The 139,307-nt window shown below is 28.2% G+C and overlaps 1 protein-coding gene across 17 annotated transcripts; it reads left to right on the plus strand.

The window, feature by feature from the left end:
- Positions 1 to 28,479: 28,479 nt before the first annotated feature.
- On the plus strand, positions 28,480 to 121,110 carry LOC129920270 (endothelial zinc finger protein induced by tumor necrosis factor alpha). 17 transcript variants are annotated; one of them, XM_056001579.1, is made up of 10 exons: positions 28,480 to 28,775; positions 80,768 to 80,808; positions 113,098 to 114,130; positions 114,225 to 114,900; positions 115,735 to 115,929; positions 117,266 to 117,535; positions 118,785 to 119,000; positions 119,110 to 119,348; positions 119,404 to 119,508; positions 120,598 to 121,110. In XM_056001579.1, the coding sequence occupies exons 3-10, from the start codon at positions 113,639 to 113,641 to the stop codon at positions 121,105 to 121,107; spliced, it is 2,703 nt and encodes a 900-aa protein (XP_055857554.1). In that variant the 5' UTR covers positions 28,480 to 28,775; positions 80,768 to 80,808; positions 113,098 to 113,638; the 3' UTR covers positions 121,108 to 121,110. The 17 variants fall into 17 exon arrangements, with proteins under 17 accessions (XP_055857554.1, XP_055857550.1, XP_055857552.1 ...); XM_056001575.1 differs by having other exon boundaries at positions 118,785 to 118,994; positions 119,068 to 119,348; XM_056001577.1 differs by having other exon boundaries at positions 118,785 to 118,994; positions 119,068 to 119,348; positions 119,404 to 119,505.
- Positions 121,111 to 139,307: the final 18,197 nt, after the last annotated feature.

Here is a 139,307-nt window from a genome sequence, read left to right on the forward strand (position 1 = left end):
CTAGACTATAAACAAATCTGTCGAAAACTAGAATTACCAGACTTAACGCACGATTTTTTTCGACAGAAACGACAAGGTTACTGGAGCAGTTAATTATTAATTAGCAGTTAATTATTTGATTTAAAAATAAAAACAAAAAAACAAAGTACGCATTACGCAACTTGATTTCTTTTTTTTTTAAATGCGTTTGAAAAAAAATTAAAAGAATTAGTTTTTGTAAATATTTTTTTTTTTGAAAAAAATTGGTACCTATTCTATTTTCTAGTAATTTTTTAGTCAACAATTTTTTTTTTAAGTTCCATTTATTCTTTTATTTTAAAAAGAATTTTACTTTGCATTTATAAATTCCTACATATATGGTTTTCAAAAGCTTTTGTATTTGTATACAGTATAACATAGGATTATTTTGCTTAATTTTTTTTGCATTCACCCAGGATAAGTATGTTTATATAATCTATTATGTTCATTGCTGCACTTTTCATATCCAAAACGCAGATTCTGAGCATCAAACGAAGAACAATTATTTTTGGTCTGTGTTTTGAAGTACACCTACACAAATTGTTTAAAAACGGTTGTTTTAAACGCTTAAATTTGATCAAAGATAGATTTTGTTACAAAAAAATATCATTTGAATTGTTTTATCGAAAACCTTAAAACTGTGCTATATGGCAGGTATTTGTTTTGAACGAATTATTAAAAGAAGAAAAAAAATTTAGAATTTTAAAATCCATGTATTAAGCTATTAAAAATATGCAGAGATGGTTCAGACCCACAGTTACACGGAAAACATGACGAAAAATTACTTTGTTGGGTCCTTTCATCATCGTTGATTTAAATATAAAAATATTTTTTTGGCACGAAACTAATAGTTACTTGCCCTATAAACCTAATGGATCAAAAGTAATGCAAGGTCAAAGTTGAACTCAAATGCGGTTGATTTTGAGTGTTTTTATTTTATTTTTTTATTGATTTTATTTTTGAAATAATTTTTTTTTAAAACTAAACCTAGCCATATTTTGAAGACTCTATAAATATACCTACATAAATTTAAAGACAGGTTACTAAGTTATTCATAAATCAAAATATTAATGGATCACTGTGGCGTATGCGTAACATTTTATTTTTATCTAAAAAAATTTAATATTTTTATTAAAATCTATCACTGTCTAAATAAAACTATTTTACAGCCTAAATGATCATTTAAACTAACAGTTTATTTCTTTGGAAACTACATTTAAAAAAATCAAATTTTTTTATTTTATTTTTCGCCATTGAGTAATAAATGACCAATCTGAACAGAAGAACCGACACTCTTTAATGCTGTATAAATAAGCAAAAAACATTTAAAAATCGTTAACAATATTTAATTTTGAGAATTTTTTAAGTGTTCCATAAAAATAGAAAATTAAATTTTCTACAAAAAATTACTTATGTAAGCAAAATTTTCACATTCGGCTTGTAGGTATTTCCAGTTAGGTATAGATAAAAACTGGAAATAGAGTCAAAAGTAATTGATTTTTAAGAAAATTATCTGGCTTTCTACGCCTGCATGCCATCAGACTAAATATACATAAATTAAAACTTCGAGTATTCGAAAGATTTTGAATTTTATTTGAATAAGTTTGTTTTGTTTAAAACATAAATTTTTGTCTAAAATGAAATTTGAACAAAAATTGAAGGCTACATTACATTAATATTAAACTTATCTAGATGATTATAATCAAAGTTTAACTTCACGATATGTATAAGTACAGGTATACCTACCTTTCATAGTCATTTTATATAAAACTAAAAACATCTTCCAATTTACCCTATAATATATTTTGGCACAAATCAACCAACAACAAAAAAAAAAAACAGCTTTGTACAACACTTTTTCGATTGTCTTTCCATTCTCTCTAGATATAGCTTATGCTCCATCGCTCTCCTTCTATCTTACCTCTATACAACTACAACAAACCGCCACCACTTTGAACCCACACCAATATAAACTCCTTATACCTACTCTATAGCCCCCCAAATACCACCACCCTATTTGTATACAGCACAAAAACCCAAGCTCCATCGCATCGCCATCGTATACACATTCACACCAACTCCACACATTACTTATACCCAAACACTCCACATCTATCTCAACAACCTACAGATATACCCAAAGCCCATGCATGGCCCGCGCATAGGTACACATAAGCAAGTGCAATCCATCCGTCTGGCTCTCAGTGACGATAGGTAGCTTTTTCGCGGCAGCCACAAAAAAAAATACTGAAAAAAATATATATAGAATCCCTCTTTTCATTTCGAATGTGAAAAAGGAAAAAAAAATAATTAAAAAAAAGGAAAAAAAAAAAAACAATATAATCTGTACACTCATACACCTACTGCCTAGCCTGGCCTGGTGAATAATAAAAATAATAAAAAAAAAAAACAACCATACACGCAACATAACCCAAACAAAAGATACGAAAAAAAAAACTAAGTAGAGTGAGATACGGGTGAAAACTGAAAACAGTAAAAAAAATTAATAAAAAAAAACTGCAGAGTCTACGATAACTTTCCTCTCAATGGACAACAGCGACACCGCGCGGGGGGTTGCAATTGCAAATAAATAAAAATAAAACCAAAAATAACGAGAAAAAAAAAACATACAAAAAAAATGTATGACAAGTTGTAAGAAAGAAAAAAAAAGTGCAAAATTTTTGTGTGTATTTCTGCGTGAATTTGTATCTCAACCCCTTGACCGACAGACAGTAAAGTAGGTAGGGGACAATACGACGACGACAGGGGCTGAAACTGAAAACGCTCCTCTGGAAAAAAATTCATTTCCTATTAATTGTTGTTCGCAATCGGACGCGAATATAAATTTTGTTTATTATTATTTTTTGTGATTTTCTTGAGCATTTTTTCATATTTTTTTACCTTTGAGGGTGTGGACAGGGTTCACCCCCCCTCCCCCTCGCACTCATCAGAAAAGGCACCCCCCCCAAAAAAAAAAGGGGTGTTTAATTGGGAATTATATTTTTCTTTTTTATTTTTGGGTTGGGATTTTTTATATTTTAAAAAAATCGCACAAAAAAATGCTCATTTGTTGATTGGAGAGAATGGGGTAGTAACCAATGGACAATCACTGCCATTGTGTATAAAAAGTTTTTTGGTACATATGCATATATAATATGGTCCAGCAAAATGAGCCTACCACCATTCGGTGTATGTGAAGGAAAAAGGGTGAGTATGGGGCCATGATATATGATTTGTATTTTTTCTATTTTTTTTTTCTACTTTCTTTTTTTCCAGGACAATTTTTATTCCTTATTATTATTTTTTTTTATTTTTATTTTGGTTGAAATTATTCACAGATAATAGGGTATGGTAAAGATTTTCCTACCCCAGAAAAAGTGTTGAAGTTGAAGAGTATAAAAGGGATTTTATAGGGTAGATTTTCAACTGAGAGAAAATTTATAATAGTCTCATCAAAATAATCAATACTACTGATTGCCTACTTCAGTATAGAAGGATCAAATTATTTTCAAATGCCACCATGTTAGTTTGTGTCAGTTTAAATGGCGCCCATCGTTTTAATGGGAAAATAGTAAAAATTCAGAATAGCTATATATCTAATACCTATACTTAATTTTATTGTATTATGTACCTGTAAATATTAATTTATTTTGAAACTTAAAATAAAAAAAAAATATATTTTCTTAATCAAATGCAAATTTATATGTCCAATAAGTTTTATTAAAATTAGATGCGAACTAGTTAATCCCACAACAACAACAACAACAACAAAATAGACAATTTTTCATTTTTTTACAAAATTTTCTGCGAAAATAATTTAAAGTCGATATAGTAGCTTTAATTGGGGTTAAAAACTATTTATAAATTGATACAATTTAAAGGGAGGAGGTTGTTGGGGGTGAGATTATGTTAATTATACCTTAGGAGTCTACAAACTAAAGTCCAACATGCTAACTAATTCACACCAAGTTTGTCAGTTTGATTTTTTCATAAGTTTGGGATTAAGAAGTTTTTTTTTTATTATACGAATAACTCCATTGATTTTAATTTTTAGTGTCTTAAAATCTTGGTTTTGGATTAGAAAATCACTTAATTTAGGCGAGAAAAAAACGATAACTGGAATTAGTCATTCGATTAAAAATAAGCAAAGAAATACAATTCTGGTCGCCTGAATTATTCCCATCGATGCCGTTGGAGGTAAAGGGACTTGGCTCAGTTTATCTGAACTAATTGCTTATTTATGATTTCTTGGTGCACTGCTTAAGGTGTGTTAAGTAACTTTGTAGGTCCATATTACAACAGTTTTTGTTATTCGTGTGATTGAAAAGTTCTTAAATCTTGCAACCTGTTTTTTTTTTTAAAAGATTTCAGTTTTTGTATTTCAGTCTATGTATTTTGTTAAAAACTTTTAGTTCCACACAACCCCAAATAAAAAATTACATATTTCAATTAATGAGATTGAACCAAAAAATATAATATCAATTTTAGTACAAAAAAATGATAAAAATGTCCAATTTTTCAAACAAAAAAACAATTTTGTTCTAATTTAAAAACAAAACTTTATTTGAAAAAAAAAGATTTATAAATTGTTTTTTTTTTTTTTCAAAGCTTATTTCAAATTTTCTTTAAAATATTTTTTTTTAAACAAATTTTCTTTTGGTGAAAAAAAATCCTACTTAATTCTACCAAATAAATCGTTTATAAAAATAATATGTAGTTAAAATAGAATATAGAATAATGTTAAGAAAATAATTAAAAATCTCGATCCACAAAAACCGGTAGGTATAACAAAATCAAAAAAAGTTACACAAAAGGTTAAGTTTAAGGAATAAATAATTAAATTGAGATTGAATCATAAATTTTTAAAATTGGTTAATTTTTTTAGCATAAAAAAACATACAACTTAAAAACGGAAAAAATAACCTTATAAATTTATCGACTTAGAAAATACCTCGTGAGCCCAGACTTTTTTTTTAACGAACTTGATTATTTTTTTGCATTATTTGAAAGCGTAATTCTCTAAGTTTGCGTTATTATAAGTTATTAGGGGTATATGTAAGCCGTTGCTATTTTCACGTACGTTATTTTTACTGATATATTTTTGGCGTATATCGCCTTTTTTATTCAATATCATTTACATTATCTAATTTTTATTGTTTTTTTTTTTTTTTTTTTTTACTAACATATTAAATTCCGTCAAAATGTCACTACCGTGGTATTTTTAAAATACTGTGCGAACTTTTTTAAATAGCTAATCACTAATTGATCGACTAACCACTGCACAGCTTAAATAGGACAACTCATCACAGAACAGTTCATCCCAGGGAATATTTCTTGAAGAGGAGCGATAAAAAAATAAAAACAAAAAGTGTTCTTGCAAAATGATGAAAGAGCATTTAACTAAAAAAAAGTTAGTTATGATGGGCTGTCCATTAGGGTGTGTGACTTTTGTATGGCATTTTGCAATGTAATAGTGGTTTTATTAGGGTCTAAGGTTTGATAATATGTAAAAAAAATCATAATATCGTTCGTCTTTGGCTCGCTCAAATCGGTTGAAGCTGTTAGGAAAAAAATGATTTTATATGAAAAAATGTTTTTTCCTTCGCATATTATTTTGCAGCTTCTTTACTAAGTGTTCAATTCCAACACATATAAGCTTAAAAGTTTTTACTTTTAAAGATATATATTTAATATATTTGTTTTTGTATTCAAACGGCGCAATTAAAAAAAAATATATTTCAAAAATCTCTAAAAATTCAAATTTCTTCGATTTCTTCCTATATTTTGAGCGAGCCAAAGATTTTAATTAAAATGAAAATTGTAAACGCAGGATTTATTTTTGATAAGTAATGTAACTTTTAAAAGCTATTACATTTGAAAATTCCATACTTTAGCATTTTGACCCACCCTACTGTCCATGGTGAGTTGTTCTATGTTAATACATATGTGCGTGCAGCTATTAGTCAGTATTCTATTTACCATAAGACATATTGGATAGGATAAAGCATAAAGGTAGTATAAAGTTTCAAAAGAAACACAAAATGAACGAACACAAACAAAGTTTTAGTTGCACTCGGAAAAAATCAAAATAATCCTACAAATCGATCAAGAAGAAATATTTCGATGCAGTGTCGGTACCATGACTTTGAAATTTTATATTGTTCATAGTTTTTGGTTACTTGAAAGTTAATTGTACTAGTGACACATTTTTTGTAGAGCACCAAAAATGTTTGTGCAATTTAATCTTAAAATTTTGCAGTGAACACAACCAAGGACAATTTTTATCAAAGTTGCTCTGGCCCTTCTTTAAGCTATCTGTTTGCAACTTTATTTTCGTGTGAGATAAAATTAGTTCATTTTCGATTCCAAATTATTTATCATTCTTTAGAGTTTATATATTTTCCAAACCGTAAAATTGCATTTTCAGTTTTTTTTTTGTGATTATTCGACTGAAAACTCTTCAAAACGAAAAGTAATGCCAGGAATATCGGTTGATGTTTGCTGCGCATTGGGGAATTAATTGAATTCCATACATTTTTCGGAATTACAGTGAAGCAGAAAGAAGGGTTATGATTTTGCCCTGTAGTAGGTACTTAGGAATGTTTGCTCATCTATTCTCTCATTACTTCTTAGCTTCTTATCATAATTTGACAAATGAAGTATTTTTGGAAGCATCTTGATACATTTTTGGTATATGAGATCACTCTATTGAATATATAACCCTCTGGAGGTCATATTTTTTTAACACGGGCTGCTCTCCATAACGTAAGTTCTGTACTTGTCTGCGCAATGGAGTTAAGCTCCTCATTCTCAACCTCATCATTTGCTGCTTGCGCTTGCTTACAATCTATATTGAATAATTATGTGGTTTCGTTGGTTTCTTCGTAAAGTCTAGTAGGTACATACAATTTTTGGGGGACTTCTCTTGGCCTATAGACTTTTCGTAAATTCTTAGTCTTCTCTAAAATGGGTCACAAAATTTTCTCAGTTTTGTCATTTGTAAAATTGTGATAGTAAATTTTCAAAAATGGCGCCCAACTCAAAATAAAACTTGTAATTTTGATCAAATTAAGTTGCTCATGTGCCTAATCTTGTTTTTGTTTCTATCATTATTATTTCCAAATATCCATATGATATCGTTTACCTTACAACACCTAACAACATTCCTATCCCTAAACATAAGAGGGAAACAAATCACCCTTTTATACGTTCCCACACCTCCAACATGCGTTTGTCATTAACAGAAATTACCCAACCTTTTACCCCATCACCAACCTTCAGCTACAGCTCCACTGTATGTTTTTGACTCCCCCATTGCATCCATCACACAGAAAAAAAGGCCGAACCCTTTGTCGAGAGAGGTAGTCATCGCATACGAGAGCGAGCTTGAATGCTGCACTGTACCATCGACATTAATGTTCTCAACTAAAAAAAAAAAGAAAGAATTAAAATTAAAAAAAAAAAAAACAAAATTAAAATTAAAATCCCCACATTAAAAAAAGTCTCTAAAAAAAATAACACACATAATAAAATTCGCTTGTTCTGACTGTGTTGCTCTGCTCATGTTGCCTGGATGATGATGATGATGATGATGCGGATGCACACTCATGACGACGCAACGCAAAAAATGCATTAAAAAAAAGGGAATTTCAGAATAAATAATAAAACAAAAATCAAAAAACCAAACCAAACCAAAAAAAAAAAACAAACTAGGTAGATGCAAATAAAAAAAAAAGTAACAAAAAACAGAAAAAATAAGTTGGAAAATGCATTTCCCTGTTTTTTCCCATCATCAGCACACATCACTTAATGGATAATTAGTATCGATGGAGCTTTTTCCAAACGCAGGTTTAAATCATTTTCATTCCATATAATCTAAGTTTTTTGTTATATCTATACTCTCTATACGAGAATTTCGTTGTTGTTTTTTGTTTTTTTCGTAACGTATACAAAAAAAAAAAAAACTCCACTGCGTTAGAGAGTGTCGTCTAAACACCTAACGTTTTTACTAGCGCCCGTGTCCGTAACCGACCAACGCACTTGTCCGGTTCATTACAAATACATTTTTGTTATAGTCTCCAATCTCCATACCTCTATATTTCTAAAGCTGCCACAAAACCAATGTGTTTAAGTGTGGCGCAAATATCTATAACATCATCATTCCTCCAAAAAATCCAAAATCCAGCACCTTGCCACCGCTCGCTCGCCTGCCGTCTGATCTCTACACACAAAATAACTATACTAACTCTCATTAATGCAAACTCGCTGAAAATCAAGCAAAAAAAATCAAAGTATCTTTTAGTTTAGAATCGCCCATCATGACTGTTGGATACCCCAGTTTTTTGTGTCTGTTGTCGTTGTTACCCAAAAAATAAAAAGAATAGAAAAACTGAACTATGGAACTCTACAAAATTTGCGGCACTATACTAGTTCGAGTTTTTGCCGCCCGGCTCGGCACTCCACCATCATAGATTCGTTTATTATTTTTTAAGTTTTCTTTTTTCATCTTATTTATATTTGTTTGTTGTTTTGCTTTTGGTGAGATACAAATATCTCTCATCTATTCACGTTTTCCGGTTCTATGTGAAATTTCATTCGTATTTGAAATTTTTTGGCGGGATTTTCCATTCTACACTTTCTAGAGTGCATAAAAAAAAAATATTCAAAAAAAAATAAAAAAAAGAACTAAAATATTTCTGCAATCAGCAAAAAAATAAAAGCTTAAAAGAAACAAAAAAAAATATAGTGATTATTTATTTTGTTCGTTTTAGATGGCGCAAAAATATATTCGCAAAAAATAAAACTAAAAAAAGATACAAAAAAGGTTTTTTTTTTTTTGACTATTTCGCTTCTTAGACGGAGACTCTACACTCTCTACACAAAGAAAAAGATTAATTGCTGCAAATACATTTGCGTTTATGGGATTGTTGGTGTTGTGTGAGAAATTCGCCGCCGCCGCCGCGCATACATGAATTTTTGCGATTCGAATTTGGACTTGAGATATTTTTTTTTTTTTAGTCTGTTGAATAATATAAATTTTTTTTGATTTTGGTGGGTGTATTTGTGAATTGTGCATTCCATATGACGATCATTTGTATCACATCAAGAAGAACATATCATCATCAACAAAATATTGGTGCGGTTGTCGGTTCGGTGTGTGGTGGAGCGAAAGGATTTTGTTTTTTTTTTTTTAAGTTTTTTTTGGCAATTGCTTGCAAAACTGCGCCGCATCAAATTTAATACATCGATGCAAAAGTGTATTCGGATAGAGGAGAGATGAGAGCGTTTGTGATGGTAGTAGTTGTAGTAGAGCATGTTTTGGCTGCGTCGTCGTTGACGTTGGTGGAGCTGTTGTAGCGTAGAGCCCCGGTCTTGATTATGGATGTGCATGGGTATGTTGGTATTGAATATACTTTTTTGTTTCGTTTTTGGTGAACTTTAAAAGAGAGTTAAGTTTTATTTTTTCGGGGATATATAGGTGAGAATTTTACTTGATTAGGCTTGGTTCTGGATACTATAAGGTTTCATACTCAGGATTATATTCCAGTAGTATGAAGATAAATTTGCATTACTCTACCTCAACGTTTATAAAATTTAAGCTCATTTTTTGATGATGTTTGAACTCAATGAAATATGAATTTTAATAGAATTTTTGTACAATGTTCAAAAATTTAATGAACTTTTTAAAAGGGGTTGGTTCTAGGTCATTAAAAAAATGTTTTGAACTTCAAACTTCTTCAATTTTTTTTTTTAATAGAGCAAAACTTGTTCAATGTTTTTAAGATGACTCAGTTATTCAAAAAAATATTACAAAAAGATGTAATATTCATCTACAATCTTGAATTCAAACTAAAACACATATTTGCACCTTTTCAAAATTTGTCATATTTTTTGCTTTTAGTTCAAATTAACATAATATACATACAATATACATCATGTTGTGAAATTAAAATAATGGGTCAGTTCTTTCATGTTATATCAAGAAGATATATTGAAATAATCATTTTTAGCAAAAAAAAACAAAACCGACTTCCATGGATCAAAACTGGGTTTTATGGTTTTTAAAAAAGTTCCTATGGCTAAAAGTGAACTAAATTGAAATGGGACCACACTGCAGCCACCAGCTTTCCAATACAAAAAGAATTATCAAAATTGGTTCACTCAGTCCAAAGTTATGCGGTAACAAACATAAAAAAAAAAAAATACAGTCGAATTGAATACCTCCTCCTTTTTGGAAGTCGGTAAAAAAAAAGGTTTGACATGTGATAAAATGCGTGAAGATCGTAGATTCGATCAGATAACATCAGATTAAAATTGAAACTAATAGTGATAATATTACTGATAACATTTATCTCAAAAAAGTCAAGTTTTGAAGAACTTAAAAAGCAAATGAAATTAATGATTCACTTGAAACTAGAAAATGTTGATAAAAAAATAAAACAAAAACACTGAATATTTTAGAAAAACAAAATAACAAAATAATGAAGTTTTTTTTAATTTATTTAATTCGAAAATTTTATGTGATGTAAGTTCAGAGCAATTGGTCGAAAATTGCTTAAGATGTAAGCATCTAGACTTTAACTCGAAGAAAATTGGTAAAATATAATAAAGATACATACATTTAATTTCTCGACCATTAAATCATTGCATTTTTTTGCACAATAACACCTTAATCTCTTTGTAAGAAATTTAATAAAAGCCTAGAATGTTTTTAAAATTTTTGAAGGATCTTTTAAAATGTGTTATTATTCAGGTACCTTCTTGGCTTCTTGATATAATTGATATAAAAAATTGTTTGTTCTCGGAGTGTTTCCTTTTTTTTTCTTAAATTTGTTTGGTTTCATTTATGAACTTTTGAGTGTGGAATTTCATAAATACATACTAGTTTTTTTTTTCCATAACAAAAGCAAAAGAATAAAATTTTTTTTTGTTCATTGTGGCGTATACGTATTTTTTTGCTTTCGTTATATGGTATGACGAGGAAAGATTCTATATTTTCACGTTTATTCATCAAACCATTAAACCCTTTGGATGTTCTACAGAAATGTTTTTGGTCGATGACGTGTAAAGACTTCCTTTTATTTACAATAAATTAGATACGTTTTAAACAGAATCAATATTTTTAGTATTTACTTTTTATTTCGAAATTTGGGGAGGAAAATATTGAATGCAAGTAAGGAATTTCTCCTGTATAGTTGCCAAAATTCAGAAAACAAACTATCTTATGGCAATATGGGAAAATAGCTTATGTGGATTAAGAAATTTAAAAAAAAAAATAATTTTCAATATTATTTTTTTTTAAAGATTTTTATTTTAATTGAACAGAAATATTTATTTCTACATTTATGCGTGGATCAAAGCTTAATATCTGTAATTTTGTTTTTTTGCCAAAATTTATAAACAACGGGTAGTTAGGTACCTAAATGAAAATAAGAGTTGATTAATTCAACATCAAATTTTGTTTCCAGTTTTTGTTTTTGATTAAGCTACTCTGTTATATTACCACATATTTATTTTTCATTTTCTTCTGAATTTCTTCTTTTTTTAAATATTTTCTATTTTTCTTAGCCCAGTAATTTTAGGCATTTTTTGCCTACTGGGCTCGATGATTCCATAGATCCTATTGACCCCCAAGCAACAGGTCAGGAGATATATGCGAAAAACTGATTTTCGTGACCTTTTGACCTCTATAACTTCTAACGCGGACACGATATCAATGTCATCACATCACGATATCACATCTTCATAACAACGCCGTAACGAAGGTCTACACCAAAATCGAGCCCAGTAGGAATTTTTTCGCAGATAAAACCTAAAATTACTGGACTGTCTACGCAAATGAGTAGTTTTTTTTTCGATATTCATATTAAAACTGTAAAAATGAAAAATCAGGACTGCCAACCTGCTTAAATCTCAGAACTAGTAAAATAATGAACTCTGCTATCAAAATTTACTGTTTGGTCTTGGTCTAATTTCTGTTCCGTTTTTGAATACCATTTTAGGTTGGATTTAAGTAACAATGGACTATTTTGTTTTGTCATTTTAAATCAAAAGAGAAAAGAAATTTTAAGATTATTCGGCTTTCCAAGATGAAAGCCATTGCATCTAATATGATCAGATTTTTTTTAAGCATTTCCGACAGATTATTCTTCTGATTTTTTTTTTACAAAACCGGACAAAATCAATATTATTACAATTTAAATAAGACATTAATGTTATAAAATGGTGGTTCCAAAATATTAAATAGTGCCTTAAATTTAAAATATGAAAATAAAAAAAAATAAGTAAAATTAAAAATTTAATTATTTAAGTAAAATTGAAAAATCTATAAGAATATTGATTTTTAATGTTATCTTTTATTATAAACTAATTGTTCTGAAAATGTTTCTTTTGAAATAAAATGAGTAGTTATGATCAAATTTTGTTTATATGTATATCAAACTTCAAAAATGAAAAAAATTGAAATAAAACTTTGGATCACTGGGGTGTATACGTATTATTTTCTGTTTACTTAAAATAAAAAAGTAATTGAAAAATTCTAGTATTTATTAATTTGCTATAACTTTCTTGAAGGTACCTACAGAGTGAAATATTTAAAGACTTAATTACGAATAAAGAAAACTTTCAAAGTATCAAGTCCCTTACTCAAAATTTCAATCTAAAGTTCAACTCTCATATAACCCTCTAAGATTCCAACTGTCCAAAAAGTAACTTAAACTTGCATATATATATCTCTCACTCATCTCTCACAACTAAATACGTATACAAACCAAAAAGTATAAGGTACTAAAAATCAATTTTTTTTTTTTTACTTGCCGCTTTAAGTTTCTTTTTGATTTTTCGCAAAACTCCATCCACTTCACCATCTCACACACCATCAAGCAAAAAAAAAATGCCATAAAGAGCTAATGACTCAGACAAAAAAAAAAACAAAAAAATACTCCCCATTCCCCAATAGAGCGAGACAATCCGAATCAAAAAAATGAGACACCACAAGACAAAAAAAAGCTTCTTGCCGCCAGAGAGCGTCGTGTTGCAGAGAGATACCAATGCAGCAGGAAGATATTCATACAAATTTCGTTTCAAAAATAAAGATGTGTATGTCGATGTCTCTCATTTTTTTTTTTTTTTCGTTACTCAACATATGGATATAATATGAACAAGAACACCCGCTCATTTTTTGTCTGATCGGAAGAGGGGGGCTAAAAAGAGCTGATGATGCGTGTAGTGGAGAAAAGCTTCTTTTCTTCAGAAAATTGTCTCTGTGTGGGTGAGTCTATAAGAGAGTATGCGGTGGAGTATCTGTGTTTGTATGCAAACACACAAATTGATAGTATTTGGCAGGCTTTATTTTTGTATCTCTGTGTATTTCTTCCAGAGAGAGCACTTAAGGTTGATTTTTGTCAAAATATAAAAATACCTACTTATATTAAAAAGGAACACAAAAAAAAGTATCTCTGTGCCTGTAGGATAACTCACCAATACCTCAAATAAAAGCACGCGCTCTCTCTCTCGCGCTTTTTATACTGCGGCGCGAATATTTTTCGCAAATCTTTTTCCTTTATGTGTGCAAAAAAACACACAGGAAAAAAAAGTATCTTTGACGGTGTTTTGGTGGAGGAGCGCGCGCTAAGTAGAAAGAAAAAAAAAAAAGAACTATTTCGGACCAAAAAACCGAAAAAACTTCACACAGTCAACAAAAGATACAAACAAAAAAAAAATTTAAAACATGGCTAACCGAATCCGCGTCGCACTGCCTCCTTCACCGTTAAGTTATAGCGCGTCGTGGTGCTTGGCTGTGTATTTTGTTCGCCTCTTTCTGTGTTTCTGTGTGTTATATTTTATATATTTTATTAATTTTCTGTTCTTTCTATTTGGGGGCACATTTTCAGTTTGTAGATTACATTTAATCCGTTCAGAAGGGCTGCCACGGTCTAACCACCGGTTTTTTTCTCACAATTTTTTGGGTTGGTCTCTATACTTTATACTCTACTGTTTCTCTACTACCTCTATTGTAGTATAGTTTTCTTCTGCTTCTTCGTCTTCTTCTGGGTTTTTTCTTATTATAATTCCTTTTTTTAAGTTTTTTGTATATCTTCAGATACATTTCTTTACTTTTTTTTTTTTTAGTTTTTTGTTATTTTTTTTTGTCGACTTGATATTGCAATGAGTAGATATTTCTTCTTGGGGTTTATTTTTTGTGTTGGCCAAAGCGCGGGCTATGCCACAATACTCACGTGAAATCCCCAAGGAGAAGAAGGAAGAAGATATCTTTCTTGTGTGTGGCAGAATTAAAACTTTTATTTTTCGTTTTTTCTTCATATTTTTGTGTTTGTTTTAGAAGAAGACTCCTTTGAGAGTATCTTAACGATTTTTGTGTGTCGGACTTGTGATCAAGTTTTTTTTTCGGATGCTTATAATTTTTTTTTTTTGTTTCTTCATTTTGGAGATTATATGTATTATTTTTCGGGTCTCTGTTGATGGTATTTGCAAGGTTTCCAATTCCAAGAAAAAATAAAAGAATTAAGAAAAAAAAAACCCGTCTATTTGTGAATATACTTCGTATCCGTATCTTTCCCCAAAAAAAAAGTATCTTTGAGAGTCCTTTATTTTTTTTTATATTTCTTCTGGTGTTGTGTATTTTCTTCGTCGTCGTTGTGATCGTGTAGTTGTTCTTTTGTCTGTTTGTTGGGTTTTATTTCTCATAATTGGAAAAAAGGAAAGTGTTGTGTTTTGTTGGATTTATTTTTTGAGAGAAGAGAAGTGCAAGATAAATTCTTTTTCACGGTCAAAATTAGAAATAAGACAAAAAATAAAAAAATTGGCGGCGCTCAAGGATATTCTCGATGGAGAAATGAATGCGTTGTCGGTCGGTTATACAAAAAAAAAAAATGAATTGAAGACGAAAATAAAAAAAATTAAGATAAACAAAAGGTGCAAGGGAATTTTTTTTGTCGAAAAAATGGGTTAAGTGTGTGTGTTTTTTGTTTTGTCTTTTTGTTTGATCAACTTGAAAAGTCCTTTCAAGTTCAAGGAATTTTTTTTTTTTTTTGATGATGAAACTCGGAAATTAAGTGAAAGTTTGAAAAAAAAAAACATAAAAAATACAAAATATTGACAAAGTTTTTAAAAAGTCGGATTCCCTCAATAAACACATTTTTTTCTAATCTTAAAAAAAATAATCTTCATGCTGATTTTAAACTTATTTTCTTTTAGGGAATTTTTAACTGAGTTGTTTTTTTTTTCGTGAATGTGAAAAAAAAACCTGAATATTTAACACAAAATTACCTTACCTTGAAAGTGATATTAATTTTTTTTTAATTTTATTTCAACACGATCATAAAGATCCTTCGACAGGATAATATTAAGATAAATAGTGATTTGTGATGTGTTCTTGAAATGCACCTCTAACCAGAGGTTTCTTTTAATTTCATCGATGATCATACGATTTTGGATTATTTTGATTTTAACCACATCAGGTATTTTCGTAAACTATAAAATTTTGAAAGGGACCAAACTGAATACATACCTTTACTATTTTTTAACTAGGTTCATAGAACATGCATATTAACCAGTTACCCAGTTAACAAGAAAGTTAAAATCGAATAGAATGTTATAAAAATGCCGACGGCAATTTGAATATTTTTTTTTAATATTTCGGTACTTATTCATATTTGTATGCGCCAAAAATAATTCTTCAAGATAACAATAAGAGTTTTTTTAGATGTTAGAAGAAGTAACTACAAAGGTCTTTGTAATAAATTTAAGAATTAAAAAATCGGAAGTTAACCGAATATTTTTTAAATTTAATTATTATTGAACCTTCTTAGCAGATTTTTTTTAGTAAAAATGTGCTAGAAATCAACAACAGAGTTTTTGACTATAAAACTACATAGGTACCTAATAAGGTATATTAATATTTTTTTGTATCATTAATGCAATAGGTATGCTCTTTGGCTTACAGAATTTTCTTCTTTTATGTAAATGATTAATTTATCGAAATAAAAAGAAATTAGTAGCACAACTCTTATAGGATTGATTTTTAACAAGAAAAAAATCTTGAGTTTTGAGGTCTTAAAGAAAAAAAAAAACTAAAATAAGGAACACCTTTTTCTTCAAAAAGGAAACTGCCTAATTACCTACCTAAATTATTATTTTTGAATAAGTAAAAAACGTACTTTAATTGAATTGGAAAGACGTTATATTTTCAATTAAAAACAATTTGTACATCCTTCTACAAGAAACTAAACTTTACAAGCACAATTTAATATTTTACTTTAATTTAATTTCTAATATTTTGTTTTTATTTAAAAATTGTAGGTAGGTAATGTTTTTTTTGAAAAAAAGCGAGTGTAAATTGTAATTGGTAAACTGTGGCAATAGGAAATAAATGTACGTATCTAAAACTTAGTTATAGGTATACCTATACTTAGTGACCACTGATCAGAAAATTTCATGATAAAAGTTGAACCAACATAAAATTAAAATAGACAAAGAGCGATTTTTTGAGAAAATTATAGGTAGCTTTATAAAATCTAACAATGTCTCAACTTTTATTTCGCGAATTTTCATTTGATAAGTGACATAAATCGGAAATATTGCAAAATTTCTTTCAGTTTTTTTCAATCATTTTTAAATAACAAATTACAAAAATGATATTTCGCATTGCTTATTTCGTTTGCATTGCGTTGTTCTATAAACAACTATAAACAAATGCATAGAGAGTAACATAGCAAAATAAAATCTTATTATTTGAACATGTCGTTTTTTAAACTTGGTCGTAATATAAAATGCATTTATTTTCAATTTTTTTGGCCGCATTTATTATGATTTTAAATTTTTAAAAGGAAATGTCAATATGTATTACGGTTTATGAAAAAAATTAAAAAGTATTTCATTTTCGAAGAACTTTTTTTAATAAAAGTTTTGAAAAAAAAATGTAACTTATTTTTTTTAAAGTTCAACATCTAAACATAAAAACATTTTTTCAAAAAGTCTTGATTAAATTTAGTGGATTTAAATTTAAGAGATAAGAATGAGCTTCTGGCTTTTCAAAAATGTATTTTAAAATATTGTAGGTGTTGCCGTTGTTTTCAAAATATTTTTTTTGTGTTTGAGGTCAGAATGTTAGAAAATTGCATTTATTGCTTAAACGATGGAAGATTGTTCCTTACTGCCTTTTATATATTTTCCTTAAATTACCTAGAGAATATTTTGCTATCATTTGTTTTATGAAATGTAAGCAAAAAAAAAATGGTTTTGTGAAAAAAAATTAATTTTAATTTTAAAAAAACAATACGGCAACACCGGCAATTTTTAATCTATAGACTTTAAAGTATTTTTAATTACCTACGTTTGAAAAAAAAAATCGTCAAAATCAGAGCTGCTCAGCCGGGTTCCCTAATAATTTGCTTTAGTTACTCTACTAATTGAAACAAATTTATGAAAAACGAGAAAGAGCAAATGGCAAAAAAATATCAAAATTAAAAATTGTAATATCATAATTGACTATTCTTTTGTGGGTAATTTACTCGTAGGTACATCAGAAAAATGAGATAAATTTAAAAAAACGTTTCAATTTCATTTGGAACTCGAATCTTGATGAATTTTGATCAAATTTAATACAAAATTTCGTAGGAAATAAGTCTGGAAACCAATTTCTTGATGAATAATATGAGGAGAGTTTTATAAGTTTTTTTTTCTATTTATTTCTAATATGTATTTTGATTGGACATATTGTTTATGTAGATGACTAGGAAATTACCTTAAATTTAAATATTTGAGATATTTCAAATAGGAAAAAGGAATTATGTAGGTACTTTATTCTTAATTAAAAATAAATCTTTATTTTTAACAAAAACGTACTGAAAGTTACTACACAGAGAAAAATATGACCCGCTAAAAACTAACAGATTGCCATATTGTTTTACCGTCCATACATTTCATAAGGAAATCTTATTAAAATCAACGATTAATAAGGTTTTTTTAAGGAGATTTCTTATTATTTTTATAGAGAAAATCTTATTAAAATTTGACTGAAAAGTTGATTTTTTTTGCAACTGTAGCACTAGAACAAAAATCGTGATCAATATTTTCATGGCAGGTTGGTTCAGGTGGTAAGGTGTGCGACTAATGATTTGAAGTCTCCAGTTCGATTCCCAGCCTGGTCATCGTTTTTTTTTATTTTTTTGTAGATTTTAAAACAATAAGGAAAACCCGATTGTTTTAATAAGGTTTCCTTCTTGGATGAAAACCATAGAGAAATCTTATTGTTTTTGTTCTATTTTATGTGGTCTATTTTTCTCTGTGTAAACAAATATGTTCCATAAAATTATTTTTTTTTAAATAATATAAAAAAAAATTTTTATTTTAAAAATATATATTTTTTTTTTGTTGTAGTACATATGTCTTATTTTTTTCTGAAAGAAAAATTGAATTATCTTAATTCCATTTTAAACATTTTCCAAAAGAATGAAAAACTGTTTTTTGTGGAGGGTTTGAGGGTTTTTTTTGTTATGAATAGATTAATTTTTATACTCAGAAAAATGTATATCAATTCTATTTTTTTTTTTTTTATTAAATAAATCAAATATGTATGGAAATTCACTTTTTTGATTTAGTACTTCGAAAACTCGATTGCTAGACACCTCTAGAATATACTCACCAAATATGAGCTCTTTATCTTAATGGGAAGGTCCTCCCCTTTTCAATTTTCCATTTTTACATCAAGCTTCTACCAAAAAAAAAAAATAATTTTTTTATCAATTGCCTTTTTAGCCAATTTTTTTACATATTCTTGTAGAAAATTGAACGCTCTACAAAATAGGTTAAATACACTTTTTTGAATTATCTAACCGTTTAGTAGATATTTGAGGTCCAAAAATCGAGAAAATCTTTTAAAATTCCTTTTTTATTCTTAATTTTGTAACAAATTGAAAAATTATAATAATCAAACGCGTATGACATTTTCTTGTAGGAAACAGATTGCTCCCCAAAAAAGGTGTTAGTAACTTTTTTTTTATTAATCTAACCATTTGAAAGATATTCGAGGTCAAAGTTAAACAAAAATATAAAAACTTTTTTTACTTTTCAAAATTTTCTAATTCACTGAAAAGTCATTATTATTAAATTAGTAAGATGGATTATAGTAGGGGCTTAAATGTTCTACAAAAAAGTCCTTGGCCTCAAATTGGTTGCTTTAACCGTTTAGAAGATATTCGCATCCAAGTCGCAATGCATAGGGACCATAAGAAAACTATTGAAATCAGTGGGCATTGGTTTGGATGCGAATATCTTCTAAACGGTTAAAGCAACCGATTTGAAAATTGTCAATTTTGATTTCATTGATCGATAGGGGATTATTTAAAAAGCTTAAATCCAGATTTGAAGTACTTGACCTTTCCTTTTGGCGGAGCTATGCAGTTTTGAATACTTTCACTTAAAATTTAGTACACATCTTTAAAACATTATTTCTGGTATCTTGTTAACATTTCAATAATGATAACTTTTAATAGCTTATATAAATTGTTTTTTGGTTATAAGTTATGATACAAATTTCTTAAAATATAAAAAATATTTGTAAGGTTTGTAACAAATTTCTAGTGAAAATATTCAAATCTGCTGCCGTTTTGAACAATGTTTATAATTTCAAAAACAATTTTGAATTAAATCCCTTTTGTTAAATATTTAAATGGCTGCAAATATGCAGACTTATTCGCTCTTTTCAGCTAAAAAAATGCATTTATGTCGACAGCTTTTATTATCATCTAGACAAAACGTTTATAGCATTATTTCCAAATTGATGGAAAAATTAGTACAATGTGGTAAATGTTGGATTTAATACTAAACATTTTTATAGTAAGAAATATTAGAAAAAAATATATTTTCGATTTTTAAAGGGAATTTTGTATACTTGCACATATTTTATTTATGAGAGTAAAATGAAATGAAATGTAATTGTAAGTTGAAAATAACAATATAGTCCAGTAATTTTAGGTTTTATCTGCGGAAAAATTCCTACTGGGCTGAATTTTGGTATACAGTTTAATGACGGCTTTGTTATGAAGATGTGAAAAATCGACATTGATATCGTGTCCGCGTTAAGAGTTATAGGGGTCAAAAGGTCACAAAAACTGGTTTTTCACGATTTTCAGCAAAACGGTAAGTCTTATCAAAAAATATTCAATGCAAGAATTGTAGACCAGATTATTATATATAAAAAGTGTCATGACACTTTTTTTCCTAAGACCCACCGTTTCTTAGGTATAACGATTCAAAAAGTTGAAGTTTAGTTGTAATCGTCATAATCCTATTCCTGAAAAAAAACTCCTAACTGAAAAGTTCCTGAAATTTCATTATTTTTTTAGCTTGAATTTCGTTCCTCAACTGTTAAGAATATGGGGAAACCAAAAAAAAATGGAAATTTTCGCCATTTTTCCGATTGGGGCCCTTCTCCCGAAACCATTTCCCTGGGAATTTTTGTTTAGAATATGTCTGAAAATATACAGGGTGTGCAATAGAGAATGGACAACCCTAAAACGGCTTATAGCTACACTTATGATTGTTCTAAAAACAGATAGAAAAAAGTTCTATCGCAACCCAGTTCATAAAATATGGACTTTTTTTCGTTCAGTGTATTTTAAATTTTATCATCTTATGTTTTCGTTCACTACAACCACGAATGAATGAATTTTATTTATTTCTTTTTTTTATAATTTTCTACAATAATTGGATGAGTACATAAACACTTTAAAAATTTCATAGCTATTGCACATTTTCGTAAAAAAAATTTTGAAATCTGTTTTTTGATGCAAAATGTAAAAAAAGTATTTTATGAAAAATTTTAAACACCTGTGGTATAAAATAAATCTATAGAAACCTAGGTGGCCATCTTTCTTAAAAATATTCTATTTATACCAGAATATTTTTAAAGAAAGTTGGCCACCTAGGTTTCTATAGATTTATTTTATACCACAGGTGTTTAAAATTTTTCATAAAATACTTTTTTTACATTTTGCATCAAAAAACAGATTTCAAAATTTTTTTTACGAAAATGTGCAATAGCTATGAAATTTTTAAAGTGTTTATGTACTCATCCAATTATTGTAGAAAATTATAAAAAAAAGAAATAAATAAAATTCATTCATTCGTGGTTGTAGTGAACGAAAACATAAGATGATAAAATTTAAAATACACTGAACGAAAAAAAGTCCATATTTTATGAACTGGGTTGCGATAGAACTTTTTTCTATCTGTTTTTAGAACAATCATAAGTGTAGCTATAAGCCGTTTTAGGGTTGTCCATTCTCTATTGCACACCCTGTATATTTTCAGACATATTCTAAACAAAAATTCCCAGGGAAATGGTTTCGGGAGAAGGGCCCCAATCGGAAAAATGGCGAAAATTTCCATTTTTTTTTGGTTTCCCCATATTCTTAACAGTTGAGGAACGAAATTCAAGCTAAAAAAATAATGAAATTTCAGGAACTTTTCAGTTAGGAGTTTTTTTTCAGGAATAGGATTATGACGATTACAACTAAACTTCAACTTTTTGAATCGTTATACCTAAGAAACGGTGGGTCTTAGGAAAAAAAGTGTCATGACACTTTTTATATATAATAATCTGGTCTACAATTCTTGCATTGAATATTTTTTGATAAGACTTACCGTTTTGCTGAAAATCGTGAAAAACCAGTTTTTGTGACCTTTTGACCCCTATAACTCTTAACGCGGACACGATATCAATGTCGATTTTTCACATCTTCATAACAAAGCCGTCATTAAGCTGTATACCAAAATTCAGCCCAGTAGGAATTTTTCCGCAGATTGGGCTTAAAAATGACTAAAATGACTGGGCTAATACTTTCCCTACAATTTCGTACATTAAAAGACATTCACCTAAAGTTCATCCCAAAAATACATTGATTTAATTCGATTTAAACCATACCCACTTAAGATAATTAAACCAAACAACACTTGTTAGCTTGCCCATTTGCTTTAACCAATATTTTGTGTTTTCTTTAAATCAAGTCCATTTTAATTATATCTCTAACAATCACAAAAAAATAATTCTGAAAATAAACTTAAATCTAAAATTTATAGAGTCAAAACCTTTGACCCACAAAAAAAAAAATATCTATCAAATTAAATGACTGATTTTATAATAATTTATCTCATAGATTTTTCTTAGAAAAAAAAGCACATGTGTATGTGCTTATTCCAAAAACCATGTATCAAGAGATATCTTTCCGAAAATAACTATTATTTTCTGCTAAAAAAAATACATGGTTTACAAATTGCCGTCGGCGTAATTTGAACAAAAAAAAAAAAAAAAAAAAAAAAAATCAAAAATAACAAAAACAACTTAAAATCCATCAAATAAATTATGCTCGCTTTGTGATCACGTGTATTCTGTTTGCCCAAATATACAAAAAAAAATATAATTTATTACAAATACAAAAAAAAAAAACCAAAAATACACAAAAATCACCGAAAGAATAAAAAAAAATTTGCAAATTTATATTTCGCGAATTTTAAAATGACATCATACACCGATGATTAGAATAAACGACAAGACCGACAAGACGTGTCAGTCTTTAAATAAGTATAAATTGTACACTCTAAATCATTTGATTTAGATCAGTCTTTTAATTTCGGAAAAACTAACCTTGATCTTCAAAATGTGTATAGATTCAAATTTTATCAATTTTTTTTTTGATTTTTCGTAAGAAATCCAAAATTATGTAAATATTTTTGTGTTTAAAAAAGTCATAAAAATGATATTTTTTAAATGATACTGAGTGTATAAATCTATCGATCTTTACTGTTGATAGTTTGTTCTCTATACTTTTTTGTGTATGTTTCTTCAAACAACTTTTTGTCTTGCCGGTGAAATACCTACTACAACAACAAAAAAATTTCAAACTATACAAAAAAAACACAGAGATACGAAAAACTTCATTTAGGTACAAACACGATGATTTAGCGATTGAGTTCGTACACGTAAATACTAAATTAGTTGTTATGTTCTCTTTTTTTTTTTGCTGTATATTCTGCGTTTACAATTAAACTACCAGATACACTTGTAGTAAAAGTGAGATACATATAAGAAGATAATAATGTGAGTAGGTGATCGTAAAAATGTTGCAAAAAAAAAAAAAAAAGAATTTAAATTTTTATTTTTATTGCTTTGCCCGCATTTTGAATGAAAAGTTTGTACACAAAAAAATACAATGAAAATGATTATTTCAACGTTAATTAGTAATTTGCTGATATAATTGCAGTTTTCAAACACAGCAGAATTGTAATTTTTACCATCATCAGTTGTAAATTGTTTTTGTATAGTAAAATACAGGGGTGGATTTGGTTCGATAGACTTTAAGGGACTTTGCAATAGAAGTTAAAAAATTAATTTAATAATATTTAAGGATCGAAAGTGTAATATTTTTTTTTTTAAATTGTAGAAAAAAAACTTATCAAATAGATTATTGAGATTTTGAAGATTTATCAAATGATTGAGCAGCAAAAAAATGACCATTTAACTATTATATTTTTGTATGCCTAAATACTGGCATAATCCACCACTGGATATGAAATTTTTTTTATCTAAGCACCTGGGAATTAATTCAATTGTTTTTATTTGTTGTTTTTGTTTTGTTTATTTAGCTTTGTCGCTTGATAAGTTTTGTATGTTTTTTTTTTTTTTTTGTTTAGATCGATGTTGATATACCAACATTTTTTTTAAAGTAAAACAATTTTTGTTTAATTTAAATCCGGATGTTAGAACTCAACTCAATTTGTCAAAGTCAGTGACTCATAGGAAAATATTTATTTATTTTCTTGCTCAAAATTGTTTTCTTTTTCGTTGCCAAAATTCAATAGCAAAATAAGATATTATTCTAGATTAACTTTTGTTTTTAATTCATTGTCTGATTTTGTCACAATCGATAAGTTTTTTATTTTAATATTTTTTTATAAGAAAAACATTTATTTTTTTAAATATTTTACTTTTGTTTTTATTAACAAATTTAAATAAAATTTGTGGGTCAGAATTTTTCAATCTAGAAAATACTACAAAATTTGATTACCAATAAAAACTTTACACTTTTTACATTCTAAATCCAAAATTTTGATGTAAAAAATACCTACCTATCATTAAACGTTTTAAAAAGTTTGATCCTGGTCCATTCAAAATTTCTTTTCAAAAAACAACTTTCTCTAGATGAGGAGTACCAAATAGGTGCAGACTCTTATTTATTTGATTACTTACTAACTTTGAGGATTTTTTTTTTGTTTTGTGAATTTTGACCCTGGCAGAATTTCGACCCCAACCTGTTTTCAGCTTCTTTAAAAAACAAAAAAAGTTTTAGTTGAACATACATATAACTTCACATAAATCAGAATGGTTTCGAATTTTTTTTTTATTCATTCAAAACTTTCACTTTTGACAGTAAAAATCCCTAAGGTCATTAACTAAATTGTTAATAAATTGTGTAAAAAAAAAATAAAATATCGTTGCTATAAATAGTCAAACTTGATTATTTATACGAATGTGTAAATACCAATCTATTAATATAAAAAAAAAAACTAAAGATAAGAGTCATCATAAATTCATTACAGCGATAACTTTTAATATACCTGATAACAAAAATGTAAATATTTGTGTACATTTTTGCAGTATTTTACAATAATTACATATATGAAGATGCGTCATTTTTAGTTTTATTTCAAGATTTTATAACGTTCTTATAGGAAGCTACGAAAAATCTAAATGAATCTAGATTCATGACTTAATTTATAAAAATTCTCTGGGTTAGGATTGAAGATCCGCACTTTACCTAATAATTTTTTTTAGAATAATTTGAAGAGGAGATAAAAACAAAGGTCGATACAAGAGGAATCGAACTGTCTTGAAACAATGTTCAGATGCAGTTAAAAAATAAGGGCATAAGGTTTGAGATAAGAATAGTGTATTCAATCAATTCAAACGAATTTTGTTATTTAAAAGAAATTATTTTACAGGCACATTTGTTTCTAACACAATCAGAATCTTTAGCTGTTTCTTAGACCAATGCAAAAAAAAAATATGATGAAGAAATAAAAAACAATTTGTATTTTCTTATTTTTGCCTTGAACATAGTCTGGATTTGCAAAAATTTATGAAAATGTAAGTTTTTATGATTAAAGTAAATTTTGCTAATGTTTAAAGTAAAAACATTAATTCTTCGGTTTCTTACAATTTTTTATTGAAAAAAATGGCACTGTTTACATTACAAACAAAAAATCATGTGTGTAATTCACACGTGGTTGAAGTGAAACCTAAAAAAATCATTTTTCTTGCAAAAAAAAAATAGAAAAAATCTACCTATTTTTATTCTATCACCTTCAAATCCATGTTTTTTATATGACAACCTAGATAAATTTTATATCATCTGAAAGCTTATTGTCTTAGCTCGAAATATATATATCGATCAAGTCTATGAGACATCTACAAAAAGAGCTAGAATTTTTTGAACTCGATCAATTTCCATCAAAAAAAGCGAAAAAAACACGTATTTTTATCTTCTCCACAATTAAATCCATTTTTTTCCCTAACAACCTATACAAATTTTTACACCATCTGAAAGCTTATTCTCTTAGCTCAAAATATATATATCGATCATGTCTATGAGACATCTACAAAAAGAGCTAGAATTTTTTAAACTCGATGAAATTTCATCCAAAAAGCAAAAAAAAACATTTATTTTTATGTTCTCATGCTATTAAATCAATTTTTTTGTTTGACAACCTCTGAAAAATTTTTTACCATGTGAAAGCTTATTATTTCACCTTGTATAATGATGTATAAATCTTATTTCAAATATGTCTACAAGACAAGTTAGAATTTTTTAAAGTCAACCATGTCGAATTTCCAGACTGAGATTACGGTACTTCCTACACTGGTAGCTGGTCATCGCCAACAGATCTCCACAGGTGTTTTGAGGTGTTTTTAAATTTTTTTCAATTTAAGATTGTGTAACTTGTAGAGCACGTAACGTTATGTGTGATATATCAAATAAAAGGTTATGTTTTCAGCATGCGTATTAAAGTTAAATCAAATTTGTATTTGCACTAGTTCAAAAGATATAACGTGTGTTGGAAAAGAACATCTTTTTACCGTTATCTCAGAATTTTGTATATGAAATTAATTGAAATTTCGCACAATTATAATTTATTTAATTACCTATCTACAGTACAAATTTCATTCTATCTATCTATTAAAACAAAAAAGTTATAACAAGTTGAAGTCGTGTCGCGTTTTCGTTTCATCTTGTTTCAAATCACTACGATACTAAAGAAGTTTTCACTTCAAAAGTTTGTGAAAAAATGTTTGAGTTTTGAAAATTTTAATAGATTTTTTTTTTAAATATAAACTTTAAGTTGGTGTAGAAAAACTTTGCTATTATAGTGGAAAATTATTGAAAATAACAAAAGAAACCAAATTTTTTTTAAAAAAGATTGGAGCCATCAAGAAGTTCCCTAAAAATAACTTCTAAACCATAGACGATTTAAAGTGGTCAAATATAGGGCACTATATAAACTATAGAAACCATTTAACATACCATTTAACGTACGAATTTGACCTTCCTCTTTCATAACTCACATACATTTTTGTTGCAGACAATATCGTATGGAAAGAAACTGAAAAAAAAAAATTGCATAAAAAAAAATTTTATTGCAACTGAAAAATATCTGCATTAACAAAAAAAAATATTTATTGCAATTAAAAAAATTTTGCATTTAAAAAACGTTATTGTTACTGAAAAATATTTGCATTGAAAATAAAAATTTTATTGCAAATGAAAATATTTTGCATTAAAAAATTTAGGTATTCCAAATATGTAAAAAATTCAATGCAGAAAATTTTGTATTTGCAATAAATATTTTTTTTAAGTTGTAATGGAAAAAAAAATGCATTAAAAAAAATTATTTTTTACAACTCTGCATTGAATGCACAATTGTATTTTTATTGAAAGGCCAGGATTCCTATTTCAAAATTTGAAATTTGCCAAAAATGTTAGGGTTTCTTTCTACTTTACATCGCTAAAAAATTTCCTAGTTCATCTTTTAAATATAAATTTTTTCTCGATACTCAAAAAAAATTAATAAATTAACTTTCCCTTCTTTTACCCTTTGACCTTTGATAAGTATTTATTAATATTACCTTTTTAGATCCTATCATATATTTATCCATTTCAACACTCGGTAATTTTAATCACCAGCAATGACAACAAAAAAAACTTTCCATTGAATCATAATTTAAACAAATCTCTAGCCAATTATTTTTACAGCTTTTCTCTGTCAAAATTCCCTTAGCGTCGCCCATTTTCCTTCCTTCCAAACAGACAAACAGATATATATAAAGACAGACACGAAAATAAACGAATATTCCAACTCATGGCTCATTAAAAACGCGACTTTGCAAATTGGTCCTTTGGGTTTAATTTTTTTCCCATTAAATTATCCTGGACTTCCTTTGTGTGTCTCTCGTTTTATTCATACATATATCAAGGTGGTAGAATATACATATTTTTTTTTTTATTCGCTGTTCCTAGATATTCTTTTTGTAGTATACTCTTCACAATGTTGTCTCTAATCCTGTGCCAAAGGGACTCATTAATATTGTATAAAAGGATTTACGGATGAATTCTCTTTTTTTATTATTATTTTTTTTTTTAAATGAATACCTTGCAAAAACCATCAATCAATTAACCCAACCTTTATTTTTTTCTTTTGCAATAAAAAAAAAAATATTAAAAAGATATAAAAAAAATCCTCTTTCTTAAAAATAAAAACGAAGTAAAACTAATTAAATATTTTTTTCTCCATTTTTCAGGTGCTTTTTGACTGTTTGGAACATTTTTAATAATTACGTTAATAGTTGTTAAAAAAAAATCGTTTTTTGTTATATTTACTGAAAAAAAAAATCTTTAATTTTGTGCAATTATTTCCTCTCATTAATACAACAAAAATAGTAAACCAAATTTTTTATTTTTATTATGAAACAAAAAAACAAAACGACAAAAAAAATAACGCGTTTAGTTTCCTTAATACAAAAATCAACAACAAAAATTCAAAATCTCTCTCCAAAATGTTAAGTTTCGTTTCGGTGTAATACATTTTACAACACACAAATCAATAAATAAAAATGCAATAAAAATAATACCAATAAAGTAATTTTTCAATAAAAAAAAAATATATATACCAAGTTTAAGTTTTATTTTATCAAATATCAACAACAACCAACAACAACAGAAAATATATATAAAATACAACAAAAAGAACAAAAAAATTACCATCAATTTGTTCTAAACTCCAAAATTATTAACAACAACAAAAAAAAAAAAGTGATTCCAAAAATTTATGAATATTTCGACAACAATTTAAAAAATGTGTATATGAATTTTTGAAAATAAAAAAAGAAAAAAAATATTTAAGAAAAAAATTTAGTGTGTTGTTTGAACAAGAAGCAAAAATAAAATCAAAAAATTAAATATTTCGGCTTGAGAAAAAAACAAAAACACAAACCATGAGGACTAAAGAATATTTAACTATTTCACGGATTAAAATGTAAAAAAAAAGAAATACAAATCTTATATGTAGAGTGCGTATATATATATATATATTGCAGATGCATTTTGTACTTGGAGCAGTCGTTTCGGAATAATTTTCTATCAACTGCTTAAACGGGGTTCGATTCGAAGTGGATTCGCAAGAAGGTGAGTTTTTGTTTACATTTATTTTTCATCATAATGGGGTCCCACAAGATTCAATACGCGGTCCACTAATGCTTTTAAATAACTTGTATGAAGTATAAAGGGTGTCCCACAGTCACCGCCCTAAGTAAAACCATGGATTCATGAGGTCATTTTAAGTCGAAAAACTTAAGAGGTAATTTTCTCGTTTTCTACCTGTTTTCGAATTATGGCGGTTTTTATGATTTTTGTTCTCTTTTCCTTTAACTGGCTTTATCTTTGTCGAACTACGTCTGATTCGAAAGATTTTTTTTGTAAACCAATCAAGAATTTATTTTATTAGTTAGTGATAAAACTTTTTTTCTCCAGACAACCGTTTCTCCGCAATTGTGCATCAAACCCAATTTTATTCGTTTTTTATGTTGTTTTTTTTTCACTTTCATATCATTTTATTCAAAAAAAAAAAATTGTTATTAATTTTTTCAATTATTATTAAAGCCCAGTTTATTTTCTTAAAAAAATTAGTTTTCTTTCCTAAAAAAGCATACCTACTGAAAGTAATTAAAAAAAAAATTAACAAACTGAGTGAATTAAAAAAAAAAAATTTAGTACAAAATTAATTTTGTATGCTCCCATTGGCTCAAACTTGTCGAAAAATACCTGTAACGTGGCCACTTTTGAGTCTTTCGTTCTTTACAGTTTTGGATTAATTAATAAAAAAAAAAAAATAAATAAAATGCACGACTGGGGTCGCACATACTTGCTCTAATTTTATAGCTTTTTTAGCGTTGAAAATTTGATATTTTTAAGGAATTTCATAAGTAGTGTAAAAAAATAACATCTGTTTTTATAATAAATTAAACACCGTTTTAAATGGTCTTTTACAAAAAACCAAATATATGTCATTTGATTTCTTGAATAAAAATTAATTTTTAGAAAAAAAAATTCGAAAATCGTTAGCGCTGTTTTTTTTAAATTTATATACCTTATATTAAAATTTTCTAAAATTTTTCAAAAAAAAAGTTGGTATGCCATTTTTAAGAAAATATTATTCAACACATAAAAACGAAATTTTGAAAAAATTCATCAAACCCATTTCCAAAAAATTGATTTTTGGAAAAATTTTTTTTTTAATTTAAAAAATTTCTATGTAATGATTGTTTTAAAGTTTCTGTATAAAAAATTTAATTAAAATTGTTAGAGCGGTTTTTGAAAAAAAAATTAACTTTTATATTTCCGGTTTATGACAGGTACCGTTAGTTTTGGTCCTAAAAAAAATGTCAATCTGTCCTCTAGGCTCTAGGGAATCAACCAAAACTGTTAACTAACAAGTTTGAAAAAAATCACTCAATTAGTTTAGGCTGAAGCTCTAGGTACTTACAGACGGACAGAACGACAGAAAGAATTGGCCGACCCACCCTGTGCATTTATTTTTTTTAAGTCTAAAGGTGGTAACTCAATAGTGAGGTATAAGGCCTAACATAAGTGACAAAAGGCCTTAAGAAAAAAGTAAACACAAGTAAAAGAAAACAATTTGAAAATTTAAACAATCGACTCTCCGTAGCCGTAGTTAATTGAAAAATGGTGAACGAAATCGAGTTAGATAGAAAATCAACTTAGAAATAGAAGAAATTGCAAAATCAGTGCAAACAAGCTTCTTATCCTTAGGATTAGACTTTTTGAATTGTATAATAAAGTTTTATTGGATGAAGATTTAAAAATTGGGGCTCGGATAAAAATTAGGATATTCTTTTTTTGATCCCTTAATTTTTTTCAGCAAAGTATAAAGCCTTTTAGATATACGATAATAGTTATAAAGTTTTTTTTTGCATTGAGAAATTCAGCGCCTAAAATATTTAAAAGATTGATTTAAACAAAAAAAGAATTGAAACTCTAAAAAAAAACCAGAAATGTGGTTTTCTAAAACTTTACTTATTATTAATTTTACGGTTTTATTCTTTTGAATAAAAAATGAGATGAACAGTTTTCTGGTAAGTCAGAAATTGGTTCTTTAAAGAGTATCGTTCTTATCGGTTCAAAAAATATGTTTTTACTTACGACCTTATTTAACACAGTACACACAGAAAATTTGATGGAAATCGTAAAAATAAATAAATCGTAAGAAATAAGTTTTTAATTTTGGTCTAAAAATTTGGCCTTAGGGAATCTAACAAAACTCACAACAACTATGTTGCAAGCAAAATTGCACAGAGAAAAATATGACCCGCTAAAAACTAACAGATTGCCATATTGTTTTACCGTCCATACATTTCATAAGAAAATCTTATTAAAATCAACGATTAATAAGGTTTTTTTAAGGAGATTTCTTATTATTTTTATAGAGAAAATCTTATTAAAATTTGACTGAAAAGTTGATTTTTTTTGCAAGTTAGCACTAGAACAAAAATCGCGATCAAAGTTTTCATGGCAGGTTGGTTCAGGTGGTAAGGTGTGCGACTAATGATTTGAAGTCTCCAGTTCGATTCCCAGCCTGGTCATCGTTTTTTTTATATTTTTGCAGATTTTAAAACAATAAGGAAAACCCGATTGTTTTAATAAGGTTTCCTTCTTGGATGAAAACCATAGAGAAATCTTATTGTTTTTGTTCTATTTTATGTGGTCTATTTTTCTCTGTGTGCGAAGTGCACTTTTTTCGCATTTTCTACCTAGCTTACTTATTTTTAATAATAATAAATAAAATTAACATTAATTTCGTACACAGTTTCAACGCTTTTCTGCGATGTCTACAAGGCCTAGAAATGTGAGGCCCCGCAGAGGTGGTTGTTTTGCCAAATTTAAAAGCCGCCTCTGATGATTATATGCATTCAGTGCTAACAAAAAGTTAATGTAAAGCCTCAAGACAAGTTTAAGTACATTCTAGGCTCAACAAAACCTCATAAAGCTGTCAAATCAAACTACTTCCAGTACTTTAAAATTTCTTAAGTTCAAATTAGAAGGGATTGTTTTGCTTTAATACATTTTCCCTTTCAATACCTATTTCATGTTGCATTTTTTTGACTTACTTTTTCCACAAAAAGCAACGAAATTCTAAAAATAAATCACAAAGATTTACGATTAACCCACAAAACTAAATTTCCAATGTAAAACGCATCCTTTTAATCAGAATTTATATCGTACAAAATTCAAAAATAGATATAAAAAAAAACATCTACCAAACCATAACTTTGTCTACTCTCTTCAACTAGAAAAACAAATAAAAAATTGTTTCCCTCGTTTACCTAGAGACACAAACTTTTCCTAGAAATAATGCTTTCACTTTCATACAAAACAATCATGTGTATGTGTTTTTTTTTTTTTTTTTTTTTTTTTGTATTCCTCTTCTCGTCATCATCTCCATACTATACACCTTCTGAAGGCCTTATTAGAAAGTCAAGATATATCATGCTCACTCTTTATATTTTTCTCATGAAATTTCATAGCTCAAAGACCTAAAAGTTATTTCGCAAAATCAAAGAAGACAACACGACCAACAACAAAAAAAATGATTAAAATGTTTCATTATATCACGCATACTCACTCAATACCACCCTTTATCACCTCCAACCCCTTTTTTTGATAAAAATTTCATACTGCATTTTTATATCTCTCTATATTCGTATTCATGTGCCTGTTTCGTGTCGTATCCACCAGATACATACCGATGGAGCTGAAAAGCTCTCTTTTTTTTTCCACCGCGCCGTGCATCATCCCTTGTGGAAATAAATAAATTTTTTTCATCACAGCCACACAGCATCCCCCACGCATTCAGCCTTTTTTTCGTACATATCATCAAGCCTACCTCAACCCATTCTGCCCATATCAAACTATGAGATGCGAGGGGGTCTGAAAGGTGGGTGTTAATAGAGGGTGCTTGCTTCATTTATTTTTCCACAGCCATGTTTCTCTGCATGTGTGTGAGTTCCTTATTTTTTGCATGCATACATGCATGTTTGATATATGTATGAAGCTGTGCTCTGCGTGATATAGCAAAACTTATTGCAGGGAAGCAACGTAGAATTTATATTCGTTTTGTTGTAGGTCGCGGAACGGAATAATTTTTTTGTCCTTGAGGGTGCAAAAAAATGTTTTAATACATATATTTGCAACCCCTTTTTTTTCGACACTGAGCTCTGACAGAATACAACAAAAAAAAAAAAGAAAGCTCAACACAGCTTCTGTGTACACAAAAGTATATTATGTAGAACGCGAATAACTGTATATTTGCCGAACGAACGGGAGAAGAATTAAAATCATTTTCGATTAATTTGATATTCGCATAGTACTGATGTTGATGATGATGATGATGCTGGCGCTATATAGTGTAGAGATAGTCAAAGTGGGTGGGGGTGGATAAAACCACCCCCTTTTCCGTGTGACAGCGCGAAATCCCTTGCACTGATCCTAGCTCTACGATATTATAAGGGTGGTATAGGTATAAGTATACTGGACAATGGAAATTAATGTTGTAAAAAGAGAAAAATGAGGAGAGATAGAAAAAATGCCGCTCGCGATAGATGGAGGCGCTTTTCCAAAATGAGATTTAAATTGGAAATTTCATTAATTGCAGGCGCCCGTAGCTCTATTCAAGAGGGGGTGTTTGAGGGTGTACTATTTTGCCAAATGAAGGAATTTTTTTTTTTCCTATCTACACATTTGTTAATGTGAGGGCAATGAGAGTTCGAAAAAAAAGACGTAGGTATATACTCCCGTCCAATTTCTATAGATATTATATCTTTTTTTTTCTGTATGATGCTCCTCTTTTGCTGTTGCCATGTGGAAGCGATAATTGCAAATATGTACCCGGGGATAAAAAGCAGCAAAATCCCACATATATTCCTACCTACCTACCTGCCAGCCTGCCTTCCTTTCATCCTGGCCTGGCTTGGATGGTGGATTCATCGGAAGAGTAGTTGGGTTGTGAAGAGTTGTGATATACACATATAAGAAAAAGGAGGCTTTTATATCATGTGTTGTATTTTTGTATATGTGTGAGTTTTTTATTTTTTGGGTGTGAGAGAGGACGACGTATTGAATTGCGGAAAATGCATTTTTTTTGGTAAATAAATTTTTTTGTTTGATATAAAAAAAATATATCAAATATATTATGTACTTTCAAATATTGTACATACTTTTGGGTGTGTCCAGTATTTTTTTAAATATAAATGCTATTTAATTTGCTTATTATATTTTTTCAATAAATAATTTTTTTAATTGAAAATTATTTATTATTGGGGCGCACATCAGCATATATGGATTTTGAAATATAATGTGATTTATTATGTGAAATTATTTACCATCACTGCAGCAAGAGGGGATGAGGTTTTTAAATTAATTTTAAATGCAAAGAGAGAGTTTTGGTATAAGATAAATTTGCATACTAATTAGTTTTGGAATGTAATAATAAAAAAGTACAGTCCTAGGATAAATACAAAAGTTTTATAGATTTATTTTCAACTAGATGGTGGATGATAAAATACCAAAATTCCGAAGTAAAACATTTTTTTTTGTTTTAGAATGAAAGTTTTTCAAAAATTTAGATAGAATCGAAAACTAATGGTAATGGATTTTGGAAATTCCTAATGTCTTTTGTTTTTTGTATCCATAACTGAACATTTTATTCAAAAATGTACAAATAATAAGGGCTTGAAATACTGAACTTTAAAACTCTGCATGCCCCTAATTTTGGTTGTTACTGAATTTAATTGCATGTGCTCTTTTTTACTTCGAAAAACAACTTTTCTTTAACATCATACATATTTTCAGCATTTTTACAAAAAAATAAAGAAGGAAAGAGTTTTTTCTACCTAAACTGATTTTTGCAAATACATTTTTTCCGTAGATGCAATATTTTTACAAATAGAACTATAGCTAATAAAATAGTTTCATTTAGATCTAAAATAAAAAAAAAAATTGAAAAGTTTTATTAAAAATTGTATTTTATCTTTTACTCTAACCGCAATTTAAATGAATCTAAGAAGATTGCAAGATTAATTTATTAAAAACTAAAAATGTAAACTATACGAGTGTAAAGCTGATTGCCCCGCTTAAAGTAAAGTTGAAAAATGTTTTGGCTAGTTAATATTACACGAGCTGTGTCATAATTTACTTTCGTTGTAAAAAAATGATAACAATAATTTATAACAATAATATTATCTATTTATAGTTAAAAGTACGTCTCCTTTGTTTTTGTAAGTTAAAAAAAAAATTGGAGGAGGGAGGACCGAAAAGCCCAAATTTAACTTTATTATATACATGCTAAAATGCCATTAATTCAATTCCTTAAATCAATCCTTTTGCAAATACAACACCAGCTTGCATCATCTCCCAGAAAATTCCTGATTTGTTTTGATACGCAAAACTGATTCATTATATTAAGTTGACTAAAACCATGACCTCACAGTCTTACGTGTACAATTTTTCACGCAAAATATTTTTTTTTCACGCGAAATTTCAAAACCTATTTCACCTGAATAGAATTAACATTTTTTCACTAAATTGGTTTGTTGTTTGCCAAGGGCTGTTGACTAACTCGCATTTCACCTGAAAAAAAGCTCAAAATAAGGGTAATTTTTGGCATATGCAACTTTTCGCTCGAAACTCATAATAAGGAAATGGTGAAATTAATTTTTTCTACGCGGAATTTTACTTACTTGAAACTCGCAATAGCATGACTATATTGTGATTTTGTATTAAGAAATTTTTCTAACGAAAAAAGTTTATTTCATTAGGTAATAAATTTAATAAAAAAATATGAAAAAAAGAAATATCTATGTACGTAGATACCTACACCGAAAGAAAAACCAATATCAATTTAACATTTTTTAAATATCAAATTAACATTTTTTAAATAACAGCCAAAAATGCTCTATAAAATGTGTTTTATGATATTTAAAATGTTAAAACAACATTTTTATTATCAGGATGATATTTAAATGTCACTTTTTGGAATTTTTTTTTTGATATTTTATTTATCATTTTTTCATATCAATTTCTCATTCCAAATTATTGAAAAAATATTAAATAAAAAATTCTTAATGTGTACTAATTTAAAGGCGCTTTGTGTTTTTTCGAAGTAAAATGTATGATTTACTGAGAAAATTTGATCGGCACTAAGATTTTACTTCACATAGTTTGGGAGAAAATAACAAAACAATTATATCACCTATATTAGAAAAAATAATATCACCATTATTTTGTAAAGAATATTCCCTTTCAGTAATGTTTTGAAAAAAGAAAGAAAATTCCTAAGATAATAAAAATAATAAAAAGGAAAAGGAAAGAAATAGGTTTCATTATATAAAAAACTAAAACGTAAAATTTAGTCAACATTGATATTTTAACTGTCAAAGTCAAATTTTCACTATCCACTTCAACTTAAAAAAATGTCAAAATGATATTTTAATTGTCAAAGTGAAATTTTCACTATCCCACCTGAAATTAAAAAATGTCAAAATGATATGATAAAATATCAAAATTGATATTTTAATTGTTGGACGACTTTTGTCACTGAAAAATGTTAATTTAATAGCTGTTATTATCAATTTTTTTTTCGGTGTAGCCTAGCTTTGATAGCAAACCTTAGAGGTCTAGAAAAAAAAATTGTATTCAAAAATTTTCATCCCTGAAAAGTAATGCACCTTATTCATGTTGATCTGACACAAATATCTGAAGTGTTGTTTTCCAATTTTTTAAAATCTGCACCTTATCTTCATACCAGGAAAATTAGGACTTGCGGACATGAGATTTTTTTAGATTTTTGACATAAGATATTGAATATCCAAACAAAGATAGAAACAAAAAAATTAGCCTATTAGCACTAATTCCAAGATTGTACCAGGATGTTTTTTAGTGCATATCCCAAAATTTCCATTTTTTTTTTTTAAATACCAATTTTTCATAGATATGAATGTTTTTTTCATTGCATTTTTTTGATTCCTAATAATAATGGATATGAAAACCTTCATGCAAAATTTGGTTTCTCTACCATAATTTTTAAGGGTTTTTCGGTAGTAAGTTTGCAACTGTTATAATAATATAGGTTGACAGATGAAAAACTGGTATAACTTTTTTCAGAGACGTCAGATTGTCTTGATTTTAGATTTTTTGGAATCAGCATTAAAAAATACCTTGAAATCATGTATCATATGTGTATATAATACCATAGCGTATTTTTGCTAATTTTGAAAATCTCCATTTCGCGATTTGACCTTGAAATCGCGACAAGCGGACACGAGATTTTTCTAGACTTTTGAGATATGTTTTAGAATGGCAAAAGGAAGATATTGAGCAAAAAAAATTTCTATTAACATTCATTCTGAGATTTACCCCTTTTTTATCCTTATTTGACTGTATTAATATTGAAATTGACAGACTTTATTAGTACAAAAGGTAACTTAAAAATATACAAAATTTAAAAAATGTACGATTCAAAAACATTTAAAAAGATAACTTGATAAAAACAATATGTTTTATAAACACTGTCCAAACATCACAAACTCGGTGTACCATGGATTTTTTAATACATATTTACAACCAAATTTCACTATGGTACAATTTTTGAAGCAGTAATTTTCCTTCCACTACACACTCTTTTACCCAAGAACGTTTAGTAGACCAAATGATTCTAAATTTCAATGACTAATGAAATGTTTATACTAAAATATTTACATATATGTATAGGTACTTTGTTTTTGCAATTAACATTCCTTTAAAAAAAAAAAACCATTCTTATCCTCGGGCAAAAGTAAATTTTTGTTCAATTTTTTCAGGATAAATAAATTTTTTGTAGGTATTGCTTTTTTAATCCTCATTCTAAATTGCTTGTTGCATTTTCTTAAAAAAATTAAACTTCTCTATAAAATCTGATTTCAAACTATATTCTCCATTCAATAAAACTGTCCCCATTGCAATTTCCATAGAACTTTTGAAAAAAAAAATATTTCACCCTTAAGGTTATTAAATTTCCATTAGTTTATCCTCTTATTGAACAAAAAAAAAAAATGTTAAGTACCAAAACATAAACATTGACTTGTCCATTACTGTTAAGAAGCAAAAAAAAAAAACTAATTCTTAAAAAAAAAAAAAATAAAGAACACCAAATATGTATTTAAAACATTAAGTTACAAAAAAAAAAAAAAACAAATATCAAAAATAAACCAAAATCCACTTACTCTCCACGCCATTCGGGTGAAAACGACCAAGTGAAATGGCAATTTTAAATAAATAATAATCACACTCTTGTGAGAATTGAGGTTAGAATAGGTTCAAGTAAGCTTAAGAAATCACCTTTCACATAAAGACCAACAAGCACATAACATATATAGACATCAGAAATGAAAGAGTTCACTGATCGAAAAATTAGAAAAAAAAAAATACAAGAAATAAAAACTTGTCGTTTGCAAGTCGTCAATCTTAAAACAAAACCCCAAACCCTCTAACCCCCATTTTTGAATATAAACAAAAACCCCCCCAACATAACGTCCTATTAGTTAAGTCTTCTCATAAAATATTTAAGCCTTCTGTACCTATAAGGTAGTAGATAAAAATGACACAAAAGTGTTTCTACTCGATAGACAGAGTAGTTTTTTTTTGTTATATTTTTTTTCGTTCTTCTAGAAAAAATATCTACCTTCTCTTGGTTTTCTGTCGTCATCATTGTATTGTTGTCATTTTGTCTACAAGTGAAATTGATTTGAAAATTGGATTCCAAAGTACCTGTACGAGGTACAACAGAATAAGAAAATGTATATGAAATTCCATTTCCTGTTGCACTGTGATGATGACAACCCTCAAGAAATAAGGGAATGGGGGTCCCAGAACAAAACAGCTTACTTGCATACCATTAAATTTTAATACTTACTTAATATTTAGTGCAAACAACAGTTATAACAATCGTCTTTAGCAAAAAGGTGCGAAATAGTGTGTATACCCGATGTGTTGGTAAAGAATACGACGACAACGCGACATAACTAACCTAAGGGTGTTGCTGGTCTGGTCTTCGCCGTAAGTCATTTCCGAGATCAAAGGGTGCGGCACCTTTTGCCAATAATATACAAAAGTTTAAGTCTTTTCCATTACAAAAAGCCTAAGAGTTAAATAGGCATAAAAGTTTGTTGCCTTAAACACCTTTTGAATGCGCCTATTAGAAGAGAAGAAGACGTGTTATTATTCTGGGTCTGAGGGGTTTTCAGGTCATTTGCTTTTTTTTAACACAGTTCCGCTAGAAGAAGAATACGATCTTCAAAGCGCGGCACACAAGAAGAAGAAAACAAACAAACAAACAAACAAAAAGAGAAGAAGAAAATCCTTTTCAATTATTCTTCTTCTTGTTCTTGTTCTTTTTCATCATTATTTCCTCCTCATCCTTTCCTCCTTTCTGAATCTAAATCATCAAGCAATCCCATTCAAGCCTACCTACAAAGCTGTTCTCAATTTTCAGAAAAAAAAAAACTTTTTCCTCGTATTGCTTTTGACTTGTATTTGGCAAGGCATGGCCTGTCATCAGCCTCGAGACTTTGTGCCACAGTGCTGTTTAATTTTGCATGAAAGTGAAAACTTTCAAAGGACTTTTTTTTTTCTACCATTTTCCTATTTTTCTTTTTTTTTTATATATATTTTTGTTGTTTGTTTTCTCTCTTTGACTCTTTCCTGTTTGTTTTGCTTGGTATAGTTGGTACTTTTGTCCTTTGTGAGAAAATGCAAGAACCAAAAACCGTAATATTCTCAATACTACCTCTTCTCCTACATACAGCCGACAATAAAGCTAGAGAACCGTTTCGAGAGTTTCCCAACTTTTACTGGTGCTTTTGTACTGCTTCGTCTATTCCCGCTTATCCTGTGTGGAAAAGTTGCTGAGAAAAAAAAAAGATACAAACCCACACAATGACATCTCTAAAATACAAAAAAATACAAAAAAAATGAGTTGGCAAAGCAAGAGTGTTGCAGAATAGAAAATGGTAGTGAAAGAAGGACTAAAATGAAAAATAAAAAAATCAGGATTTTTCTTTTTTTTTCTTTTTTTTGTAAATTATTTTCTCCTTATAAAATATTTCTTTGCCAAAATAAAAAAAGAAAAATAAAAAGTTTCTATTATTATGATTTTTTTTTGTATAGATACACTTTTATAAGATACGGTAAGTATCTTGAGTGCACTTGTGCACTCTGTTGGCGGGTACTTTAGTGTAAACAGATCCCTGTACGGACGGTGCGATGAAATTTAAGACATTCATGAAGAGAGGTCGAAGGCACGTTCCATATCATATCCATGTATGTGGCAGATGTACACCCAGATAATAGAGGTTAAGGAGTTTTATACACTGAGTTCAAGGAGAAGGACTTTATTGTGTTTTGGTCAGAAAGAAAAAGAAAGAAAAAAAAAATTAATAAAACAAAAAAATGATATCAATGTTGAGATTTTTTTATGAATGAAATTTAAGGAATGGATTTTCTTCAAACATGGATGTTTTGAGAGTGCCTTCATTTGAGTTGTTTTTCACTAGATGATGATTAACAGTATTTTTGTAATTAAGTTGTTTTCATAAATTTATTAAAGACGGCCTACCTACGTGAAAGGAAAGTGGGCGTAGTAATAGAAGAGGTAATTTTTAACAAAATTTGTCTATTCACTGAAATAAGCAAGCACTGAAAACATTCATCAAAATTACGGAAAATTTTCTTAAATCTCTAAAACAGTTATAAAATTGGAATAAAAGTTAACTTTTTTCAAAAAAAAAAACAACACTTTTTTAGATTAAAGTACAAAACTGCTGGTTGATAAATACACTAAAAAGAAATAAACTAAAAAAAATAGAAATATCTTTCTGTATTTCTATTCGCTGAAATCTGAAGTCAGTTTTTCCCGTACCTACATCCTTAAAATTTCAAGTGAATTGCATACAATTTTAAAAATCGCTTTAAAATTGTATTTTTTTTTTTTGTGAGTAATTTACTTGTACCGGCAAAACTGACGTCAGATTCGGATTTAGTGCGTCGAAAACTTAAAAATTATGCGGGTCCGCAATTAAATTGTTGTGTAAATTGTTTCTTAAGAGTTTTAACACGGAAACTAAGTCCGAGTGAAAAGAAATGCCCGACACGGAGTAGCTCTTACGACCAAAGCTGTTTAGAATGTCAAAGCAAACAAATTTGTAAATGTATTCCCAAGAAGTTAAAAAAGTATTTTAAAAAATTATACATAGCAACTTTTAATCGTTTTGAACTCAAAAAAATAATATCATCTGATTGCCGAAAATCGAAACATAGGTATTCTATATAATTTATAAGTTTCTTTTTGTTTTATCAAATCAAATTTTAATACCTTTTTTAAACCAATTACATATAAGTCAATATACACCGAAAAAAAATTTGATAATAACAGCTATCAAATTAACATTTTTCAGTGACAAAAGTCGTCCAACAATTAAAATATCAATTTTGATATTTTATAATATCATTTTGACATTTTTTAATTTCAGGTGGGATAGTGAAAATTTCACTTTGACAATTAAAATATCAATGATGAGTAGATTTTACGTTTTAGTTTATTATAATGAAACCTATTTCTTTCTTTTTCTTTTTTATTATTTTTATTATTTTAAGAAATTTCTTTCTTTTTTCAAAACATTGCTAAAAGGGAATATTCTTTACAAAATAGTGGTGATATTAGGTATATTTTCTATTATAGGTGATATAATTGTTTTGTTATTTTCTCCCAAACTATGTGAAGTAAAATCTTAGTGCCGATCGAATTTTCTCAGTAAATCATACATTTTACTTCGAAAAAACACAAAGCGCCTTTAAATTAGTACACATTAAGAATTTTTTATTTAATATTTTCCAATAATTTGCAATGAGAAATTGATATGAAAAAATGATAATAAAATATCAAAAAAAAATTTCCAAAATGTGACATTTAAATATCATCCAGATAATAAAAATGTTGTTTTAACATTTTTAATATCATAAAACACATTTTATAGAGCATTTTTGGCTGATATTTAAAAAATGTTAATTTGATATTTAAAAAATGTTAAATTGATATTGGTTTTTTTTCGGTGTATAAAACCATGTACCTATACAAATTTGTGCGGTTTTTTTTTTTTTTTTGAATAACTTATTTTTTATAAATAATTATTTGAACAAAAAAATAAAATGCACGACTGGGTCGCACGTACTTGCTCTTGTAGTTCACAGTATCTTTATCTTAAATATCTATTGGAAATTTAAGATTTTGTAAAAAAAAAATAAAAAAAAAAAAATAAAAAGTTTAAAAATTAAATTATAAATTTTTTTTTTTCAAAAATGTTTTTAAAAAAATATTTTTTTTTTTACATTTTATACTTAATGATTTCTGTAAATTTAAAATAAAACAACTAATGCTTTGATGAAATATATGAACTTAAAAAATATGTCAATTTTTGAAAAAAGGCAACGCCATATTTCCGTTCTCCGCATTTTTTGAGAAAAACTAAAAACGCAGTTTTGTTAGAATCAATAAGAGTATTCCGCACACCAAATTTGATCGAAATCATTAGAGCCATTTTCGAGAAATTTGCAATACCTCGAAAACGTTATATGGGAGATATGCGTTAAAATGGAGATATTAAAAAAATAAAAAAAAACGTGTCTAGGGAATTACATTAAAAATCATCTGTACCAAGTTTCAAGCAAATCCATCCATCCGTTTAGGCCCTAGCTCGATGTACAGATGGGCGCACAGACGCACACACGCACAGACCGACGGACGGCATGACGAAAACCACTTTTTTGATCTTCTCCATCATCGTAATGTTGGTTTTGATTAAAACCTCGATTTTTTTTCCACACGAAACCAATACTTGCCCTATAGAGCAAGTAAAAATGAAATAATGTTTGTATCCCTTTTTGTAGCAATTATTGACCAACATCTAAAACCAAAATTTCAATAAAGTTCAATGTCTCATTTTACAAAATTTGATTTGAAAAGAAAAATATTTTTTTTATTTATATTTATATTTAAATTTAGGCAGTAAAAACATTTTTACGGAAGAAATCTTAAAAATTAAATCATTAATTTTGAAAATAGTCAGAAATTAAGAAAAAAAAACATTTTGGTACTAAAAGATAAAACTGTTCTAAAAAGTATCATTTTAATCTTATTTCAAAATCATAGCATCAGTTTTTGAGAAAATGATTTTTTTTTTCTAAAATTTTTATATGACAGTGACCGTCATTTTAGGGTTATTTAATTCTAAAAGTCCCTCAAAAATGGAGCATTCCGCTAAGGCTGGAGCTCCTTTCTTAACAAAAGGATATAATATATGCATTCAAAAATGAAAATAGAAGTGTTAGAAATACTAAAATAAGAACTCTATTTTCATCGTTTTGGATTATTTTACAGCAAAGTGCGAATATTTTTTTTTAATTTTGTGTTATTTTTTTCATTTAACTTGGTGTGTAGTAACATTCTTATCAAAATTTTATCATGTTTTGGATACCAATTTAGTTAAATTTCTAATTTTCAAACTGTGTTGTAAAATATAATTATCCTCTGTATAAAGTATGTTCAAACGAATAAATCTTTTTTGTTAATTATATAAATTTTTTGTTTGAAAACCTTGCCTATATTTTATAAAAATTCGTTTCTAGACAAATGTGGCTTATCATGTTATCTACTCCCTTCATTTACTTCATAAAAGCTATGTAAAAAATACTGGTTAAAAGTTTTGAAGGAATTAACTGTAGGTTGGAAAGGAAGTAGTAGGTATTTGTTTTATATTAAAAAAATTCATAACGCTTCGTTAGAATTTTAAATTAGTTGCATTGTTTGCTTATTATTAATTTTATAATCATCTACTTATAATAACTCTAGATTAATTATATCCTTTTCCATAATTTTTCAACCACAAAATATTAATTAAAATCTTTTACAAATATTTGGTATAAAAAAAAAAAATATTTTATATAAAAATAATAATAAATATTCAATTGATATTAATATAATGGATTTAATTTATTCATTTGTGGGTAAAGACTAACTCAATTAAAAATAATTGGTTTTATCGTCATTTGAAGCATGTATTTCCTACATTCATAAAAAAAAGGATTAAAACCACAAAAAAAAAAAACTCCATCTTTCTAGTGTCTGTCAATTATTATCAAATAGGCATTTTATATTTTTTAATTACCCAGACACATTTTAAAAGAATATAATTCATACGCAACCAACCAAGAGCTAATTTCGAAAATCATATATAATCCAACTCCTTCCAACTAGCCTACACACCTACTCTATTATAGACTTAAAAACTCATATAAAATAATAATAATAAAACAAAATGCCATTAAATTTAAATATTAAAATTACAATTTCCAATTATTTTTAATGACACTCGAAAAATATATCCACACACTATTATTGGCACTTCAACAAATAAAAAAAAAATTGATAAAAAAAAAACATGGAAAAAAAGGATGCAATTTCCGGTTATGTCGTCGTTCAGTTGTTGTTGTAGAATTCCATTATCATTCTACTCAATTGCAGTGCGGGAAATTAAAAATTCACATAATAAAGGCAGGAAAAGCATCAATATATTCTCCCCTTTCCTTTCCTCAACCATCACAATGTTCATCCTTTGTTGCATTTAATTTTATTCCAAAAAAAAATCCTTTTTCCTTTGTTAAATAAAAAAAAATAATACAAAAATCAAAATAACTAAATATTTTTTTTTGTTTGTATATTTTTCATCACAAACATACATTATATCCCAAAGAGAGAGTAGATAGGTACAAAAAAGTGTAGGTACATGAAAAATGCAGTTCAGGACAAAAAAAGGATTTTATATCCTTTTTGGAGTGTGGCCCCCCTCGCAACAAAAAAAAAAATGTCATTGTATATGTGCGGGAGGCCATGCGAAATTTATAGAAAATATATTTTTTCACCACAAAAGAGAAAAGTAGGTTCAAAGCGAGTTTGCGCATTACTACAAAATACATAGTATCCTTGCAGCTACTATATAGTATTTATTTATTTATTCCTTCACATGCTATTATTGTGCATTTTTTTTCGTATAACAAAAAACTTCTTTTGTATGAATTTGCTACCGCCGCCGCCACTACTACCGCCACTGAATGCCTCCAAAAAAATGTATATATATCTGAACGAATAATAAATACACATATCGAACTTTTTAGCGGTGGCGGCACAGGCCGGTAAATACTCTCAAATACTCCTCGCCTCCGCCACCAACTCGCTGCTCTACACACAAACGAATTGAAAAACCAAAATAAAAACCAACGAAAAACGAGACGAGAACAAACGAATGAACGAACGCATCTCCATCGAATTAAAAACAAAAGAATAATGAAAATGCATCCAACCAAAAAGGACGATGAAGCTACTCCTGTTTGTTGTACTGTAGAATTGTACAGGGTGCACACAAGTCCTGGCAATGGCAATGGCTCGAGATACAAACACAAAAGATACGGATGATATGATATGGAGTTTTACTCTTGATGTTCTTTCGATTGTTTTAAAGCTTCAAAGGAAAAACTCTAGCCATAGACACAGAGGGCAGCATAGGCAGCAACAGCAAAACAGAGAGAAAACAGTAGGACATTGTTGGCGGGCTTCATAGAATACAAAATAAAAATTTTAAAAAAAGAAGAGAAAATAATAGAAATGCATTCAGGAAATTGAATTGAGTTCCGAAATTCATTTAATTATCCTTTTTATTTTGTTTATCTTTTTTTTTTTTTTGTATGTCGTTTTGGGGTGCTTCTTGTTTGAGTGGAATATATAATTGAAAAATAGGTAACCAACAATAAAATACAAAAAAAAAAAGAAATTGAAACAAAATTGTATACAAAGCAAATATGTGAAAAGCTGCATTTTTGCAACAATGGATTGATGTTTCTTTTGTTTTTTTCTTTTAGGAGAGCGATTTTTTTTTTTTGGTAAAAGGAGCCAATCAAAAGATTTATATTTTTCCGGCGGCACCGGCGACTATGGCTGTGATGGGCCGGATATGGAAATATATTTAAGTTTAAATTGTTGGTCTTTTTTTTTCATATATGTATAGTATATGTATGTGTACCTATTTTAAGTAACAATAGCCAGAAACCTTAACTCTTAAGCCTTTAGTCTGTACATATATAAGTTAAATCAAATAAAATATTTTTTCAAAGTGCTTTTTCGGTTCAAAGAACTGCGCTAACGCATGACTGATGGTACTTATTTATCATGAACTTAAGGCTATTTGACCAAAAAAAGGAGTAAACGATCATATTCCTGAACTATTTTTTTTTTTTTTTTTTCAATACAAAAGAGGTTTTTATTGGAATGTCATATTCAATTTGCAAAATATTTTCAAGACGTGCATTTTCAAGAACTGCACGGTAGAATGGACTCATTTTTGTACAAGTTCATAGGCCTTCAAATTTTTATCATTTAGGGAGTACAATATGCTTTGAAAGTTAAGATGAACAAAATATTTGTTATAGAAAAGGCCTTTCAACTTCTCATTTCAACTATCATGCGTCTTCAATTAACTTATTAACAATGACACTTTTTCTATATAATATTTTACCATAGCAGAACAACATTGTACATAATTTTATATTCTAAAAATTCGTTAAAAAAAAAATGTTACGTATACACCATAGTGACCAACATTTCGTTCGATTTGTTTCATATCTGGCTAGGGTGAAAGATCAGTTTAATAATTAAAACGCTTTTATACCATATAACAAAATCATGGTTGAAATTCTGAACTGTGTCCTGAATGAAAAGAAATAAAAAAATAACTTTGTTAGGTAAGATTTTTAACCCCAATTAAAAAAATTTACTTATTTTAGGAAAAAAATCATTAAAACTAAAAAGCTCGTCCGCTGGTCCATCAGCTGCATAAAATTGGCCTTGCAAAAACTACCTCCTAATACCTACTTTAAATAATGCGTTCAAAATCCTAAAGAATTAAAGTATTAGTGTAGAACACTTTAACTGACATGTATCACTTTCCTGAGACAAATCCTCGAAAACAACCAAGAATTTTAAAGCAGAAAAAAAAAACAATAAGAAATTGGTTTGCTGAACTAATAATTTTTAAATTTGCTCTTAAGAAGAAAAAAAAATAATTTTTTTTTCTCAAATTGTTTTTTCGTTGATCATTAAAAAAAATTTAATTTCCGTTGTTACGCATGACGTAAAATTCTTTTATTAAAAACTTTGAAAAAAAACTTTTTAATTTTAATTTTTAAAAAAATTTCCTAAAATATCTTTCGATATTTATTTGCAACACAAATTTTTTCTTTTGCAATATTTTTTTTTTTTTTATTGAAACACATTATCTTTAATTTGTTATGGAAGGTAAATGCATATAAAAAAATTATTTCTTACAACTTTTGTTATAGTTTTGCAGAATATTTAATATTTTATATATGATTATCTTATCAAAAATTCAATTTTTTAAATTTATGTTTTACATATTTTACTCTTCTGAACTAAATAACTGTTAATTATTTTCCCAATAATTTTTGAAAAATTATTTGTATAAGATTTTTTGCATAAGATTTTTCTCTGTTTCAAAATGTTGACTTTAAAGACCTTTTTTTTAAACAGTTTACCTATTAAATTAACTTGATTTTAAACTTTTAAATAAATTAACTCATGTCTTTCTAAATTTATGCATCTTTTGGTATTGTTGGTGTTGCCGTTTTGTTCAAATTTTTTTTTGGTTTCAACATTTTATTTTCGTAAAAAAAAAACAATCAAAAAAGTGAACAAAACTTTTTCTCAAAAATTAATGAGTGAGCAGAAAATCAATTTATCCATTAAAGTTTTGTTCATAACTTTTTCTAATCAAAATAATGTTAAATTTCTTGAAAATTTGACTTAAAAAGAGTCTACTTTTTTGATAAATCAAAGAAGTTTGTTATAAATAACGTAAACAAATAAACGTCCTCCCGGAAACGCATATTTTATGATGAACACTTATATTTTTGTATTAATATTATGATTTACAATCAAAGCAACGGCAACAGAATTTCGAAAGAATCTAGCAGTTTTTCTTGTGTTTTTAGTCAAAATGAATTAATTAAAATACAATTTTACCTAGAACAATGAAATGTTAATAATAATCTTCTTCGTCATTAAAAATTGAATGCAAATTTTTAACTTCTGAATATATTGATCCCTACTAATATTGTTCTAAGAACGATGTTTATATAAAAATTTGTTCAGCTTTTCGTGTGAATTTAACCAGTAGTCATTCAATTTGATTTATATAAATTAAAATTCTTTTTCAAATGAGTATTTTTTTTATTTTTTCAAAAAAAAAATAATTTCCGTTCCCATCATAATTGCATTCCTTCTCCCCCAAAAAATAACACATACTCCAATCTGCATTCACCCCCTCCTCCCCTCCTTTTAATAAAATATCAAACCTTTCAATTTGTTTTTTGTTATTGAAAATAAAATTTAAAAATCCCCCCAAAAAAAAAAAACAATCCCAGCTACTTAATATACAACATCCCCCCCTATAGGCAAAAATGGTCAAATATTTATATCAAAAATCACCGAATCGAACAATCGCAGCTGCGCTCTCACATTAAATCATATACAAAAAAAAATATTATTATCCCATCTCCCAAAAAAATCTGAATAAAAAAAAATTTTTTTAAATTAATTCCTACCCAATTCTACCCATAACTCCTCTACACTTTAGCCTACCTACTGTATACTTGACTCATTCTCCATCCAACATTTTTGTATGCTACTACTGTTCATTTGTTTATTTATTATTTTATTGTGAATTTTTTAAATGAACATGCCATCGAACACATAACTCATATAGATTTCTTTTTGCTAGTTGATAAATTAATAGATACACACTAGAGTACCATATATATAAATCCATTTTTTTTGTATATATATAAATAAAAACTGCTTCAACTTTTGCCGCCACCCGCCCATTTAAAAAAAAAATGAAAAAAAAAAAAAAACCAAAATATTTATGTGTATGAGTTCAAAAAACTTTTTTTTTTCAAAAATAAAACCAAAAAAATTATATCCATGGACCAACGCAGTGCAAAATATAACCAAAAACCATTACACTGCACATCTCTATAAAAAAAGCAGGCACAAGGCAATAACACCCACTCCCCCCTTCTCTCGGTACAATATTCGAAAATAAAATAAAATTCGAATTTTTATATCGCATCTCACAAATATAAAAAAATTGTGTGTATCTACGAACTTACATATGCAATTTCATATGTATCTAGATACATTTTTTATTTAAAGTGCAGAAAAAAAAGGGGTTGTGTGTGGGAAATAATGCACCTAGGCGATATATATATTTTTTATGCACCTTCCATCCTCCCTCTGAGTCTATATTTATTGGTTTTGGAGGGATGAACAACGACCAAATGACAAGAGAGCAAGAGCGAGAGAAAGAAAGAACAAAATTTAAAATGAAAAGTTCGGCAGAAATATCGATCGAATATTGTGTGCTTGCACTCATCCCCTTTTTTCATTATCATCATCGGTTAATGCTGCTGGACCCGCATTTTATACCCCCTACCCCCTTTCACTTATATAGTAGAAAAGGTCCTGAAGAGTTTTATAATGCATGATGCATTAAAAAATAACGCTTCATCGCCACCGCCCGGTGTTATATTATGTATCTTTACCCGGTCCTTTCTGTATCTATAGGTGATTTTAATGCGTTCGAATGGATGTATCTTTTCGATTCACCATCGTATATATGGCTTTCAAGCTTACCCAGGACATATAAATGTATGTGTAACCTTCGATGATGTCCTGGCCACCATATCAGTGTCCTGTCCCTGTCCTCGTCGTCGTCGGTCGTCCTGGATCCAGATCCTCTGTGATTGAAGCAGATGTCTGATTTTAAATCGACAATGGGTTGATTTTTTTTTTACCCTCTTCTGCATTATGGATTGGATTCCGTTCATTCGGACGGACGCCATTGACATGCGGCAATTATATGGGCGGATTGGTGGACACCTCTTTTTGGCTCATCCCTCAGCTAAAAAAGAGCTGATTAACAATTTTGTCATGATGATGGACGCACTTATAGATATTTCAACAAACGTCGCCGGACAGATGCAAATGTGCGTAATATAAGAAAAGGGGGTGAAAAATGGGGGGAGGGGGAGTAAAGTGCATTTAATATTCTGCTGTTTCTGCTGCATTAATAATAATTGAGGAAAAGGGTTTCAATTTTTTTTTTTTATATATATTATTTTGTTGCATCATCGAAATTGTATAGATTAACTTTTTTTTTTGTCCCTTTAGGGATCTGTATCTCTGTGTACAAAGAGTATTTTTGGTAATTATGTATCCAGGTGGAAATTATTGTAAAAATAAAAAAAAAAAACATTCCTCCCATCAGCTTCTGTATATTTTTTTAATTTTTAATTACATTCCTCCTGCATGTTTGTCGTATCCTTTTGGGTTGTGTGTTGTTTTAGCGAGAAAATCCTTCAACCTTATGCATTAATCTACTCAGGCATAAAAACCAAAAAGTATCTCTCACAAAAATCACAGTGATTGGGTTAAAAAGGGTGCATTTATAAAAAAAAAATAAAAATTGAATATTTGCATTTTTTTTTTGCTCAATTTTAATTGCAGACTGTAGACTTTTTGGTTGAATAGACATTAAGGTGCAGAAAAATATGCACTAAAAACAGTTGAAATGATATTGACTGCAGCAGCTAATCGATGCGTGCTGTCTATGTAAATTTTTATTTTTATGGTCAAATGCGCATATAATTAAAAAAAAAATTATTTTAAGGCCTAAAGGAAGGGAAAAATAAAATTAAGCTCATTTGAATGTTTTTGCTTGCTGTTTGTAATAAAATGGTTGGATGGATTTGTATCTGTCTATCTAATAGATGCAAAAAAACAAACGAGTTTTTTTAAGAGAAGCTATGCTTCAAATTGATTTAGATAAATGAATGCGTATCTGTTGAGATGATGGAAAAATTATGTACAATTTCTTGTGGAATAATTAGTTTTTTGCAAAGAGATTTGTGGTTTTAGATTTGTATCATGCAAATTAATGTATACGAAAAGTAAAGTGGTAAAGGTGCATCATGAAGAGTTTTTAATTACTTTTTCTGTTTGTAATTTTTAGGCTTGACGAGTTCTTAACTTGTCTGGTTTACTACAGATTCTTTAAACTTGTTTTTATATACCTTTAATACTTGAATTCTTATGTTCAACTAAATTATGACTTTATTTCTTGTCTTAACCTATCTTTTTTGTCATGAAATAGGATAACATTGGTTATATACTTAGATTCATTTCATTTGAGTTATTTCTTTTTGAGTATTTCCAGTTTAAATTTTAAAATTAAAATAAAAAAAAAAATATCAAAAATTCGTGGTCTTCCCTCTTATAAAAGTGCCACTTTGACTTTATCAAAGCATTTAAGTTAATAAATTTGAAATGCATTTTTGTCTTTTCTCCAATAGGATTTCAAGATTTCACTTGTGCTCTTACTTCAATTCACAATTTTAACCCTCTGTAGGCACACCTCTTTTTTGTGACGTGGTGGTAGGCACACGGGTGCGAATTTGGTTTATACTTTTTCATGTCACTAGAACTTTTTTCGGTCACAATATTTTATAGAGAATCAAGTATGAAATTGATGAAGAATATTCCGAGGAATTCGAATATTGTATTCACAATTCCGAAAAAAAATATTTTCACCCTTATAAAGAGAATTTTTTTGTAACCACTTTTTTTGAAAAATCTTAATTTTTTTATTTTTGTCCTGCCAGATTCGCACCCGTGTGCCGACAGAGGGTTAATATATAGCGATTGTCAAAAAAAAAAACTAGCTTAAATACCTTTTTTTTTCAAAAAATATTTGTATTAATAGCTCGTATGCAATAAAAATGAGCTCACTTTCCAGTACATTTTCTTGAGAACTATATTATTTTCTTGAAATAAATCTCTAAAAAATGTACTAAAAAGTGAGATAGAGCTCAAGCCCATATGAGCCAATGTTTGATCAAAAACACATTTGTTTGGAACGATTTACTTTGTATTTATAGTTTTAGCAGATTATAAAGACGATAGTTTTGAATTAATTTTTTCACGATAGCAACCTGAAATATATCAATTTAAGAAAAGTACAATTTTCTCAAAATTTGGTACAATTTTGTTAAGAAAATTCAAATGATAATAATTTTTGTGCATCTTTTGATTAAAAAAAAAAATTATCAGCCTGACTCAAAACATTGCCAGTCGACGAGACGTGGACATTGTGTTTTTTCTATAAATAAAAATCGTTATAAACCCGTTTGGCAATTCTCAATACAATACGCCAAAATGTGTATTGTTTAATACAAATTCATTATTTGGAAACGGTTCACCGATTTTGAATTTTTTTTTTCTAAAAAATCATCTTAATAAAAGAAATTAAATTGCATACTTTTTAAAATTGCATACTTTTGCATGAGCTCTCATGTTCATTAAAGATGTCGTTTTTTTTTCAAACAAATTTTATAAATTTTTTATGTCATAAATTATTTGGATGTAAGAAGTTTGAAAAAAAATAAGCAACTTTAACCCAGTTATGCATTTTATTTAAAAGATTCTTGGATGAAAAATATAAAAAGAATTTATGGAAAATGGTTGGGTTTGAACTTAGTTCTTTACTCAACTCTTACAAAAGTTATCTTGTTTATTAATATCGCACTCATCGAAAATAAAATTATAATTTTCAGTTCAAAGGTTTAGCAACATTTTTTTTTTAGGGAGTATCTAATGAATCATAAGCTTTGAAAAAATCTTTTAAAAAAAAGGATTATTTGTTGTAAGAAAAACCATTTAGTTTAACATCTCGAGTAGGATTATGTATTTTTATTAACATCATCTGAGGTTTTTACAAAAAAATACGGTTTTTTGCAAAAAAAAAAACAAAATCAAGGGGCACGGTAGTGCCCAGCCAAGTTCTCTAGCAACTTTGGCACTACACCCTTATTTACAGGAAACAACTCAGGCCATTTTCGACCCCCCTCTAACTTCCACACCAAAGATGCTAGAAATTTCAAACTCACTACATTTGAGCTCGTAAAAACCAAACTCCTCACAAAATTTCAGCCTCCTACGATGAGTAGTTTCTGAGATATAGGGCTTCAAAAATCGCAAAAACCGTAACTGACTCACTGACTCACTGACAGATCATCAAAATTATGGAGAACTTCCCGATATCGTAGAAACTTGAAATTTTACACGGTGATAGGACCTGTAGTGTTTACAAAGGAAAAAATCGAAAATTTGAGATTTTCAATTCAGGGGGCGTGGCATCCGCCCATTTCCGCTGAATTTTCATAAATTATTATAGAGCACTTCTGATTGTCGTAGAATCTTGAAATTTGGTAGAATGGTAGAACTGGTAGTTCATACAAAGGAAAAAATTTAAAACTTGAGAATTTCAGCCAGGGGGCGTGGCAACCGCCCATTTCCGCTGAGTTTTCATAAATTATTATAGAGCACTTCTGATTGTCGTAGAATCTTGAAATTTGGTAGAATGGTAGAGCTGGTAGTTTATACAAAGGAAAAAATTTTAAATTTGAGAATTTCAGCCAGGGGGCGTGGCAACCGGCATTCCCGCTGAATTTTCATCAAATATTATAGAGCACTTCTGACTGTCGTAGAATCTTGAAATTTGGTAGAACGGTGGAGCTGGTAGTTTACACAAAGGAAAAATTTAAAGTTTGAGAATTTCAGGCAGGAGGCGTGGCAACCACCCATTTTCACTGAATTTTCATCAAATATAGAGATTTTATATTCTACAGGCATACCTTGCAAAAAGTAGTGAAATCACAACAAAAACATTACTGTTAAAAAAAGAGCCAAGTTCTCCTATGTTGAAATTATGCTGGCACAAAAAGTACTGAGATGTAAAAGTGTACCAAGTTCTAAAGTTTGGGTTCAAATTCGTATCAATAAAATTTTGATTGTTTACTTGGCAATTTTTGAAATAACTTTAAAAATCGATAATTAAGAAAAATTGTCAAGAGAACAATCAAAATTTTATTGATACGAATTTGAACCCAAACTTTAGAACTTGGTACACTTTTACATCTCAGTACTTTTTGTGCCAGCATAATTTCAACATAGGAGAACTTGGCTCTTTTTTTGACAGTAATGTTTTTGTTGTGATATGTTTTAAAGTATAGGTATAAAAATAATAATTTGGTTTTTTTCGTCGATATAAAACCTATATTATTATTTTGGATTTCTGGCTTGAAACAGAAAACAGAAGAGGCCAAAATTTTAATGCAAATTACAGAGTGACATAGTTTTCTCTTCCTTTGAATATTTTAAAACCTGACACAAGAATTGATTTTTTTTTTATATAAGGCTCAACCCCTTTGACAAATAATGACATTTAAGTTCCAAGCAAATTCGAATTTTCTTTTAATATTTTCAATATTCTGCAAGTTTTGTAATATAAAAATAATGAATGATACAACATTTGAACTCAAATTTCGACTCAAATCCAAATTGATTCAAAATGAAAAAAAATTCCCAAAGACTAAAGTATTATTTCTTCTAAAATCGAAATGTTTCATAATATAAACTATATCACATCAAAAAATAACAAAATTAGTAAGTAGGTACCAACTTACCTATCCTCATAACCACATCCTTATCAAACTGTAACTGATGAATGTAAAGTCCATAAATCACAAGTTCCCACAACTATTACCTTACAATGTAGCAAATTTTCTAAGTGGCGATAAAAATTCTAGATTAAATTAAAAAAAAAAAAAATAAACCTCAAATCATAAATAAACTGCCAGACCGAGACAGAAAAATACTTTATAAATAAATGTCTTGCACACAAAATAATGCATCTGTTTTTACCTCCATATAGATACTGCACCACCTCAACAATATCCCCAACGTCATTTTTTTTTTAAAGCGTGCCAAAAATAATTCAATTTCATGTTACAAAAATTCATCAAAAACTTTTAACCACATAATATAACAAGAAAAAAAATACTTACCCGCCATACCTAATAATTATTATAATTTAGCGATAACAATACCAAGAAAAAATAATTCAAAAATAGATGAATTCTGACAGACAGATACATCTTAAACTCTGAGCTGAGCGATAACTTTTGTTGTGTCGGTATGTTTATATGTAAAAAACAAAAAAAGTATGAAAAACAAAAACTTAGATTGTCTGTAAAGAGTAAACTTTCTAGTCTTTTTGTGTTCTTTGGTTTTGTAAAATTGTGTATTTGTATGCAGATTTCTTGTTGTTGTTTACCCGCGCTACGTTAAAAAACAAAACTGATAACAAAAACTTCTTTTGTCCTTATTTTTCAAACAAAAAAACAAAAATCAATAAAAACTTTGTTGAATTTTTGTATTTGAAAAAAAAAAACAAAAAAAAAAGCTTAACCGGCAAAAGCATAGCATCGTTCATTTACCCTAAAAAGTCGATCACCCATCAACGTTTACGTCAAAAAGTGCGATAAAGACCATATAGCCACTTAAATTCATAAAAATAAAGAAAAAAATATTTAATTGCAACAACAAACCATATATTATTTATAATTCTTATGACTTATTTCTTATATGAGTATTGTATCTATCTGTGTTTACGAGAGTAGTTAGAGAGATACTTATTTCTCATTTTTTTTTTATTAAATTTGCTTAGATACATTTTGTATGTACACAAAGTATCTGGTAATTTTCGTCGTGAAGTAGGTGGAAAAAGCTTTTTATTTTTTTCTTTTTGCATGCATCTACATACTATACACTAAAACAAGATGATGATGATGAGGAGAGTGCCTGTGTTCTCAATTTGAATGACGTCATTAGCAGATGTTTTTACTCTTGAATATTGTCTTCAAGTGCTCTCATAGAGTTTTTTGTATTTTTTTTTTTCATAAAATGTATCTAACAGATGTAGATAGGTTTTTTTTGTTATTTTTTTCATCATAAATTAAATAGTTAAAGGGGAAGGTAAGAGTTTTCAAATTAAAGTAGGAGATGAACGAACCATTAGATATACACACTCTCTTTATCTTTATATAACAAAAAATGGATGCCACTGAATATACTCGTAAAAATGGCAAATTGAAATGGGTTTACACGAGTTTACATAATTAAATCTTTGAAAACGACGAGAGCATAAAGTTAAAGAGTTTACTAGTCAAAAACAAAAATAAAAAAGAAGTATGTTGTAGGTACTAAGCTGTACCGAAAAAAAGTACTAAAACATAACATTTAAGAAGACAAGTAGCATCTGTTTGTCATTTTTTTTTATCATCTGACACTGGACACTTTCCTAAAAAAAAGTAAAAACTAAAAAAATAAAAAGGTTAATATGCTTCGTAAATGAAAGGGAAATTTGGCAGAAGTTTTGACCTATCTCAAGAGATTGAACATTGAATAGTTCAGAGAAATACTTTGAAGTTGAAATTTTACACTTAGAAAAACCAGAAATCAATTATTATGTACACTGGTTTACAAGGGTTTTGTTGCCGAAACAAAATACTTTTCTGAAGGTTTTCGGTGTGATGAACTCGAATCCGAAGTCAAAAATAACAAATCAGCTCCCGTTTTTGAGATATTACCGTTAGAAAATGCAAAAACAAAAACGTTTTTTTGAGTTCTTCGGATATTATTCTTTTGTATAAGGAAAATTGTTTGATCATATATAGTAACGGTTTCTATAAGAACTGTTTTCCATCTTTCGATACCTGTTTAAATCTTTTCAATATCTTTTGTATTGCCCGAGATATCTTAAATTGAAGTAAGTGGGTTTGGCTTCATATATCATAAAGAAGATAATTACGTTATAAAACTTATAAAAATACCAAACAACTGAGGATATCTCGGGCAGAAAAAAAGATATCGGAAAGATTTAAACAGATTTAAAAAGGTGGTAAGTAGTTGTTATAAAAACCGTTACTAAATATGCACAAACAATTTACCTTATATAAAAGAATAAGGCCCGAAGTACTGCATTTTCTAACGGTAATATTTCAAAAACGGGAGCTGACTAATTTTTTTGTTGACTTCAGATTCCAATTCAGCACACCGAAAACCTTCAGAAAAGTATATTTTTGTTTCGGCAACAAAAAAAGTTTAATTTTGTTAACCAGTGTTATCTATAAAAATAATATTTCATTTAAAATATTGGCCACTTTTTTCAAAAAAAAAAAATGGAAATTTCTTTAAAAAGTTTGAATGAAGTGGAAGATATCCCATTTTATCAATATTAACTACTATTTTCAAAATTTGAATTCAAATCATCGCACAGTAGTGTTTTTTTTTTTTATTAATTCCCAAGTCAAAAATTTTTTCCGAGCTAAATTCTTTAGAAAATTGATAAACGACTTCCATCTTTCCATGTGATGAATTTAATTGATTTTTTTTTGCAAAATGGTGGCTTTGAAATGTTGACCAGAATAACCAATAATATTTTTTTCTCTAATAATTTTCAGAGTTATTTTTTCTTCTAAATTGAAGTAAAAAAAGTTGGGTTGGGTACGATTGACCGCATTTTAAAATCTCGTTTTTAAAATCTCGCATTATGAAATCTCTTATATCGAAATCTCGCAATTACAAAATCTCGCTTAACGAAAATTCGCAACATTAAAATCTCGCAAACTAAAATCTCACAATTTATAATCTCGCATTAAAATAAAATATTTATTAATTCGCGCGCGCGAAATTTTGGTTTGCGGGATTTTGAAAATGCGAGATTTTCTTATGTAAGATTTTAAAAATGCGAAATTTTGTTTTGCGTGAAATTTAAAAAAATGCGAGATTTCGTTATAAGAGATTTTAGTTTGCGATCAATCGTACCGCTCCAAAAAAAGTTTCGTTATGCTTATACGCTTATACCTATGTACCTTATCAGTGACAAAAATAGAAAATGTAAGAAGTATGTCCAAACTGAACCAAAATATTCAAAAACAAATTCGAACTCAAAGTTAGAAAAAATCTGTGATTTATTAAAGTATACCTGTTCAAGATATTGAAATATTACAAAAACTGCTCGATTTTTATAGAAACCTAATTCGCTTCGTTTATGGAAAAAAAAAATTTAAACAGATTCGAAAAAAAAAAATAAAAAAAAACTTGAATCTTGAAAATGTCTTCGCAATTTTGAGATCTTTCCAATCATTTGACCTAAAGCCTAAAGATTTAAAATTTTGTTTTTACTTGAATTAAAAATTCAAATTCATAAAAAGATATACGAACCTCGAAGAAATTCAAATCAAATTTTTGGCTTTGAGGTTGATTTTCTTCGAAAAATGCGTTATAAAAAAATACAATATAAATTTTTATGAAAGAAACATTAAAAAACAAAATGGTTTGTTACAAGTTACCCAAAAAACTTATACATTTTATGGAAATTGGGAAAAACGGATCAAAGAAAAATCTTTAAAAATGAGTTTTTATACCTTAGATACAAAAGGCTAAAAACCAAAAATATTTTTGATGTTTAAGATAATTTGCACTTACAAATACTGTACCAATGCTTTTTTTTTTTAATTGTATTACGAAAAAAACGTTAAAAACTAATTTATTAACAAAAAAATTATTTTTTCAGTTTACTTTTTTTTTTGTTTTTTTTTTTCTATTTTATTTTGTTAAAGAACTGAAATATTTTCATGTTGAACAGTCAAGTTTTTAGAAATAAATCAAATGGTATTTTCTAAATTAAATAAATTATTAAAATGATGTCAAAGTAAAAAAGATAGCACAAAAACTATTAAAATTGAATAAAATTCCGTTTGATACACAATTCCAGGAAAAGTTTTAGATGAACAGAAAAAAAATTATTAGTGGAAGTTAACAAAATTAGACCAAATAAAAAATAAACATGACCGAAAAACATAAAAACTCAAGAACGTGGAGAAATCGAGGAACCTCATAACTTCCACTTAAAATTAACTGAGGAACCTTAGTGCATACGACTGGAAATTTTCACTCTTAATAACTGAACATTTTCATATGTTAAGATTTTTTTTACAAAATTTTGTTGAACAAATTCAGAGAATGTATTAATAGTTCTAATATCTTGTACCAGCAAAATTAATTGTTTTCCGAAAACAACAAGTCATTTTTGTTGTGAGGAATCTGGTCAGAACATCCTTACTTTATAGCGTAATCTTTTATCGGAAATTTCATGTCTAATACTCCAAGTCAGAAACTGTGTGCGCCATTTTTTTAACATCAGCTTAAAATTGCAAGGCATCTCTCAAATCATATCTTTCATCTTTTCTAAAAGTGTTTATCAATCGCAACAACTTTTGTATTTAATGTTTTGAATACGAAGCTTACGTTCCTTATCGTCATTGCATTTAAATTCTTTTTGTTTAAGAAATTGACATCTCAAAAAAATTAAATCCCCAAAACCAGTTTACAATTTATTATTCCATACCTTTTCGTAATATCTGCCAAAAATTCTCTGAAACAACCAAATTTTACCGCCACGACAACACTTCTCTTAAACTTTGCCTCACAACTCTACATTCTAACACAAATGCACACTATCCCCTTTTTTCTGAAATTTGTATCTAACAAAAAAAAACTGCATCAAATACAAAACTTTGCATTAGTGTGCAACCTAAGCTCTCTCAGTTTTTTTTTTTTTTTCATTAGCTTGTATTGGTTTTGTACTCCCCCACTCTCTATTTTCATACACAGTATACAAATACAATTTTTACTCTCTCTGAAAGCTTTGAAGGGGTCAATTCAAAATTCAAATACAAATGCACACAGTTTTTAAAAGTATTTTAGAGATATCGACTTGTTAAGTTTTATTTTTTTTTTTTAGCTACCCCCCACCCCACTGTCTCATAAATATTGCGCTCTGCTTGATAGTCGTTTTTGGTTTTTCATTTTTTCGATGTTCGACGTGGGAAAAGCTTTGCAATTTAGTTTAGTTAGTGTTTGTTGCTGGGCTTTTTGCGTGTATACTTTCACTCGCCGTCAGTTTCCTGACATTTTTGTTATTTTTTTTTTATCGTTTTTTCTGTGTTATTTTTGCAAAAACAAACCCGGCATTTCGGAAAAGAAAATAAAAAAAACTTAAAAAAACACACAAAAAAGCAAAAATAAATAAAAATGGAAAAGAAAAATAGAAATAAAAAAAAAAACCTGTGAGAGAGAAGAATTGTTTTGTTTACGGATGTGTAAACATTGAACAAACCCCAAGCACATACAGAGTAGAAGTGATGTGTAGGGAGTAAAAAAAAAAAAATTAATAAAAAAAAAAAAAGTAAAAGAAAACAAAATTCGTGGACAAGAAAAACAATATTGTTTTCTTTTTTTAGAAAATAAGCAAAAATAACAAAAATACGAGGGTTTTGCAAAAATAATGAATAAAAATGCCGGCAATGTCGTCGTCATCGTCGTCGTTGATTTCGACTCATCGTCGTTGTCTTCAACGACTTTTGCGCTTTGTAAACATATGCGAGAGCCCATCTCTCTACAATTGTAACTTTGTTTTGACTGTGTGAGTTTTTTCTTTATTTTTTTGTATAACATCTTTGTATCTGAAGCTGAATTGAACCAAATTCGTCATCCACCCACCATTTTGTTTTTTTCTTGAATTTATGTGAATGTAGTAGGATTTTTTTTTTGTTCCTTCTTTGTTTCTTTGGAGTAAGGTATTTTAAGGAATTAAAAAAAAATCTTTATTTTGATTTGAATTTAAGGAATTAAAAATTAAAATAAAAAAAAGAAATATTTGAAAATTCTTGTTTTCAGCTGAGAAAACGTGATTGGGGGTGTTTTTTTTTTTTTTTTTTGGTTGGCGCCTTCTGTTGTACGTTTTTAAGAAAATAAGAAAAAAGACTGACCAAACAACATTGCCATGTGCTTCTAGATTTTTTGGAGCTTTTTTTTCTATTTTCTGTTTTTTTTTTTTTTAATTAACTTTGTTGTTGAATATGAAGAAGAAGAAAAAGAAGAAGCAAGAAAAATGAAATAAAAACAACAACAACAACAATGCACAGGAGATAAAAGTGCATTTGAAAGCAAATTGCATGTGTTGTGTTAGGTAGGTATATGTCTTTGTCGTATACTTTTTTTTTTTTTTGTATATTTGGTGGAGAGGTCAAGATCAGGTGAAGGTGTAGTTGTGTTTTGAGAGTGAGATTTTTTTTTTCTCCTTAATTGTAGCTTGCAACAGCAGTTAGGGAATTTATACAATTTTATTTGACATAAGTGATATTTGACATAAGGTGTACCTAGTGGAAGGAGGGTGGGTAGGTTTACTTAAGTTCTTACGTGGGTAGTTTAGGTACACACCTTCATTTATACTTGCATAGGTGTTTGAAGAATTTTTTTTTTGTTTTCGATAATTGATGTATGATAAGCTTATTCAGGATGTAAGATATTATAAAGTTTTTTCGTAGATATCGGGATAGAGACATTTTATAGATTTCTTATTATTTATGATTTAAAATTCTTTTATTTTATATACCTACCTTCTTATATGACTTTTTTTTAATGCAAAATAAAATAAATAATGAATATAAAAATTTGTCTTCTCTTAGAGATTGTTTGAGAACATTTCCTTCTTTCCAGTAAATCTAATTTGAACTTTATTTTCATTTTGTTAAACCAGAATTTGTTTGTAATTTTGGTTTAAATGCAAATTAAATTTATAGTTTATCAATGCAGGTCAATATTGATTCATTGTATCTATGAAAACAAAAATTACTATTACATAACAGGAAATTAAAGTTACATAACTTTGATTAGAAATTGAAATTTAATTGGAAAATAATGAATAGATTAAAAAGTATTCCTACCAAAATAAATGCACTTCAGAATTAAAAGGTGAATTTACTTTGCAAAAAGATTAATTTAGTTTGTTGTGATTGATTGTAGTGAATTTGAAAAAAGTCATTATAATAGCAGGTATGTGTTTAGGGAAGATGCACTTTTCGAAATTTTGTAAAAAAAAGATTTTATAAATATTTAAACCTTGGGCCTTCTTTGTTCAAAACAAAAACTTTTCTTTAGACATTATGTGTCTTGGTACCTATTTAAACTAAATATTTAGGTGCCTGTATATTTTTATTTAAAAAAATTATGTATTCAAGTAGGTATAATCCATGAAATAATTTTCGAACCACTCTAATTTTGGTGCTAAATGTAAACCATTGACTGACCCCGAGACAAATGCAATATACTAGCTTGACAAATTTGTTATAAAGCCAGAAAATACATAACTTGCCAAATTAAAAACTGAAAAATGCTCAAATTGGACTCACAACCCCTTATCATTTCATTTGGTATTTGTGCCTTTTCACAACATTTAATTATATTATACATTTAAGTTAATTTTTTTATTAAAAAATTATTTTTTTTAAATTCTATCAGTTTGTTTATTTTTATTAATTACTTTCAGTAGTCATTTTTATGAAAAAAAAGTTATTTTTTTAAAGAAAATAAACTGGGCTTTAATAACCAGTGAACAAAATTAATACTATATTATAAATGCGTTGATTTTTTTTTTTTCACCATTCACATAATCACTGGCTCTATATGGGAAAAAAATAAAAAATTCCAAACTCAATGGTATATGATAGGTGTAGGTGAAGCGGTTTGCACTAAGAAAGGTTTTTACTCAAATCGCACATTTAATAGGGTAAAACGGGGCAAAATGGCAAAATGAAAAAATTATCTAAAATCTAAATGCGATGTCGTAGAGAGTTGATTTTTTTTGCAATAGATAGATAATCATTTTTTATGTTAATGGACTTTTGGTAAAAAATTTTTAAAAATCTAAATCGGTAAGAAATCGTTAGGTTTTGAAAAGCTTATCAATTTGGGGCAAGTTGAGAAAGAGGTGATTACGAGAGAGGGGAATTTTTCTTGGAAATTCTGAATACACCAATGGATAGGTGGTGGAAAAATAGTCGAGACGTGTGTTGGGATTTTTTTTTAAAGTGAGTAGTTTTTGAGATAGAGAGTTTTGAAAAACACCTATTTTTTGCGTGTTAAAATTGGGTGGGTTTTTATTTTTAGAAATATTTCCGAGTGCTCAAAAAATCTGAAACTTATAGGGTGTATAGGTGGAGTATGTATGAGTGTATGTGCAAAAAATTGGAACCGTTGAATGAAATTTTCCATCTAAATCGGAACGAAGAAGTTTTTTTGGACCAAGTTTTTTGGTCATTTTTTCCCGTTTTTAACCGTTTTTTATTTGTATCTTTTTTTGTTTAACTCATAAATATATGAAATTTACAGGGTTGATAGATTGTTGTTAGGACTATATGTGTACAAAATTTCAATCAATTTCGTAAACACAATTTTGAGATAACGGTAAATTAAAGTGTGAGAATTCAACAGGTTATAACTATTGATCTAGAGCAGATAGAAATTTTATTAAACTTTTATGAGCATCCTGATACAATTACCTTTCATTTGGTATATCACACATAACGGTAGACTAACTACAAGCTACACAATGTTAAATCAAGAAACTTGCGAAAACACTCAAAACACCAGTGGAGATCTGTTGATCATGAACAGTCACCAGTGTAGGAAGTACCGTAATCTCAGTCTGGAAATTCCACATGGTTGACTTTAAAAAATTCTAACTTTTCTTGTAGGCAACTTGGAAATAAGATTGAACCGTCATGTGAAAGGTGAAACAATAAGCTTTAACGTGATATAAAAATTTTTATACGTTGCCATTGAAAAAAATTGATTTAATAGCATGAGAAGAAAAAAATAAATGTTTTTTTTGCTTTTTTTGATGAAAATACATTGAGTTCAAAAAATTCTAGCTCTTTTTGTAGATGTCACATAGACCGGATATATATATAGATTTTAAGCTAAGACAATAAGCTTTTAGATGGTATAAAATTTTTTATAGGTTGTCATAAAAAAAAATTGAATAAATGACGTGTGAAGATTAATTTATAGGTTTTTTTTGCTTTTTTTGATGAAAATGATTGTTTTCAATAAATTATTTTTATACTTTTTGATCATTCTTAAAATTTTAATATGGCTTTATTCTTTAGGAAATTTTATAAGCTTTTTAATGGTATAATTTTTTTCTAAGCTTTTCATATTAAAAAATCGATATATTGATAAAAGAAAAGAAAAAAAGTGTTTTTTTTGGCTTTTTTTGTAAAATTTGATTGACTTTAAAAAATTATTACTTTTTTTCTACAAAACTTACAGATATAAATTAAGTCTCAATTTCTAGCTTAAGTAACAAGCTATAACATGGTGCTATTATTTTATTAATTTTTGAACAAAAAAGTTGTAAAAAAAAATTAAATAATAATATTTTTTTGTTTTTTTTTTTTTTTAATAAGAAAATTTAAAATATTACAATCTACCTACACATGATTTGTCACAGTTTTTTTGATACTTGCTTGATTTATCTGATTGAGGTATCAATGGAAAGGTAATATCACATATAAAATTAAAAAAATAAAATTTTTGAAATTCTTAAAAAAAATAAAGCAATAAACCGCTTTGATTACTCTTCTTATGCGTTAATTATAAATCTAATTTATTATTTTTTTACACACACGTATGCTTAATTTGACATATCAAACATTATTGTACGTCAATTATAAGCGTCTTGAAAAATAATTGAAATGTGCTTATACACAATTCTAAGCAAAATTCAAGGCATTTGGTTGGAAAAATTTCATATTCTAAAAACTCTGATGTTGATTTCAGAAATCCTCTTATTACTTCGGTATTTGTTTTTAAATCACAATAAATGGGGTCTCTAATAAATAATGATATTTAAAGCTCACATACATACATTTTGATCAAATAATAATACTGAAAATTACCATAATTTTTGAATGTTTTATTCGTAAAATACAATGTTTTCCAGTGTTTTATACTAATATTTTCTCTCTCTTTTTTTGACCACCTACATATACATTAGGGTGCTTCTTATATGGTCGAAAAAATCTTTTTTTTCGATTTTTTAATGGGCCACCCTTGCATAATTTTCTACTATATAAGCATAGTATATGGTATTTTTTCCGATTTTAATATTAAAATTTAGGGGTCGCTACCATTCACTAAAGATTTAAGTAAAAAAAAAAAAATCAATTTCAACAAAAATTTTTTTTTGTTACAATAAAAAGTACGCTTAAAACCCGATTTTTCAATCTTCTAATAAACAGTCAGTTAACTGTCTGTCGAATAAAGATATAAGGCTCATAAACGATCAGATAAAATCATTGAATTTTTCAATTAAGAAAGATCACTCAGTTAGTTATTCTACAGATTAACACAAAAAAAAAAATGTCAAATTCAAAAATATTCAAAATTAAACTTCATTTTTATTCCGCTGTATTTTTATCAAAATTTCTTTCAAAACAGTTAAAGATTTATAAAGTACTTAATTCTGATTACAAATTTTAAAATTTTCTGAGAAAAAAAAAACAAAATTTGGTGTATTTTTTAAAACTTTGAATTTTGGTAGCGACCCCTAGAACGTGTTTAAACTGGACCAAATTTTACCCAATTTATATTTAAGGCAGGAAGAACAAAATGAAAGGGTGTCCCATTAAAATTTCGAAAATTGATTTTTAAGAAGCACATTATTATTTGTATTATCATTAAAAATAGTACTCAAAATATTCATTAATATATTATAATAAAAATTATTGCTTTACAATGTTTACGAGTTTAAAAATAATTTTTGAAATATCACAAAATCAGAAATTAGGTAAATCTATGGAAAAGCACATCATTCCTCACAGTTTCTTTAATAATTTCTGGATTTTTAATAGAACGGCAATATGATATATAAAATTAAAAAAAAAAAATATAAACCTTGAATATTCTTAAAAAAAACTCAAGCGAGAAAGTCTTAAATTCCAAAAACAGACTAAATATTGCACTTAACTGTTATGATTATATTTTTTCCGCAAACTTGATAAATTTAATTAATTTTTTAAAACAATAAGCACTTTAGTTGACATATCAAACATTATTCTACGTCAAATAAAAGCTTCATGAAAAATAATTGAATTATATAGTGGAGTAACTAAAGCTCAAAAATTGGCAATATTAGGGAACCCGGCCGAACAGCTTAGATTTTGATGATATTTTTTTCAAACGTCGGTAATTAGAAATACTTTAAAGTCTATAGATTAAAAATTGCCGGTGTTGCCGTTTTGATTTTTTAAATTTAATTGAAGATTTTTGTGAACAAAAACAAATTTTTTTCAAAAATTTTTCTTAAATTTCATAAATTAACTGATGCCAAAAGATTGTCTAGGAAATTCAAGGAAAAAAAATATATGGGAGTGAGGGACATAGTTCAAGCAATAGATGCAATTTTCTTATTAATTGACTTCAAATACAAAAAAAAATATTTGAACACAACGGCAACACCTACAATATTCAAATATACATTTTTTAAAAGCTAGAAGCTTAGTAATATATGTAAAATTAAAATTAAGTTAATTGAATGAACGGCTTTTGAAAGAATGGTAATTGAACTCAGATTTTTGAAACAAAAAAATTATTGAAAAAATTTTAACATGTCGTTTTTTAAACTTGGTCGTAATATAAAATGCATTTATTTTCAAATTTTTTTGGACGCATTTATTATGATTTTAAATTATAAAAGGAAATGTCAATATGTATTACGGTTTATGAAAAAAATTAAAAAGTATTTTATTGTAGAAGAACTTTTTTTAATAAAAGTTTTGAAAAAAATGTAACTTATTTTTTTTTTTTAAAGTTCAACATCTAAACATAAAATTATTTTTTATTCATTTAATAACCCTTACTGTTGAAAGTTAAATAGTAAAAATTTAAAGTTCCTATTTACCACAGTCTCTGAGAAAATTAATTATTTCAATGCAAAAATTCAGTTTTAATAAAAAAAAAACCATTGAAATTGAAGTAATTTTTCATTTTTTTTCAAAAGTGTGATATATTTTACCTTTTTTGCTTCGAAATTCAATCGTCAAAATCAGAGCTGTTCGGCCGGGTTCCCTAATAATTTGCTTTAGTTACTCTACTAATACTTATGCGTAATTCTAAGAAAAATCTAAGGTATTAGGTTTAAAACATTTTCGTAATATAAATTGCATTTATTTTTCAAATTTGTTGGCCACATTTATAAAGATTAAAAAAGGAAATATCAATATGTATTACAGTTTATGAAAAAAATTAAAAAGTATTTCATTTTCGAATTCAATTGAAGTTAAAAAAAAATTAACTTATTTTTTTTTTAAGTTCAACATTTAAATATGTATAAAGCTATTTTTACTTCATTCAATAGCACTTATTGTTGAAAGTTAAATAGCAAAAGTTTAAAATTCTTATTTGCCAAAGTCTTTGAAAAAATCAATTATTTCAATGCAAAAAATCAGTTTTTATCAAAAAATCCAATGAAATTGAAGTAATTTTTAATTTTTTTTTGTTTTCAAATCTGTAATAAAAATTACCTTTTCCTCTCCATAATTCATCTGATTATAATAATGGCCAAACACTTTTTCAAAATAAATTTGAATTTTACTACGAAAAAGTTTGAAAAAAAAACCATTTAAAAATTAGTAGTAACTTTTTTTCCAATTGAGGACCAATCTTTCAAAAACTCTTGATTATAGTGAATTTAAATTTTTACAGATGGAAATGAAATTCTGGCTTTTTAAAAACGTGTATGCAAATATTGTAGGTGCTGCCGTTGTGTTCAAAATATTTTGTTTGCGTTTGAAGTCAGTTTGTGAGAAAGTTGAAGATTGTCTTTTACTACCACATACTTTTTTTTCCTTAAATTACCTAGAGAATCTTTTGGTATCATTTATTTTTTGAAATTTAAGCAAAAAAAAATGTTTTTGTTAAAAAAAATTAATTTAAAAAAAAAAAAACAGTACGGCAACATCGGCAATTTATAAACTGTAGACTTAAAAGTATTTTTGATTGCCGACGTTTTAAAAAAAATCAAATCTGTTCGGCCGGGTTCCCTATTAATTTGCTTTAGTTACTCCACTTATAAAAATTATTGCAATGTCTACGAGCTTCAAATTAATTTTTCAAATATCATAAAATTTAAAATTTCATAGGTAAATCTATGAAAAAGTTGAAATATTGTAAACCACCTGCACATTATTGCTCACAGTTTCCTTAATAATTGCTGGATTTTTATATCAATAGAAATGCAATATGATGTACCTATAAAATTAAAAAAATAGATAAAAACCTTGAAAATTTTGAAAAACTAAAGCAAGAAAGTATTAAATTCCAAAAACCGACTAAATATTACACTTTTAACTGTTATGATTGCATTTTTTCCGCAAACTTGATAAATCAAATGTGCGTCAATTACAAGCTTCATGAAAAATAATTGTATCATACTTATGCGTAATTCAAAGCAATGGATGAATCTTAAAAAACAATTAACTATAAATTAGGAAATTAATTTTTGATCATTATAAATCCGATTAATGAAAGCTTATTAGGGGAAGTGAGGCAAGGCCGCCTGCCCTTTCAGTGTTTGACTGTGTTAAAACCAATAAAAAACTTCTTTTAATTAAAGTAAAGGGGCATATTAAAAGTCGTTTTAAGACCCCGGTTTATCTTAGACTACGGTTTACCCAATGTTATTTAAATAGGATAAACTGCAGTCTTTCTTAGTAATAACTAAGACAGCGTCAATGAATATGGCCCATAGTCTTTATTCTATAAGTTTTTTTTTTTTTTTAGAAACTCTCAAAATTAATAAAAAAAACACTGAAAAGAAGATAATACGTTTTGAAAAACATCAAACAAAAAACTTTCTTGCTTCCACATGAGTGTAAGACTGCCCTATCAAATTTTGTTGGTAACAAAATTGTTTCTTTTGTTGGCAATCTATTTGTAATAATAATAACACACGTAGAATAATATTTTCATTAGTTCTTCCACGAGTCATTTATATTTTTGGCAACTTTAACGGATACCTTATTTTTTCACTTTTTTTAGCTACCAAAGCTTTCAATTTCGCCCAATGCACCAGTCATAGGTATCCTATCTGATTTTAATATTTTTTTTAATGTTGTCTTTACGACTATACATCTTTCACAGAAAATACTTTTGAATATTTACTATCTATTATAGAAAAGGAAATGCTAAAAATACTACTGACATACATACCAGAAGGCACTTATTTTATGTTACAAGTGTTGCCAATATTACTTTTTTTCATGCAACAAAGTGCAACGCACTTAACACTAGATGAATTTTTAACAAAAAAGAATATGTATTAGAAATTGCAATTTTATATGAAAATATGAATATTTTCAAGCGTATTTAGCAAATATTTTCTTTCCTTTTATTAAATAATTTAATTTTTTTTTTGTAAAAAACGCAATTTTTTTTTAATAAATCTTTTAAAAATTATATTGCTTTTTTAATGCTTTTGAGAACTTATGATAATTTTGTTATTTTAATTATAGAAAGCATGAGAAATAATTAAAACAGGAGATGTACCTATAATACAATTTTGTATATTTAAAACTTAATACTTGATTACCATAACACATAATATTATTTAAGTTATAATAAACTTTCCATATAACCAAACTCAAACCCTCTTTACTGTTAACTTCATTAAAACTTTAACCCCACCCTTATACCAATAGCGTGCCCAAGAAGTAGTATTTTAAATTATTAAATGTATTCATGTGTACAACAACAACAAAAAGAGGCAACAAGCATCAAACAACAAACAAGGACCAACAAACAACCAAACACCCCAATAACCAACCAAACAACTTAATAACAAAACAACAAACACCTAACAATAAACACCCAACAATAAACATCAAACAATAAATAACAATTAACAATCGACAAATAAAAAACAAGAGACAATCAAACAATTAAATCATTATACAACCAAACAACATAACACTAACAACAAACAATCAAACAATCAAACAAACAATCAAACAAACAATCAAACAAATAATCAAACAAACAATCAAACAAACAATCAAACAAACAATCAAACAAACAATCAAACAAACAATCAAACAAACAATCAAACAAACATTCAAACAAACAATCAAACAAACAAACAAACAATCAAACAAACAATCAAATAAGCAATCAAACCAACAATCAAACCAACAACAAACAACCAAAGAAACAATCAAACAAACATACAAACAATCTAACCAACATTCAACTATATACATAAAACACTATGATACATAAAACACTATTTGATTGCACTCATAACCTCATAGCAGCGAAGCGCTATGCAACGGGCAGGTCGGCTAGTACTATATTATAAATGCGTTGATTTTTTTTTTTTTACCATTCACATAATCACTGGCTCTATATGGGAAAAAAATAAAAAACTCCAAACTCAATGGTATATGATAGGTGTAGGTGAAGCGGTTTGCACTAAGAAAGGTTTTTACTCAAATCGCACATTTAATAGGGTAAAACGGGGCAAAATGGCAAAATGAAAAAATTATCTAAAATCTAAATGCGTTGTCGTAGAGAGTTGATTTTTTTTGCAATAGATAGATAATCATTTTTTATGTTAATGGACTTTTGGTAAAAAATTTTTAAAAATCTAAATCGGTAAGAAATCGTTAGGTTTTGAAAAGCTTATCAAATTGGGGCAAGTTGAGAAAGGGGTGATTACGAGAGAGGGGAATTTTTCTGGGAAAATCTGAGTACACCAATGGATAGGTGGTGGAAAAATATTCGAGACGTGTGTTGGGATTTTTTTTTAAAGTGAGTAGTTTTTGAGATAGAGAGTTTTGAAAAACACCTATTTTTTGCGTCTTAAAATTGGGTGGGTTTTTATTTTTAGAAATATTTCCGAGTGCTCAAAAAATCTGAAACTTATAGGGTGTATAGGTGGAGTATGTATGAGTGTATGTGCAAAAAATTGGAACTCTAAAATGAAATTTTCCATCAAAATCGAGATGAAGAAGTTTTTTGGAGCCAAGTTTTTTGGTCATTTTTTCCCGTTTTTAACCGTTTTTTATTTTTATCTTTTTTTGTTTAACGCATAAATATATGAAATTTACAGGGTTGATAGATTGTTGTTAGGACTATATGTGTACAAAATTTCAATCAATTTCGTAAACACAATTTTGAGATAACGGTAAATTAAAGTGTGAGAATTCAACAGGTTATAACTATTGATCTAGAGCAGATAGAAATTTTATTAAACTTTTATGAGCATCCTGATACAATTACCTTTCATTTGGTATATCACACATAACGGTAGACTAACTACAAGCTACACAATGTTAAATCAAGAAACTTGCGAAAACACTCAAAACACCAGTGGAGATCTGTTGATCATGAACAGTCACCAGTGTAGGAAGTACCGTAATCTCAGTCTGGAAATTCCACATGGTTGACTTTAAAAAATTCTAACTTTTCTTGTAGGCAACTTGGAAATAAGATTGAACCGTCATGTGAAAGGTGAAACAATAAGCTTTAACGTGATATAAAAATTTTTATAGGTTGCCATTGAAAAAAATTGATTTAATAGAATGAGAAGAAAAAAATAAATGTTTTTTTTGCTTTTTTTGATGAAAATACATTGAGTTCAAAAAATTCTAGCTCTTTTTGTAGATGTCTCATAGACCTGATATATATATATATTTTAAGCTAAGACAATAAGCTTTTAGATGGTATAAAATTTTTTATAGGTTGCCATTAAAAAAAATTGAATAAATGACGTGTGAAGATAAATTTATAGGTTTTTTTTGCTTTTTTTGATGAAAATGATTGTTTTCAATAAATTATTTTTATACTTTTTTCGCATTCTTAAAATTTTAATATGGTTTCATTCTTTGGGAAATTTTATAAGCTTTTTAATGGTATAATTTTTTTCTAAGCTTTTCATATTAAAAAATCGATATATTGATAAAAGAATAAAAAAAAAGTGTTTTTTTTTTGCTTTTTTTGTAAAATTTGATTGACTTTAAAAAATTATAACTTTTTTTCTACAAAACTTACAGATATAAATTAAGTCTCAATTTCTAGCTTAAGTAACAAGCTATAACATGGTGCTATTATTTTATTAATTTTTGAACAAAAAAGTTGTAAAAAAAAATTAAATAATAATATTTTTTTGTTTTTTTTTTTTTTAATAAGAAAATTTAAAATATTACAATCTACCTACACATGATTTGTCACAGTTTTTTTGATACTTGCTTGATTTATCTGATTGAGGTATCAATGGAAAGGTAATATCACATATAAAATTAAAAAAATAAAATTTTTGAAATTCTTAAAAAAAATAAAGCAATAAACCGCTTTGATTACTCTTCTTATGCGTTAATTATAAATCTAATTTATTATTTTTTTACACACACGTATGCTTAATTTGACATATCAAACATTATTGTACGTCAATTATAAGCGTCTTGAAAAATAATTGAAATGTGCTTATACACAATTCTAAGCAAAATTCAAGGCAGTTGGTTGGAAAAATTTCATATTCTAAAAACTCTGATGTTGATTTCAGAAATCCTCTTATTACTTCGGTATTTGTTTTTAAATCACAATAAATGGGGTCTCTAATAAATAATGATATTTAAAGCTCACATACATACATTTTGATCAAATAATAATACTGAAAATTACCATAATTTTTGAATGTTTTATTCGTAAAATACAATGTTTTCCAGTGTTTTATACTAATATTTTCTCTCTCTTTTTTTGACCACCTACATATACATACATTAGGGTGCTTCTTATATGGTCGAAAAAATCTTTTTTTTCGATTTTTTAATGGGCCACCCCTGCATAATTTTCTACTATATAAGCATAGTATATGGTATTTTTTCCGATTTTAATATTAAAATTTAGGGGTCGCTACCATTCACAAAAGATTTAAGTAAAAAAAAAAAATCAATTTCAACAAAAATTTTTTTTTGTTACAATAAAAAGTACGCTTAAAACCCGATTTTTCAATCTTCTAATAAACAGTCAGTTAACTGTCTGTCGAATAAAGATATAAGGCTCATAAACGATCAGATAAAATCATTGAATTTTTCAATTAAGAAAGATCACTCAGTTAGTTATTCTACAGATTAACACAAAAAAAAAAATGTCAAATTCAAAAATATTAAAAATTAAACTTCATTTTTATTCCGCTGTATTTTTATCAAAATTTCTTTCAAAACAGTTAAAGATTTAATATAAAGTACTTAATTCTGATTACAAATTTTAAAATTTTCTGAAAAAAAAAACAAAATTTGGTGTATTTTTTAAAACTTTGAATTGTGGTAGCGACCCCTAGAACGTGTTTAAACTGGACCAAATTTTACCCAATTTATATTTAAGGCAGGAAGAACAAAATGAAAGGGTGTCATATTAAAATTTCGAAAATTGATTTTTAAGAAGCACATTATTTGTATTATCATTAAAAATAGTACTCAAAATATTCATTAATATATTATAATAAAAATTATTGCTTTACAATGTTTACGAGTTTAAAAATAATTTTTGAAATATCACAAAATCAGAAATTAAGTAAATCTATTGAAAAGCACATCATTCCTCACAGTTTCTTTAATAATTTCTGGATTTTTAATAGAACGGCAATATGATATATAAAATTAAAAAAAAAAATATAAACCTTGAATATTCTTAAAAAAACTCAAGCGAGAAAGTCTTAAATTCCAAAAACAGACTAAATATTGCACTTAACTGTTATGATTATATTTTTTCCGCAAACTTGATAAATTTAATTAATTTTTTAAAACAATAAGCACTTTAGTTGACATATCAAACATTATTCTACGTCAAATAAAAGCTTCATGAAAAATAATTGAATTATATAGTGGAGTAACTAAAGCTCAAAAATTGGCAATATTAGGGAACCCGGCCGAACAGCTTAGATTTTGATGATATTTTTTTCAAACGTCGGTAATTAGAAATACTTTAAAGTCTATAGATTAAAAATTGCCGGTGTTGCCGTTTTGATTTTTTAAATTAAATTGAAGATTTTTGTGAACAAAAACAAATTTTTTTCAAAAATTTTTCTTAAATTTCATAAATTAACTGATGCCAAAAGATTGTCTAGGAAATTCAAGGAAAAAAAATATATGGGAGTGAGGGACATAGTTCAAGCAATAGATGCAATTTTCTTATTAATTGACTTCAAATACAAAAAAAAATATTTGAACACAACGGCAACACCTACAATATTCAAATATACATTTTTTAAAAGCTAGAAGCTTAGTAATATATGTAAAATTAAAATTAAGTTAATTGAATGAACGGCTTTTGAAAGAATGGTAATTGAACTCAGATTTTTGAAACAAAAAAATTATTGAAAAAATTTTAACATGTCGTTTTTTAAACTTGGTCGTAATATAAAATGCATTTATTTTCAAATTTTTTTGGACGCATTTATTATGATTTTAAATTATAAAAGGAAATGTCAATATGTATTACGGTTTATGAAAAAAATTAAAAAGTATTTTATTGTAGAAGAACTTTTTTTAATAAAAGTTTTGAAAAAAATGTAACTTATTTTTTTTTTTTAAAGTTCAACATCTAAACATAAAATTATTTTTTATTCATTTAATAACCCTTACTGTTGAAAGTTAAATAGCAAAAATTTAAAGTTCCTATTTACCACAGTCTCTGAGAAAATTAATTATTTCAATGCAAAAATTCAGTTTTAATAAAAAAAAAACCATTGAAATTGAAGTAATTTTTCATTTTTTTTTCAAAAGTGTGATATATTTTACCTTTTTTGCTTCGAAATTCAATCGTCAAAATCAGAGCTGTTCGGCCGGGTTCCCTAATAATTTGCTTTAGTTACTCTACTAATACTTATGCGTAATTCTAAGAAAAATCTAAGGTATTAGGTTTAAAACATTTTCGTAATATAAATTGCATTTATTTTTCAAATTTGTTGGCCACATTTATAAAGATTAAAAAAGGAAATATCAATATGTATTACAGTTTATGAAAAAAATTAAAAAGTATTTCATTTTCGAATTCAATTGAAGTTAAAAAAAAATTAACTTATTTTTTTTTTAAGTTCAACATTTAAATATGTATAAAGCTATTTTTACTTCATTCAATAGCACTTATTGTTGAAAGTTAAATAGCAAAAGTTTAAAATTCTTATTTGCCAAAGTCTTTGAAAAAATCAATTATTTCAATGCAAAAAATCAGTTTTTATCAAAAAATCCAATGAAATTGAAGTAATTTTTAATTTTTTTTTGTTTTCAAATCTGTAATAAAAATTACCTTTTCCTCTCCATAATTCATCTGATTATAATAATGGCCAAACACTTTTTCAAAATAAATTTGAATTTTACTACGAAAAAGTTTGAAAAAAAAACCATTTAAAAATTAGTAGTAACTTTTTTTCCAATTGAGGACCAATCTTTCAAAAACTCTTGATTATAGTGAATTTAAATTTTTACAAATGGAAATGAAATTCTGGCTTTTTAAAAACGTGTATGCAAATATTGTAGGTGCTGCCGTTGTGTTCAAAATATTTTGTTTGCGTTTGAAGTCAGTTTGTGAGAAAGTTGAAGATTGTCTTTTACTACCACATACTTTTTTTTTCCTTAAATTACCTAGAGAATCTTTTGGTATCATTTATTTTTTGAAATTTAAGCAAAAAAAAATGTTTATGTTAAAAAAAATTAATTTAAAAAAAAAAAACAGTACGGCAACATCGGCAATTTATAAACTGTAGACTTAAAAGTATTTTTGATTGCCGACGTTTTAAAAAAAATCAAATCTGTTCGGCCGGGTTCCCTATTAATTTGCTTTAGTTACTCCACTTATAAAAATTATTGCAATGTCTACGAGCTTCAAATTAATTTTTCAAATATCATAAAATTTAAAATTTCATAGGTAAATCTATGAAAAAGTTGAAATATTGTAAACCACCTGCACATTATTGCTCACAGTTTCCTTAATAATTGCTGGATTTTTATATCAATAGAAATGCAATATGATGTACCTATAAAATTAAAAAAATAGATAAAAACCTTGAAAATTTTGAAAAACTAAAGCAAGAAAGTATTAAATTCCAAAAACCGACTAAATATTACACTTTTAACTGTTATGATTGCATTTTTTTCCGCAAACTTGATAAATCAAATGTGCGTCAATTACAAGCTTCATGAAAAATAATTGTATTATACTTATGCGTAATTCAAAGCAATGGATGAATCTTAAAAAACAATTAACTATAAATTAGGAAATTAATTTTTGATCATTATAAATCCGATTAATGAAAGCTTATTAGGGGAAGTGAGGCAAGGCCGCCTGCCCTTTCAGTGTTTGACTGTGTTAAAACCAATAAAAAACTTCTTTTAATTAAAGTAAAGGGGCATATTAAAAGTCGTTTTAAGACCCCGGTTTATCTTAGACTACGGTTTACCCAATGTTATTTAAATAGGATAAACTGCAGTCTTTCTTAGTAATAACTAAGACAGCGTCAATGAATATGGCCCATAGTCTTTATTCTATAAGTTTTTTTTTTTTTAGAAACTCTCAAAATTAATAAAAAAACACTGAAAAGAAGATAATACGTTTTGAAAAACATCAAACAAAAAACTTTCTTGCTTCCACATGAGTGTAAGACTGCCCTATCAAATTTTGTTGGTAACAAAATTGTTTCTTTTGTTGGCAATCTATTTGTAATAATAATAACACACGTAGAATAATATTTTCATTAGTTCTTCCACGAGTCATTTATATTTTTGGCAACTTTAACGGATACCTTATTTTTTCACTTTTTTTAGCTGCCAAAGCTTTCAATTTCGCCCAATGCACCAGTCATAGGTATCCTATCTGATTTTAATATTTTTTTTAATGTTGTCTTTACGACTATACATCTTTCACAGAAAATACTTTGGAATATTTACTATCTATTATAGAAAAGGAAATGCTAAAAATACTACTGACATACATACCAGAAGGCACTTATTTTATGTTACAAGTGTTGCCAATATTACTTTTTTTCATGCAACAAAGTGCAACGCACTTAACACTAGATGAATTTTTAGCAAAAAAGAATATGTATTAGAAATTGCAATTTTATATGAAAATATGAATATTTTCAAGCGTATTTAGCAAATATTTTCTTTCCTTTTATTAAATAATTTAATTTTTTTTTTGTAAAAAACGCAATTTTTTTTTAATAAATCTTTTAAAAATTATATTGCTTTTTTAATGCTTTTGAGAACTTATGATAATTTTGTTATTTTAATTATAGAAAGCATGAGAAATAATTAAAACAGGAGATGTACCTATAATACAATTTTGTATATTTAAAACTTAATACTTGATTACCATAACACATAATATTGTTTAAGTTATAATAAACTTTCCATATAACCAAACTCAAACCCTCTTTACTGTTAACTTCATTAAAACTTTAACCCCACCCTTATACCAATAGCGTGCCCAAGAAGTAGTATTTTAAATGATTAAATGTATTCATGTGTACAACAACAACAAAAAGAGGAAACAAGCATCAAACAACAAACAAGGACCAACAAACAACCAAACACCCCAATAACCAACCAAACAACTTAATAACAAAACAACAAACATCTAACAATAAACACCCAACAATAAACATCAAACAATAAATAACAATTAACAATCGACAGATAAAAAACAAGAGACAGTCAAACAATTAAATCATTATACAACCAAACAACATAACACTAACAACAAACAATCAAACAATCAAACAAACAATCAAACAAACAATCAAACAAATAATCAAACAAACAATCAAACAAACAATCAAACAAACAATCAAACAAACAATCAAACAAACAATCAAACAAACAATCAAACAAACATTCAAACAAACAATCAAACAAACAAACAAACAATCAAACAAACAATCAAATAAGCAATCAAACCAACAATCAAACCAACAACAAACAACCAAAGAAACAATCAAACAAACATACAAACAATCTAACCAACATTCAACTATATACATAAAACACTATAATACATAAAACACTATTTGATTGCACTCATAACCATAGCAGCGAAGCGCTATGCAACGGGCAGGTCGGCTAGTACTCATATACGTGTTTTTTTTGAATAAAATTATATGAAAGTGAAAAAAAAAACAACTTAAAAAACGAAGAAAATTGGGTTTGATGCAAAATTGCGGAGAAACGGTTGTACGCAGAAAATAAAGTTCTGAAACAAACTTAAACTGAAACAAATTCTTGATTGGTTGTAAAAAAAATCTTTCAAATCAGACGTATTTTTTAAAAGATAAAGCCAGTTAAAGAAAAGAAGAGCAAAAATCATTAAAACCGTCATAACTCGAAAACGGGACGAAAACGAGAAAATTACCTCATACATTTTTCGACTTAAAATGACCTCAGGAATCCATGGTTTTTATTTGGGGCGGTGACTGTGGGACACCCTGTATAGAATTAGTTTCAAATTTAAATATAAAACAGGTCACTATGGCGTATGCGTACTTTTTTTTTTTAGAAAATCTTAAATACCTAATACAAATACAAAAAATGTATGAGACCGTAAATTTCAACTAAGAAAAATTATTTGTAAAAATGCGTTTACTTTCATTAATGAGGAGTGATGGATAAAAAAAACTTTTTTTCATCTCTCAGAATGATGCTTTTACATCATTAATGTAATTTTTCATACGATTTTCGATAGTTTTCAGAATCCAATTTGTGGGATGAGTTTGAGTGGAGAAAATTAAAGTCTAATAAATTTTTTCCTTAGATTGGAAAGTCAAAAAAAAAACCAAAACTTTTAAACTTTCAGAACTGAGGAAATCCTAACGTGTAATTACAAAAATGTTTGGATTTTGTTAATGTTTTCACATTTTTTAAATGCAAAAATAATAAAGTTACTTAAAAAGTTTCATGATCTAGAAAATTGTTAGCTCAAATACCTACACAAAATTTAAAAAAAAAAATTATAAAAATAAATCTTATTTTTTTATTTTGTTGACTATATTTTACAGCTAAATGCAAATTATCATCAAATTTATCAACCTCTTTTTGTACCGTTATTAACGAAACCATTTTCTTAATTTTTGACTTTGTCGTAAACTCCATAACGTATTTTAACGAAAAATTTTAGGCAGAAGCGTTTTTGACAGTTTAAATTAAAAAAAAAAAACTTCCAAGAAAACGATTTTTAAACTTTATGTAGCAATTCAAAATTTTCTTTTTCCGTTTGATGCGTAGGTCTTGTAGGTTTTGTGAAAAATCATTCACGTATTTTTATCTCTTAACTTCTCATACCTAATTCTTCTTTTTTTAATTATTAATTATTTTTTTAATTATTAATTAATTAATTAATTTATTGATTTTTGAGTATTTTTTTTCTTATTATGAGAAATCAATTTTTTTTATTTTTGGAAAATAAGAATGCTTCTTTTCAAAAAGAAAAACTAAAAACAAAATTAAAGCTGTAGTTATTTTTGAAAATCTCAAAAATATAAAAGACAAAAAAAAAACCTTACAAAATTAATTATTATTAAAAAATATAACTTTTTTTTAGTTTTTTGTTTAAAAATTGAAATATGTTCCTATTCTTAATTTTGAAATAAAATCTTGCAATTTTAATTTGAAATATTACTCAAATGCATTTCAAAGTAAAAAAAAAAGTATAAAATGATCGCTGTAAAGTTATTTAAATCCTATTTGATAAAAAATTCTCGTAAGAGGAAAAAGTTGTAAGAAAAACTAGAGTTATTTCAAGAAAACCACACCGAAAAACATTAAAACCGTTTTTAAGAGAGAACAAACCGAAAATTAACTTTTGATTTAGAATTTCTTGAGGGATACCCTGTACTGTATACATCATTTATTTTTGTTTCTTTCTCTAATATTTTGAAGTCTTGAAGTTAAAGCCGTTCTTATTTCTCATATTTAAAAAAAAATGGGTTGAATCACGAGCAAATTTAATAAAAAGTTAATATCAGATAATTTTTCTACAAATTACAATATGAGTTTGATGTTGCATACCTTCTCTCAATACTTGTCTTTCACTTCCATTTGTAAATTCAATATTCATTCTCTTCTCATGAATGAAAATGAAGTCAAAGAAAAAAACTTTAAGAAACACACCAGAAGAAAAAAACTATCGATCTGTAAGACACACTTGGTTTCGCATGATTGATGATTTATTTTGCCTTACCTCCAATCCATCATTTTATTTTTTAAGGGCGTGAAATTTCCAACCCATCTAAGAAGAAAATCGTTAAAAAATGTATTATTTCCTCTGGCAATACAAGAAAGATTCCCATTTTTCCTTCATAATCTTTTTCGTAATTAAAAAAAAAAAAATTAAAATCAAAAAATAAATATTTATTCTCCTTTTTAAATACTCGTTTATTTTGCTGAAATGACGCATTCAAAAATCATATACAATGGCCTTCAGATCGAATAAATAAATTTTCAGCAAACACTTGACCTTCCTCAAAAACAAAACAAAAGAATAAAAATCAACAGTCAAAAGTCTCGTTCTCGTCTGAGGAGAACAACAAAAAAAAATTAAAATAAAAAAAAAAATTAAATATGCTAGACACATTCTCTCATGCGGACACTCCTACATAATCGCCAGCGACTATACAAAGTCGATGATGGTTTTTGTGTGAGCTCGAAAATTCTCCAAAAAAAAATAATAAAATAACCAAACAAAAATGCAAGTTAGCAAGAAATCAAATTACGTTATCGTCTGAAAATTTCTTCCTTCTTCACATTTCAATTCAAAAAATTCTTGTACAACTGATTTTTATATTCAGAAAGGGTTTTCTGTGTTATTTCTGATTTTCGGAAACGGAAGTAAAACTTAGCGAATAAATTTAATTGTTCTTGCATATTTCATAATTTTTGACCAATATCCTCTGTCAAAAGAAACATTAAATCATTAAATCCTTTTATAATGCATTTTTTTTTTCTTTAAATTAAAATATAAATCAAGATAAAATATATTTAAATTAAAATTTGTGTACCTCATTTATTTAATTTAAAATTTTATTTATTTCTTATTTCAGATAGAAGATCAAACTTTTTAGGCGGAAATTTTTTGTTTTCGGTAAGTTTAATGACTTTTTAATACTTTTAGTTTTTCGTTTTTCAAATTTATACCTCATTGCAAATCTTTGAAATGAAACTTCATTTATAATGCGAAATGAAATAAAAGAACACAAATTTTATTTATAGCCAAATGTAAATTTAGAAATTGAAAGTGAGCCAAGAATTGCATTGAAAACATTTGTCTGGTGCATAAGCGAACAAAATTGCAGTCTTTTATTTGTATTTTTTGTTTTTTTTCTTTTTTGCCAGTTTGAAGTTATTTTTAAAATGTATGCACTTTTTTTTTGTTTTTAAATTTGTTATGTTGCATGAATAATTGTGTAACTTTGGATTTCAAATCTACTACACGAATGGGTTAAGGGAATAGGTTTTTGCATTTTTGTATTTTTTTTGTTGAGGCAAGTGAAATTTGAGTTTGTAATAAGATACCAGGGTGGCGTTTAAAAATCGTGTTAATTTATTTTTGACATGTTTTAGGAATGTTGTTAACAAAACGACAAAAAACCTAAGGTTTTAAAAATACAATTTTAAGCAAATTTTAACACAAAACATAACATTTATAAAAAAAAAAAATATATAAATTGCTGAGGTCAGTTATCAAGTGTTTGAATGAACTTTGGTATGATAATTTGTATTTGAAATGTAAGCAAAATTGATTAAATAAATTGAATATTAAATTAGTCAATAAAATGCATAGTTGCATTGAAAAAATACAGCAAATTAATGTTAACTTCAGGTAAAATAGAATCTCAAGAGTTGTTTTTTAATCTATAAAAATTGGTGTTATGTAAGGGACTAGTTCTAAAGTGGCACAAGACGTAATTCGACAATTTTCAGGAAAGCCTTTTAAAATTTTAAGAAAAAAATGGTATTTGACAGCTCCACTTCTTTATAACGCTGTCGTAATGGAAAAATAACAGTAACAATAAAGTTCGTACTTTAAGAAAAATATTACACATACACCACAGTGACCGACTTATTTTAAAATTTTATCTCTGGCAATATAATAAATCGAGCTGACTTTTTCAAATTTATTTTTTATTGTTTATTGACACACTAAATTTAAGATAAAGCAGGACTGTTTCTTATAATAAAATCAACTTTTATGCTTTTGTAAACAAAACTTATGAATTTTATTTTTTATAAGGAACTTCAAAAAAGTAAAAGTAAGAAATTTCAAAAGTAGCGTGACCTTTTTTCCATTTAATTTGAGGCTAATGTTTTTTTTTATTTGAAAAAAAAAAAAATTAAGAAAAAGCTAAAAAAAAAAATTCAAAGAATTCAAAAAATTCTTTCCTTGAGTCTCAAAAACTAAGATACTTATAAACATGCTTTTTTTATTTTTAACTTAAAATCAATGAAAAGATTGAAGTGTGTAAAAAAAATTGTAGGTACCATTTATTTAACAAATTTGAATAAAAAAAACTTGAAGAAAAAAAAATATTTTTTTTCTAAATGATGACTTAAAAATTAAATTTCTATTAAACTATTTGCTCAATTAACTTTAATTAAACATCAAATTTATGGAGTACAATTTAGGTTTCCAAAAATATGTAGGACATTATAATGTGCTTTTGTTTTTTGTTTAAATTTTTTTTTTCCATTCTAAGTCAAATGTGTAGGTATATAATATATAATGCCTGTAACTCAAAAAAGGGATCAGGTACAATTTTGAAATTTACAAATTTGGAATTCTGAAATAATTTCGAATAAATCTGCATAATTGCTTTTGGGATCCATTTTTGTAAAACCTGCCACGTCTTCAATATTACCTTGAAAAGTAATTTAAAAAAATTTAAAATCAGTTTTTTTTTTCATTTTTATAAGTACTTAAACACAATTTTTAATGATTTTAATGATTTTGAATAAAAAAAGAATTTTTTGAAAAAAAAATCTGCATAATTGCTTTTGGGATCCATTTTTGTAAAACCTGCCACGTCTTCAAGATTACCTTGAAAAGTAATTTAAAAAAATTCAAAATCAGTTTTTTTTTCATTTTTATAAGTACTTAAACACTATTTTTAATGATTTTAATGACTTTGATTTTGAATAAAAAGAATTTTTTGAAAAAAAAAAATGAAAATCGTTAGAGTTGTTATTTATTTAAAAAAAATTTAACATTTTTCAAAAAAAAAAACAGTGTGCTATTTTTAACCCTCTGTCGGCACACGGGTGCGAATTTGGCAGGACAAAAATAAAAAAATTACGATTTTTCAAAAAAGTGGTCAAAAAAAAGTCTCTTTATAAGGGTGAAAATATTTTTTTTCGGAATTCTGAATACAATATTCGAATTCCTCGGAATATTCTACATCAATTTCATACTTGATTCTCTATAAAATATTGGGACCGAAAAAAGTTCTAGCGACATGAAAAAGTATAAACCAAATTCGCACCCGTGTGCCTATCACGTCACAAAAAAGAGGTGTGCCTACAGAGGGTTAAGATAACATTAATCACTTAAAAACTAAATTTTGAAAAAAATAATTAACGCGTATCCAAAAAAAATAATTTTTCAAAACCAGTTTTTGAAATGTTTTTTAAAAATCCATAATTTTTGCCTTAAAATTCTTGTAAAAATTTTTCGTTGAAATGGGTTAAGTCGTTTGATAAAATTCTATGGCATTCAAAAATATTTTTTTAAATTAAAAACTGGGTCTCACTTCACATAAAAATTAAAATATACTCGTAATAATTTTTGTAGAGTTTCCGACTACTTGCTAGTATTAAAGACATAATTACCAAACAAAAAAGATACTATAAATATTATAATGCAGCAATTTGCTCACTTATACTCCCTTTGAGAAGTTTCTTATTTGAGACCAATTTTAACCTCTCACCTTATGAGCTAAAAAACTCTCTCGACTAAAAGTCCTATGAGTGATTTTTAAAACTCAAAGCCATCCCAATCGAATTAGTAAAACTTTTACAAAACTCTCTAAAAAAAAAATTAATTCCAAAAAAACTTGCCTAGAAAATTAAAAATGTAAATATTCTAAGAAAAGATTTTATTTATAAAATTAATTCCCTCAAGACTCAATGTGCATCGTTTTCTCCCTACAGCATCACTTAAAAGTCAAAAAGAAAGAATACTCTTAACCTTCCATAAATAGCACCTGATTGCTAAGTGAAATTCTAAGAACATAACCTAACCAACTCATAGCCCCATTGGCTTTGAAGCTAAATGTTTTATAGTTTAGATAAAGATTTGCATGGAATTTAGCCTGAGGCTGTCGGTCGGTCGATCGTCGTCATCATTATATAGCTAAACCATGCACTAGAACTATCAAATTGAATCATCTTAAGTGTGAGTAAATAGTGAAAGAGTAGGGTGCAAAGAGGTGTACACACACACACATACACATTAACTGTTCCATTTTTATCTGCACTTTTAATGGCAAATTGTTGAAGTTATAGGAGGTAGGTTAGGTATAATAAGAACTCTGACAAAACTCCTACCTCATAAATGCCAAATGCACTAGAAGCAGTTAGCAGCTATATGTAGCGAGTGAAGTAGTTATGGTATAGGTATTTTTTTTGAGATACTTTCTGTTTGGTGAAAATTTTCAACCTTAAAGTGGAGTTTATTTTTTTTTTTTTTTTTTTCATTTTTTATGTTTCGTATTGAAGAACAACTGGCCAAACATGTTTAACAACATTTTTGGCGGCAGAGAGATGCTGATTGTATCTTTTTGTATAAAAAACACAACCACACAGAGTTTGGTACGAGTCGAGTATAGTTGGGTGCTAAAGTATATCTCGAGGTGGTACAATTTCTTTTCATTGAATGAGTCTATTGTTGGAGTACTACTTTGCTAAAGACTTTGCAGACATGAGTGAGGGACGAAGTTCTTTAGTTTTCTTTTTGTATAACGTCGGAAATAACAGAGTGGAGGTAAAATAACAACAGAAAGTTGATGGTTGAAAGAGGATTGCCTTAGCCAATGTGGCGTGGGCGTAGTCGACAACGAAGACGACGACGACAACGATGCATCAGTTCAATAGGGTCAGTTTGTTTAGGTTGCATTTTTATCTTTTTTTTTTCATTTCATGGTCCTGTGAAAAATTGATGAGATAAAGTGAAGCAAAGAAAAATTTACCAAAGGAAATCTTGAATAATAAAATCAAATACATCTTTGAGATAAAACATCATTCATGTGAAGGAAGATGATAACGATCCTTTTCATTTGTACAAAACCAAAAAATATAATATCTCATTAAGTAATTTTATTTTCCACCAACGACTTAACGGATTTTAATGAATTTACTTTTAAAAGTTACCTATTTGGTGATTTCCTAGTAAATTTAATTTCCAAAGTTCAAAATTAAAATATTCGCTTCATGTTTTTGGTTACTTACGAATACATTTTCAAAAACTTTAGTCCTAAAAAATAGTAGGTATGTGTTGAAATTTTTTTTTTGATTTTGACGAAATTGATGACAATGTATTCGAAATGATTTCGGCTGAGATTATATTCCAAAATTAACCAAATATTTGAAAATTCGGCTATTTTTTGACAATGTTGAGTTTGACACTTCTGTCTAACAACTTAAAATGTTCATTGTGTCATATTTATAAGCATTTGTGGCAAAAATCAGAACTACTAGAATTGATTTTTTAGCGGAAATCATAAGTCAAACAAAGAATTGTATACAATATTATAATTCTAAGTAATCGTCTCTTCGTTTTAATATAGCCAAAAACACAAACAAATGCTCTTTTTTGGTAATCATTTCGAATAGAAACATTTTACTGGAAAAATTTCAGATTCCTGTTCAGCATTCCAAAATCATTAAGTTAGACATTAAATTCTATATTGAAAAAATTCTAAAAAATTTCAAAACCAAGCTATTAATGGTTTTCTAAAACTAAAAAATAAGGTAGACCTTTGACAAAGTAGTGGTTATAGGTAGGGGAATTTTTTTTTTTTTTTGACAATTTGAAAAACGTCATTCGAAAGATAATAAAAAAAAAGTAAGGGGTCTAATACGGATTTTTTTTTAAGTCTCTGCGTTTTGAAATATGAATTTTTTGTATTTATATTGTAGATAGATAATAGACAGGACTATATCTGTGCAAAATTTCAATCAATTTTGCCGGCACAATTTTGAGATAACGGTAAAATAAAGTTTTATTATTCAACAGGTTCTATCTTTTGATCTAAAGCAAATACAAATTTTATTTAACTTTATCCTGATAATGTTACCTATCATTTGGTATATCACACATAACTGTACATTCACTACAAGCTACACAATGTTACATAAATTAAAAAACTTGCAAAATACCTCAAACCACCTGTGGAGATCTGTTGATCATGAACAGCCCCCAGTGTGGGAAGTACCGTAATCTCAGTTTGGAATTTCGACATGGTTGGCTTTAAAAAATTCTAACTTTTTTTTCTAAGCATCGCAGAAATAAGATTGAAACGTCATATGAAAGGGGAAATTATAAGCTTTTACATGATATAATTTTTTTTTATAGGTTGTCTAAAAAAAAAATTGATTCAATAGCGTGAGAACATAAAATTATATGTTTTTTTTTGCTTTTTTGATGAAAATTGATCGAGTTAAAAAAATTCTAGCTCTTTTTGTAGATGCCTAATAGACATGATCGATATATGTATATATTTTGAGCTGAAGCTATAAGCTTTCAGGTGGTATAAAATTTATTAAAGATTGTTATATCAATAAAATGAATTTTTGGGTGATGGATTTTTTCATTTTTTTTTATAAGAAATGATTGTTTTTAATAAATTATTTTAATACTTTTTGCGCATTAGAAGAAATATTTGGCTTTTTTAATGGTATAATTTTTTTTGTAAGCTTTTAAAATAAAAAAAATTAATATACCTAATGAGAAAAGAAAAAAGGTACTTTTTGTTTAGCTTTTTCTTGTAAATTATGATTGTTTGAAATAAATAAACGCTTCAATTGACTCATTTTAAAAGCACACAACCTGTTTTCTTACGACGTTATCACGTAAAATCATCGTCCGTAAACCGGCTTTACAGACAACCTCTTTTTTAAAATAGTCTACAAATTTTATAAAATCTTCTGGATAAATCATTTATCATTGATTCAGGAGATTTATACAGAAGCATTGAAGTAAAAGTAATATTCAAATTTTTGGAATATCAAAAAAAAAAAAATCAAATTTACCTATACATAAGTACCTATTTATTTTTTGAAAAATCAATTTTTGGAAAACAATTCGATGATTTTTTCGAAATTTCGTTTTTAATTGTTGATTGATATTTTCCTAAAAAATGGCAAACAAGTTTTTTGTTGGAAAAATTAAAAAAAAAATCATTTTTTTTTTAAACAGTTTTCAATTTTTTATACAAGAGAAAAAAAAAAACAAATAGTATGCAATTTTTGTTTTTTGGTCAATATCATAATATCATAACGGATTTTTTTTTTAAATTATATAAAAAATTCTTTTTTTAAATTTTTTTTTAAGAAATTTTACTTAAAAAAACTGTTCCATAATTTTTTTGATAAGAAGCTTTAACATTATAATTATACCTGTTTTAACCATTAAAACTGCTTTTCCCATAAGTCTTACATTTTATTTTTGTAATATGAATCTACTTTCAATTGATCTTACCTACCGTTTAACAGTTTCATAGTATATATTTTCCGCACTTGTTCAGGCCTGATCCGTTTCAAAAAAAGAGATTTTTGAAAAAAATTCTTTTTCATTAAAAAATGTGTGTTTCCAATTTGTTTTTATTTTTTATTTTACTGTTTAAAAAATTTCGTTAAAATCGGTTGAATCACCTACGAGTGCCTATCTCATTTAAAAATGAAGAAAACTGTTCAATGACAGAAGTAAACCATTAAAGTCGATTGAAAAATGTTCTCCATACCCTTTTGTGAATTGGCTTATAAATGTTTTCATATTTTACATAGAAGAAGAGTTCTCCACAACATTTTTTTTTTTTTTAAATAGTTTTCAAATTTTGATTAGTTTTTTTTTTTTTAAAGGTTTTATTCAAGTTATTTAAAATTAACAAGAAAGTTATTTTATAAAAATTGAATGTAATAAATTTAGATTGCACCATTTTGAATGCACTTCAGTAATAAAGTTTACCTTTACACTCAAAAGATATTTTAATAACTTTCCATACAAGTCAGTCTTACGTAATATAAACCTCTAATTTGCTCTTGTCTATTTTTCAAATATCAAAACCAATATTAAATAAAATTTATTACCATTACCTACTTTAATTTTAACTAAATTATTTATTATTATTAAGTGAGCAATAAATTTTGATTTCCAAGAATCATCTACATAAAAAAAATAACAAAAAAAAAAAAAAAATAAGTGATGAAAAATAAAAAATATGCATAATTATATTATTTGACCTCAGAATTAATTTATACACTCCAGAGAGAGCAGAGCAGCCAGACCAGACGAACGATGTTGCACGTACATTTCCAATAAACACTTCATCAACTAAAACTGATTCACTTCACACAATCTATTCTTTCGCCAGTCTGTTGATTTTATTTTTGTTTTTTTTTTTTTATTTAATTTTTTTTGATTACCCACGCCTCGCTTCGCCTCAACGAAACTTAATTAACAATTATTTAAAAATGCACGCATTAAATAAATTGCTAATTGAAAGTGCCATTAAAGCAGCAAAACGCATCGAGCGAGATCTTCTCGTCGTCGTCGACAATATATTTTTTGTTTTGTATTGGTAGCCTTTTGTTGTTGTTGCTATATAGTTTAGTGCGTTGCACTTTGTTGCAAAGAATATTGCAATTCTGCATCAGTGTGTAATGTTGTGGAAATATAATATAAATCGCTTTGCGATAGCGATTAAACTGCCTTGAACCCTTTTTTTTTATTTTTAATATTCTGACTCGACTCTGTGCGGCATATAGGCATGGCCAGATCTTATGGCATTTATAAGCGCGTATATGTTCACAACTGACGTAGACAGACACCATAGTAAGCTATTAAAATGTTGCAAAAACAAAAAGTTAAAATAAAGTTGTTAATTTGTGAAAAACGATTTACGGTCTCGCTGTTAGGTCTGACGAAATAGAGGGAAAGGTAGGGGAGGAGGGAGGGAAATGGTTGTGAACATGTACGCACAGTGGGGCAGGTACACTCGAAGAAACTGATAATTAACCTTTTATTATCATATACAGTGGAAATTTGTTAGACAAAATTGATACAAAATTTGAGGTAGAAATTCATGGAGACGGGTAAAATTCCAAAATTTTTAATCCAGAAAACCCAGAATCCCGAAAATCCAGAATCCTAAAAATTCAAAATCCCAACAATCCAAAATCCAGAAAGTCCAAAATCCCGAAAGTAAAACGGATAAAGTTAAACACTCTTGAAAAGTGTGAAACATTTTGGTTGGGGTCGAAATCCCGAAAACCCAAAATCCAGAAACTCCAAAATTCCTAAAATAAAACGAAAAAGTTAAACACTCTTTAAAATTGTCAGTTCGCTGAAACTTAACCAAAATCCAGAAAATCCATAATCCCGAAAACCCAGAATCCAGAAAATCAAAAAAAAAAACCCCAAAATCCAGACCCCGAATCCCGAAAACACAGAATCCCGAAATCCTGTAAACTGTTTTTTAATTTGTGTTTTATTTTATATTTCAATAAAAGTTTCAGTGCAAAGACAATTTTCAAGAGTTTATTTTTTAACTTTTTTTGTTTTATTTTCGGGATTTTTGTTTTTCGGGATTTTCGGGACTCTGGGTTTTCGATATTTTGGATTTTTGGGATTCTGTATTTTCGGGTATCTGGGTTTTCTGAATTCAAAATTTCGGGATTCTGTCCGTCTCCCGAAACATTTCGGGATTTTGGGTTTTCGGGTTTTTGGATATTCGGGGTTTTGAGTTTTCGGAATTCTGGATTTTCGGTATTCTAGATTTTTGGATTTCGAATTTTCGGGATTTTGAGTTTTCGGGATTCCGGTTTTCGGGATTTTGACCACAACAACTTGTCCAAAACTTCATTATCAACTTTGACAGATGTTAAACTTATTTTAGCTTTGTTGCTGGAAGTCATAATTTTTCCAAATTTACCATATTTTAATGACGTCTATTCCACTGTATGACAGACCTGTTAAGTGTCAGTAGGCCTTGCAAAATGTCATTAGCTGTCTGCGTTGCATAGTTCAAGCTTCAAAACCTATCTCTGGCTAACAGCATATCTTGACTAGAAATCATTGTTTTGTGTGTGGATGGTGATTGTCATTTTGGCTTTGTTGTTGCACACTGCACAGTTGCACCACTGCATCGTGATAAAAATACTCCATAGTTATTTACTACTCAACTTGTCGCAGATAGCGTGTGCTATCTTTCACAAAATGCGCTAACAACTGTGCGTAGAATAGTTAAAAGCCCAACAACAAAAATAATAGCAAAAACCGAACACAATAGAGTTTGTGTGGTATTTGTGATTCGTCATTCGAGTGCAACTGGTAATTTATTGTATTTTTTTTTTTTTTTGCTTCTTTGACTAAATTGCAATACCATGCGGGTATTTGAATTATGAGGGTGGTTGATGTGGCAGGGCAAGTTGTTGTATAGTGTTCAACGAACGAGGCAAAATGTACGCGAGATAAACAATTTTCTATAAAAATGAGGGAGGTACCTATAGACGTAGACGGTTGTATGGTTGGTTCAAAAGTTTGCCATAGTAAAGTGAGATCAATAAACGATCACATGAATGACCATCAATAAAGTTGTTAACGATCTGTTTGGATCTTGTTAGTAATTTTATTTTTATTTTTGTTACATGCAACATGGCTGAAAAGTTGAACGTAGGTACAATACATAGCTACCAAATGAGTGTATTTTTTAACGACTTTGGGTATGTATGTAGTTAGCAGAAGTTGATTGTGTTTATTAACTTTGAAATGGAGTTGAATTTAGTTTATGGTTAGGGCAACTTTCTCACCTTTAAGATGTTTGAAAAAAAATCTTTGGAAAAGTTTATGAAAACAAATTATATTTGGAAGGTTATTAAAGCTTTACAAGATAAGCAAGCAAGCATTCAAGTGGCTAAATGCTATGTAGAGGCAGACCTTACGTCAAATTCGATAGTTCCGATTTTTGGCAAAGTTAAAGTGAATTTCCTTATAGTGAAAATTAATTAAAAATATCGAATTCTTGTACCCAACTTAGATTTTTCTGGATTTACTTAGGGTATTCTGTACCCAAATTTTTTTTTTGTGATATGTTTTAATGTCAGTCATACCCGTTTAAGATTATTATTCAAGCTGAAACATCGCCTTTATTAGTGGTAGATTGAACATTTTGCACATGTATGGTAGTTGTACAGAGTTAAATTCAACATTTAACAATTTTTTCGAGGAAATTTCATAGAATGTAGAGGAAGGTGGCCTAAAATGGCCCCCTAAGGGAAATGTCCCATATCTCGAAAAAAAAGTAACATTCAAACTTAAATGCTTTATACTTTTGAAAGTTTAATATATTGCTCCCACATTTTTGTGCTTTGCGAGTTAAAAAAAATTCCAAAAAGTATTTAAATTTTTTAATTTTCAAGACGTCTACAAATTTCACTGATCAAATTTACCCGGGTAAAATGGCACACTGTCCAAATATACGTGATTTTAAATGCAAAATCGAGTCAAAGGGCTCCTTTTCCATTTTCTTGGAACAAGTGGTGCTTAATCCCTCCCAAAATTTCTGTGAGTCATTCAAAACCCTGTTCCTGTTGGTTTCTCATCTCCTTACTGTAGTTTTTGGAACTTCGAATAATTTGGATGCTTTTTTCCAGATTTTGGACGGAATCAAGGACTTTCATCAGTACCATTTTCACTATAAAAAAATGAAAATGTGAAAGTAAGTATGCCATTTTACCCGAGTACTAAGTAGGCCATTTTGCCCATTTTGGGTTTTTTTAATTTAAGTTTTATACCGAAAAATCTAAAATCGTTCTAAGCCAACTTATTACATTAAATTATTAAGAAATACTTCATACATACGTATTTTAACTTCTTTTTCCAAAATACAATGTTTTTTATACTTTTTTTTGCAAAAACAATTTCATAAAATTATAACGAGTGTACTTTTTGAGGTGGTTAGAGACAGTTTGACCTGTCGAATTTTAAATAATGGCTTGAAGTTGCTAAAACTTCGTTAATGTCGGTTTTGCCAGATTAACATAAGAATCGCGTTCATAAAACTTTGTAATTATGTTCGATTCTACGATTTCTTGAAAGGGGGCCATTTTACCTTGGGGTGCCATTTTAGGCCACTTTCCCCTATCGAATTCTTGTACCCATATTCGGATTTTTCTGGATTTACTATGAAAACTCTGTACCCAAATTGTTTTTTGTGATATATTTTAATGATACTCATTGAACACGTTTGAAATTTTCATTTTGGGTTCAAGTTTAAACAAAATTACACAAAAAAACTCCGTTAAAAACAACCTGAAAACCTCAAAAAGAAAAAAAAAATGAAGAAATTAACTAACTATAAGCCTTATATTCTTTATTGTCTGCGATCCATGATCTCAAACAAAAAAAAAATTGTTAATAATCATATATCATTTATCAGACTTAATGATCCTATAGCATTGACACATTTATTTTTGTAAATAAACACAACCACACAACAGCTCTCACTAATTGAACTTCTCATTTGTCCAAAAGAAAAAAAAATCAAAAACAAAACGAAACAAATGAAAAGAAAAAGAAACTTGTCCCATCAGGCTTTGAAAAACCCTATCTCTCTCGACTCATTTCTCATAATTACCACACAAACACAAGCATTATTATTGTCAAAGAATTGAGTCTAAAAATAGTACACAAAACAATAAATTTTGAATGACACATGATGTCAATATATTCCTGGAAGATTATATACAGCTTCAAGCAGCACAAGTAAACTCTGTTTTATGCCCTGTTTACAGTTTCAATATATACCATCAGCACCCTCTATGGAGTTGAAATTATAAAAAAAAAAATAAACTACAAACAAAAAGAGAACAGACTCATTCTTACACAAAGAAAAAACAACAAAGAAAAAGCAAAAAGGAACAAAAGCAAAAATGTTCGTTTGGCCAAAACCTTGAGGGTAACCAAAATTGTATTTCAACTCCTTGCAATTTTACGCCCTCTTGGCCGCTCTGCTGGTCGGTCAATCAGCCATCAGCAATAGTGAATGGCGGGCGATTTCTGTGCGGTTTCTCTGCCCTCGCGTTCATCCGCACAAAAATCCCCCCGTAGTAATATTTCTGAGTTAAGAGATCGCAGACAGACGGAACCGATAATGATTCGCCACATATGCAAGACAAGACAAAAATACTTATGCGTTAGGAAGGCATATACTACAGTTCACTTGATTAGACCCACTTTCAATTTTTGTTTGTTTTTGATTGAGTTTTTCTTTATAAGAATTATGGTAGTGATGGGAACAACTGTCGATATGATTTGAATTATCGATAGTAAGTAATTGAATGATTTGAACTATCGAATAGTTCATTCATTTATTCATTCGAATAAAAAGAAAAACTATCGAATAAAACTATCGAATACAAACTATCGAATAAAAACTATCGAATAAAAACTATAGAATAAAAAGACTATTCGAATGAAAAAACTATCGAATAAAAAGACTATTCGAATGAAAAAACTATCGAATAAAAAAAAAACTATTCGAATGGAAAAACTATCGAATGAAAAAACTATTCGAATGAAAACAGTAACAAATTTAATGAATGAATGAATGATTTAAAACTATCGAATAAATTAATATTTTACATCTATCGATAGTTCCCATCATTAAATTATGGGGATAAATTAGAGAAGGGTTTATGCATTTTGGATTTTTAAAGCTGTACACAGAGTTTTTAAAGTCAGACATACTAACCCCTCGACCTCGACTGTATAGATTGTGTTGTTGTTTGAGTATTGAGTATCTGTGTTTATCCGAACAGATTCCCAAACGCGATTAAATAAACTAAAACACAAAGCCCAACAAGAACGATGACGATAACGTCGGATGGAAGACGCGAAAAAAAATATTTCAAACAAAGACGCACAAAGCCTCTTAGAGGTGAAGCTATACATAGTTTGTTGTAGCTCTAGATCTATATACTCATAAACCTGGAGCGCAACAGGCATGAAAAACAAGCCATATTCAAAGCTGAAAAAAGACCACGAGGACCAGTACAGAACAACCATCAGCACATTCAGCACTATGCGAGCAGCATCATTGATTCAAGATTTTAGCATTCAACATTTTTTGTATTTGCCCCGAAGAGCAATTTGCTTACTTTGTGTTGTTCAAGAAGTTGTTACTCTGGAGCGCTCTCATTCCTCTCTTCTTTTGTGGAAAGGGGTTATAAAGGGGGAAACAGAGTGGGATGAATTTTTGTTTTTTCCTTGATTTTGTACTTGCTGTGGGTCACTTGACGTCAGATGAAGTCTTGTTATTATTATTTTTTTTTTTTGTATAAGTCAAAGTTATGTGCTGGTTGACCTCCATTCTGATTATTATTCATTTTCAATGGCTATTGTTGTTGTTTATTTATTTTTTTTTTTTTGAAAAAAATCTCTTTATAAGAATAGGTTTGGTCATGAAAAAGGGTTGGCTCAACGCTATATTATACACTCTATATAGGGAGTGCTTAAGCACGACTTTAAATAACCATGCGAGAGGAGTGTGCAAAAAATTTTAAACAAGTCATGCGTGGCACACATGGGTGCGTTCATCAAGTTTTATGAGCTTAAGAGTATTTTTCTGGTTAATGTTTGTTTTGAAATCTTCTGATTTTTATCTTGGTGATATTTTAAAAATATAATCAAAAGGGTAACGTTGTAAGGGTCAGGAGTTATCTTTTAAGTGACTGGATAAGTTAAAAGTTATGTAGAATTCAAGCTTGGATTTTTATTAAAACACTAATTAATATCTCAACCGGGTACCAATTAACGTATTTTAATTTGGTTGTGCCAAAATTGTGCTAGGGACAAAATTCTTTTTTCAAAATTCTGTTTTTCTAAATTCTGCTTTAAAAAAGTCTGATTTTCATAATTCCGCGCTTTTTGATGACCCTCTCATTTTTTGTTTGATAAATCAATAAATAAAAGAAATATTAAGAAAAGGTTTTTAATGTTTAATATTTTGGAAAAATAATTAATTTTATATCATCTGAAAGCTTATTATTTCAGCTCAAAATATTTATATCGTCCATGTCTATACAACATCTACAAAAAGAGCTTATTTTTTTCAAACCAAATTACTTAAAAAAAAAATCAATCTTTTTTCTCTTTTAACACCATTAAATATATTTTTTTTAAATGACAACCTATTGTAAATTTTATATCATCTGAAAGGTTATTTCACCTTTTATATGACGAATGAATCATAATTCTACCATGCCTAGAAAAAAATAAGAATTTTTTAAAGCCAACTATGTCGAAATTTCAAGCTGAGATTACGGTACTTCCTACAAAGGTGTTTTGAGGTATTTTTCAAGATTTTCAATTTAAGATTTTGTAACTTGTAAAGCTCGTACAGTTAATTGTGATATATGAAATGAAAGGTTATGTATTAAAGTTAAATCAAATGTATATGTGCACTAGATCAAAAGATATAACGTGTGTAGAAAAAGAACATCTTTTTACCTTTATCTCAGAATTTTGAATATGAAATTAATTGAAATTTTGTACATTTATAGTTTGCTTACCTACCTATCTACAGTACAAATTTCATTCATCTATCTTTTAAAACAAAAAAGTTATAACAAGTTGAATGTTCGTGTCACGTTTTTGTTTCATCTTGTTTCAAATCACTACGAAAAAACAGTAAGGAAAGTATAAAAGATGAAGGAAATAAAAAAAAAAAAACAAAACTAGCAGAATTTTTTTTTCCAAAACATGCTAGCAAAATTTTGAAAAGCTGAATTTTGAAGTAAAGATTTTGACCCGCTCTCATTTTCATTAATTATATTCTCACATTTTATCATTTAAGAAAAGGTAATAGTATTTCCCTTTTGTAATAAGAAGAGTTTTTAGTTTAAAAGCTTTATACCCGAGCGCTATTTATTTTAGTTTTTTATTTAATAGAAAATTATTGAAATTTATTTTGTGTTGAAAATGTTCTCTATATATTTTTCTGAGTAATTTTATAATAAAACAAATTTGAAATATGTATTTTCATTCATTCAATTTTTGCATAACGCATAAAAAAAAATCTTCACCCGGGCGCCACTTAACCTTTTTTCTCTATTTAGATTTTAATACATCAAACATTTTGTGGTTTGAGCAAATTAAAAAGAAAAAAGAATAAAGTGTAATTTGTATTGGACTTGCATTTAAGTTGAAAGTTTTTAATTTTAAAGGTTTCTACCCGGGCGCCATTTGAGTGTTTATTTTTATTCTTTGGTGAATTCTCTATTAAAAGTTTCCTACAGAGTATTTTCATTTGAAATGAAGCTTTTTCAAAAGCATATCTCAGTTACAATAGCCTAAATAAAACCCTTATGAATGTACCATCCGGGTGCCACTTAACGTTTCATCATTATTCTCACATATTATAAACTGTTCCTACAAGTAGTAAATGTGATAGAATTTTCCTCGTTATAAGAAAAAGAATTTTTTAGATTTTGTATTCATATTTTGAAGAGTTTTAAATTTAAGAGGTTTGCACCCGGGCGCCATTTATTTTATTCAGACGCTTTTCAAATTCTTTGTATATTTAGATTCAGTCAAATCGAACCATTATCAAGAGCATAACAAATATTTAAAGTCTAAATAAAACCCCAATAAAATCTTTACCCGGGCGCCACTTAACTTTTTTTTTTCTATTTTGTTTCTAAATCATGAAAAACTGTGTGAAATGGAACTGTACCTATTAAGAATGATAGTGTAATTTTTATAAGATTTTTTTAAGGTTCTTAGAAAACTAAAGTTTCCAAGCTCTTTATCCGGGCGCCATTTTACGACCTTATTTTTATTCAAGTATTTTTAAAGTGGATGTTCCATAAATAAGTTTCTGCAATGTATTTCCATTTGAAATGAAGCTTTATCACGAGCATAACTCGAATACAAAGGCTTAATAGAATCCTAGTGAATGTCCTACCCGGGCGCCACTTATCTTTTTTTTTTCATATAAATCATCAGTTATTTTCTTTTTCGTCGAGAAATCAATGCTATCAAAAAAGTGAACATGGTTCTAGCTTGGAGGTACAGATTTAAGCTCCAGGTTCTTTTAAATAACATTTGCGAAAAAAACTTTGACAAGCTGAGAATTTTAGTAAGCAGAATGAGTTTTTCATTTAGTTGTATTAAAAATTGTTAAAAATTCGTCACCCATCAAATTTGAAAACCGTTGTCAACTCTTTCAAGTACAACCAACCACTCCCTATAGATCATTGACATTATTAAATCACATGACAAACCCTGATCGATGTCAATCACTTCACCATAGATGTCAAAAATTTGCATTTAAAAGTGGCTTGCATAAGCCTTTAGCAAGTTTTGTTCGCTCCAATCTCAAAGAAAATCAAGTAGCCTACTCGAAAAATCCCGCATCTCAACAAGGCACATACATCAAAGGTGGGTACCAGTACTCTGAACATTCCACGATATTGGACTTTCTCTGCTTGTTTTTGCTTGGTCATTTAGGTATATTTTTTTTTTATTTATTGCAGTGCAATAAATGACAATTGACAGCAGCAAGTGCATTGAGCTTATAGGCTATTTTTTTGTACCTACAACGCGCGTAAAAAAAAATAAATAATGATCGAATGCGACGGGACCGGATTTGTGTGGATGCTTCTTAATAAGTGGCACGCACCAGACCTGAACACAAAAATAAAACTACATTCATACAAAAATAAAATGAAACTTGACTCATTTTTTAGTGGTTTTAAAGTGAAGGACTGACTGCTGTCAGACACGACCACGATTACAGGCACGGGCTTGAATTTAAATTCAGGTGAATAAACGCCCATCATTGTGCAATGCGATGCGATGATGAAGATCCATCCATCCATCCACAGTCCACACCAGTTTATATTGTGTTTCATTTAATTTCAATTGAATTTAGCAAGTTCAGTAGTGCGGCGCTAATCAATCCTCATCACAAACTCCCAACTTAAATTCAGATTCAACGCAGCACACCAACAAAGCTTTTGTTATCAAAAAATATAATGCGGATAATGTTTCTTTGTTGTTTTTTGATGAATTTGATGTTGCGTTTCTCTCTCTGAGTCAACAACAATATAATATTGTTCCCTGTTTTTGGAAAATGAGCTCCCTCCCATCACTTTGAATTGAGCTGCGTTTTAAATGCGATGGAAAGGACTTATTTGATGGGATTCAATTACAATATTGTCAATTGTATTTGCGTTACCATTTACATTGGTAACCAGGAGAACGGTGGATTAAATGAATGATTCGTGTCACGTTCTTTAAATTAAATGAAACAAAAAAAAAAAAGAACAAGACACTACTTATATACAAATGACTTGACAGTGCATAACCATTGTTATCCAAATGAGGCAGAATGTGCGTCAATTAGGTAAGGTTGAGTTGCTAAAAACAAAAATAAACTAACAGCTATTGTTTAAATTCCGGTTAAGTGATGCATTTTTTGTCTTCTTTTGGATTCTTTTGTTCCAGAACGAGGTGTTATTTTTTATATTTTCAGGGCATTTTTGTTTATATGAGTACATTTTTGAATACATGGTGCAGTTGTTTCTTTGATAATGAGAACATAATATGTGCCATTTAAGTATATTCAAGCTTTTTCTTAAAGAATCGTTAATGCCCGGGCGCCATTTTAGCATTTTATTATTCTTTAATTATTTTTTTTTACAAATATTCTGTTGGAACGTTTCTCCACTTCATTTCATTCAAAATTACGGTTTATTTAGAAGATTATTCAATGCATTGAATGTCCCACCCGGTCGCCACTTTATGTATTTTTATTTTATTGAATTGCTCTTTAAATAGACATTCTGTGAAAACTTTTACCCAGTATGTTTGCATGCAAAATTAAACTTAACCAAAATCGAAATCAATGCATACTGGAAAAATAAATCACCAGAAGGTTTTCAGTTGGGCGCCACTTAACTTAATTTTTCTTATAAGTGTCATGAACTGTGCCGTTCAAGTAAATCGTAGTATTTTCATCGAAATTAAAAAAAAACAAAGATTTATCAACTGCATAGTCCATACTTGAAGTCTAAATGCATCACAAATATATGTTTCACCCGGGCGCCACTAACTTTTTTAATTATTTGTTTTCCAAAATAGAATATTTTTGATCCATTTGACTTTATGGAAGAGTATTATCGTTCCAATAAAAATAAAATGCACGACTGGGTCGCACGAACTTGCTCTTAGAGTTAAAGTTGCTTAAATTTTTAAGACTTTTTATATAGAAATTTGAAAAAAAAAATAAAATTCGTTTAAAAAAAAAATTAAATAAAATCTGAAATTAAATTGCCCTCCAAAACAAGTATGAAGTTTTGATTTTTATGTTAACATGCATTTTTAGAAAAAAAATTTTCAAAATCGTTAGAGCCGTTTTTTTTTTAAACTAATTTTTTATAAATAATTTTTTGGAAAAAAAGTTTTAAAATAAAATTGGTATGCCATTTTGTAGAAGTCACTAATCAACATCTAAAAACTAAATTTCAAAAAAATTCACTGTCCCGTTTTCCAAAATTTGATTTTTCAAAAAAAAATTTTCAAAATTTTATTTTTGGTTTGTATTTAAATTATATAAATGCATCTTCACAAAAAGTTTCGTTGAAATCGAACAAGCACTTTCGAAGATAATCGGATTTGAAAAAAACGGTTCTATGGCAGGTACCGTTAATAATGGTTTTCAAAAAAAAAATTTTCATTGAAAGCTTAGCTTAAAACTAACTATTGAATTTTTTAAACAAAATCGTTGGAGCCGTTTTTGAGATATTTCAATTTTACTAAAATCGGTATATGACAAGTACCGTTATTTTTGGTCCAAAAAAATTAATTCCAAAAACCCCTCTGGAGAGTCGCCAAATAACGCTACATACCAAGTTTGACATTAATCGGTCCATCCGTTTAGGCTGTAGCTCCTTATACAGACAGACAGACAGACAGACAGACTGACAGACAGACAGACAGACAGACAGACAGACAGACAGACAGACAGACGGACTTCCGGGACCCACTTTTTTGGCATTGTCTACCATCGTAATGTCATGGAAAAATGTTATCTCAACTTTTTTTTTTGTACGAATGCATAACTTGATATATAGTACCTATATCGCAAGTAAAAATATAAAGAAAACTTTTCAGATTTTCTTAAAGGTTTTGGGAAATTAAAGCTTTTAAACCGGGCGTCATTTTACACAGTTTATTATTTTTTATTCAACTAAATTTTTGGTAATTTTCTGTTTCGAAGTTTCTTCATTGGATTTTCATTCAAATTTAACCTTAATAAAATCATTACTAGTCTAAGTAAAATACCAATATGGGTTCCAACTGGGCGCCACTTAACGTTTCAGCAATATATTTTCCTAATACATAATAAATTATGCCGTTTTAGTAAATAGAATTGTATTTCCTTTGAAATAAAAAAAAAATGTGTACATTTTTAAGAGTTTTTAAAGGTTTTAAAGAGCCTTCAGTTTCATAGATCTCTACCCGGGCGCCATTATGTCAATTTATTATTTATTTGATCAGTGATTCGTAAATCCATTTTAGGTATTTGCATTTGGAATAAATTAATAGCATAATCTATACATTAAGATCAAACAGAAAACCAAAAAAAAAGTCACACTCGGGCGCCACTTTTTTTTTATCATAAATTAATAAATTGCTAAAATATTACACATTGTCACTTTTCAGTAGATCTTATAAGCAATAATAATGATTAAGTATTTTTTTTTAAATTTTGTTAAAGGTTTTGACTATTTTTCAGCTGTACCCGGGCGCCATTTTAGCATTTTATTATTTATTTTTAATAGTTTTTTTTTGTATTTTTTTTTTGTGAAACTTTATTCCGGTTGATTTGCATTGAAAATCAAGACTAATCAACAGTATAATCCATTAAGGCTAGATAGAGACCTACCGATAAATGCCTCACCCGGGCGCCACTTAAGGTTTTTTTTTTCTAAAATGCCATAATTTTATGAAATTTCTTGTCACAGAGCTGAAAACAACTACCAAAAAGATTGTTTATTTTGATTTATAATCTTGAAGGTCAAATCAAGCCTTCAAACACCATAACCGACTATCGATATTCGCCATAAAGTGCAAAATCAGTATTCAAAGTCACGTCTTTTGAAAAAATAGCAAAAAAAAAAAAAAAAAATGCAGAAAATTCCTGATGACATTCCACTTGTGTTACCATCAGTATGTGTGTCCAGATATGCCGATGATGTCCACAATCAATTTGCAATTGATGCTCTGAACTAGGCAAGCCAATAAGAAGATAATTACTTACTCTATTGGATTGGTCAGTGTATAGTTTCTGCAATTCATTCTGCTGGCTATTCTGACCATCATCGTGTAATCATCATCATCGAAGATCGAACATCATCAGTCCGCAGCTAGATGATGCTGCGCGTCAGTACACTTCATCCAAGTGTCAATTTTTCCCTTCTTTTCACTCCCAATTGCATTATTTATTTATTCATTATCCCCTCATTTTGATTTCCATGTTGTTCGGTCTTTGTGTGTACTGACTGACTGCGAGTTGCGCTACCTCTTTGTAAGGTATGAAAAAGTCTTTTGTATGCCTTACGTCTCGTCTTATAACTCTGTCTGTCCTCTCTGTTTCTGTCCTGTCTCCTGTCTTTTTTGAGAGTAGTTCGACTTGAAGTCCGTTTGTCCGTCTTCGGCACGTTGTCATCATCGAGGCGCACACGTATCCAACGTGTGTTCTTCCAGGCAGCAAAAAAGCTGTCATGTTAACGCCATAAAAACGTTTTGAGGTTTTTCTTTTGCCGGCCCCGGCATTATTTGTTTTTTTTTTTTTCTTTTCTTCTTTTATTTTTTTCGCTTTGCAATGAGTATCTTTTAGATATGTTCACCTCGCGGTGTGTATATTTGCAAATGCTTATTGCACAGTTTGTTGGTTAAATGTCTGGGACGGATAGTGGATAGGATGATGTTGGATGATTTGCAGGTAAATTGCCTACTTGGAGTTGGAAGGCCGCGACACTCGTTGGCCTTTTTGAATGATTTGGGAGCAGACACAAAGTCAGAGAAACACTGCTATTGACCACGAGTGTATTTGCTTTTCATGTCTTTTCAGTTGTTTTTTTTTTTTTTGAATTCACAATTTTGCAAGGCTTGCGGGACGGGAATGCTCAGAGGGATAAAATTTATTTGATTGTTTATCACCTTGAAATGAGGTGGAATCGTTTTGTTGGGAGTGGCATAATGGCAATATGTGTGATCGTAGTAATTTGCTTGCTTGCTGTAGGGGAGAACGAAATTCTTCTATTTTAAACCAATTTGTATGCAATCAAAAGCCAGGAGCCTTTTTTTTATAGAGGATTCATATTTCATACTCATTCAATTGTATAGAAGAATCTCAGAAAAACGCATAATCGAGGAAAGTTATTTTGAAATAAAATCCAAGACTTAGGGGAGTTTTATTAGAACCAGAAACAAGCAATCTGAGGAATTCATTGCTTTTTTAGGGAATTTTAAGGCTAACTTTTGAATATTACAATGATTGTCATTTCCGTGCTTCATGCAAATTCTGATCGTCCACTGGAATTAGTTATTCCATCTATACCATGTCCGTGAAATGGTAACGGAGTTACGAATAACAGAGTTACGCGCGACAGAGTTACGGCCGTCAAAGTTACGCGAAACCGAAGTTACGAAAAACTAGAGTTACGAATTCTAAAGTTATGTTTATGGCAACAATTGCTAGGAACGATATAGAATTATGGAAACATAAATAAAAGAATATTAGTTGGACAAATAAGAAGTTAATTTCAATTATGTCCCCCAAACTTACATAAGTATACTTATGTTTTTTTTTTTCTATTTCAACGTTTTTGCGATCTTCTCACAAAAACAAACCATATATGTACATCTATACCTATCCAATCAAAATTTTACAAGATTAAATAACACCCTCATTTAGTTCTGACCAATGAGAAAAACGTTAATCTCTTGTTTGTATTTCCATAATTCCATATCGTTCCTCGCAACTGTTGCCAACCCAAAAATCACATGTCATAGCTTTACATAACTTTAGAATTCGTAACTCTAGTTTTTCGTAACTTCGGTTTCGCGTAACTTTGACTCTCGTAACTCTGTCGCCCGTAACTCTGGTATTCGTAACTTCGTCGGTTTCCCCCATGTCCGTATCTTACCTATATATACCTACTTTTCCATTATTTCTCGAGTTGACGGGATAAAGGTGGATTAAAAAAAAAAAAACCATTAATTGTTAATAAATTTTTATTAGGTACTGGACCATGAAATACCTTTCAAAACCCAATAACTTCATTCTATTGAAAAACCTTTCGAAAGCAGGTTGTAAATACTATAAAAGTAAAATTTCCATATCCATGATCTTAGACTTTTACTATACTCACTTTATCACTACCATGGAAAGTAAGCTCCTTTCGTGACCATAGCTTTTTTGAACCTTTAGGAGCATTTTTGTAAAATTTTACACTCGTTTTGCGAGATTAATTTTAGAATAATCCTTAAAATATTTTTAGGGAAAACAAAATCATGTTATGAAATAGAAAAATTACAGTTTTCAGAGATCCCACACTCAAAAATGGTTTAGTTTGCCTTCAAATTACATTCTTAGAAGTTTAATTCATTCGCCTCAACTCATGGTGGTGACTGCCATTTTTCATTTTACGTAAATGCGAAAAGAACTTAGCTTAAAGTTAGTCCTTCTTCATTGTCACTTGAGTATCCACAACTTAATCTACATTAAACAAATCAAATAAACCTACGTTCCACAAATCAATGATTCACAATCAACATTAAGAAAATTACTTTAACTTGATTTTAATATTAACAATCTGTGGAACGCGTTCAATTTTGATCAAACATAACATTCCACAGCTTAGTTTTCATTTCACAACCTTATGTCCCACAAGAAAAAAAAGAGTCCACAAATACAATATAAAGTTCCACAATCTAGATTCCATAATAATTCGACAACTCGCAGTCTAGAACCCTTACCTTCACAATTTATTTTATTTCACAAACAAGCGTTCTATAAAATATTTTACGTTTCACATCATATAAAATTCAATAACTTGTTCCACAACAAAACGATTCATCTTTACTCGAACTTAAAAATAAAATAAATACATTTTTTGTTAAAGAATTTAAAAGATTTTCTTTTGTCTTTTTGGTTAATTTGGTTAATTGGAACGCATATTGTCTTTTGAACATTTCCTTGATTCCTATTGAAATATCGAAAAGAAAATTTACTTTTAAAAACCCTAATGCTTGGACCATTAGACCACAGTTTGTTTCCTTGACCTTTCCAAATAAAACAAAAAAACCTTGTAACATACAAATTCTTTCAGAACAAAGTGAAATTTTCTTAACAATTTTCCTGCCATAAACCCTTTAAATTAAAAAAAAAAATAATATCAAATAAATTTTCGCCCTTAAACAACAATTTGTATCTTTGACATAATTTAATGTCTCTCAAGTTAGCAGAGCAAGGTCAGCAGAACATATGTTTTGTTATTGGATCTTTTAGTGCTTATTAAGTGCTAATTAAGTGCCCCAAAATTAAATTAAGTGCTCCACTACTTTTGGAGAAAATTAATGTTCTGCTAACTTGATTTAAAGTTAGCAGAGCAATTACCCGAAAATGCCCTAAACTGCTCGTAGAAAAATCGGGTTTGGTATAATATTTAGGTGCTAATTAAGTGCTCTACGAATCCCAAAAAAAATTTCCAAAAAAAATTTTTTTTCCAAAAATAATTTTTTTTCTGTTATTTTCGAAAAAAATTTTTTTTTTTTCAAACTCTCTCAAATAATTAAGTGCTTAACTAATATAAGTTAAGTACCCCATTTTCCGAAGAATTTTCCGAGATTTTTCATTAAAAAAAAATATTTTAATTTTTCATACAAATTCGTGTTCTGCTAACTTGAATTTTGATTTTCTCAAAAAATAAATTTTTTTTTGACAAAATTCAAATGGAGTAATTAAGTGCTCGACTAATTTGAATTAAGTACCCCATTTTCGGAAGAATTTTCCGAGATTTTTCATTAAAAAAAAAATATTTGCATTTTCCATACAAATTCGTGTTCTGCTAACTTGAATTTTGATTTTCTCAAAAAATAAATTTTTTTTTGACAAAATTCAAATGGAGTAATTAAGTGCTCGACTAATTTGAATTAAGTACCCCATTTTCGGAAGAATTTTCCGAGATTTTTCATTAAAAAAAAATATTTGCATTTTCCATACAAATTCGTGTTCTGCTAACTTGAATTTTGATTTTCTCAAAAAATAAATTTTTTTTTGACAAAATTCAAATGGAGTAATTAAGTGCTCGACTAATTTGAATTAAGTACCCCATTTTCCGAAGAATTTTCCGAGATTTTTCATTAAAAAAAAAATTGTCATTTTCCATACAAATTCGTGTTCTGCTAACTTGAATTTTGATTTTCTCAAAAAATAAATTTTTTTTTGACAAAATTCAAATGGAGTAATTAAGTGCTCGACTAATTTGAATTAAGTACCCCATTTTCGGAAGAATTTTCCGAGATTTTTCATTAAAAAAAAATATTTGCATTTTCTATACAAATTCGTGTTCTGCTAACTTGAATTTTGATTTTCTCAAAAAATAAATTTTTTTTTGACAAAATTCAAATGGAGTAATTAAGTGCTCGACTAATTTGAATTAAGTACCCCATTTTCCGAAGAATTTTCCGAGATTTTCCATTAAAAAAAAAATATTTTAATTTTTCATACAAATTCGTGTTCTGCTAACTTGAATTTTGATTTTCTCAAAAAATTCCACTTTTTTCGACAAAATTCGAATTAAATAATTAAGTGCTCCACTAATTTGAATTAAGTGCTCCATTTTCCGAAGAATTTTCCGAGATTAAAAAAAAAAAAAAATTGTCATTTTCCATACAAATTCGTGTTCTGCTAACTTAAATTTTGATTTTCTCTAAAAATAAATTTTTTTTTGACAAAATTCAAATGGAGTAATTAAGTGCTCGACTAATTTGAATTAAGTACCCCATTTTCCGAAGAATTTTCCGAGATTTTCCATAAAAAAAAAAATATTTTAATTTTCCATACAAATTCATGTTCTGCTAACTTGAATTTTGATTTTTTCAAAAAATTCCACTTTTTTCGACAAAATTCGAATTGAATAATTAAGTGCTCCACTAATTTGAAGTAAGTGCTCCATTTTCCGAAGAATTTTCCGAGATTAAAAAAAAAAAAAATTGTCATTTTCCATACAAATTCGTGTTCTGCTAACTTAAATTTTGATTTTCTCAAAAAATAAATTTTTTTTTGACAAAATTCAAATGGAGTAATTAAGTGCTCGACTAGTGGAATTTTTTGAAAAAATCAAAATTCAAGTTAGCAGAACATGAATTTGTATGGAAAATGAAAATATTTTTTTTTAATGGAAAATCTCGGAAAATTCTTCGGAAAATGGGGTACTTAATTCAAATTAGTCGAGCACTTGATTACTCCATTTGAATTTTGTCAAAAAAAAATTTATTTTTTGAGAAAATCAAAATTTAAGTTAGCAGAACACGAATTTGTATGGAAAATGACAATTTTTTTTTTTTTTAATCTCGGAAAATTCTTCGGAAAATGGAGCACTTAATTCAAATTAGTGGAGCACTTAATTATTTAATTCGAATTTTGTCGAAAAAAGTGGAATTTTTTGAGAAAATCAAAATTCAAGTTAGCAGAACACGAATTTGTATGAAAAATTAAAATATTTTTTTTTTAATGGAAAATCTCGGAAAATTCTTCGGAAAATGGGGTACTTAATTCAAATTAGTCGAGCACTTAATTACTCCATTTGAATTTTGTCAAAAAAAAATTTATTTTTAGAGAAAATCAAAATTTAAGTTAGCAGAACACGAATTTGTATGGAAAATGACAATTTTTTTTTTTTTTTAATCTCGGAAAATTCTTCGGAAAATGGAGCACTTACTTCAAATTAGTGGAGCACTTAATTATTTAATTCGAATTTTGTCGAAAAAAGTGGAATTTTTTGAGAAAATCAAAATTCAAGTTAGCAGAACACGAATTTGTATGAAAAATTAAAATATTTTTTTTTTAATGGAAAATCTCGGAAAATTCTTCGGAAAATGGGGTACTTAATTCAAATTAGTCGAGCACTTAATTACTCCATTTGAATTTTGTCAAAAAAAAATTTATTTTTTGAGAAAATCAAAATTCAAGTTAGCAGAACACGAATTTGTATGGAAAATGCAAATATTTTTTTTTAATGAAAAATCTCGGAAAATTCTTCCGAAAATGGGGTACTTAATTCAAATTAGTCGAGCACTTAATTACTCCATTTGAATTTTGTCAAAAAAAAATTTATTTTTTGAGAAAATCAAAATTCAAGTTAGCAGAACACGAATTTGTATGGAAAATGCAAATATTTTTTTTTAATGAAAAATCTCGGAAAATTCTTCCGAAAATGGGGTACTTAATTCAAATTAGTCGAGCACTTAATTACTCCATTTGAATTTTGTCAAAAAAAAATTTATTTTTTGAGAAAATCAAAATTCAAGTTAGCAGAACACGAATTTGTATGAAAAATTAAAATATTTTTTTTTAATGAAAAATCTCGGAAAATTCTTCGGAAAATGGGGTACTTAACTTATATTAGTTAAGCACTTAATTATTTGAGAGAGTTTGAAAAAAAAAAAAAAAAATTTTTTTTCGAAAATAACAGAAAAAAAATTATTTTTGGAAAAAAAATTTTTTTTTGGAAATTTTTTTTGGGATTCGTAGAGCACTTAATTAGCACCTAAATATTATACCAAACCCGATTTTTCTACGAGCAGTTTAGGGCATTTTCGGGTAATTGCTCTGCTAACTTTAAATCAAGTTAGCAGAACATTAATTTTCTCCAAAAGTAGTGGAGCACTTAATTTAATTTTGGGGCACTTAATTAGCACTTAATAAGCACTAAAAGATCCAATAACAAAACATATGTTCTGCTGACCTTGCTCTGCTAACTTGAGAGACATCATAATTTAAATGTTTTAACCAACCTCAAAACTGACTCATTCGAAACATAGTTGCATAAAAATGAAGAAAAAAAAAAAAAACCACCCATCCGTTTGTGGTGTTTTGGCATACATACACGATTGCTTGCGGTTACAGAGCTCTTCAGACTTATTTACGCTGACTTTACAACAATATATCTATACGATACGCCAAAAAGGAAAACCTGGTCAACATGCAAATTAGTTAGTTTGGTTTTGTATATAGTAGATGTATATTTTTGCGGTCAGAAATTCCCTGAGTCATCATATATTACTTGTGCGCGTATCTGAAGACATAATTTGTAAACGCATCGTCGTCGTTGACGTTGTCATTGTTTAACAGTGGGACAAATTGCATGAAAAAATTGAAAATATTTTAGAAAACCTTTTAAAAAATCCATCAAATTTGATTGACGGCTTAACTTCCTCAAATCAATGATTAACCTTGGTTAAATCGATGGTTTTTCGTTTAATTTCAAACTAATACTTTTATTTTGCTCCATTAAGTAAACGAATTGGGTCGGTAAGATTTTATGAATATAAATCAAATCTAAATATAAAATCTAAAACCGATATAAATTAACCATAGTTTAATCTGTTAATTATCTGGTTCATTTTAAGTAAGTTTTCTCGTATAAAATGAATAAATTAATTAATGACAAATTGCAAAATTGATGAATCAATGAGTTAAAGTTTTATAATTTCTCATAAAAAATACTCTGGTTTAATTGAGAACATACTCTTGTTAAACATTGGTTAATTTAAACAATTTAGTGCCGGTTAGTTAACAGTCGATTATCGAGTGTCAACAAACCGGCACTTACTCAGATAAAACCAATGCTTCTTTCAGGCTGAATATCCTATAGGTCACCTAAAAAACAACCGCATTACGTTGTTTAGAGCAAGATTTAACTTCGGTTAATTTTATTCTTGGGTGAAATCAACCGATTTAAAGTTACTTTAGGTAAATCAACTGTGGTTACGTCGATTCTTGAGCAGAATCTACTGATTTTGGTTAAACGTTAGTTGAGAAACAAGGTTTAATCTATGAATTAGTTTCTTTGGTTACCATGAATTACTCCGGTTAGTTTTCAACTTTTTCTTGGGTTAACAAAATCTCCCATTAAATTGAAGAATTTTAAAATTAATGAGTTTAAATTCTATGATTTCTCATAAAAAATACTCTGGTTAAATTGATAACATACTCCGGTTAAACCTCGGTTAGTTCAACGAATTTGCTCAGATAAAACCAATGGTGAATCAGGTTGAATCTCCCTTATCGAATGGAATAACATTGTTTAAAGCAAGATTTAACTTCGGTTAAGTTTATTCTTGCGTAAAATCAACCGATTTATGGTATCTTTAGGTTAATAAACTTTGCATATACCGATCCTTAAGCGGAATCAACAAATTTAAGTTAGTCGCTAGCTTAGTAATAAAAAAAACATTGGTTTAATCCATGAATTTATTAAGGAATATTGGCAAATTACTCCTGCTGGTTTCTCTAGTAACCATCAATTACTTTGGCTAATTTTTGAGTTTTTCTCTGGTCTGGTCAATGGAACCAACGGTTTAATTGACGGAATGTAAAATTGACGAATCATTCAGTGAAAATTTAAAAAAAAATACCTATTCCGGTTAAACCTCGGTTAATTTAACCTATTAACTCAAATTAAGCTTATTTCAGGTTGAATCTTCTGTAGGTCAACTAAAAATACGGGGGACTCCTGTAAAAAAAAAACAAATAAAATTGGTTAAAGCAAGATTTAACTTTGGTTAAGTCGAATCTTGAGTGGAATCAACAACATTTAAGTTAATTCAGGTAAATCAACTGTTTGCACCGATCAAAATAACGGTTGACCCTTTGTTGCTCCCTTTTTTGACAATTTTTTTGTTTCAATTTATGCCATTCTGCCCCACTGTCTTTCCGTGTGTTCGTCTTCTTTGTTAAACTGTCGATGTCGGTCGCATTCGTTTTTGTGGGCTGATTGTTCTGCTCTGCACACTCCATAATGCAGCAGTAGTCGCCCCCTTTTTTTATATTTTCTTTGCAATATAATTAATGAGTTTTAAAAATATATATCTAACGCTCATAGTCATCATAAATGTATATCCGTCATAGCGCATACAAACACTCTTAATATCGGTATTGAATTATTCAACAACAACAAAAAAGTTAAATTAAAATAAATTATGAACTGATGGCATGTAAGTTTGTATACAAAACGGCCCCGACAAAAGCCAGCAGAAAAAAAAAATTATGCAAATCAACTGCCATGCCGACAACGACGACGGACGACTACGATTACGAGAGAGACTTTGGAAGACACGAATAGAATATACGCGCCATTCCGTCATTGCCGCGTACACTGACTGATAAGATATGGCGCGATGCGGGCTCTGCGCTGCGCTGCGCCACACCATCATCATCATGTCAAAATATACGACGACGACGACAACGATATACCGCGACTACTTTTTGAAGGTGTTTATGTCATTTGCACTGGTAATTTATGACAATTAATTGTTGTGTTTTACGATGATGGAGACAGAGAGACTTAATAGTGTTTTGCTAGTCTAAAAGAAATCCTAGATTAATTACAGATTTGATCATAAGAACTGTTATTTCATTAGTTAATATGACGTTTGTTGCGACGACGTTTGCAGAAGAAAAAAAAAAAACCCCCTCATGCAAAGTGTCAGATTTGCAATATGCGCGGTAAATCTTTATTTTTGACAGCTTCGGCAATTGAGGACAAAAGATAGCAATTGATTTTTGTGCCGCGATTTTGCTGATGACTATTTTTTTTATTCAAATTTAAAAAATAAAAAATGCAGACAGCATCGTCGTTCCGGTTAATAAGGCGACCAATATTATGATGACGACTGGCGGACGACTGCGGCACATTGGTTAGAGAAAACAAAACGTCAAATATGAGATCGTAAATTGGAAATTACAAAATGATTAATGCAAATGACAGCAATGATGATCGCCGCTGTCGCCAGACCGCCAATCCCTGATCGTCGTTGATCGTCGCTATTATATTGGCGTGTGGTTTTGGTATAAGATTAATAGATTTGTTTGCTTAATGTCCTTGAAATGGATTCAGAAGAAAATTTTACGAAGTTAGAATAATGCCTAGGATTTTTGACAAATAATAGCTTTGAAACCAGATTAAAGATTATTAGATATTTTGACATTGACAAACTCGTAGATGTCGAATTTTTCATAGGATCTTGCTGTCCCGAGTAAAAATGTTGTCCAAAATTGCTCCAAATAAAAATTTCAAGTAAACTTGCTCGAAAAAAAAACACCCTTTTATCAAGAGTAATTGTATGGTGTTCATAGATTCTTGACTCTTATCTTAATAAAACATTATTCAATCTTAGATTCCTAGATTCTTGGTCCAAATTTTATATGTGACATAATTTCTGGATTTCAAGAGGGTATCATTACTTTTAAGTTTCTACATTTTATCTAAACACCTAAAAAAAAACCCTTTCACGTGAAAAAAAATGTATACAATTATATGATTAGTAGCTCCCGAGGCAAAGACAACATTTACACCATTGTATTCTTTGGACATATCGCAGATTTTTCTGAATTCGAAAAAAAAAACACCCTTTGATCTGAAATATTTTTGTACTGCTTAGATTTTTGTTTTCTTCCGTGAATAAAACATGTATACCAATTTTTATTGAGGCTTAATTTTTATCACAGTTTTGTGGTATTAATTCTTAATTTCGAATTTTCTTTAAAAAAAAAAACACCCTTTCGATTTTCTAGAATCCTTAGTTTTTAAAGTTATTATAACAAACGAAACCTTTTCACCACGTTTAAAAATAAACAACATTTATAAAACCTTTCTTTCGCAATTCTTCAAAAAAAAACACCCTTTCAGCGAAAAATATTTGGTTTTACATTTTACTTTCCATTCCACACAATTTTTGTTTTCTGTTTTGTTGACCTTAACCCCCTCACTCCCTTCCGAGAAAAAACACATGAAGATTGGCCAAAAGGTCTGTTCAGTTTATCCTTTATTTATAACTCTTAACTTAAACAATTTTGACTAGAAAAAATCTGCATCAAAATTCTTTTTTTATAATCATTTAGGGCGTCATTTCATAGTCACGGGTAAGACATGTGTGTAGCAATGTTTTTTTTAACTAGGTATAAATAAATTATAAAATTTACAATACGTATTATAATATAATTTAATTTTGAAAGTGTCTAGGTTCTTCTTTACTGTAACGGGTGGGAAATATAGAAGAAATTATTTTCAAATATTTTTATTTTTACTAATAAGCGCTCTGAATTTATTTGAATCTAGTTTAAAATTCCCTCCTAGTTACAGAAACTATAATAAAAATTATTGTTTCCATAGAAAAATGATAAAATTTTAAAGTCACGGGTGAGACAAATAGACAAGACAATAATCTTTATTTTCAATTCAGGCAATGTTGAAATCGATAATAGTAATAGTAATACCGACAAGATTATTGGGCTCTTGGTCATTATTTGGTTAGCATGTTTATAAAACTAATTCTACGAATTTGAGCATTTGAGAAAAAAGAAAACATTAAATGTCTTATCTATTTTCAAAGTACTTTTCAACGCGTTCAAACTCAATTTGTTCCTTGTAAGACTTTTTCTACGTCTTAAACTCTATCAAACTTATTTATAAACTTTGTATAACTTTATACAACTGTTAAAATTTTTAAAATGTGATCAAAAACCTTGTTTATTGTTGTCTTATAGCTGTCAAACTTATACAAAAGAGTAGATTGTCTTAACCGCGAATAATGTGATTATTATTATTATTAAATAAAGCATATTTCCAACATTTTGAAAAAAGTTATGTAGTGTATAAGTAGACAAAAATCTAATAAATACGACTGTATATTTTTACTCACAATGATTAGATAGCCTCACGTTGGGCGCCATTTAAATTTTTTTCTAGGGTTTAAATAAGTAATTTTGTTTAAAAATTAAATTTCAAAATAATTGCAACATTATTTAAAATTAGTCCTTTTTTCTATTTCATTTTAAATGTTTACATGTTTTTTTCTTTGCAGTTTGAACATCATTGGATTTTGTGAATGGAAATTTTGACCACAGAACCACAAATAAAAGCAAATAAAACAAAAAAATGCTTAAATATTATAAAACAAAAAATAAAAATGAAAAATTATATAAACATATGCACTACCAAATCAGAAACAAATTCAGCAACAACACAATGATCACGTAGAATCTAAAAGAATTAAAAATAATAAAAATAAAAACTAAAACTTAAACTAAAAGAAAAAAAAAATCTTTTTTGAAACATAATTATCTATTAATTGTTGTACACCGTTATATACATACAAAACAAACAAACAAACAAAAAGAGAAAAAAATATAATTTCTATTTCAAATGACACATTACAGAGTGATAATCCTTTCTTATAAGAAAATTAAAAATAAATCTTGCTAAAAAAAAAATAACAACAACAACAAAATCTAGCAAGAAAATTGAGTGAAGAAAAATAAAGGACGAAAAAATAGAACCGAACAAAAAATCAGAAAGAAGAAGAGGAGGAGTAATAAATTCAAAATTATCGGGAACAAATTGCGATGGCGATAAATTTTCCCGCATCATTTGCGGCGTGCATAGCGGCTGGTCTAAAAGTGCCACGACAAATAATGTACTGCATATCGCAAGACACAGGTCAGCCGTACGTTCTGTACAAAGATTCACAGGAAGCTGCCGAGCGAAATGCGGCAGCTTTGGGTGGTACAGCAGCACAATGGGGAACGGACATGTATCCAGCAATTCAGCAAAACACACAAACGCATCTGGCAGCGCAGAATGCTCAAAATTCTTCACCGCAGATTGCCGCAGCGGCAGCAACTGCAGCCGCTGTCGCTGCTCAACAGCAGCAGCAGCAACAGCAACAACAACAACAGCCGCACAGTCCATCGGGCGAGGTGGACCAGACGCGGGATAATAGTGCGAATGTGCGTCAGCAGCAGCAACAGGGTTCGCCGTCGACGAGTCCGTACCCGAACCGAGCGAATGGTGGTGGTGGAGAGGAAGATGTGGCAATGAGTCAGGTGAGGATTGAGGTAATAATTTTTTTTTTATTTTCAAAACGTTTTTTAATCATCAATTGCTTTTTTAAGAATAGTCGCTAACTCTCTCTTTCTTTAACTCTATTAGGTGGCTGGAATGCAACAGCAGCAAAATGCCGCACAACAACAAAACCCAAACCAAAGTACCAACGATCCACAACCGATTTCGGTCGATCCGGCGTCAAATAACCAAGCACAGCAAAGCAATGACCAAACCTTTAACCCGCCACAAGGAGCCGAACTCGGCTACTATGCGCCGCGCCATCCGGGTGGCCCTCAAGGTGCAATGCTAGCGCCCCCAGGCTTCCCGCCACTGCATTATCTCAACAAACCAGTTTTGCCCGGCATGGCTGGATCGATGGATCAAAATGGCGGCCTTGAAGCATACGCAATGCCTGATCTCCTACCTGGCGGCGGTGCTGCCAATGCCGGCAACGGCGCACACGGTGGCATGCATCAAAACGTCAATGCCACCCCGACGGCGAATTCGCAAAAAATAAAGCCACACAGTGATCTGCGTTTGTTCAAATGTACAACCTGCGGCAAGGACTTCAAGCAAAAATCAACGCTCTTGCAACACGAACGCATACACACCGATGCCCGGCCGTATCCATGCACCGAATGTGGCAAACGATTCCGTCAACAGTCACACCTCACTCAGCACCTGCGCATCCATGCGAACGAGAAACCATTTTCATGTGCGTATTGTCCACGCAGTTTCCGGCAACGGGCGATCCTCAATCAGCACATTCGCATCCATTCGGGTGAGAAGCCCTACGCATGCCCAGAGTGCGGCAAGCACTTTCGCCAGAAGGCCATCCTCAATCAACATGTGCGCACCCACCAAGGCGAGCGACAGTTATTGAATCAAAATCAATCAAAAATTCCAAAATCCGAAATTTTTATCCGAAATTCAAAAAGTCACATGAAAGTTTTCGAAGAGAAAAAAATTCTCAATTTTTATATTTTGTTTGGAAAAGAAAATCATTTCAATAATTCGAAATTATTTAAAAATCTTCTGGGCCAATATTTTTTTTTTTTCATCAAAATCAAAATTCGTTTTCAAAATTTTATTTTTTTTTTTTTCAATTTTTGAAGTTTCAAAATTTAAGGTTTTTCGAAAGGCGAGTGCTGTCAATTTAGTGCAGTTGTTTCTTAAAAAACGTATTCCTTGAAATTCTCTGGTCTAAATTAGGTATTGAAACAGATCAACCTTTTTGTTAGTAAAATGTCTCACGTTGGGCGCCATCTAGAAATATAAGTTGATCGCTTTTTCCGCTTTCATAAATCTTATGTTTGGCTAGTTCCAAAAATTTGAACTAATGTTTCGACACAGTTTTGTCAGAAAAACAAGAAAACGTTTGAATACCTCACGTTGGGCGCCATTTAAAAAGACATTAAATTCAATATTCAAAGAACCTTTTTACGTCCAAGAATCAAATCTGCGTTATGGGTGGCCAGATAAATAATTTAAAGATTAAAGAGAAAGTACGTCAAATGCTCACGTTGGGCGCCATTTAAAAATGCGTAGGGCTTCTTCCCAAAATGTTTATTTTTGTTCAAAAATATTCGAAATTCAAAAATTTTTTTTATTAAAGATTTGCAGAACGATCGCACACACAACGATGGCCGGCCTTTTCCATGCACCGAATGTGGCAAACGATTCCGTCAACAGTCACACCTCATTCAGCACCTGCGCATCCATGCAAACGAGAAACCATTTTCATGCCCGTATTGTCCACACAGTTTCCGGCAACGGGCGAACCTCAATCAGCACATTCGCATCCATTCGGGTGAGAAGCCCTATGCATGCCCAGAGTGTGGCAAGCACTTTCGCCAGAAGGCCATCCTCAATCAACATGTGCGCACCCACCAAGGCGAGCGACTTTTACTTAATCATAAACACAAAAATCCAAAATTCGAAATTTTATCCGAAAAAAAGTCACGAAAGCTTTCGGAGATATATTCTCAATTTTTATATATTGTTTGGAAGAAAACGATTCAAAATATTTAATATTATTTAAAATCTTCTGGATCAGCTTTTTTTTCATCAAAAATCAAAATTATTTTCAAAATGTTATAATTTTTGAAATTCCAAAATTTAAGGTTATTCGAAAGGCGAGTGCTGTCAATTTATTGCAAGTTGTTCCGAAATATCTTTAATTTTTTTTTTACTAAGCTAGTTTAAGTTTAGATTGTTTTTCTTTAAATTAAATGTTTCACATTGGGCGCCATCGTGATACAAGTTAAAAGCCTTTTTCAATTGCTTACATCTTTTATTCAAATATCTTTTACGTTTGTCTCGTTCCATAAATTTGAGCTAACATTTTGACAAAGTTTTGGCAAAAACAAAATGAAAACGCCTAATGCCACACGTTGAGCGCCATAAAGATTTAATTATTATTAACTATAATGATAGTAAACATCATCACGTTGGGCGCCATTTAAACGAAGTTTTCTTAACTTCTTAAGACTCAATTTTTCTTTCTTTCTATGACTTTACCCACAATGACGTAAATTCAAAATCTCAAGTTTTAACATCGAAAAGTCCAATTTAGAAAGTTTTGCATTGAGCGCCATTCAAAAAAGCTTTTGACCGCACATTGGGCGCCATCTAAGTACTTGGTAAACCATTGTTGCCTGAGTCTTAAACTCAATTACATTGTTTGTTAGTTAGAGATTTAATTTGACACATTTTTTCAATCCAAACAAATAGAATGGCTCACGTTGGGCGCCATTTTAAAAATTATAATCTCAATATTTTAGAGCACACATAACTCAAAGATGTGGTGTGTAACTTTCTCTTGATTTAAAGTTAAAATTTGAAAATATTATGTTTATGGGAAAATAGAGTTTAGGCAGTATCTCACGTTGGGCGCCACTTAAAATAGCAGAAAACTGTATGTCTCAAGATCATTTTCTCAACCAAAAATTAAAAATTAAAAATGTCGTGTGGATGGTAACATAATGGAAAAGAACTTGTATTTTAACATATTTTTACCAGAGAAAAAAAGTATGTTAAATCCTCACATTGGGCGCCATCTAAAAATGCGTAGGGCTTCTCTCCTCTCCAAAGAACATATTTTTGTTAAAAAAAATATTCGAAATTCAAAAATTTTTGTATTGAAGGTGATGGCACACTCAACGATGGCCGACCGTATCCATGCACCGAATGTGGCAAACGATTCCGTCAACAGTCAACTCTCATTCAGCACCGGCGCATCCATGCGAACGAGAAACCATTTGCATGTGCGTATTGTCCACGCAGTTTCCGGCAACGGGCGATCCTTAATCAGCACATTCGCATCCATTTGGGTGAGAAGCCCTACACATGCCCAGAGTGTGGCAAGCACTTTCGCCAGAAGGCCATCCTCAATCAGCATGTGCGCACCCACCAAGGCGAGCGACATTTTTATTGAATTAAAAAAAAATTCCAAAATCCAAAATTATATCCGACAAAAAAATCACGAAAGCTTTCGAAAAAAAATTCTCAATTTCTATATTTTGTTTGGAAGAAAAACAATTCAATAATTTTGAAATTATTAAAAATCTTCCGGGCGAGCATATTTTTTTAATCAAAATCAAATTTTGTATTTTTTAATTTTTGAAGTTCCAAAAATTAAGGTTTTTCGAAAGGCGAGTGCTGTCAATTTATTGCAAGTGTTTCCCAAATATCTATAATATTTTTGAACCAAAAACGTTATTTTTTTAAGTTAAATGTTTTACGTTGGGCGCCATTTAAACTCGATTTTCAAGGTACTTTTTAACGTCCTTAGACTCAATTTGTCCTTCGTTTGACTTTTTCCACGACGTAAATTAAAAATTTTATGTTTCAACATCGAAAAGAAAAATTTTGCAAGTTTCGCGTTGGGCGCCATTCAAAAAAGACATATTATGTGCCAGAGGAAATACATCTTTAAATGCCTCACATTGGGTGCTATCTAAGTGCTAAGTAAACATTTTTTTGTCCGAGTCTCAAACTCAAATATATTAATTGTTTAACTAAGGGTAAATTGAAGAATAAAATTTTACTGATTTTTCAACCCGAACAAAAAAAAAAATGCCCCACGTTAGGCGTTATCTAAAAAAAAAGGAATCCCAGTTTTTTAAAGTACACAAAACTCAAGGATGTCTTTTGTGACTTTTGAAACATTTGGTAAATGGGAAAATTGAATTTTCGGTGCCTCACGTTGGGCGCCATTTAAAACCATAACATAATGAATTTAAAAAAACTTGTATTTTAACATATTTTTACCAGAGGAAAAAGTTTATCAAATGCTCACGTTGGGCGCCATTTATTTTTGTTTAAAAATAATCGGAATTCAAACATTATATTAAGGTTTCAATTGCTCAAATTCCTGCACTTGCCTTGATCCTTAATTTTGACTTAAAAAGCTTTAAAAAAAAAATTAAAATCCAAACAACATCTAGAAAACAAGAATCTCTATGACTTTTGAAATATTTTTTCCAAATTTTGAAATCCATTTAAAAATTTAAAGAATACAAAACAAAATTATTACTAACTTCTCTGAACGGCTTAACGCACTTTTTCACACACACTACAAAAACACTCTTTTCACAACTTCTCAATTGTTTACTAACAATGGATTTTTTTCTTTCTATCTTTTTTACACGTCCACCCCAAAAGATGTCTCTCCACATCTCATCTTCAAAAATGGACCTCATCCAACATTATGGCCACAAGATGTACCCTTTCCCGGTGATGAGACTGATACAAAGAATGACATTACTGGTTATAATGATGATGGTTCACAAGGTACACCCGAGTCACGAGCGTGTTTCTCTCCCGATGGCAATGGTGGCATGCATTATCCCTCATACTTCAAAGATGGCAAAGGTAAGTGTGAGTTTTTGTATAACAATTTTAATTTTAGAAATTATGAACTAATACGTGTCAAACTTCGATGTAGGGCAAAAATTGCTGCCCGATCTTATACAACATGGTCGTGCAGTTGGTATGCCACTTTATGTGAGATGTCCTATTTGTGACAAGGAGTTCAAGCAGAAGACAACATTGCTACAACATGGTTGTATACACATCGAGTCAAGACCGTATCCTTGTCCGGAATGTGGCAAGCGATTCCGTCAGCAATCACACCTGACACAGCATTTGCGAATACATACGAATGAGAAGCCATTTGGTTGTTTGTATTGTCCGCGATTCTTCCGGCAGAGGACTATTTTGAATCAGGTAAGAATTTTAATAAGTTTGAGTGATTTTTTTATTAAATTTTAATATATTTTAGCACATTCGAATTCATACTGGTGAGAAACCGTACAAATGTGCACAATGCGGCAAAGATTTCCGACAGAAGGCGATACTGGATCAACACACAAGGACTCACCAGGTAGTTGTAATGTTTAAAATAAGCTTAAATCTATAACAAACAAAAATACTTCTTATAACAGAAGCATTTCATTATTAAATTATAAATAAAGCTGTTTTTAAATCCAAAACCACAAGCTCACGTTGGGCGCCATTTTATAAAAACAGTTTTAAATAACTTTTAGAAAATGTCATATATATTTAATTTCAAATTACCTACTTGTTGAAACAACAAAAATGGGCTTCACGTTGGGCGCCACTTTAATTTAATTCATATCAAAAGTAGCATGTTTTGTTACTTGAGAAAGTGATCTATTAACCCGAAAAAAATAGAGTGCTCCCTTGGTTTTTGTACCCTAATAAAAATTTTAGACCTCGCGTTGGGCGCCAATCAACACTCAAACAGACTCGCGCTTAAATATATTTTACAATATTTTAATTAGGTTTCTCATATGAGCGTCCTTTTCTCAAAGAAATAGAAATCTTTCCTAACATCTTGGTCTTGCGAACTTTGTTTCTTATTTCAACGTTGGGCGCCATTTTTTTTTTTTTTTGTATTTTGAATTAAAAAAAAAATTTAAAACAGAGCGTTGTAGCTAGAAAAATTAAATAACAATGTTTAACACTAGTTAAATTTCTAACTTCAATTTGAATCCCCACGTTGGGCGCCATTCAAGCTTGTTTTTGGAATGAATATTATCTATTTCGATATCCTTGTTGCCTTTACATTTACATTTATTCAATTTCCTGAAGAATAACTCTTAATTCAATACATATTTTTCACATACCAAGTTAGCTGAATAGCGAGCTCTATACGATTTATTAAAATTTGTTTTCACTCCCCACGTTAGGCACCAATCAATAAGTTTAACTCAAATTAGAGCCTAACGTTGGGCGCCACTTTCTTTTCTTCTTTTTTTTTTGTTAGAAAGTAATGCTAAAAATCGATTTTCTGTTGGAGAGGATTTCGTTGGGCGCCATTCTTTTTGTTTTTTATAAAGTCAATTTTTCAACTAATTTCAGAACTCACGTTGGGCGCCATCCATATACTAATAACGATTTTTTGCATTATTATAAAATATTCTAACATTTTCCTTCAATGTTCTACTTTCAGGGTGATCGACCATTCTGTTGTCCAATGCCCAACTGCCGGCGACGTTTTGCCAGCGAAGCAGAAGTCAAAAAACACATCGACAACCACATGAATCCACATTCATCGAAGGCCCGTCGTCAAGTCAATCACAATATGTCGAACGACACCAAAAATGCGGCAGCAACTGCCGCTCAATTCCTCACAAATATGGATAGCAAAGCCAACATAATACCACGCATGGGTCCGGTCAAACACGAACTCTACTTCCCACAATGCTACGGATCACCGTTCAATCAGTCATTCGGTGCCCAACAACAAGGTCAAGTGCAACCCGGTCAACCCGGTCAACAGCAGCCAGTTCAACAACAGCAACAACAACAACAAAAACCTGGCCAACAACCGAATGCCGTACACAATGGCAATCCGGCGCCACCAAACGGTGCCACTGGCGGTGGTGCTGTAGTAACGGTAGCAAATTCCATTGCTCCTGGGGTAGTGCAACAAAATACAACAACAGCTGTTGCCCAGTGACATCCCCCCGCTGTGTCGCTAGCTCTTCCTCCACCCCCGGCAGCGCCACCACCACAATCTGTGCAATCGGCATCAGTGCATTTGCCAGCTTCACAACAACAACAACAACAACAAACTCAGTCAGCATCTATAGTTCCCGTGCCGACAGCAGCGATCTCAGCGGCAGCTGCAGCAGCTGCTGCCGCAACTGCTCACACCGTCACATTATCAATATCATTACCGCCCTCAGCATTACCTCAACAAGGCGCTACAACGAACAACAATGGAGTTGGCGGTGGTGGTGGACATGTTTTAGCACCTCCAACATCAACAACATCGCTTCTTCCACCGCACTCAGTGGCGCCATCTACAACAATATCACATGCAATTCCCATTCATCCACACATTCACTCAATATTCGGATCTCTATGATACTAAGACATCGGATTGGAGAATATCAACAGCAACAACAAAAACACTTTTACCCTAGTTACCCACCCAAGTCTTTAGAAAATAATAATTTTTAACACAAAAAAAAAAAAAAAAACTTACAAGGATCTACAAAAAAAAAAAGTGTTAAAAAAAATTAAACTTTGGGGACTCAAAAATAAAAAAAAAAAAATCAAGCAATTTCCGAGAAATAAAAAAAGGACAACAACCATAAATCACATTTGCAAGGATTCCAAAATAAAATTAACAAAAAAAAAATCTTTTAAGGATAACAACAGATTACATAAGGACTCTTGTATACTAACTTAAGTATAAAACTAAACAAAAAAAAGGTAATAATATAAAAAAAAAACACATATGAATACAATATTACTATAAATATTAATATTAAACAAAAAACAAAAATCAATTACACATAATTGTATAATTAAATACAACAAAAACAAAAAAATATTTGATATAGTTTTACGCTAGTCTTTTAGAAAAGGACTTTAAACTTACAATTAAATTGTTACTTTTTGGATTTTTCTATATATATAATTTTTTTTCTTAAATATTTTTTTTTTTATTTTAAACAAAATATGATCTTCCTCTTAATTTTAATTATATTTTTTTTAATTAATTTATTTTGTCATTTTAAAATGAGAAAACAAAAAATGAATATTTTGCGAAGCGTGTTTATTATAAAAAAAAAAAAAGAATAATATAAATGAGAACAGCTTATAATAAAAAATAATATATAAATGATACATAAACAAAAAAGATCAGCAATATTTTGGGTTAAATTTAAAGTTTAGAAATACACAAGATACATAAATATAATATATATAAATAATTATATATATATAAAAATAATTATTTTATGTATACCTACACAAAAGTTCTTTCAAAATGGTATTACTTTTTCAGAACAAAATGAATATTTAATTTCTTGACTTTAATTTTTCGTCTTCTTTCGTATAAAATAGATATTGCATATAAATATATAAAAGAAAATGTAGACAGTTTCTTTTTGTTGAATTAAGGACAAAAAATAATAATATTTCTAGGTGTTAAATCAAAATAATTTTTTTTTCTACTGAATGATTTTTTTTTTCTCTTAAAGATAATAAATAATTATTTAGTTTTTAACAACATCAAATTTTTGTTTTCTTAATTTTTTTTTCTCCTAATTTATGTTAATTTTTTTGAAAGAGATAAATATATTATAAATATTATGTAATTTAATTTTTTTTTGTAACTTTAATTTGTAAGTTTTATTTGTTAATCAAAAGCGCAGCTTAAATTGAGTCATTTATTATTTTTTATTATTTTTTTTTTTTTTTTTTGTATTTTTAATATTAATTGATATTTTTAAAGAACAAAAATAAACTTCTATCAGTGTTTGATAGTTGTTGAGAAGCCTAAATAATTTATTGTGCTTGGTTGTGATGATGGATAGATTTGTTTTGATCCTCCAAAGAGGCATGGGTTGCATGTTAACTTAAGTAGTATAGTAAAATAGGGTTTCACATTGGGCGCCATTTTACTTTACTTCTATTTTTATTGACTATGAAATTATATTCTTACACCAATGTGCTTCAGCGTTTTTTTTTTCGTGATCTCATTCGTTTGAATTAATTTTTGTAAAAAAAACTTACGTTGGGCGCCATTTCCAAAACAAAAAAAATTAAGATTTTTTTAAGCAATAGCCAACTGTGATTAATGGATGAACATGCAATGATCTTTTTATAATCTTGAACATAAATTAAGATTTCAATAAGAAAAAAATGTGTTGGGCGCCATTTTCCTATATTTATTTTTTTCTACTTGTGAATAAACATGCAAAAACGTGTTGGGCACCATTTTCAAATATTTTTTAAAAACTTTTTTTACCAATAGTCGAGTGTGGTAAATGGACGAACGCGTTAAGGTTTAATTTTTGTCCTAAGCTTCAATGGAACTTTTTAGGAAAAAATAACCTGCGTTGGGCGCCATTTCCAATATCTATTTTTTAATAACAAAATGTAACAAATAAACCAAAACTGTAATTTTTAAAAGCAATAGCCAAGTTTGATGAATGGACGAACATGCAATGATTTTGATCAGTTTCTTAGAGAAAGAAGATCTTGCCTTGGGCACCATTTAACATTTTTTTTTAACACAACATTAACATCATTTTTAAAAAACAATAACCAAAATGTGGAAATGGACAAATATGCAATATTTTTATTATTTGACAGAAAGATAAGAAAATTTTGCGTTGGGCGCCATTTCCTATATTATATTTTCTTGTATTCTTTAAAACAATAACTACATGTGGTAAATGAGGCAACATGCAGTGATTTCATTGCTTTGGTGGCCATTTATCAATATTTCTTGCATACATTTTAAAAGCAATAGCCAATCGTGTAAATGGTCGAACAAGCAAGCATCTTATTCTTTTTCATAGAGATTTTGATAAAAAGATTTTGCACTGGGCGCCATTTTCCAAATCATATTTTTTTTTTTTACACCTCATAACAGCAATAGCCAAAAATGGCAAATGGTAGAACACGCACGTATTTTTGATATCATCTTGATTCTTCTTTGAGATTTTGATAAAAAAAAATCTTGTGTTGGGCGCCATTTTCCAACTTTTCATTTTTGTACTTTAAATTAGCAATAACCAATTGCAAAATATTAACTTGAAATTGCAGTCAATGGAAATGAATTCAATGATTTTGTCAATGTCAAAATACATTAAAGTTTAGATTTATAAAAATTTTGCATTGCGCATATCATTTTCCAAAACATTTTTTGTAACATTTTATATCAGCAATAGCCAAATGTGATCAATGGACGAACGTGCACGTATTTTTCTATGGTCTTGATTCTACTTTGAGATTTTGATAGAAAAATCTTGCATTGGGCGCCATTTTTCAATTTTTTTGAACTCGTATTTTATATCATCAACTGTTATATAGACATAATGGGGGTATTATTACTACCACCTTCTTTTACTTAAAACATTATGATGAAAAAGACTTGCGTTGGGCGCCATTTCCAGTATTTTAATCAAGCGAAAAAAAAAAATCAAACAGAGCCTGTTTCATAATTTTTTCGGAATTTTCTTATTATTTTTTGACAAATATTTACCAAGAAGGAACATAAAACCATGCCTCTCTAAATTAACCATAACTTACAAGCCACAATTCGGCACACATAAACTCAAAAATAAATACAACATGCAAATATCGTCCTTATCCAGGTGCCATAAAGAGTGTAGATATTTATCGTAGGTATTTCGAAAAGGTTGAAAAGGACATATTTGCACAAATCCAAAAATTAATCCGTATGAATTCATTTAGTCACATATTTAACCAAGCACAATAAAAAATTCACAACGTATACGCATCCTTATAAATTTAAAATTTAAAAACGAGACCACACATCTCAAATTTTTTTTGATGGATCTTAACCTAAATTTTTATTTTGTCGTGATATAGAAGAAAAATAAAATTATTAATTTTAGTCATATTATTTTTAATTTTATTTTACTATATAAAAAAAAAAACTCAAATTAAAAATAAAATGAGAAATATATCTTCCTACATAATTATGTTTATTTTGTATTAATTTTTAATTTTATATAACATATTAATTTTTAAGAAAGTCTCAAATGTTACTTTAATTTTATTTTCTTCCTTTTTTTTAATCATTATTTATAAATTTAAGCAATAAGTTACTAACATTTATAATTTTTTTTAAATATATAATTTTCATAATTTTACGCATTTATGTTATTACTTTTTATATTTTATTTAAAGAATAAAAGAAAGCGAATGACAAATTTGTTTTTTTTTTTTAATTATTATTTCTTTGTAAAATATAAAAAAAAAAATTTAATGAAAAAAATATATATATTGATTTTTAAATAAAGAAAACTGAAATATTTTAATTTTTTGTTTTATTTTATTTTTTATTCTTTTTTTAGTTGATTTATTTCTTTAAAAATGGAGTGATTGGAGAAAAGATTTAAAAAAAAATTAACGATTCGAATAGGTAAAATAAAAAAAAAGTGAAAAAGGTAAAAATTTATGGGACAAAGAGAAAAAAGTAAAATGTTTAGGAAAAATTGTTTTCGTTTTTGGAGATATAAAAATTAAAAATTAGTCAAAATTTTTTATATATGAAAAACAAATACAAAGAATAACAAAAAATTAAATAAGAGTTGGAAAAAATTAAGGAAAAATGGAAAAAATATTTTTGACAAATAATCTAAATTTAAAAATTCTAAAAAAAAAATAAAAAATATTTAATCGTTAAACAAAAACAAAAAAAAAAAACATTTCGGAACGGATGCTTTTATTGGAACTGTCTTGGGGTGACGCGAGCATGTATAGTACGTTTATATGTATATATATATAAAATATATTTGGCAATGGTTAGATGGTTTAGCAAAAATTTATTTAATTTTAATTTATTGTTAATTTTTGAAAAAAATTAATTATTAGAGAGGAAAATAAAATTCAAAATTATTCCAAGTTATTTAAAAAATGAAAATATGTTTGAAAAATTTATTTAAAAAAGTTTTATTATTATTATTATATTTTTAGAAATTCCAACATTTCCAATAAAAGCCAAATTTTAGACTGAAAGTCTCTGTGATAACAAAATTTAAGCAAAAAATTAAAATTAAAAATTAAAATTGCATCTAAATTTAGGAAAAAAACAAAAAAAAAATGATAATTAAAATTAATCAAAATTTTTATAGGAAAAAAAAATTGCTAAACTATGGTTAAGTCGTCGTCGTCGTTGTCGTATAAAGGATGTGAGGAATTTTTAAGGATAACATTTATTAACAACAACCAGAAAAAATAAAAACACAAAAAAAACAAGAAATATTCAACTCCGTTTAATTCATTGATTTAATTTTTTAGTTTTTAATTTTAATTTAATTTTTAATTATTAAAACTTAATTTCGTTAAAAAAAATTCAAAAAATTCACATTGTAAATACCAGGAAATCCTTTTTGATATATAATCTAACAAAAAAAAATGATACAAAAATTAAACAAAAAAAAAACATTATGCAATTAACATTTTATAAAAAAAATTAAGTAGATTTGTAAAGTATTCACGTAAAACAAAAATTAAATAAAAAAACAAAATGATGAAAAGATAATTTTCGGCTCCAAAAATATGCAATTCAAAGAAAGAACAAACAACAACAAAACAGAAAAATCAAATTCGAAAAATCTCCAATAATACAACACCGCTGAAACTTAAATAATAAACAAACAGAAAAAACATGAAATAATTAAATACTCGTAAAAAAAAAATACAACAATTGTCAAACTTGTACTTAAAAGACTCTCAACAACAACCAGTACCAAAAAAAAAAAAATAAGAAAAATATAAAACACATCCAAAAATTCACCAAACTTTTCGGCCTCTTATAACCATTTTTTATTATTTCTCAATACAATTTGTGTTCATATTTCACCATGTAAATTAGAACCACAACAAAAAGAAAATAGTTAAATTAAATAAAAAAAAATAAAACTTAAACAAAAAAATAAAACAATTAAATCTATAAATATATTTAACAAGAAAATATATGAAAAAATACATACACACAACAACAACAACAAAAATAGCCCGATTATGAACAAAGAGTACAAATACATTAAAAAGAAATAAATAAAAGAAATAATTGCAAGAAAAAATATAAAAAAAAAAAAATAAATTAAGTGATTTTAAACAAAAATAAAATAAAAAATAATTTAATACCAAACCGAGTGTGGAGAAAATTCGATATTAATTATGTTTTGGTAAAATTTTTTCTTTGTTTTAATATAAGACATTTGAAAAATATTTCAAAAAAATGATAAACCATTTAAAAAAAAATTACAAGAGAGAGCGAGAGAATGAATCGACCCCATCTTTTTGTATAAACAAAATACATATACGAAGTACATTTAAAACAAAACAAAAAAATATTTAACAAAAAAATTAATTTTTAAACAAAATATTAAAACTACTCTCATTAAACAAAAAACATAAAGAGCCTAGCATTTAAGTCAAAATACATAAAATATTGTCAGAAACCAAAAAATAAAATGAATACACAGAATAATTAATTCTAAATAATGTACGTATCCAAAAAAAAAAAATTTTGTTGGAATATCCACAATATTAAGGCAGACAAAAATTAACCAACAAAACTAATATTAATTTTTGTTTAAAAAATTTTTGTCATGAATAATTTTTTTGTCTTTGAAACAAAAAACATAAAAGTTTAATGAAAAAAAAAAATACATTTCTTCATATTTGCTGTTTAAATATTCTAAACAATTACAAACTTTTAAACCAAGCAAAAAAACATAACCAAAATTTAACAATCACAAATTTTTTGTATAAGGTTCTCTCAAAACATTTTTGGTTAAATTTTTAGCACAAAGGTCTTCTTTAAAATGGTCAGAGTGTTTGGGGAAAAAGGGTAAATGGGGTTTGTTTCAAGCAGCAGATCGTCAGAGAAAATTCACTAGTTTTAGATTTAAAAAAAAAAAAATTAAGAAACTAATTTTTTTATTCAAGGGTCTTAAAAATTTTAACATTTTTGTATCTACAATTTTGAAGCTTGTAACAATTTTTGGTTACATTTTTTTATTAACGAAAATTGAAAGTTTGAGGTCTCAAAAATACATTTACCTTGATCAATTTTCAAGGGTCCCAGGAACATTTTAATGTTTATTTCAAAACAAAAACATTTTCTTGAGAAATTTATTAACTTTTAATATAAATTCAAAAGTCGTTTAGACAAAACTAATTTTCTTAATCTATGGTCCTAAGAAATTTAGAGGTCCCACGAATAGTTTTCTGTTTATTCAATGCAAAAAATTCTATTGGTTAAACTTAAATCGTAATTGACATAATTCATTGAGATAATCAATTTTTGAGTTAAATATGCTTACGAAGTATGAAAATGGGTCCCAAGAATAAATTATTGTTCGGTATAAAATAAAATAAACTTCGTTTTCAGTCAGTGTTGGTTCTATTTTTTTTTAAGAAAGGTGGTCCAAAGGGGTCCTAGAAATGGTGAAATATTCTCTTCACACGAAAAAACCAATATTTATAAAGCTCAAGGGTCTTAAAATGAATTTATCTGTATAAGAACCTACAGACTAAGCAAATAACTTGATTTATTTAGAAAATGGTGCATAGAGGCCTTAAGGTCTTGAACCGATTTTTCTAATTATTGCTTAGGACCACAAGAAACAATACCTGTAGTCCACCATTTTTAATAAACATTCAATAAAAAATTCACTTCATTTTTGGACACTGAATAAACTAAATAATATCTATTTTTTTGTTATTGAAACCGTGTACCCTAAAATAACTCATTTAACTCCCCTGAAACTTTGACCTCTAACAAGAAGACAAATCCTTTCAGTAAATAATAATAATTTACTACCACCAATTTTATTTTCAAATAAAAAAAAAAATGGTTTAATTTCCACTCCGAATCCGAACCCAAAATCCGAATCAACAAAAAATAATTGCAAACAAAAAATAACTAAAATCCACACTTACAATTACACCACACATCATAAAAAAAAAAATAAAACAAGAAAGCAAAAAAAAAATGCCTACAAACAACAACAACAAAACAACCGCATTCTGCAATAGTGATAATAGTTTATAAGACTTACCTACAACTAAAAAAACAAAATAAAAAAAAAAAAAACAGAATTAAATTAAAAAAAAAAAATTAAAACACAAAACATCTTAATTTTAATTAAAACTGTATTAAATTTTACTATTTTTAATTGCAATAGTTTTTAAATTAATTTGTGAAAAAGAATTAAATGATAAAAAAAAAACTTTAAATAAATCTCAACCTTATGCGTAAAAACAAATACATTAAATAAAATAAATTAATTAAATGTGTATATTAATATTTTTTAAAAAACCAAATAATATATCTATATAAAATTATGTATGATGTAAATTGTATTAAAAAAAAAACAAGAACAAGCAGAAAAAAAAATAAATAAACCTTAAACAAAACTTAATAAAAAAGAAAAAATAATAAACTAAAAGCTCCATAACAAAAAAAAAAACAACCAAAACAACAACAACAAAATAGCAACAAATTCAAAATATGTATAAACAAAACAAGAAAAATAAAACAAAACAAAATATATTATACCGAAACGAAATATATTATTTTTGTTAACAATAGCCTCAATGAAACAAACCATAAAAAAGATGTTGAATCTACACTTGAATCTTTTAAAGTTTAAATGAAAAGTTGTTGAAACAAACAAAATAATTTCCTGTTTTTTTTGTAATTTTTAATTTAAAACTTCAATTATTTGCTAATTGTTATTTATAAATGGTTCCTTGTTAAACAACAAAAAAAAAAAAAATACAACAAATGCAAATGAAAACTATTTTTTATTTATAAACAATAAAATAAAAAATCTTCTACTATAAATAAACAAATATAAAAAAAAAAAAAACAAGTGAAAACAAAAGATGAAATAGCTAATAAATAAGCAAGTATCTGTGCTACCTCGTAATAATTAATACAAAACAAAAGAAAAAAAAAAAAACGAATGCAAAACAAAACAAATGAATATTATGTGTACATAATAAAGCCGTTATTTTATATATACAAATTTATTTAATAAGCAAAACAAAACCATATACATTGAAATAGCCGTAACAAAATAGTAAAACAAAAAAAATAAACCAAACCAATAAAACAAAGAAAATAGCAAATGAAAATATTTAATTTTTCACCACTCACACAATCAACAATCAAAAAAAAAAAAAAAATACAACTTACTACAAAAAAACAATAGAATACAATAGACAAGGAAACAAATAAAAAAACAAAAACAATAGACAAATGAAATAGGAAAAAAACAAATAAATAAATAAATCAATTCGTACAATTTTTCATAAATACGACATATATTAATTTTCACGTTTTTGTGTAATTTTTTGTTAAAAATGATCTTAAATATAAATAGTTATTGCATTATTATAGAAGAAAGTGAAATAAGAAAACAAAAAAACAAAACATAAATATTTTTAACGAGCAATAGGTAATAATTAAATTAAATGAGAATATTTATAATTTGCAATAGGATAAATATAAAAAAAAACAACAAATACAAAAGTAAAATAATAACTTCAAATGCGCCTTAAAACAGAAGATTTTTTTTTCAATGTTGTTTTTTTATAATAATTTTAAAATAATTTTTTATTTATTTTTAATGTTATACATACATAACGAGAATTGGATTTTTAATGACTTATAATTTTATTAGTATTGTTAAAAATACGAATTTCACTCAGGTTTCTTGGAGGAACGTTATTTTATTTTACGAGTAATGTTTCTTCTTTGAATTTAATGGAAATAGTTAAAAAGGCTTTAAATGAATTCACAATTGAAAATAAATTTTCTTTGTTCATGAGCAGCATTAGAAAAACTGTTATTAAACCTAAAGCTGGAAGTAATACATTTTTTTTTTTTTTTTAACTATTTTATACAAGTTGTATAGAGTCAAAAAGTTCATTACTAACCCACTCACTTGAGGAAATTAGGGAAAACCATTAAATTTTTATCACTTCGTGACAAACTAAATTCAAATCGAGCAAGAGCTAGCTTCTACCTTTATCTAAACGGTCCTCGCGTCTATAAAACTTATTAAGGGACAGAGATCACTTTTTCAAATGTGCATTCTCTCATTTTTAAATGAGAGTCAAAGTCCCAAAAACTCTTGGAGATGACTCAAGGCATGATATTTTCTTTCGGATCGGATAAGTACCAGTGCTATCTGGTCTGGTAAAAAACTATCCTCCATTTTATTTATTACCTACTAATAAGGAGTTAATCTACTTATACTAAGGTTAAAGGCGAAAGTCCTGTCTGTAGCAGTAGAATGTGCGATGCCATTCTATTTTGTAGCCACAAAGATCGTTAGGCTAGGCGCACACATGCGATTTCAGTCGTGCGATTATTCAGTCGCAAAAATGGATCACACGGATTTCAATGCCGGTGAACACACATGCTTCTAAAAAATAGCCGCGATTTAAAAATTGAAAAATGTCCCATTTTTTTGGCGACGCGACTGTCGCAAATTAAAATGGAACAAATGGATCAGTATAGTTGTGCACACACTTGCGACTAAACTGAAAACGACTAAAAAGTAGCAGTCGCAAAGAGGCCAAATCATGCACACACATGCGATTTTCAACTACTCGATTTTTTAGACGCAAGAAATGAAACACATTATTTTAAATGAGAGCGCACAGACTTGCGATTTTAAAATCGCAAAGTTTAAAAAAATGGATCCGGTTCTATTTTTCGCGATTTTTTTTGCTGCACATAAGGATATATTATAAAGTATATAATGCACCTGCCCGCACGTGCGACCCTTGGAACAATTATTTTAAGTACAATAATGGATATACTAGAAAGTGTTGTATAGTGGATAGTTATAAACCATAGGAAATTTAAAAGGACAATTCCATAGAATTCATAAAAGAGAAAACCCTCAGAAATTTACCCAGTACTATAGAATGAGTATACAATGCTTTGGTGAAACAATGGTACTCGTAGGGCCTAAAATAAGATACAAACATACACATTGCAGAGAATCTATTTCTATTTCTAATCTGGTAAACAAGCTGTCAAACCCTTACCAAATTTTGAGACTTGTATCACTTTACCACTTTTACCAGAGCTTACATTTGTTCCATGAATTCACCTTATCATAAAATCCGATCGTAGATACCATTTGTATGAAATATTCCATTACGAACGGATTTCGTGATTGTTTTCTTTGCGGTCATTTGACCATTAGATTTGAACAGTGAGTATCTCCTGGCTCTTTTGATCTTGAGATGATGCATTTTATCGAAAAACGGTCAACTCTTTTTCGACCAAAGATAATGTTTTTTCTTGCAATAAAAAATAGTCGCGCGATTTTTTAGTCGCAAGTGTGTGCACGGTAATTTTATGTTGCGACTGCGATTTTTTAGTAGCAACGACTGAAAATCGCATGTGGGCGGAAATCTGAAATCGGAAATCTGTGTTAGTACAATCGTCTTTCTGCTTTGTTGCATTAATGAACACACCAATTCTGCAGTCACTGAATGTTCATAAACGTCAGAAAAAAAATTTTAAAATGACCACAGAATGAGTTTTGTTTCATAAGCAAAAAAAATATTTCCTTTTTCAGTCCCCGAAAATATTGTTTTTAATAACACGGAAAATTTGTAAACCGTGATACAATAGGGTGGCGCGAAAAAAATCTACTTTGGATAGTTTGATTAAGAAAACGAGTGGTTCACATTTGAAAAAAATTATCGATTGAAGAAAATAGTTTTAATTAGGGTGTTCAAAAAGTTTTTTTTTTTTTGTTTGAAAAAAAAAAAAATGAATTAGTGCACAGAAAGTTTGTTGTGCATTTTTTTCTATAGGTAGTAGTAATAAATTCATATCAAATTTTTGGTTGAATTCCAAGAGTAAATGTAAAATATAGGTGCCATTTTTCTGAGCCCCCTAATGCCTACCCAATTCTACAGTATATTTCATAAACCTTGTTTTTCAAACATTCCCTGCAGTGAAAATTAATTTTTTTTCTATTAATCGAATGTTGAGCCACCCTAATGGAATTTTTTTTCTTCGATAATTTGGTCAAAAAACATCGAATAAAGAGCCAAATAAATTTCTTCGTCGTCACCATAAAATTTTGGCTGCGCAATCTGCACGATGTTGACTACCGAATGACTTTTATGAACAGCAGTACTGCAGTTGGATTAAAACTTTTTATCACGTACTTGATCTTAAAAACGGTTAAAAAAAAATAATAGAATAATTACGATGGAAAATGGAAGCCTACATGAGTCCCATCTCATAATTTTTAATTGTAATTTGAATGAAAAAAAATTATTTAAAAAATAAATACTAATTTAAATTAAGTGTTTATTAAGTTAAAGTTTTGAATGTCTACTCGCAGTTTTCCAGTGCAAAAGTACAAAGCTAGATAAATATCTAAAAAGTGATCTTATAAATACAGCTTGAGTGGTCAATTAGCAGACTCAAAAATGTCACGTTCTGCTTTGGTGAAAAGATACTCAAATCGGATTGCAAATATTGTCCGAGGCAAACTAGGGCAGTAAAAATGATATTGGATATATTTCTTTATTTTGGTTTTTGTTTAAAAAAAATGTTTGCTAAACTACAAAAATAGTTAAAAACACTTTTTTGCATTTTCGAACGGTAATATTTCAAAAACGGGAGCTGATAATTGTTTTCTGACTTCAGATTCCAGTTCATAAAAAAATTTATTTTGTAAACCTGTGTAATTTTTATAAGAAGTTTGTATGTGCTGATTCCGAATCCAAAGTCAAAATTGTACCTACATGTCACGTTTTTTGAGATACTTGAATATGAACTTTTCAAGAACGCGGTTTTGCAGCTACTTGAGTTTTCCAAAATTTTTTCAGTAATATTTTGCTCTTCGATTCACATGAAAGTCTAAAATAAGAGGAGTTTAAAAGGCGGTTCAAACCAAAACAAAAGAAATAGATTTTCTTAAAAATGTTTAAAACAGACGGAAGCAACGATTTTTGAAGTAATTCTGGAGAATATTATTTTCGTCATTTCTACACCCAAAAAAAAAAAAAATAAATTGCACGACTGGGGTCGCACGTACTTGCTCTTATGCTTAATGTAACTATAATGTTAAAGCTTTTTATTCAAAAAATTTAAAATTTGATATTTTGAAGAAATTTCATAAGTAGTATAAAAAAATTAAATCTGTTTTTATAATTAATTAAACTCCGTTTTAAATTATCTTAAAAAAAAAAAAACAAATATGCCATTTTATTTCTCGTATAAAAAGGTATTTTTAGAAAAAAATTTTCGAAAATTGTAGGAGCCGTTTTTTAAAAAAATAGTTTTTTATATATAAAAATTTTTTAACATTTTTCAAAAAAAAAGTTGGTATGCCATATTGAAGAAATAATTAATTTACACATAAAAACTAAATTTCAAAATTTTTCATTGATCCGTTTTCAAAAAATTGATTTTTCAAAAAAAAATTTTGAAATATTTTTTAAAAAACCAAAAATGCGTTTTTTGAAAATTTTCTAAAATTTTAATATTATCTTTACTAACACACTTTTGTATAAAAATTTTCATTTAAATCGGGTTAATGTTGTACGAGATACTCAGAAACGAAAAAAACCGTTCTATGACAGGTACCGTTAATAACGGTACAAAAAATATTTTTTTTATTTAAAAAGTTGGCTCTTATATGTAGTACTACACACAAAAATTTTAATCAAAATCGTTAGAGCCGTTTTTGAAAAAAAATTAACTTTTCTATTTCCGTTATATGGCAGGTACCGTTAGTTTTGGTCATAAAAAAAAAATTTCAATTTCCCCTCTAGGGAATCACCAAAAACTGCTAACTACCTCGTTTAGGCTGCAGCTCCAGATAGAGACAGACAGACAGGCAGACAGACAGACAGACAGACAGAATTGCCGGACCCACTTTTTTGGCATTCTCCATCATCGTAATGTCATGTAAAATTGTTATCTCGAGTTCGATTTTTTGTACGAATCCTAAACTTGCCCTATAGTACCTATATCGCAAGTAAAAATTAATGATCAATTCAATGTCTCGAAATAAAATTAACATTAATTTTCTTGTTAGTTAACTCAACCATGGTTTTAACTACAGTAGTTCTTTGCTGTTTCTGATGAAGAAAATTTATAAAGATATTTAAATTTTTCTTTTTCCATAAAAAAATATATTCTAACATTATTTTCTCATTTAATTTTATTTAAAATAACTAAATCATTTACATTTGTTACAAAATATTTCTTAGTTCACCGTGTTGTTATGAATAATTTTACTTTAAAATGTGATATACCTACCTACAGTTCTACAATATATAAAAACAAAATATTAAAAAACAAAAAAGAATATATTTCTTTTCCACTAATTATATGCATTTGTTTTTTAACCACAAAAAGAAGAATACAGTAACCTTAAACTTGCTTTCAAAAGATACACCTTCATCAATATATTAAAACGAAAAACAACAACTTTTTATATTAACTTTAAAAATTAATTGTTAGAATTCAACTCTTTGCAACAATGTGCCATAGAACTATAACTTTAAATATTGTTTTTATTCAATCTTTTTACCAGTTTCTTTTTTACAAGCAACAGATTACCGAAAGAAAAATAAAAATAAAAACAAAACAAACCACAAAAAAATAGCAAAACAGTAAATTACAAAAAAAAAAATTTACAAAAAAAAAAAAACATAAACTAAACCAAAAAAGTCAAAAAATATAAATATTAAAAATAAATAAAAATAAAATCTTTTTTATACAACTCAATTTAAAAATATCGAAACTGATGTAAAGATAAAAATAAAAAAAAATGTAAACAAAAAAAAAAATAGAAAACTTGTTTTATAATTTTTCTCTCTCTAAGTTACAGCAAAATGTTAATAATAATTATATTAAACAAATAGATATTTCTTTTTATATAACAGAAAAGAAAAAAACACACTCACACACATAGATCAAATCAATAGTAAGGAATTTATTTATATACAAAAAAAAAGAATCTTAAATAAAAATGAAATATGAATGAATACATGATGTAATGAATTAAATAAAAATGAGAAAAACAAAAAAACAATAGCAGAGAAATAAAACAAAGAAAATTAATTTTTAATAAACTGTTGAATTATTTTTAATGCAAACCATAAATAAAAATAATAAAAAAAAAAATATTTATATTGTGTATATAAAATATTATTAAATTATATATCTTTACATATATATATTATATGAAAGTGAAATGGACTATAGATATATATTGTATATGTATATCTGTGAACGTTTATTGCAATAGATGAAACCAACTACAAGGAAAATAAGAAATTTTAATTTAAAAAAAAAATAATATTTCTTATTTCAAAAAAAATTTTTTAAATATCTAATTAATTTTTAATTAATTATGAAAATATTAAAAAAAAAAGCTTTTATTTACACATATCTCTCTCACTCACAATACAATAGATTTATTTCTTCAACAAACAACAAAAAATTTCTTCTTCTGGAACTTCTTTGGCTAACGAACAAAATAAAAAATAAAACAAAATGTAAAAAAACACACACAAAATGTGATTGAAAACGAACAAAAACAAAAAAAAAACAATGAAAGTGAGAATTTTAAATATTTACAACAAATTTTTACAGAAATGAAAAAAAAATATGTAAAACTAAATGAATTACAGAAAAAAAAAGAGAAATTTATTTTTCTATAAAATGCAATCAATGTTGTTCTAAGTTTATCATTAATTCTAATTTCTTTAACCTCAAATGTAATTTTTTTGTTTATAATTTTTTTATTCAAATAATTTTTGTACAGCTCACAGTTAAATACATTTTTAAATAAAGATTTAAAACCAAGAAAATAGTACAATTATATATTAAAAAATAAATACAAAAATAAGAAAACAAAAAAAAAAACACAATAGTCAATAACAAAAATCAATAGAATATAAATTATTATTATTATTTGAAAATCTCACTTTTCTAAGAAAAAAAATAAAATGGATATTAACAACAAACCTTATATAAAAAAAAAATAAAAAAGCAAAGAAAGGGACAACCAGTGAAAAAAACAATGATTTTAACAGAAAAAAATAGAAGAAGAAAAAAATCAAATCAATAGAACAATAAAATATAAAAAAATATTATTTTTAAAACAAATATAATCAAAATAGAAAATAATTTTAATTTTATAATTTCTTATTTTTAAACAATAAACAAATATTTTATTCTTTTTTTTTTTAAGTTTTATCACAAAATATCCTCAAATATCAAATTTCATTTTTAACATTTTTCAACAAATTCAAACTACAAAAACACCCATAGATTGGGGCGGATGACAGTTGCTGTTTGACAGCTATCTGTCAACTGTCAGTGAAGATATATAACACAAACAAAAAATAAAAAAAAACGTTGGTTCATACATTTTATCATCTTTCATATGGCAAAAAGAATAATTTTGTCATATAAATGCACAAGGGTATGACGATGTTAACGGTTTTTTGGAGTTGATAAGTTAGTAATCTTTAACAAGGAATACGGATTGGTCAAATATGGGCCTTTTAAAAAAAAGGACACTTCTTGGAGTATTCATGATTTTTTTTTCTCATTTTTTGTTTATAATTGATTTAAAAAATAATCAACTTTGAAAACTTCTATCAGCCGAACCATTTGAGCGATTTAAAAATTTTCTTGTTTTAACCCATGATCTAAAGTTGTGCAAGTTCACAGGGTTTCAACCCCAAATAGCACAGTGAGCTGTTGTACACTACACAAGAAAAAAATTAGTTCATTTTGTTTGCCTCTAGAGGGCACTATATTCAATTTATGTTTAATCACATAACCTGTAACTAGCGGAATAGCATGATGCTTCCAACGATACCTCATTTGTTAAATTATGATAGTTAGTTTAGAAGCTATGATGGAACATATGAACGCATACTGAAGTAAAAGATATGCTATTTCTGAATATGCTAAAACTTGGCAAATAGTTTTGTCAATTGCACGATTGGAGCCAAAAACATTTTTGGCCCGGTTGCAAACCGAAAACCACAGTTCGTTGTATAAAAATACAAAAATAGTTTATGGCTTTTGCCCCCAGAGGGCGCCATATTCCCTTTTTATTTTATTATAAATAACCTATGACTAGTGGACAAATATGACGATTCCAACGATACATCATTTTTTCAAATACGATAAATAGTTTAGAAACTATGACGGAACATATGAACTCATATTGGAAGAAAAGTATTCCATTTCTGAATATGCGAAAATTGGCCAATAATTTTGGTAACTAATACCAGTCCAGTCATACCAGTCCAACTTTGAAAAAAATTATTTTTTCTAAAACAGGTTCAATTTTTAGTTTTTTTCAAGACCTTTACAGCACAAACTTTAAGAACTTTTAAGTCAAAAATTCGTTTTTTCTGATCAAGCTTATAATAGAGTAAGATTCGTAAGATAACAAAATCATGATTTTTTTCTTTTTATTCTACTCCCAAATATGAACACCGCACATGATTACAAAACAAGTCATCTTCAAATTCCGTTAACAAAAATATCGACAACTTAATATCCCTCTGTCAAATTTCTTTCTACTAAAAAACTAAAATTTAAGATTAAGAAAAAAAAAAAAAACATACAACTGGAAAACAAAAAAAAAACTTAAAACATAAATTTAATCACCCTAATATTATTATAATTTTTATTGCGTAATATTGTGTAAGCAACAAAAAGAAAATCATAAACAAAAAAAACATTTATAATCTAAGTCTAATTACAAAATTCCACACCGGCAATGAATACATACAAAACTTAAAAATTTTTTGAACAAAAATATAAAAAAAAAAACAAAACTCAAAACAAAGAGGTCATGGTCGAAAATAAATGAAACAAAATGAAAAAAATATCAATAGAATCAAAAAAAAATTCAATTTAAGAAATAACCCATAAAAATTGACATTTTTGGAGCAAAATATATTAACAAAAAAAAAAATATCACGAACAACAATTTAATAAAAAAAATTAATATAAATTAAAAAAAAAAAATAAATTTTAGGATTACATTTCAAGTGAAATAAAAAAAAAATAAATTTAAAAATGAAGAAAAAAAAAAAAAAACAAAATTCAAACATTCATTTATAAAA

This window comes from Episyrphus balteatus, chromosome 4 (genome assembly GCF_945859705.1).
Source record: "Episyrphus balteatus chromosome 4, idEpiBalt1.1, whole genome shotgun sequence".
NCBI classification, from domain to species: domain Eukaryota; kingdom Metazoa; phylum Arthropoda; class Insecta; order Diptera; family Syrphidae; genus Episyrphus; species Episyrphus balteatus.

What these genes read in the sequence shown, in the direction of transcription:
- LOC129920270 (XM_056001575.1), top strand. Translation starts at nt 113,639, where the DNA reads ATGGCGATAAATTTTCCCGCATCATTTGCGGCGTGCATAGCGGCTGGT. An exon ending in TGAGTCAGGTGAGGATTGAG is followed by an intron (nt 114,131 to 114,224) that starts GTAATAATTTTT and finishes TAACTCTATTAG; the next exon opens with GTGGCTGGAATGCAACAGCA. An exon ending in GCACATTCGCATCCATTCGG is followed by an intron (nt 115,930 to 117,265) that starts GTGAGAAGCCCT and finishes TTTGTATTGAAG; the next exon opens with GTGATGGCACACTCAACGAT.